Source organism: Chaetodon trifascialis, chromosome 1 (genome assembly GCF_039877785.1).
Source record: "Chaetodon trifascialis isolate fChaTrf1 chromosome 1, fChaTrf1.hap1, whole genome shotgun sequence".
Taxonomy (NCBI): domain Eukaryota; kingdom Metazoa; phylum Chordata; class Actinopteri; order Chaetodontiformes; family Chaetodontidae; genus Chaetodon; species Chaetodon trifascialis.
The window spans coordinates 14246194-14379244 of NC_092056.1; the positions used below are offsets into that span (position 1 = coordinate 14246194).

The 133051-nt window shown below is 39.8% G+C and overlaps 1 protein-coding gene across 1 annotated transcript; it reads right to left on the bottom strand.

The window, feature by feature from the left end:
* Nucleotides 1–26165: 26165 nt before the first annotated feature.
* Nucleotides 26166–97444, bottom strand: galnt18b (UDP-N-acetyl-alpha-D-galactosamine:polypeptide N-acetylgalactosaminyltransferase 18b). The gene is made up of 11 exons (XM_070965075.1): nt 96748–97444; nt 67752–67947; nt 65328–65494; nt 58463–58646; nt 57348–57545; nt 56999–57113; nt 41069–41254; nt 37235–37372; nt 34191–34286; nt 30462–30626; nt 26166–26961 (listed from the first exon to the last, which is right to left on the bottom strand). Exons 1-11 carry the CDS (start codon nt 96983–96985, stop codon nt 26815–26817), a joined length of 1830 nt encoding a protein of 609 aa, XP_070821176.1. The 5' UTR covers nt 96986–97444; the 3' UTR covers nt 26166–26814.
* Between the last annotated feature and the right edge of the window lie 35607 nt (nt 97445–133051).

The window sequence follows — 133051 nt, forward strand, 5'->3', positions numbered from 1 at the left end:
CATTGATTTAAACAGTTTTGTAATTATTGGACAGTATATCTAATTTGTTACCCTGGGTTTGTGAATTGTTCAGTGAAAGCTCGAAAATGATTTCACAAAGGAATGCAAAGAGAATATATCCATCATATGCTTTTGAGACAATGTATTATTGAGAACTCAAATATAATTATAGGAAGTAAATTAGGAATTTAATTTTAGCCATCTCAGAAGATTAGAAACCATCTTGAGAGCCTTATTAGGTTTATTGTGTAACTTATTAAAGTTAATTAAAGTTGGTTCCCAGAAAAAAGCTTGACACAATATTTCCATTTTTCAAACCTAAGCAGAGCAAATGTTAAACTATTTATAAAATAAATAAATGAATGAGAGGGGCACTGAAAACCAATTTGAGTTGTATTTTAATACATCTTGAAACCAGTAGATGGTGCTACATCTCCTCCTGTGACTGTGCACCCTTCAAATAGAAGACTTTAAAAATCACTGCTGTGCTCTCAATGAAAGTTTCTTTGTGATGATCAGACTGAATTTCACAATACAGCACACGTGTAATTATTAACATCAGCGCTGGTTCTGTTCCAGCATTCACTATAGCTGGGTTTTTGTATTTTAAATATTAAATTTTTGTTGTTCAAAGCCCCTACATTTTCTTGTTTGTTTTTTAATATCTATAAAATACATTTAAACTGAGAAACACAATACCTATTGAATTCAAAATGATGTGCAGAATGTATGCAGGTGGTAGTTAATATTTATATGGCTATTCTTGTATGTATATTAAGTGACAAGTTAAATTTTTGTATAATTTCAAATGGGAAAATGGCGAAAATGCATACGTTGCTATAATGTGGCCATCAACTTTCATTCAGGCAAACCGCAATAATGTATTTCTTTTTGTGGACCAGCTTAGTTTTGTTTCATTGCTTCTGCCTTTAATGCTGTGAAATTGATTGACACACGCACACACAAAGCGCACACAAATGCAAACATGCATATCTTTGAATGTCTGAACTCTAAGACTAAAAAAAACCCCATCTTACATACATGAAAGAAGCTGCTTGTGTTTCCTCACCTTCGCCTTTTGTGTTTACAATATGTTTCAGTCTTAATCTCACATGCTGTGCACATACCAGCATCGTGTCATGTCTACACTTACAGTGCTGAAGGGGTCAATCCCTTTAGAAGTCATCCAATGAGGAGTCTGGACAGCAGGGGAAAAATCCTCTTAAGGATGCAAATTTAATTGACTGAACTCTCAGCAAACAGAACATGAATCACATTAGGAACAGCCATCGCTTGTCTGAATTTTTTTCTCTGTTGTCATCAGACAGGTTTATCCAGGACATGCCTCTCATTTATTACATGAGGGTTTCCATGCTTGCCATCTAATTGGCTCTTATTTATTGCTGATGGAGTGGTTCATACATGGCAGAGAAGGTGTGTGGCCTCAGATATCCCTGCTAATTAACATACATGACTCCCAGAGTTGCGCGTGCGGATTGTGTGTTTAATATTCTGAGCACACACTGCATGAATATGCTGAGGTAGAGCAATGGTGGCTGTCCTGTGCGCCAAATTGTGTTGGGCTTGAGGGACTGTCTGAGTCATCAGTGACAAGCCCTGTGTCTGATTCCAGCTATGCTTACACTCTGGCTGGGCTCTACCTGGGGCTTGATGGTATTAGCATGAGATTTGCTGGAGAAGAGAGCACTCCCTGGGGAGAAGTTAAAGTGTTTTCTCTGTAATAAGCCAAAAGTGAACCACAAGAGAGACCACATACTGAACATCCAATCTTGTGACTCACAAAAGTATCATGAAAAATACTGTTTATCAGTGATCCAGATAGGTGTAGCCCTATACTGTGCAGTTAAAGTATATTTTTCTTTTTCTGTTATGCTGTTTTGAATAAAACAAAACATCTTAGCAAGTATTTTTTAACCACACCAGCAGCACGACTCTAGTAATGGCTTGTTGGGCTGCTGGTCCAGACTGAAATACAAACTGTTGGGTGGATTGCCTTGAAATTCAGTACAAACATTCATGGTCCCCAAAGGATGAATCCTAATGAACACACCTGATATATCTACTTGGTTGGAAATGTGTTTTCAAAACAGGGCTTTCCTCCCAGGGGCTCCATACAAGCGTAAACTTGTTGTTGTTTAGGCAACTCAGTATTAGATTTTTCTCCAGTTTGCCTGCTGTGCCCGGCTGGCTGCCTCGTTTCTATTGGCCACGCATGTATTTGTCACAGTGCGCAGCACACAAACTTCAACCTGATTCAACTTAACTGCACTTTGGGTGCAAGCTTGCCAAGGGGAACAGTGTGCACGCACTTTGCTGTTTGAAATCAGTTTTCAGAGTGCAGCGCTGTTGTCACATTTTGTCTGAAAGGAGCTTGAGGATGAATTGAAATAACTTTGGTGATCCTGGGGACTCTTTGGGATTCAGGGGTGACCCTGATGTTTGATATATTTGTCTAATAATTTAGTTAATAATTGAATTCTTGCCAAATTAATGACTTTCCCACCAGCTGTACTTTGTGTTTGGTGCTAACTGGCAAATGTTAGCATGCTAACACACTAACTAATGATAAATACAGTGAGTAGTATAACTAAACCGCTAAACTTGCTAAACAGCATGTTAGCACCGTCAGTGTGGCCATTTTAGCATGCTGACTAACATGACTGTAGACTCTTGCTTCAATATATATATATTTTTTGCCATTTTGCCATTTTGCCTTCTTTAGATTGTCCTCCCAATAACAACAGCATCAACTTCTTTTATCAGTTAATTTTGACCAGTTGGAGAGCCCATTCAGCAAGGAAAGTTTCACTGGCAGCATATTTGATTCTCCAAATATTCAGAGATCTTGAGAATCCAGGACATACTGAGCAGGATGGACGCCAGCTGTCATCTGCACTCTACCTGCGACCTTGTTTGGGACACTGTCCTTACCCGTCAAGCCATCCTGCAATCAGAAGGTGGCCAAGTGCTCATTCCCAAAATAGCCTAGCCCACTAATCCAGGTGACAATGCACTGTATAAAACCCTGAGGCATCATTGTGGGACAGACAATTTCCTTGGGCCTAGAAAAATAGAGGTGGTTCTTCTTCTCCTGTGTGAAGCCAGTCAGTATAATGTTCTGTCTGCCTTGGGTGAAGTCTGCTGGCGTCATTCTGTTAGGACAAAGAACTAATGTACTGGGCAGCACAAAAACATCTTCCCTCAACATCCAAACGAGTAATAAAGTCATTTATCAAAATCATTCTGTGGCAGCTGCAGTGAAGCCCAATGCACTAGTCTGAGGTAGAATAAAAAGCATTCGATAGAGTTTTATTATGAGAGCTTATTGCTGCGTTTCACGAGATTGCTCAACAAAACCAACAAATGCATAATGCAAATTGCAAAATTTTGTCTTACAAAATGCAATAAGTTTTCATGCGACTTACTGCTTCTAGCAAATTTAATCTGGCGAATCACTTTTGGTAATTATGGGGGACTAAATCTTGTTAAATAAAAATGTGACTGTAGTCGCATTTAAGTCTTAGTTAATGTATTTAAGAACAAGGTGACTTGGCATGTAGCTTGAGTTAGTCTACATGCACAGAATACTGTATCAAAGCCCATCAACGCTGTCACTGATCTGGTGCTCTTTATGTCCTCCTTTGTGATGGGTTTCATAATTGCATTCAATAATAGAATATGCCATGTATTCAGACCATGAAATAGTAATAGGAATGAATTCATTTTACCACATGAAGGACTACAGCAAAGGTCACATGTATCCTTAAAAAATCCTTAAAACTCTTAATGAAAAAGAAAAGAAGTGAAAAAACTGTCTCACTGCAGTACCATCTCTCACTTACATCCTTAAAACCTCATGCTTGACTCTCCTAAATAAATGAATGAATACATAAATAAAAAGACTTGAAGGGTTTTACTTAGACAGCAAGGATGTTATCCTGAGGGGAGTCATCAGTCATGCATTCACTAATGAGTAAGAATGAAGAACACGGAGAGGCTTATAGACTTGTTTTTTTGTACTGTGTGATTTGACATTCATATTTCTGCTCATACAACCTTGCTGTGGCTTTCTGATGAGAAGGCGACTGCAGATTCTGAAGTAGTGAAAATAAACATCTTAATACTGAATATGTGTACAACGCTGCTCTCTGGCACCCACGTTCATCCTTTGATTAGTGAATCTGAAAAGGTGCATAACAGGGGAGCGCACTACACTGCTGGACATATGACTGCTTTAATCATATAGATATTGATTAGATGTATTGGCATTTCTTCTCCCTTGTGGGGGCAGGCTACTACAGAAGCCACTCAGCATTAACTAATGTACTGAACCAGGCAGAAGTTTTAGAGAAAATGCTGAGATTTCAGGCTGCCGAAAGGGTCAGGCCATCACTCAACAGCTCTCACTCCCCTCTCTTTTCACCAAATTGCTGAATATTCATTATCCATACAGAGCACATTGGAGTCATCAATATTACTGATGCTGGTCTATTGCAGGAAGGAAATGGCCCTGGATTTTGACATTGCAAAATTTATGTTATGCTACACACCATTTCCCTTTCAGCGCTTCATATAGCTGCACATTGTACATTGCATCAAGACATATGTTAATCTGCACCAAGTTATGGAAATGATGTTCATCCTCCAGGAACCTTAAACACATATAACTTATTAAATATCTCAAAGGATTTTCATTGAGATAAGGATTATGGGATTTCTTGCTTTTTATGGGATGTTTTACTCCGAATTAGCTCTAAAGAATAACAAGAATGACAAAATTATCTTAAGAGAAATCTGATGATTCGTTTCTTCCTCTTTCTTCCTATCACCCACCCTTCTTCTCTGTGCAGGTTGAGATGCATTGATACTGATAGCTAACTCCCACTTGGTACGGGCTTTAGTTTTGTTCCTGGAGTGCGTTACACATGTTGACAGATGTCTCCCAGCATAGACTCAGACAGGGATAGATCCCAGTAGAGTGGAGTGACAGGGTGAGGACTCAGCTGAGCAGCTGGGAGACAAACTCCATTCAAGCTGAGGTAATGTGACCAGGCCTCAGACTGTCTTCTCAGCAAAGGGAAAACTGAGCTGAATTCTTTCCTGCCTATCTCTCTAACTATCTGTCTGTCTGTCTGTCCTGGTACTCAAGTCTGCTCAAGCACTGAAGTCCTGTCTGCAGTTTCAGTCTGTCAGCACAGATCAGATTCATTGTAGGCATGCCTGAAATTAACTTCCAGTTTCAGTGATATACATAGTCTCTCCTCACCACAAGGGGAATTCAAATATACTGTTTTTTGCCACTGTAATTAACAAATACCCAATTTTAAAACTGCAACAGTTAGAAATATAGTAGTAAAGCAGTGCTTCCCAACCTGTCATTCCCCCACAGCCCTATCAGATGAGCTTAGGTACCCCTGCATTGACACCATCCATCATGCTACATATAGGTATGATTGGATTATAAACTGGACGTTAAGTTCTCATTGAAACTAGTGCCACTTGGAGTGGCAGAAGTTGGATAACTGTTTACCCATTAGGCTATCTCTAGCTAACTATTTCAGCTGTTTATCCATTACTTCAAGCTAACTGTTGTGTTTTGGCAGGATTCGGACCCAACAGCAGACACGCAGACAGGGGGTAACGCTTAAATAGGAATTTATTGAATGGATAATGACGGGAGACTCCAGGTATGGAGGAAACTCCGAGCTGGGAAGTCCTGGGAACAGGTGAGGCGCAAGCCACTGAGGTGTAGAGCAGTTCAGAGATACACTGGAGCGCACAGAGCTCAGGTGGTGCGATTACAGCGTTAAGGGCACGTGGTGGTGGAGGCACAGATGAAATTATGTGGTGATGGCTGGGGACTAGAGGCTTGAGGCAGCTGGAGGCAAGAGGCTGGAGCTGGAGATCAGTGCAGGAGAACTCAAGGAGCATAAAGAAAAAGACACAAGTGATCAATCACTGGCAATCAGCACAAGAGAAACAAGAACTAAATATAAACTTAAACTCGCAGGTAGCACTAGTAAAGTGTCCAGTTCTACCATTAAGTACCACTTTACCAGTGGAAACAATCTGGCTATAAGTCCTCTGCAGTCCACAGTCGTTATGCTGTGCTTGATTGTGATGAGTCCCAGCTGAGTTGGAGCCAGCTCCCAGCCACCTGGAGAACCACACCCACCCAAAAGAGGACACACAAGCCCCGCACCTCTCCACAGTACACCAGAAAATACCAGAATTTCCCAAACCACAACACTAACTAAGCTAACATCGAGTTCTTTTAGCTTGTGTTTCAATTTCAGCTGTTAGTTTATCCACACTTTAAGCTAACAGATTCTTACTTTTAGTTATCCACCTCAACATTTTTCCTTGCTTGTAAATTAGTTTCATCCTTTCTCTCAGTGTTGCAGCTGACTCAAGGGCACAATTAGGCTACTGTAGTCAAGATCAGCCTCACACCTTTGTAAACCTATTTGGCAATTTATTTTCCTCCCCTTTTTTTTTTAGGTAAAATCCTTTTGAATTTTTAGCTGAGTTTGAGTTAATTAGGTTAGCTTTCCCCATATCCCCTGACACTGCAGAAGTACGGTGGGAGTCACAGTAGTATGTTAGAATAAATATTAAAACCCAACATGCTGTGCAGGCCACAACATGCAGCACAAATCATCCTCCAGCTTCATATGAAATGATTTTCTGTCATCATTAAATATGTGATCAAAGCAGGGTCATTAGGTTGGCACATATGCAATAATCAATATCAAAGATTCAAGGAGACTCTTGAAATCACTTCCACATCTTGAGGTTCAGAGGATCAGGGGACCCTTCACTATCTCATTCTTATTCATTATCATAGGAAGAGGCTGAAACTTAATTATTTCCCTGCAAAGTGTAGAGTCAACATCAAATACTGTGAACTGTCAAGACATGAATGACTGTTGAATTTTCAAGTAGGCTAAAATGTGAATTTAAGATTTAACACCTATTTTACACTTATGTCAATCTCAGTGCCTCTAGGTAATGGATATCAGGTACTGCCCCCAAAACTGCATTTTAGAGAAAAGCAAAGTCTATGCAGAAAATGCATTTGCATGCATATAGAAGAGTGAGTGAAGGAAATATGGGTGAAAGAGAGCAAAAAGAAAGAATAAACTGTAAATGCAAAAGAAAACACTGTGTATTATCTTTGTAGATATTATCTGTCCTGCAACAAATAATTTCTATACAATATTTTTTGTATTTTTATATTGTATTTTTATATACAATATATAGATATAGAAATTTCTGCCAAATACTAGAGATAAATACATTTAAATGCTCCTAATAAAAGTAAACCGGGTTACCATGACAAACTCATAACTATCATAACTATAAAGAAATCAAACTGTTGATCAAAAAACTGAAATGTCAATGCCTTCTCTTGCAAATTCAATTATAAACAACCTTCAAAATGATAACCATACATGCAGGTTTAGGTTCATCAGTCAATTTTTTTGATGCATGGATAACAACATCTCCTCATCCAATTAAAATTCAAGTTATTACAGATAAGAGAATAACATTGCCGGATATGTTTTTGTTATTGTAAATCTGTAGGAGTTAGCAATTAAGAGCATTGTGTTCAGTGAGACATAAACTAAGAGCTGCAAATAACACGCCTGCAGCTATACTAAGGGATGACGACGTTACAAATGAATGAAAGAGGAGGCTGTGATGGCAATACACAACCTATAGTGTCCAGTATTTTTCTGTGGAGGCAAGGTTTTGTGTTACTTTCGATAGCTATGAAGCAAATGCTCCACACTCTGCCTCACTCATCCTTTTGAGTTCAGTTAGCACAACACATTGTTTGACAGGATGTGAAGTTGTTCCCAGGCGCTGTGTTATGTCGTTGGTGTGGTATGGCACTGACTTGTCAAACCACTCATGGTCTCATTGTGTGGATGTTCTGCGCCTGCAGACATTCAGGCAGTGTAGCAGGAAGACAGAGAAAGACTGCTGTCTGTATTATTGTTTTTCACCCAACGTGTCTGCTGTGAAAACAGGGATGTAAGTGTGAACAAAACAGTTGGAAGGAACACAGCATTTAGAAATATAACAGCATATCCTGACCCATGAATGTTGCACGGCTGTGTTATCAGTACAGACCATTGCCCGCAGCACTCAATTCACACTGAAAAAAATATTTAAGTGCCATAACCAGAACTCTATGGGCCTAATGGACAATCATGCTGTTGTTTAGGAAGTAAAATGGACATAAAACCAGCCACTGCTGTATAAAAGCTATTAGTTACGCTGTTCCTTCATTACAATAAACATGGGCATTTAGTTTATTTTGAGTTGCTCCCACATAGCGTCCTGCTGCCGTAAGTACGCACGAGCACACATAGTACATGGAAGAAAATAGTGTCCAACAAATACACATTTACTCCTGTTTGAGTTTTTTTTTTAACCAAAAAGCTACAGTGCCCGAGTGTTTTAGGAAATTATTTAGCCTTATTAAAAATTTTACTTCATACTTGTGACCCGTTATGTCTTCAGTGGGAACAAATGGGCTCGGAGCTGAGTGCCACAGACAAAAATATACAAAATTGCCAGCCTTATCCAACTTGGGTTGGAGAGGTTAATGGATAAATGGGGATCTGTGCAGTAGCTTTATTGTAAATCATCATCACCACATGCATCACCTACTCTCACTCTCATCTTCATCCTCTTGTTCTTTAATAAAATACAAAAAATTGCGCAATGAAAGGATTGCTGACATACAGGCGACAAATCACACCGCAGCTGAGAAATAAAGTGCATCTCTTAGGAAAATCTTGCTCTTTGTGATATTAAAAATAAACTCAGCACTCTGTTTGGTGCTTAAGCTTGTTCATGAGGCGTGGGGTAAACCCACAGGGACGTGTTGGCTCATAGATAATCAAACCCTTTTTACAGCACAGTGAAACTAATGTAGTTGAATCTAGTTGAGACAAACATTTTGTTGCAGTGTGTGAAAAGTGCCTCACATTTGGTGAACAATTGTGTGAATAAATGTCTTCTTCCTTTGTTTTACTAAACATAACTGTACAGCAGGATCCTAACCCTCCTGCAAGCTTCATTTCTCCTTCGCACCATCTTGCTGCACTGTGATTTTCTTTTCTTGTTTTGATGTGACTTCTTTTCTTTCCTTGAGCAGGCACTTCAAGCTGGGTAAAAGCAGCAGTTTCCACCAAGAGGGTTCCAGGTGTTGGACACTTTGGTAATGACAGTTTAGACGATGTGTCTGACAAGCAGATAGTTGAGTGGTATTTGATATTGGGATATCTCTCCCAATGGATATCTTTTTTCATTCAGGGTAAAAGAAACCACGTGAAATCTTTCTAATCTTTGACCTCTTTCAGACTTCACGTGCATGTGCTAAGTGTGTTGCTCCATCAGACCATAGCAGCTCTCCTCAGAAATGTCCTTTTGAAAGTTTCATGGCCATGATGTAAAAGAGGACACATTTGGTTTGTGAACACAGTATCATTATGCAACCATACAGTCAAAAAAAAGAAGAAAAAAGGAAGAAAAAAAAAAAAGCTGTCATTTTGTGGTGGTTTGAAGAACTTTGTGTGCTGTGAAGAGGTGTATGTCTGTGTTTCCTTTGCAGAGGCTGGGTGTGGTTAACCCGGTGGCTGGGAGCTGGCTCCTACTCAGCTGGGACTCATCACAATCAAACACAGTATAAAGACTTGTGGACTGGAGACTCATTGCTAGAATGTTTCTGCTGCTTAGTGGTGTCGTTGGCTGTTTACCAGCATTACGAGTGTTAGTAATCATCTAGTGTTTATTCTCCAGTGTCTGATCTGCTGTGTCTTTTTCCCTTTTTGGATCAGTGAGTTCACCAGCACTGAGCTCTAGCTCCAGCGTCTCTGCCACCACGCTGCCCAGCCTCTTCCCTCAAGCCCTCAACCACCACCATCTTGCTTCACCTGTGCCTCCATTACCACTTGCCCTCAACTGCTCACCATCTCATTACCTCGTGCCTCACCTGCTGTTCCCAGGACTTCCCTGCTACGAGTTTTCTCACTGCTCATGCAATAATTTCCTATTTTTGCCCTTACCTCCTGTCTGCGTGTCTGCTATTGAGTCCTAATCCTACCTAAAATAGAACAGATTTTCCATAATTTCTCTTAATTTTACAACAACGTGTCAAACATGCAGGGTCATTTTTGGAATTCCACAATAGAGAGGTGTCTTTGAAATTGAAATGATTCAAAATCAAAGAATGCAATGTGATCACAGTAATTAAGCTGGTGACTAATTGATCTTCTCCCGGTCACCTTTGAGCTGAGCTCCATGTTTATTCCATCCTGTCCTCAGAGAAATCCTAATAATTCGCACAGTTTACATGAAGTTTACACAGAGTTTAACGCAGCTTTTGATGTCTTTGGCTACAGTTTTCTAATCGCCAACCTCAAACATGTTCACCTTTGCACATACCATTACTAAACAGGTGGAAATGAACGAATTGAATTTACTGAACATTGCCAAAATAAAAAAAAAACTGAATTTGGTAACACCACTGCGCTCAACCTTTCTATAAATGGGAAATCAGAGAGCAGGTCACCAAATCTGAACTACTGGGTGTTGAATTAGAAATCTGACTCTCTTGGTCTGACCTTATATGTTGTTAGGTCACTTGCTCTGTCATACCTGGAGAACAGCCCAGTCATCTGGTCAAACGACAGACATCTCAAAAAACTTCAAATTATGCAGAACAGAGCAGCCAGATTAGCTCTACTTTCTTCTTACCGTACTGAAGTGTGTGCGGTGCATAAAGGACTACCCTGGCAAACTGTGGAGGCTGAATTAAAAGCAAGTCCTTTGTTATTCAGAGAAAGTGCCATCTGGAATGATACACAACACTGCGTCTGTGAAAAACTATAATATACTGCTTTTTGTCACGGGCATGAATTGTGGTCAGCTGGCAGTATCTAGAGCTCATAGAAATGACACGAGGAGAACTGTTCTGTGTAGAGATTCTTCAGCATGGAAGACAATATGTCACTTCAATTAAGTAATTTATCATAGCTATAGGTATTACAGCTTTTTGGTGCCTCTTTTTTGGTGCTGTGTGTTGTTGTTGTGACTATGAGTTGCTTTTGTTGGTTGCTTTATGTTTGGAGTTGTCTCATATGTTTTTTGATCTTTATGCCTGGTATTTTTGGTCTTGCTGATACAATGAGATTTTAATTTGTATTTTTGGTTGATGTATCGATAAGGAGGCCAGGAAGCCCACTCTGTGGAAGTGAATGGGGTTCCTACAAAGAATAAAGGATGAATGGTCAGTGAAATGTAGATGCCAGTATTCAGAAGTTGGGAAATATTTCCAGCACTGTAACAAAAGCATAATTATGAAGGAGTCTATTAAATTTCCACCATATACTTAAGAGCGCTTCAAAAACATAGCAGAATGTTTGTTCTGTCCTTCAGGAGAGATTTGTAGTTCATATGAGCACAAGGCTTTGGGCTCCAGTTTTGAGTAAACAATCCTACAAAGTAATGAGCGTACCAAGTGGGTTTTCTAAGGCAGCCTTGGTAAAATGAGGAAAATGACTGTGTCTTTAAAACTTAATGAGACCTTGGTTTTATTTTTCATTTTTTGCTTTTGTTTTTCCTCGACTCCCCAATGGTCTAATGTGTGAATTGTGTGGAGCTGGGTCAAAAAATGTGACCTGGTTCAGCACCTCCCACACATTTTGTTGTTGTGACTGAAACAGTCTCCTTCGATTAGAGCTCACAAGACTCCCCGAGTCTGTTGTGCTTCATTAAATCTCTAATGATCCTCTCCAGTTTGAATTAAGAATCCAATACAACTGTCAAAAACAGATGTTTATCTGCATGATACTGGAGGAAGAGAGAGAAGAAATTAGCTGATCATTTCTCACCAAAGGCAGCAACAGACAGGAGCATGATTCCCGCTTTATTTGCCCCTCAGATAGTATGTTACCATGCTATTATTGTTGTGGATGTTAGTGTAACATGTTAATTATAGTGCAGGAAGAACAAGGTGTTTCTTGTTCTTCTCAGATGAGAAGCTAATATTGTGTGCCATTCTGAAAAAAACCAAACAAACCCTCATCTATCTCACTTTAACTTTCACTCAACACTAAGTGGCTCTGTGCTGAAAGATAAAATGTATTTTTGTCTCACTGAGCAGCTTCTGTCTCTGTGGAGACAGTTTCCAATGAGCCCATTCATGACACATAGCTGCAGCAGTTTGCAGTCTTTAACAGATCAGACAGGCTACATCATATCTGTATCCTACAACCTGGCACTACGTTTAAGGTGCCAGCCGCTGTTGTAATTCATTTATATCCAAAATCATAAAGCACGCAACACACAATTTATCATTGTTTCAGGCATCAAATGTAAAGGTAATTATGTTTCTGCATCTTTAAGTTATACTCCTCACAAAATGTATCTTTGGGATTTCAGTCTCACCAGTGAACATAAATAGTATTTCTATTCTACGAGTTCATTTTTTCAAATGTGTTTTGAAGGAGACGTCATTGCTGGCAGGATTATGCAGAGGCAACATTTTTCTTTACTGAGACTGAAGGGGCACATTTTTGCACTGCAGTCAGGTTGTGGGGAGGCATTCATGATGAATGATAGGCATATATAGCAGAGGATTTAATTGCCTTGTAGTGATGGCATAGGCAGTGCTACACCACTGGAAAGGAGTCTGTTGATGTTTATTAAATATGTATGTGTAGAGTATTATACTCGGCCCAGTTGCTACTTGACCACACTTAACATGCTGTGAATGCAATGCTAATACTCCCCAAACAGCATGTTTGGTCTGCGATTTGCTTTACATCCAGAGAAATGTCACCAAAGGGACATAGCGAAGGTAAAATATGTACAATTAGTGAGGAGGGGCTTTTTTTTCTTTGTTTTTAACATTTAATAGTCATGATTGAATAAGGAACAATTATATTTAAAGTTAGGAATGAAACATCCTCATTCTCAAACATCCCACTCATTATTTAACACTCAGAAACTGGTCTGCTTCATCAGGACTGTGTGGGTGTGGTTTGATCACATTTGAGTGATGGTGGCTTGGCAACATAAGCAAGTTGCCATCACAGTTTGGTTCAGATGTTGCCAGACTCCTGCTGGTGAGCAGCAGTACATGGTGTCACATTTTGTTCAGCTAAGCCCTGTGCACTTTAAACCAGTGAAAAAGAGCACAGAGAGAGAGAAAAAAACCCACGAAGGAAAATAGGTTTCAGGGCGTTAAATAGATTTGGCTCAAGTGAGAGGTGCTCTTCGGACTTTGTGCAACCTCAGAGATGGAGAATCAGTAATGCTGAATATTGTGGGGCCAATCCTTGAAAAGATGTTATACAGAGGTGACTGAAAATACGCCCCTGTCCATTTTCGAGCCATTTATTCAGTTTAGGGCTACAGTGGGATGAGGAACGCTGGCAGGTATAATCCCTACACACAGTCCTGCCTGAGTCTTGTTGTCTCCTTCCACCAGGGGGTGAGCTCAAACCACCTCAGCTGGTTTATCTGAGTGTGGAGGAGCAGTGGCTGCATGCCAAGGTCCCCTGAAATTGCAAATTCCTCATCCTGTCACTCAGAATATGACCAGCTCCCTTTCAGAGGCATCTCATTTGAGGTGCTTGTATAGGTGATGGCTGTAACCAGGATTGACCAGTAAATCAAGAGCCTTTGATTTGTGGTTCAGCTCTTTTTTCCACCACCAAGGTCTGATACCAAGGTGCGTGGTACTTGAGTTGCAAAACTGTCATAGACCAAGGCTGTCGGCTCTTCTCGTCCTCCCTCAAGACCCCGGGTCACTCCTTTTACTGTGCCAAATGCAGCTCAAAAGAGCAGCCTTTCCTGTAAGTCAAAGAGTAGGGCCCAGCTGCAGGTTTTATTGTGCAGGAGACAGCAGGAGTTGAAGCGCAGTGCTGCTTTCTGGAATCACTGCAGGCTCACTGTGGTGTACACTACACTCAGCATTCATCATGTAACAAACACTGTACCCGCGAGCATTGTGCCTGCGTTGTTGCATGTGTTTGTTTGAGCGTGTGTGCACCTGTGTGTGACTTTGCACTCTGTACACATGCTCGTGGGTGTTTATCATGTTACCTCCCATGTGTGCGTGTGTTTTTTTTAACTGGCAGTGTTCATTAGCATTTCAAACAGATTCAGCATCTAAAAATCTGTCACATCTCTTCTTTCAGGAAAACAAGATCAGAGTTGCTCACCCCCATGTCTCACGCCGCTCAGGTCATTTGTTTTGATTGAGGATAGCAGAGTGAGAAGCATATTAAAGAAGGGATTGTTAACGGACTGCCCTCTGCTGTTTTGAGGTCTCCCAAATGACTCTCTGGCCTTGTTTATAAATGAGGCCAGGGAGTCATCCGAAGTGTCCAGATCTGCTCTCTGGGTAATGATCAATCTACACACACCTCACTTTTGCACCTGGTATTTTGAAAATCTCTTATCTGCACTCTGCAGTCATTTCACGTATTCGTATTTTGATCCCTACATCCTATGTGCAGTTAAACAAAACGATAACTGGTGCTGGTGATGCAATTTTTGGACCAAATTAAGGACTGCTGTTGCCTGATATCAGAATTGTCAGCCGTTAATCAACTCGGTGGAGTGGGCGGATTCAAAGGTCTGGACCCAGGCGAGGAATCCTTGTTACTCACCCATTTCTTTTTAATATAATGAAACGAGAAGGACTCCAACTACATCCCTGAAAAAGGTGGGATGCTGTGTAAAACATAAATAACTCAGAATGTGATCATTTGCTAATCCTTTTTGGGATATACTCAATTGCAAATAGTACAAAGACAATATATTTAAGGTTTTAGCTCATCAGCTTCATTGATTTTTGTAAATATCTGCTTATTCTGAATTTGATGCCGCAACATGTTTCAAACACGTTGGGACAGGATCAACTAAAGACTGGGAAAGATGTGGAGTGCTCCGAAAACACCTGTTTGGAACATTCCACAGGTAAACAGGTTCATTGGTAACAGGTGATAGCATCATGATTGGGTATGAAAGGGGCATCCTGGAAAGGCTCAGTCATTCACAAGCAAGCATGGAGTGAGGTTCACCACTTTGTGAACACATGATTGTATAAAGGCTATTAGTACATGGGCTCAGGAACGCTTCTCAGTAAACACAGTTAGTTTGTAAATGATTGCATTCTGTTTTTATTCTTACTTTGACAGTATCCCAACATTTTAAATATTGCGTGAATGTATTGAATGTATTGTACATTCAATATTGACTTTGGTTGCAGTCACAGAACTTTGAAGGCAGCATTCTGTGACTTTATAAATCCATGCCACGCAAACTTTGTAGTTATTTGTATGTATACATTATTTCAAATGGAAATGGGATGCAGTGGTAAAAGGGATCTAAAAATACATTTCATTTTGGTCAACAAACATCAAAACTTAAACGCTGGATTTGCATACATGAAAAGCTCCTGTTCAATTTCTGGCTGCTGTTCGCGATTATTTAGTGTCTGCTTCACAAAAGCAGCAGCTAATTACACAATTAGTGCCTGGGTCTATCCTCTGCAAATGAAGGAAAGCTCAAAGGCACATTTCAGTAGTGGATTTGCGTGAGATCAGCAACCTCAGAGAAGGAATTAAAATGGAGGCTACTGATTATAAAACAGACATGTGTAACATTCAAAAACATTTACTAAGGCCACATTTAAGACATCTGAGCATCTCTTTCTCATGAAATGATAACGATAACCTGCAGGTGGAAAGCTAATGCAGTGGACGTGACTGACCAGAGTCGGGATGAAAAAGAGATTAATGACATAAAAAGGAATGCTTCACACATGTCACCTAACGTGTCAACAAAAGCTGATCTCTGTGTGAAACCGCTGGCTGTGCAGTACATGTGTGTCCCATAACAGTAATGCGCTGAAAGACATGTTCTTGACACGTTTCCATTCAGATTCCAATTAGCACAAACCTGACCCTCTCACCCCGATGCCCGCCTGAGGAACCTGTCATGCTCTCACCCCCTCTGTGGACTAATTGATTCCCACTTGTTGCAATCATTAACTTAGACCCATCAGCTGTCACCTGTAAGCCTCCTGTTCACTCCTCTGGCAACTTTTATATTCACAAATTAGCTGCCTACTGATTCACAAGTAGTTGTTTTACCTTTTAAAGGAACAGTTTGACATTTGGGAAAATTTACTTATTTGCTAGATGGGAAAAGTGATGCACTTTCATGACTGTTGTTTAAATATAAAGCTACAGCCAACAACAAGTTAGTTTAGCTTAGCATTTGGGTTGCATGCTGGGCTATTTCTTGGTTCTGGGATGAGTGGAGGCTCCAGGAAGTTACGTATAAGCCACCACACACAAATGTCAAATTCTCATTTTTACACTTGAAGTTTTGTATGGATTAGACAAATGAGATATCACCTGTTAAAAAGTCAGCTTTAGAGGTGTAAGTGCATAGTTTTCTATTACCTTTGGACAGAGTCAGGCTAGCTGTGTCCCTCTGTTTTCTGCATGTATGGTATGTCAAGCTAACAGTCTCCTGGCTGCAGCCTCATATGTATGGTACAATAGTAAGTAGTAATTCTGCACTGATCCCACCGTGTCTCCAGAAGTACATATTCTCAATGCCTGTGCATTATTTTCCCTATATCTGTGATGTAAGAGCAATCTTTTTTGCATCTCCCAAAACAAATGTAACCTCTGTTTTTATCAGACGATTTGTGAACAGAAAATTGATTTTCTTTTTTCAGTCTGTATATTCCAACTGGTCAGGGGTTGCTGTTTTGTGATTACATCGTGGAATGAAGTGAGAGGAGGTTTGAAAAGTAAATATCACTGAATTGTCAGATAGAAGCCTGGTTCTGACTTTCAGTGTGGCAAACAATCTGTTTTGTGAAGCTCATCCAATTGAGTTCTGTAAGGACATTCAGAAATAGGCTCTTGATGGATTTTCTCCTGCAATATACTGAAGATTATAGCTTATTGTGTAGTGTGTACTCTTGATGAGTTCAAAGCCAGGCGGCTGAAGGAATGAACTCCTTCTGAACGTATACCACTAGATCATTACTCTCCGTCTGCTTGACAGATGCCGTTTGTCAGAAATGATCATTTTTGCATTTAGGTCAGCAAGCTTGTTCAGAGCATCGCATATGATAACGAATTCAAATGATTAATATACAAAGGGCTTCCTCTGTGTAATGTTTTGTATTAAATACAGTATTGCTGTTTATTTTGATCTGTGCTGCACAGAGTGTGTACTTTACAATGATGGAAAACAGAGAAACGTGGCAGATCTTCACTTTAAGCTGGAATTTGATGTTTGGCATTTGTGGTTGATTAAAAACTTGATATATCGATGTCTCATTATGTGTTACATTATAAGATTGTTGTTAATACAGCAACAGTGAGGAAGCAGCATTTTAGTAGTGTATTTGGTCGAGGTGGAGCTAATTTTAGCTTTGTGATACACAGTTACTGTAGCTAACATGGTCCACTGGTTCCCAACCTGTGTTTGGGCCCCAGCCAAAGGGGTGCCAAGATAAATCTGGGGGGCCATGAGATGAGTAATGTGGTAGGATAGAAGAAAAGTTATGCTATGCAAATTTATATAACTGTTTTTTGAATAATTTGTCTCTACTCTTTTTGTGAAGTATTGGATACTTCACAAAGAGATTCAATATTTTTAAACAGTATTTAATCTGCAGCAACTGCAGCAGTAAAGAGTCACAATCCAAAAGGTTGGGAAACACTGGTTTAATCTTTAGCAATGAATTATATTTCTTTCATAAGCTTTATAATAAGGATAAAAAAAATCTTAAAAAAATAACAAGTAACTGTGGCCGTCAAATATATGTTATGAAGTAAAAAGTACAATATTTTCCTTTGAAATGCAGTGGAGTAATAGTGTCAAGTAGCATAAAAAGGAAATAATCTCAGGTTTGTACTTAGTAAATTTACTTCAGTAAATGTTATTTTCCAGCGCTGACAGTTACACACAGAGACAGATTGATTGACAGATTGTGTGAGACAAGTGCAGAGAGGAACCCATGCCCTCAATCTTATCTGCATGCAGGGGTAGAATTTCAGAATAGCATATGCTTGAAGGTGACAGTAGGATTAAACAAAACTGATGACAGGACAACTCCGATGTCTATGTTCTGCATCGAACCACAAATCTTGGTTACATATGCTGTGCAGAGCTCTTTGTGTTTACTGAGAAAAACTGAACTCTTTCAGCGAGATCTAAATCCAGTGGAGGAACAGAATGAGGAGAAATTCTAGCTGTGGAAGCCATCATGATCAATTCATCTGCTTGGGAGGATCGTGTATCAAATGCAGCTCTGTGTGCAGGAGGACAAGAATAGAAATAGAGTTTTGTTCCAATGCTCACAAGATGTCTCTCTCCACAGTGCAGCAGGAGCACATCCAGACTGTAGCGATTAGGCATTGTTGGAGTGTGTCTAGGATGTGAGTTCATGGACTTGAGCCTTTTCTATTCATTTAGATGAAGGTGTCTTCTCAGGTCAGTGGTGTCAGGCATGCGGATTGTCAGTGAGCAGTCATGAGGAAGGCTGCTGTTGTCACAGCAAATTGTACCATAAATATGTGCCTGGTCTCAGCTAATGTACTGTGTGACAAGCTCAGATTGTATCACCCTCTGAGGTATGATTAAATTTTGATTAACCCATGCTGTCCCAGACTCTCCTTTTCCTGTGTGACTTGACAAACTGGTCCCCATTCAGCCAAAATGTTTCCAAAACTCCTATCTTGACTATCAGAAGAAAAGGTTTCCTGGTTTTTGCTCTGATTAACTTTTGAAGGATCTACTTGCAAGTTTGCAGTTTATTCCTAGATAGGTAGATAGTGCTTCTCAGTAAACAGCAGCAGAATCAATAAACTAGGGGTTTAGTAGTAAAAAATATACACCATAAAAAGGGGACAAGAAGTGTCCAAACAAAACTGTATGAAGCACTGTAGCTCCAAAGCTACGAATACAATTAAACATTAAATAAAATAAGAATTAAAAGGAGAAAACATGAATCTACTGAAATCTGTAGAAAGTCTGATAATATCCATAGACATGGAGGAAGTGTTTGACATTTGGGGGAATTGCTCTCATTTGCTTTCTTCGCCGGGTGTTCAATGAAAAGATCGATACCACTCTCATGTCTGTGTAGTAAACATGAAGCTACCACCAGCAGTCACTTACTGTAGCTTGGATTTTGTGACTTTTGAACAGAGCCAGTCTAGCCCTCCACCACCTACAGTACAATCAAAATACAGAAAAAGATTATTTAAGCATTGTAAGGGTTCAAGTCCTGCAGGGGCCTCAAAACCCAGTGGACAGAATTTCACCAGTTTAAGAGCACACGCTCTGCGGGCAAAATCTGAAGTGCCATGTTGATAGGTACGAGTGAGCATGGCTTACCACATATTTACTCATAACTCAAGAAGCCTTTCGCCAATACTGATAGCCAATACTCACTGGAGACATCCAGTGCCACCTCCTGAACATTCCCACCAAGTTTTATTCAAATCCAATGAGGGAGGGACAAATGGTAGAATTGAGTGCATAAATAGTGAAATGCTGCAGGCTTTGTGATGAAACAAGTTTGCAATTCGTCTCACTCCTTGTTTTAACAGAAGTAAATTAGCCAGAGTGACTTTGCTCACCTTTGCGAAGCCTGAAAGTCGCTCGTTACGGCTCATGGCTTTAACTTTGGCCCCTGAGCTGCTTCCTTTTGTTGAATGCTGAAGCAGTTGCATCTGTCTGTAAAATAACCAAAACTGTTCTAACCTTGGCAGAAAATGTTGCTTTTATGTCGTACCTTCACCCATGAGAAGTTTATTTGAACATTTTCAGAGCCTTTAAATGAAGTCAGTATGGGAGTGACCGTGTATTATTGTATTATGAAGCAACACTGATAAATAAATGTAGTATAACTGAATTCAAATCCAACATCCAAAGCACTTGAATTAAGTGGTTTGTAGAATAAATATAAAGGTGGACATCTGGTCATGAATTACATTCTCACTCTGTCACTTACCTGAAGTTTGAGGGACACAAATTGTTGCATGACCAGCAGAGGCTTTCATTCAGGATAATGTAGTCTATTCAGTCAACTCAGCTTTTATCCAAATTAATCAAGATTATGATCAGTGATTGATTCAGCAGTAGTTGATGCTTCACCAAAAGAGGAATAATTCTCAGAAAGCCTTTCCATGGAGGCAGACAGATTTAACCTCTGTAAGAAGTTACTCAAGACTAAAAGCAAATAGACTGCACATACTCCAGTCAATACCCATTTTCAAAGTTTTAATCTGATTTATGGTCTTCCTCATGGAGCCTCATCCATCACTGTCAAAAGCTAGTTAAATTGTAATGGATAAAATGTCACAATACTTACATCCTCTCACTTGTTAACACTTATTGAATTTAACAATGGTAGTACAAGTAAAGTCAAGTGAGACTGCAGCTGTTCAGACAATGAGCCTTATTGCTTTTTAAAATCTGTGTTGATGATTCAGTTGGAAGATACAGAAGGCTGGAATATATAATATGTGGACTCATTGTTTTAGCTGAAACAAACTGACTATTAATGACCTGCAGAGTTAAACAATGAAAAATAACATGCCTGGTGAATTCATGCATGTAAAGGTTTTAAAGCTGCACTAATCAATATCTTCCTATTAACAATCCATTTAAAGGTAATGTGTTGTGTGTAGTGCTGAGCCCCCAGAGGATTATCACCTGACTCTACAGTTTCCCTCAGCTCTTAGGTGCAGTTCACCCTCTTTCAAATCACTGTTTTGGTTTTCCAGCCCACAACTTTGGGCTGGAAAACCCAAAGTTCACTCTCACAGCTCTCATCAGCATCTTTCCTGCAGCAGGCGGCACATTTCAGCAAACAAGCTATAAAACCCACTGTTCACTACCTGCTCAGCACTAAAAGGCTAACAGGGTAATCCCTGTTGGTGAACAAAGTGGAGCATTCAGAGGCTAAAGTGCCAGATATTTCCCTCAGGAGCTGGTAGAGACCAAAACAGAGCTAAAAGTAGAATATTAACATTGCTAATGTTGCTCTGTAAGTGCTTCATGCTGGATTTGTGATTATCAAAATAATGGCCAAATCAACTTTATAAAGTGATGATATGTCAACGTCGTAATTTTTTCTGGCCCCAAAGGTGGTATGGTAATTATTGCAGCTTTAAAATTCATCAAGTTACATCAGTAACTTATTCATTATTCGTTTCATTGATTAATTAAGCAACTGTATGCACACAGAATAAAAGGGCATTCAAGTTTCAGTCTTCAATTAGAGATATATTTTCACATTCATTTTTGGCATGTCTATGTGTTTTGTGAGCTATATTTTCATAGAGGATTTGATTTATATGGGAGAGTAGTACATTTATTATTCATTAATTGTATCTGGAAATATGTAATGCTATCTAATTTTACTTTGATTGATTATATTTGAGTTTATATAAATTTTGTTACAATTTCTGGGAATGTTTTCACACCATGTTATCAATCTAATCCATATGTACTGAAACATGTCTGCATGGCTGGTTAGAGATGATTTGCCTCTCACTTTCAGCCTTTTTATTATGACTTCAGACCTCCAATTCAGTTTTCCCCACATGGACAACTTCATTTCCCACTGTAGTACATCCCTTATTCTCATGCTCATTTACTTCACATACAACACAGTCAGAAATGAACAAAAACACAAAAATAGGTTTGTCAGCCGGTTCATTTACATAGGTCGAAGCATTCAAGCGCAACATAAAAAGGGCAAAGATTAAAGTTACAACTGCATCTGCGGGCAATTACATCCTGTCAGGTTTTCTTAGTTAATATGCTCACCTATGGTCTGACGCCTCGGGACATCAGAGAATATGCTGCGTAGGACTTGTAGCCATGGCAACACAGTTACAACTCAGATTCACCCTCACAGAAAACAATTAACAGTGACATTTATCCACATGTGAAGCATTTTGGCTGCGTGGTGAACACAAATTTCACACCCACATGCATTGTTCTGGGAAATCTGTTTTTCTCCTTAAACATTCGAGCACTGTTGGCTTGCTGCAGGTTGCGAATCCATTTCATCTTTGCAGGGTTTATGTTTGTTTTCAACAGAGAAGTAGGTGCTTAGACTGTTCCCACTTTCTGTTTCTGTGTTTGCGTGTTGTCCCATTCGCCCTGTGGTACTGACAGCCTCCTCTTAGCTACCTGTGGCTCACCTGCAGGAGAGAGAACAGAGAAAACCTCCTCTCTGGATCCTTAGGGGCATTCAGATATTCTCACTTCTGACAAGCTGCTTCCTTTTGCCATATGGTATTCAACACTCAGCTGATTCCCCTGATCACACCACAAACTCTGCCAGGAATATATTCCTCAATGTTTTATGTCTCCATGTCAGGGGCAGAAAATAATGACAAGACATGATAAGTTGTCTCTCTGAGCCTTCTCCCACAAGAGGCAAAAAGATGAATTATAGAGGGAGAGAGAGATACGGAGATACAGGGAGAGAGAGGGTGAGAGATGGAGGTGACTTCAGATTTTATTTAGTATATTATTATTGTTATTATTATTATAGTTTGATATGTTGCTCAATACACTTAGAGTTAGATGAAAAGATCTATAACACTCTCTTATCCGCAAGGTGATATCTTAGCTTAGCATAGAGACTGGAAAAGGGGGAATAGCTAGTCTATCAAACTCAGCCCACCAGTATGCTAATTAACTCATTATATCTTGTTTGTTCATCCATATAGAAACTGAAGTGGAAAAACAATTACCAAACTTTTTTTTTTTTTTTTTAAATGAGGCTGTTGTGCAGCATTATTTCTTGGCAGGACCAGCAACTTTTTGGAGTTTCTAACAAAAATACTATGCCAAATAACACAAAACCACACATAAACTTTCTTATTCTTTTGTTTTTGTTTGGATTAAACAACCAAAACGTGATGTGTTAATTATTGAGCTTTTAAGTTGCTGGAAGACAGATTTGTTACCTTTTGACAGAGCAGGCTAGCTGTTTCCCTCTGCTTCCAGCCTTTGTGCTAAGCTAAGCTAATTGACTGCTGGCTTGTTTCTCTTGGCATGAAGACACCAAATAATTTTGCCAAAAGGTCACAATCTGGACTTAAATGCTATCTATATGTGAGTTACCCAGTACCAATTAAATAGTCATATACAGTACCTACTGATAGGTATAAGGAGTGAATTACAGCGAAAACGGGGGTGACCGTCAGGATAAACACAGACAATATGTACATTTATCATAGTTATGTCATGAAAAGGAGCCATACAACACATGGCAGTAGCTTTAGTTGTGATTGTCAGATGGATCTTACATTGGATTTAAAAAAAACCCAAAACGTTACTATAAGAGAGTAAACGCCTCATGGTTGTATGTTTCTGCCAACCAGTCCAGTTGTGTTTTTTTGCTGAAAAGGAAGTATCTTGATATGTATGATTCCAGTGAATTAATTTCCAGTGAGAAACATGCTGTCTCTACTTAGAGACTATGTTTACAGAGGAGTACAGAGGACTGATAGGAATCACATGGTGCAAAGACAATCACCTGAAGCTCAGTTATCAGCAAACCAATGAGCTTATGGTGGACTACAATGCTTCAAACAGTAAAATGTGGATGCTTCACACACCTTCAACCTGGCAGCACAGATAAAATCAGCAGTTTCAAGTTCACGTAGACCCAAGATTAGTGTCAACAACTCAGTATCTGACCAAATGTGAAACATGGTCACAATCTCCCCTTCTGTTCCTGGCTTACAGTGTTGAATAATGGCCAGAAAACAAACATCATGATGTCACAGTGAAGTTGTTTTGTGAGGTCACAGTGACCTTCGACCTTTGACCACCAAATTCTAATCATTTCAACACTGAGTCCAAATGAGCATTTGTACAAATTTTGTAGAAATTCTCTCAAGGTGTTTCTCAGATTCACAAGCATCTGTATCACGTTTATGAGCATATGTACAGCTGAATGGACGGACAGACAACCCGAGAACATTAAAACAGATCACACCACAACTGATTTCATTTGTTTGTTCATTTCCCTGTCTTCTCACCCAGTAATATTATTAATTATTAAAAATACTTAACTGATACCCCAAATGTCCAAGATAATTATGCTGTAATTCATAAATGGTAATCTAAAGCTTTACTACTTTACAGATTACAGATTATAGCCTACAGCCTTTATACCAAAATATCCCAATGACTGAGCTCTCTGCTGCTCTTAGCAAAGCAAAAACAATTTAAAGAACAATCACAAAAACTGTAGAATAGAGGAGTAATATTTTTTTTTCTGGTCACATTTTCACCCACAAAAGGATTAATTTACCCAAAAGTAACCATCATATTTCCATCATGTCTCCCACAAATAATACACATTGCGAGTTGGTTCGTGTAGTTTGCAGGTGTCTTCTGTTATATACAAAGAAAAATCAGATCAGTGTATTTCTGGACAGATTAAGTTGAAGAAAAAAAAAAAATCCTGCCTCATGTGAGAAATTGTTCACATGGTTTCAATTTTCATGACTCCAGAAAGACAGGAGACGTACCTGTTAAAAGTCAGTATTTAATTCCCACAGCAAGGCAAATGACTGTAATTTTGCAAATGCTAGGGAAGACAGATACATTATCACCCCGTCTCCATCAAAACCAGGCCAGCACTTTTCTCAGATATATGTCTCATGTTCAGAAAGAGCAGCTCCACAGCTCTGTGGGACGTGTCTTTTACTCCAGATTTACATGGAATTTAATTCTCTGCAGTGTATTTGAGCCCCTCCCCACCCCCCAAAAAACCCATTTCAAGTTATTTTGTGCCACAAGATGATGTGCTAAATCAACTAGGGTGATAAATGTATGTATGATCATAGAATATTAAGCAAATGTACACACGCAGATCCCCTAACTACAGTCATGTTTAGAAAGTGCACCAGCAGGAAATCAGGACGAGAGGTCAACTAAAAGAGGATGTAAGTAATGTGCATGGGAATACTGTGCTGTTGACTTCCTTTCATTCAAAAGTTTGAGCATGCAGAGGCGCTCTTATTGCATATATTAAGACGTGTTAGTGAGGGAGGTCCTTTTGATGAAAGTGGGTTTCCATGTATATTTAATGCCATGGTTTGCCGAGCTGCGCTTGAATGTGGATGGTAATGAGGACTGGCATGCTGAAAACAGGCTGTGCCACTCGTCTCCTCCCCAGGTGCACACAACAGTCAGGGCAGAAAGCCACCTTGTTTCTCAGCTGCTGTCCCTGTATTTGTCATTACAAACTGACATCACTTCCATGACTCCATGTTTTCTGAATGCTGTGTCTACATGTACATTTGTCTGTATTGTTCAATACAAAAGACCAAATCTATGGTGACTCTGAGAGCTCAACACATTACAGTTTTGTTCTCTGCCACTTGCTGCATTTCTGCCCTTGCTTGTGTTTTCTGTGTTTGGTTGAGATGTCTGGCTTTGCAGAGCATGCTGTTTACATTTGTACAGATTTTGTTGAATTTTGCCTATTTGCACATGAGTTCAGGGTCACCTGTACAATGTAATGTGTTTGATGAGAAATCAGGTCAGCTCAGCACTGAGAGCACTAGTCATAAGGTGGATGAAAAGAAGAAGAAGAAGAAGGAGAAGAAAATTAAATATAACACTATATACATATATAAGATAAGGATTAAAGTGATGAGTGTTTATGTGAGTATTGCGCATTTGTATGTAGCAGTCTTAGTACATTCCTATGTAAACAGTGCAGACAGTATTCTAACATTATTGCACATTGAGTGTGTCAGCCCTGGTTAAGCAGCAGCAGTCCTGGTTAATAGTGCAAGACACAGCAGCTGTAGAGGTAGATAGCAGATGGCCGAAACTGACAAAAGAAAGGTTTTCTATGTCCGCTACACAATAAATTAGAAGCAAAAATGAATAAGAAGAACATACATTGCAGTGCACTGAATGTTCAGGGCAACCAGAACACAAAAAAATATGACTGACAATCAAAAATCTATTCTAATTTCCATGATAGTTTGTAAAGGTCAGTCACAGATTGAAAAAAGGCACTTGCACTCAATAGTTTCCATTAGTCATTTTACTGTTACATATTACAAATATCTGAAATATCAACACTTAGAAAATATTCCATCATTTTCAGCTTTATTCCAACATTTTCCAATGACTGTACAGCTGAATCGCATAATAAATCTACAAACCTGAGACACTAAATGAAAATAATTACAGCAGGGACAGGTTCGGAAAGCTTGCTACACAGTAGCAGTTATGAACAGTACAAAAACATATTGGACCCATTACATCTTTTAAAGTCAACAAAAATCTGACTGTACTGTTTTTACCACAAAATATACTGAATATACTACCTTGTCAAATCTGCAAAATATTCGCCAACTATGGCTGATCCTGTAGGCAAAATAAAATGTTTAACATTTACGATGTGATGTCGACCGCTCATCAGAGGACATCATGGTGGTCAAGATGGTGGTGTTCAACCATGCACTGCTCCTCTATCTATCCTCTCTCTCTCTCTCTCTCTCTCTCTCTCTCTCTCTCTCTCTCTCTCTCTCTCTCTCTCTCTCTCTCTCTCACACACACACACACACACACACACACACACACACACACACCTGCGCATACACATGCGCACAATAGAAATAACTGAATCCAATCCGGTGTGCTATTCACTGCACTGCTCCTTTCAGCAGTCGATCATAAGGAGCTGCTAAAGAGCATGTTCGTTATGAACCATTTCTGTCCGGTGCATTTCTGCAGAGCCAGCTGGTAGCCGAACTCATTGTCACTGCTCGCTACAAGCTCTAGGCATCTCTTTGATTTCCTGTTCTGAATGGATCCTCCCTGAAAAGATAAAAGCAGCCTGGTTAAAACTGTGCCGGGCTAGAAGAACAATTTGTGTGCTCAATAAACTTGCCTCCTTTAAACCCACGCTGCTCTGAATGGATACGGATGTGAGCTGCTGAAGCGCCCTAAGCCCTGTGCGGTTTGGCTGATTCACACTACCGTCCTCATAGGGCCCACCAGATAGCATCAACATGGTTTCAAGGCAAAAACAACAATGCAATTGCTAGAGTAGTCATTAGCTTTCTCCCTGGCCAGGCCGGGATTTGGAGAGAATGTAGTGGATGAAAAGGCTTGGAGGAAGAAAACAAGGCACACAAGCGGACAGAAACATCTGGTACGGAGGTGGACTGAAGCTCATATCAAGTTTCAGAGTATTAAAATATCGCTTAAATCAATTAAATTAGTTGAATCAGTTATCTAATCTATTGATTAATGAGAAATACACCTGGAGGAAAAACCTTTGGTGCAAAAAGAAAGTAAGCTCCAACAGTTCCCAAACTTTTATATGACAGCTGTTGCCACCGTCTGAACAGGGAGAGCACATCAGCTCAACAAAAATATTCCAGCATGTCCTGATGAAACCGGGCAGCATTTTCTCATTACACTATCACGGCTGACCGAGGACAAGTGACTGTAGAGGAGGCCTTCAACGAGCAATACAGTGTAGAGAGCTGAGAGGAGAGAGCTCTTTCCAATATGACGAGAGGAAGGCAGAGGGATGTTGGAGGGATTGGACGAATTGTGAGCTAAATTATTCTTTCTGTATTTTCCAGAGTTTGGCCTGGTCTGTGAGGTCCAAGGACTTTTTTAATAGATAACAGATTGGTAATAACCACTGCTGAAAGTGGGCATTTATGGACCACTATGTCGTTGTGTTCTGAGCCGGTCCATAAAAGCAGCGAATGGGGCAACTGAGGCATTTTTTAAACTTAATGGCATCAGCTACATAAAGCCAGATTACATTTGTGGAGTCGCCTCTCTGGGTGCACAGCTTTTAGATGAAATGCAGCTATTTTAACATTATTATATTCTATGAGGTGATAACAATTTCATCTCCATGACAACTGAGCAACTCCATCTACAGAGGAAGGCTGCATGTTGTGGTTAAAAGACCACAACAAGTAAGCCGGACGTTGTTTGCAAGGTCAACAATGAACCTTCAAGCTCAATCTGTAATTCAACAGGTAAGCAAAAATATGATAGAGATGATGTGCTTCTCTGCCGTGGCATGTTAAACCACATGTAAGCCTTATTCAGAGATGTTTGCAGGTAAAAAACCTGCATTAAAAATGTCAACCTGAAGCAATAAATGTAAACGCTTGCAGCTGCATGGAGGTGTCCTAAAAACATCAAGTTAGCTATTGTACTTTGTCCCACTTATCCACACAGTCAGCAGCTGGAGCAACAGCAAAGGTTGTGACACACAGCTGACAGAGGATTTTAAGGTTCTTTAAAACCCCTTTTCCAAATTACTACAAAATATGTCCTCCTTCTCAGAGTCAAAACTCGATGAAATTTGAAGTCACAGACACGATACATGTATTTTTAGATTAAGTGTGACTTTGAGAATAACCTCCATACATTTGCTTAAAAATCATATCAATCAATCGTCATAACGCCAGAACTTGCTTGAGAATGATCACCTTTTAAAGTTTTCTTCAATATCAAAGTAATCTTGTGATAGCTGTCACCTGGCAAACAGGAGCTGCTCATTCCTGATTTGGCATGCTAGTAATTGGGCCAATTTGCCAAAATGTAAACAAATACAGGCTGTTTATATCACCCAATAGCAATATGGGAACAGTACTTCCAAAAGCTGGAGCATGATTGTCCCTCAAAGAATGATAAAATAACAAAAGTCATTAATATTAACTATAACTAACTAAGGTATTTTATCAGTTTAGCAGTTTGTTAAATGTTGTTATTTTTGTAAGTCAACCTTTACAGCTTGATTTCGACCCCCATTCTGGCTCTTCTGGCTCAGAGAGGTGACATCCCTGTTCTTAATGCAGCCTACAAATCCTGGCTGTTTCTCAAACTGCAGGAAAAAGCAGTCCATTACCACAACGCCAGACATGTTTGAATCACTGAACAAATTGAAGATGGGGATGGTGATTCAGAGTCCTGGAAGGAGGCAGAAGTAAAAGCCAGTAAAGTCCCTGTAAATCTGGAACATAAACTGATAAAAGCAGCTGCTCTGGGTTTCACTCAGCCGAGTTATCTGTATAACAACTTGGTGCTGCTTGTTAAAACACCTTCAGGGAGTGGGCTAATGAATGAATGTATACGTTTGTGAGCATACAGCATGTGGGAAGGTTGCTTTTTTTTTTTTTTAATTCAGGACGCTATGGCTTGTTAGGCTTTACATTCTATTTACTATGCTATATGCAGAACAATAGATATTTGTTCCAGAAAAATGAAAAGGCATCACCCCCACAAGCAAAACCGAGCATACAGTCCCTCCCACTGAACATGTGTTTGCTTTTCTAATGGGAAAAATTACCACCTGCCAACATATGACTAATCAGCACACGCGAGCACATATTTCATTTCTTTCACAAATCAAGGCTTATTAAAGTCACTTCTTCTTGGTCTTTACAGTGGATGAGGGAAAAGAATTTTGCACATTTCAGTGGGAGGAGATTAAGGATATCTCCAGTTGATCTGGTTTTGTGCAGAACGGTGCAACATTTGAATTAAGATAAAGCAAAACAAACTTTCTCCCTCTCTAATTTCTACAGCGCTCCGTTCCCCAAAGTTGCTGTGGCTGCATCAAGGCAATCTATTTTTGTTAGAGCTTGACACTTTGCACATGTGCAGTCAAAACTGAATCAATAATTAATGCCACACTTCAGAAACATGATACGCTCCAGCCGCGCTGATATGTCCCCATCCTTCTTGCTGAATTATACAAAGTTAACAAAAATAACCCCTTAAAGTTCACTTTGAGGACAAATGAGTTCAAGCGTATAAAACCTTTTTACACTTTGTGCTCATTATGCTGTAAAAGCAGACACACCTGTGGAAGCAGCGCAGAAGTGACACAGCCAAAAGAATATTGTACTCGCTAGAACGAGCGTCTAATGTGAAACACATTTGGGATTTTATACATATTTGGCTAAAAGGGGAACAAAATCTATAATTAACGCTGCACTGACAGCATAGCAGACAACAATGTGAGGTCTTTTGTTCCCGAATCAAAGCATGCAGGAAATCCAATTCACTCGCTGTCATGGAGCATCTTGCGAGGTGGCTGCTTGTTATGTTAAAACACGGTTTGTAAGCACAGACTTGTGTCTAAATGAGTTGCAGGATTGAGCGGAAGTCTGGTCAAACAGCAAATTAAACCACCTGCACGATCAAAAGCTCCTCCGACGGTCAGTTTTCCCATCACATTCGACAAACGACCTTCAGTTGAGGCTGAATATAAACGGAAAAATGAATGTCAACCTTGTGCTTTCGGACCACGTGTGGGGGGCTGTGTCACTGATTGTCACCTGAGTGAAGAGCCAGTGGAGCTTCATGCGTTTGGCTGCGGCATAGCTGCACTCGATGAGGCGCGGTCTGCTGTTCACATCCACCAGGCACTTGTTGTCGTCGTCATCAACAGTGGGACTGAGGAGCCCGACGTGGAGGTGCTGAGTACTGGTGTAGTACACATTCTGCAAGAAACAGCACATCCTGCTGTGAACAACCTGCGTAGTGCTGCACTGTACGTTCACACTGCTGCGGTTGACATTTAGATAATGGCCCTTCCAGAGCTGTACAGGACCATACAGGTAATCTATGCAGCAACCGAGGCTTGCTCTCAGGCTGTCTTTGGATATGAAAGAGACATCTATGTGGCTGATTTACATCCACTGAATATGCGTATTTATTCAGCTATCCTGACTGAATGGAGGACAAGCAAAGACAAAGGATTGTAAAGAAAAGAAACTCATTATTAATTCAGGAATGGGGAGAAACCCCGAATAATTGTGCCCTCTCTGATGGAATCCTTTCCAACTGCCTTTTTCAAGGGCAGTTGTTTGGCCACATAAAGCTGACAAGATCTGAAAATCACTTGCAGGAATAAAGCAGGAGAGGCATGTTCTGTATTCAAAAAGAAAAAGGCTTAGTGGTATAAGCATGAGAGAAGGGGGAGAGAGAGAGAGGGAGAAAATTTGTTGACTGTATTTAGAGAGCAGGCTTTAGTGTGATGCAGCACACACAGAGTGATAAACAAGGCTGGACTGTATGTGATGATATGAAGGACATTCGGGCTCATGTTACGTAACTTCTTAGTCTTGCCTATAACTTGTCACTTTGATCATGAAGGTGACATGACTCTCTGGAGTATATAGACTACAATATAGCACAGAACAGAAAAGAATAGAGTATTTGTAACATATATTTTGGACAGTATTATAGACCCAACACAGAACTGCCAGAAGAGTGGGGCTGAGAGAAAAAGGAATCTGTCTGCTACTTCAGCACCTCGGACAGCACCATGGATTTATCAATACACAGCAGCTGATACTGTCATGGCTGGGGACATAGATTGTAACTGCACAAATCTCAGTCAGATAAAGGATCAATGAGTCAGGCAAACAAGACTAATATATTCAAGTAAACAACCTCTCTGCCCCTGCACTCTTTCTGCGACTAGAGGATGGAGGGGGGGTCAACAAGGGGGATACATTTGGGTCATTTTGCTAACAAGGTGGATGGAATCTCCCCTCAAATCACCTACTGATTACAGCTATAAATATATGATGTTAAACCAGTGACTCCCAACCTGTTTGGCTTGTGGCCCCTTACAGAAAAACAGTCGGGTTGGCGACCCTTCAGGCGTCTGTGATTGATGACAGATGTGTCTTTACTGACAATGTGCTTTCACTTAAGTAGAATTTTGACTGAAGTATTTTTACATTGTGTACTGGTACTTTCACTTAAACAAATGATTTGAACACTTCCACTGTTAGCAAAACAAGGTAATTAACAGAAACAAGACTGAAGGGAGGACACATTAATTAGTTTGCAGAATCCAAGTAATCCAAGTAATAGAGAGGTGTAACAAGAGTATGGGGGAGTTGGATTGATATCAGAGTTAAACTGGTTAGAACTGCAGAGTTTAACAGGGACTCTGTCTGTAAAAGTCTAAAAATGTCATAAGTAGGACCAGAGTACAGATTATCTCTGACCATAGACTGTATCAGAATTACTGGATGAGGCGTTGCCATCTTTGTTTTTTGGACACAGATGTGACCATATTTGGAAGAGAGTGGAGCGAGGGTGGATACACATTGCTACTACTACTGAGGTAATAAAATCAGTGAGAATGAGGTTAATTTTATTAGAAGTTTACATACAATCAGGCTTCTTTTTACAACCAGTGCGGTCACCTCTACCGGCCATTAGAAAATAACGCATGTTTAAGGCACTTCCGCTTTAGCTTCAATTTCAGACCTGGAAGCTCTGTCCACTATTTATACAGTCTATGTCTCTGATCTTAACCCCCTCTAGCTGTCAGAGCACCCTAACAGCACCTCATCTTTTCAAAACAAAAAAATCAGGGCCATATTTGCTTATTCTGCTGCTCGTCTTTCTTTTACTCTTATCCTCTTACTATAATCTTATGTGTTTGATTTTGGCCTCCTGCCTCCTCCACACCAGACGTTACACAGTCTGAGGAGTGTGATTTTTTTTTTTTTTTTTTTTTTTAATGCTGCTCATTTCTGGGGCAGTGCAGACTGGCAGGCTGTATGTGACTGTGGTTTCTATTGTTGCTGGGCTTAAATCAGTATTTTGTATTACTGCCTGAACTGAAGTGCTGTACTGCATGTTTGCTGACAACATGCTCTGTACAGTCAGTCACGTGTTGTGGATTGTAAGCTTTGTAATACCCTTCCTTCCATGTCTGCCTGTGCAATTTTCTTTCTGCACATTAATATTTACTGCAGTGCCTCGGACATAAAGTCTAGCTCTCCCAAAGCAAATCATTGAAAAGCATAGCTGGCAATGACACATTTCGACTGACTACAGCAAACATCTGCAACAGTCTATGTACATGCATCATTATAGAGGCAATTCGGGGCCTAATTCCTCTCAATGATGTAACACTGAAACATAAAAATAGAGCAGACTGTATTTGTCTTGCAGAGGAGATCCCTAATCTCATTAGGAACGCTGGTGCTACTCCAATCCTTTGTTTGATTTGCCTGGATTTACCAGAGATTTATTGCATGTAACAGATTTATAATTAGTAAGTTTTAAAGTTATCTAGGTCTCAGAATGGGCTGCAGAAGCTGACTTATGGGTTTTATGAGGAAAAAGTGTTACAAAGACTATACAGATGGCTCCTGAATCAGTTTTGGTGTAAATATCAATACAGGCGCAATGAGTGTGAAACATCTAATAGATTCACTTGATTTTAGAGGGATAATGGGAGATCAAGCCTCACTTTATGAGACAACTTTACAACTGCCACAGCAAGGTTAAACAATCTCTGAAAACAATCTGCTCGCACATAATGGGATGGAGGGATCGATAGCAGCTCGAAAAGGCTGCAGAAAGTAAATGCTAATCAAGCTGTGCTAACATTTGAAGACACTTAGACTCCCTGTTCTTTGGGCTGAGATATATCCTGAACAAGTAGTGCAAAGATATGGTTTTTAAGACGTTGACTGATGGAAAACACGATATAATAAGGAAATGGCTGAAATAAACCTGGGGTCTATCAGGCTGAATAATCTTTAAATGCTTTATTCTTTAATCTTTTAAATGTCTGTGTGATAATAAGAAACTAAATCTTTTGACATTAAGCCCAAGAAAGCTGGGGACAAATGCTCAGGCACAATCTAACCTGGTCTTTCGAAAATAATGCTGCACTTTATTCTGAGTCGGATTCATTTGTCACCCTTAAATGGAGTTGAATGAAAAATGGGGACGAGTTCAATGTGTACTTAAAAACCTCAAAGACAGTTTCTGTAAAGGGCAAAACAGAAAACTGGATCCTGCTTTATGAGGTAAAGCTACTGAGTTTGATCCAATCTGAAAGCAGAAGAAAGCCAAGTTATTTTTCTTTGAGGTGGGCCAGGTTTTATTGAGCAAGAAAAACCTGCGATGGAAATAAAATATAAAGGTGAAATATCAAGTTTGGCTATAGGCTACATGCTACAGAGAAACAGAGAGAGAGAGAGAGAGAGAGAGAGAGAGAGAGAGAGAGAGAGAGAGAGAGCTCTGACCTGAGGTGTCATCCCGTGACAGAGATACAGGATGGGGACGTTGTCATTGTCGGGCCCCTGATCCAGACACAGTTCATTCTTCAGAGAGTTTTTCAGCTGACAGACAAAGAAAAACACACACAGTCACACACACATACAAAAAAAAAGGTACGACTTGCCTGGGGGTCAAATCAGTAATATGGCAGATTCTGCATAACCCAGGCATGAGTCATATTCAGGTAAAAGTTGCTCACATGAACTTTTGCTACCCTGTGACCCTGAGAGTATTTAGGCCAGTGTGAATGATGATTTCTGACTTTGAGAGCAGGCACACAGCCAGGTGCAGACCATTGTGAGCTTCAATTCAAGTCCATCACAATGGACGCCACACTTTATTCACCTCACCAAATGAAGTGACACAGTTAAGAAGAAAAGTGAAAGAAGATAAATGGAGCACTACTTTCAAAGGACTCAGTTTCTGCTGGATTATATTTGCTAAAAAAACAGGATTTTTTTGAAAACAATTTGACATTTTCCTCCAGGATAGATGTATAAGGGCTCAATCAGCCTCTGACCATAAACAATGAGGTCCAACATGAACATACTGTACTGCTTTCTGCCACATTTACTACTGTTAGATTTCTGAACTTGAGTTTTTCTTCTTGGCTCTTCTATGAAGTGGACAGGTGATTTCACATACGGTCAACCAATCAGGACGTAGCAACACGTGAATCAGAATCTGAACTGGTAAGCTGCAAGACGACCACACCCACACAGTCTTAACAAAGCGAGTGATGTTTTGTTTGTTTTAACTTTTAGTGCTGTTTATTTACTGCTGCTTGTCATACAAACATAATGTTATAAGGAAAGAAAAAGGAAGGAAAGTTATAAGGAAAAAAAAAAAGATTTGAAAGTTTTCAGGAGCTTTAAGACAGACTTTGAAATCAATTAGCGGTTGTCCATAAAGTCTGAGAGATGAAAGAGATGTGGGTATTGAAAAATGGATGTCAACCCTTTGACCCACTGATGTGTGAAGATGAAAAATTGGATTTGCTGCAGTATATCCTGAAAGCCTTTTTTAAATTTGTAATAGTATATATTTTGTTTTTATTGTCTTTATATTAAGAAAAAAAAAAAAGTCTTGTATGCTTAGTATTGACAACGTTCTATAAGTCCCATGACTGATTAATGGACTGTATGTTTGACAAGTAAACTGACAAACAACCACCACCCCAATGAAGGACAGATAACTGACATTATTTGATGAAGTGAATAAAACATTGTGCACTTGCAGAGCAGTTCTGCAGCTCTTTTAAAGTTTTGGTGGACTATGAATAATAGTAAAAAAGACTTTGTGAGCGTGTGTGGTGTCCAGTCCACAGACCAAATCATCTACTGAAGGAACGTGAGAGGAGGAAGCTGCATCTACCACCTGCTCTCTCCACGCTGCAGTACATTATTTCTCCCACAGGGGAAAGAAACTATTATCCAAATGATAAGTTCTGCTTGCTGTAGCGCTCGCTGTTACCATGAAAATGTTTCCACAAGGTTGTGTGAGTGTGGACAGTAGCTACAAACTGGAAAGGAGAAAAAGTAAAAATCAGCATGGCATTTTCTCTGGGTTTCACGTCAGCGCAATATAAATATTAAAGGATATTTACAGAAAATACAGAAGGCGCAGCAATATCTAAAACATGAATCATTCTCTGAATCCTATTAAATTCATTTTTGCTTTATAAAAATGTAAATCAGAAGCGTCACGCTTGATGAACATGACTCAGACTTTGAGGCCCGGAGGGTTATTCATGCGCATCATGACAAAGGTCTGCCTGATTGCAAGATACAAACTGCGCCGCAGGGAGCTCCAGGGATGGTGGTTTGTGTGGAGAGTGAATTAGGTAAAGATGTGAGATCAGAAGAACACAGCTAGGGATGATTCAGCTCCCCATTGGCTAAGGGGAAGTCTACTTCTATCTGATAATCAGCAAATCCACATGGTCCCGTGCAACAGCTCAGGTCTAAATATTTCTAGTGCTGGAGAGTGAGAAAAAAGCAAATGTGCCACAGTGACACATGAGCTTAAAGTCACAAAGAAACTGTATTTAGAGCCTCTTTAGCTTCTGTAATGTGATGTATTTCTGAATGAAACGTAGGCGCAGAACAGTTACAGGAGGGATTTACATCAAAACCTTCAGATTTGATTGTACTGCTCTAACGTGGGCATGGCTTAGCGAATACAGAGCTGTAGAGGAGAGGAGGACTCCACCTGCTCCTTCCTCACCTGCATTCTTATATCAGGAGGAAGAGGATGAACACATCAGATCTCACACACATTCTCAGGAAATGTGAAGTAAGTTTTTACCAACAGAAATGATTTTTATTTTACGTAACACTGCTCAAACCACCAGGACTGACTAGCCCATCAAATGCATGTCACAAATATAGAATAATGAGGCCAAGTAACTGGGAGAAATGGATGTAATGAGGCCACCCTGTTTCCTCGCTATATCCTTCCACCATTTGTCAGTTTGTGCAAGAAAAAAAATCATCCATAGAACATAGAAAGCACTGCCATAATACTGCGGCCTGCGTGTCACTGTGTATTAGGGTGCACCACAGTGATGTGAAGTGGGAGGACCATGGAAATAAAGCTGTTTGAGAACAACTAGGAATGGGCAAATAGAAATACTGCCAGAATGCCCCCCTGGCTGTCAGTTTTGGCTTCACTGACTAATAAAATTCTGCTGCAAAGCCCTCTGCTACCTCCATATTTAAAGCAAGCTTCAATTATTTCATGTATTTATCTTTGTGTCTAAATTCATCACATTAATCCAATGGGAAATTATTTCTCCAGTAACTTCTGGAAGTGGGAAGGAAAGAGTCAAAGTCTCTGCAGGAAACCTCCTCTTTGTGAACTGTTTGTGTTCCTGACAGCAGCCATCCGAATCCCAACACAAGGGATTAAAATGATTTGCTCAGGCACGGTTTAGCCTTGTTTTGGCTTTTGCAGACACTGAACTGAATCTGGGATGAAGAGGGAGGAGGCGACGGTGGCGGCAGCTTACTACTCCATATGCGATGGTGTCGCTGTACATCCTCATCTCGGGGTACATGTTGACCAGGTACCATCTGAACGTTTTACACTGCAGCCTCTTCCTCAGCGCCTTCCTCTCAGAGATGTCACCAATATCAATCCCCGAGTCCTGCATTCAAGCAAACAGCCACACAGCGTGCACACACACACACACAGAATCACAAAGATTCACACAAAGCATAAAATTGATTAACTGTGGCTTGTGAAGGAGTAAATCAGATAATGGGCCATTGAGGAGCATTGTGCTGCCATTTTCTGTGTATGTGAATAGCTCCTGTGGGGTTTGGATTTTTTTCCTGCTCTGACTCGAAAACCATCCACCATTCCAGCTGCTGCACCACAAAGCCACACTCATGTTGCCAGAGATGGAAAGTCTTGTACTTAATTGTGAGGTATTTTGAGGCACTTGTGCAGTACTTGAGTATCTCCATTGTTGTACTTTTCATTGCACTGCATTCATCTGCTGACAGTAGTTACTGGTTACTGACTTAGAAAAGCATGATAAGCTGATAAAAAAATTCAACACATTTTAAAGATTAAACCTGTGGCTACCAACATATTTATTAACTTATATCTTAAAAGAAACAAACAAACCTGTGCGTGTGAGTTGTTCATGGTTCCAGCAAATAGACATTTGTTGGAATCTACTGCACTGAACTAACAGGACTGTAAATAATTACTTCATACTATATTCTGTGGGAATTGAAATGCAGTATTTTCACAGTGTGTTTACTTAAGTTAAGGCACTGAGTACTTCCAACAATGCATCTTACCATCTGCCCCATGTTGTCCACTATCATCTAATGCCACCAATGCCTCTCCTGAATGACACACAAGCTGAAGTGGGGGCAAATGTTGCTGACAGGTCTTAGAAACATCAAAAAGTGAACTCAGGTGGGTGCACACTTAATATGAGCACCGACACTGTGTTCGTTTTTACACTCTCAGAGGTAAATTAACACTGACAATTTTGCTGTGTAGTTAATTCATGGGGCTAATGCTGGGGCTAAATTTCATGCTTCTTGAGTACAGACTCTGTTAAATGCCTCATTATTGACTGAATGAATTGCCTGCAGATGTTCATCTATTCATAACGTGGATTTACATATTCAAACAGATTATCCAGGAAAGGAAAAAAGCTTCAGTGAACAAACATTTGACTTTGCCTCTGAGGGATGCTACATTTAACCTAAGATGACGTGATTATTTACTTTAATCTACTGAATCCAGTTCAAGATCAAATAAAAATCAGAATCCACTGAAAACACTGAAATATAACACTGAAATAGCACTAAAACCACAAAAACATCAGACAGTGTACAGCATGTTTGTATCAGATAGATTCATGGTGATTCTGCAAACAGTGAGCCGTTTGTAAAAGGATGAGTTGTCGACTCTGCAGATGCCTTTATTCAACATCTCAAATAATACAACAAAGCCTTAAATAAAGAGATTAAAAAGAATAAATTGACCAATTTCTGCTGAAAAATACATAATTCAAATAACTTTCGTTGTTCTCCGAACTTCATGACTTCTTTCTGTATTATTAATTGTTTTGCTCCCGGGTTGCAGCTGTGAATCAGTTAGTTTTTTTAATTCATCTTTTAAAATTTTATTGTCGCTCTTTTCATTGACTTTTCTCAACAGTAATGTCTCAGTTTATTGAATATTATTAAGTATTTATTCATTCTGCGGCGCAATATTAAATCCAGAACATTCTGTTAGCCATAAGGAATCATTTCATCAGAGCCTTCTGGAGATGTCAGGGACCCGAATCAACGAAGCATCTGCAATGGGAGGAGCATAGCTGAGAACAGATGACATTCAACCCTGTAACATTTAGATTAGGTGACTGTAGAATGAAGCTGCCTGTTGGCCCTGTAGATTTACGATGGTGCCGTCTGATCATCTGGTTTCATATTTGTGTGTTTGTGCATCATTTTTTGACCAAATGCCCCCTTTGGATTATGACACAAAAGACTGCAACGACAAATCCTGTGCACAGTGACATAAAAAACAATAAATCAAGATTTGACAAAGCATTAGTGAAGCCCCTTTTGTTAGGAACAAAAAAATCAGTATTGCAATATACTGTTCTGTGGTCGGCATGGTGGCACGTAGATGTGATGACACCTACAGTATGCTGTCATATGCTCACTTGTGTTTCCTTCCGTTTCTGTACACATATGACATCTCAATTGTTCTGTCAATCCAGCCTGTAGCCAGTTTATAGCTGACATCTGACATTTGAAAAATGGGACACGTGTACATACTGAAGATTGTGGTAAAAGCATACACTGTTTCATTCCAGCTGTCAATAAAACTGCAGAATTGAAAGAACTTCAAAATGATGGAAGGCTTAGGATGGATTTCTGTTTTGTGAAAAACTGCAATTTCAGTGTATTTCCCTCTTCAATTACACAGACTGTCACACACAAACATTGTCCAAGAGGACACTGTTCAGAGCAGTAAAAATGTGCTCGAGCACAGATTAGAATACCGTTCTCTTAATGAGCCCTATAGCCCGAAAATTAATTAGCATTGTTGAACTTCTGGTTTCCCCGTTGTGATGAGTTTTTTGAACAGGTTTTTGGTTTCATGCCTGAAATGAAGTGTGTGGTTAATAGAAGCTTATAAGATTTTCATTCTTTCACATTTTATTCTACAAAGTAAATACCCCATTGTTAATATTTGGAGCCTTGATGTGTCTTAAACTAGGTGGTTTCTAGCAAGTGAATAAATGTGACTACATGGGTTGTGAGGGACTTCTAAGTGCTTTCCAAAGGCAAGCGGACTTGCTTGAGGCTCTAGAGGATGTTTCACCTCTCATTCAAGAGGCTTCTTCACTGACTGGTGGGAAGTCCCAGGCATTTATTCTCTTACAAGATCGTTGCCATCATGAGTCGTTAGGGTCACATGAGTCATGGTGTTAATTGGTCAATGGGTGTTAATGGGTGAGTCATGGTTTGAATGGCTGGGTCGTTGAACTACCTGGCCATTGTTTGAGTCATTAGGGTCACATGTGAGTGGCTGATAAGTTGTGTCATAGACCACCTCCTTTGTTCAGTGATGGTCGCTCCAGTTTGATATGGATGGCTTCTTTCACTCCTCTTTCAAAACACCGGTCTTCCCTGGTCAAACTATGTTCATTATTGTCCTAAAATGAATGTCACTTGTCTTTAAGATGTACAATAATGTACAAACTGGAATGACCATCACTGAACAGAGGAGGTGGTCTACAACACCACTTACCAGCCACTTACAGTGCAGTCTTGAGATCCCTCCCCCAGGCAACTTAAAATCCACAACTCACTCATTAAAACCCTTTAATCCATTCACACCATGACTCATGTGACCCTCACAACTCACAGGAGAGCTGGGTGGGTTAACAATCTTGCCAGAGGATAAATGTCTGGGACTCCCCACCATGTCAACTGGAACTGAAGAAGCCTCTTTACTGAAAGGGGAAACATCTTCTAGAACCTAAAGGAAGTCCAGTTGCCTTCGGAAGGTAGTACGGAAGGTAGAAGGTGGTACTTAGACGTACCATGACCTGGATGAATGGGAATCTTTACAGACATGCCAGGGACATTAAACATCATCATACTCATACTCAACTCATACTCTGCAATAATCCAAATCCAATGGAAAAATCTATTCGTGTTTGGGGGATGCTAATGTGGGTCGGTCGACAAAAAGAGGACCTCCCTGCAGCTCTCTATTGTGACACCCATTTAATACACCAAATAAAATGTCTGTCACATGCACTCATTTGAAAAACAACACAATTTACATGATCACTCACCTCCATGGGAATATTCCAGGCCATGTAGACATGGCTTTTAAACTCATCCATCCAAACTTCTGCAACTCTGAGGGCGTTTCTCCGCACGTGAGACGTTAGGTCCTCAGTGTAGGGTTTATGAGCACGCTCTATGTGGGCAATGCGAGCACAAGGCAGGACCTCAACACTGCCGCCACATTGCCACACCTGGTTTGTAAACACAAAGAAAAGAGAAAAATGTCCTTCATCTACAGTAATAGAGTAGTGATGAGTTTACTTTTAGGATTACAGTTGAAAGTTTTTGAATATTTGGGCCACACAAACCACAGCTGTACCAAAGTCTGCACAGATGTTGCTGTGACTTGCTGCAGTACAGAGGACATTAACTACATTTGTCCGAGAGCCAGATTTTTTCCAAGCAGACACTGTGGGGGTTGGACTTTCAATCAATGAATCAATCAATCATTTTGGCCTAATTACTCTATTATTGTTAAATATTTTCCTTTTATTACAAAATACATGTTATTTTTAGTAGCCTTTTTACATACAACAAAAACATGGAAACTCCATAATGATAACTACAATAGAAAATGTTCCCAGACCTCCACCAAGGAGGCAGTCAATGGTCAACACAAAACCCACAGTTCAACAACAAATAAAACAACAAATAAACTTCTTTAAAGGTAACCAGTAAGCAAACATAAATACTATAGTTTGAGACAACGGAAATAAACCCAAGTAATGCCTGTTGCATGTAATAGACATGTTTAGTGATTCTCTGGCCTCCAGTAGTCTGGACAGTGAGATGCTGTCAGCTCCGGGGGATGTCCTCCTGGGAGCTGGATGGTTTGATGGTGGGTCCACTGAGTAAAGAGTATGGAGATGGAGAATAATTTGATTCTGTAGAATGGGTGAACTATGAATTATAGACTTTTTGGCTTGCCGCCAGGGGTTGGTAAACTAATATACACTCACTCTGAGGACAGACTGGACCTTTTCCACTAGTGAGTAGCATTAAATGCATATATTTTCTGTATTCATTAACTTGCTGTGGGCTGAATGTGGCTTGTGAGCCAGTTGATGATCACTGCTAGAGCCTTGCATGTGAAGCAAGAAGTCTTCTGTGATGCACTTAAAGACTGTTTGAAGTTGAAAGTAAAAAGTTTCAGTGAAGCCAAGTTCCTAATCATGAAAAACACAATTTTACTTCTGACTAATTAACTTGATGAAAGATATTTCATTCTGTGTAGCACTATAAACAATAAGTGTTTTGTTCATTTTTCTCATCAGTCAATATACAGTTATGTTGCCTCTTCTTTTTGTATTGTATCTATTTGTATTTGTAATTTTTTTTTCCTTTTTTTGGTGCATGCATCTCTGTTGTGGTGTGAGACTTAAGAAGAGACTTACTCAGGTTGGAGAGCAGTTGGGAGATATTTGTACAGTCAGTGCAGTGGGCCATGATGGCATCATTTCTAGGCTGCTTAAAGCATGTTTTGGCCAACAAGCAGAGGCGCTCTATCACCTCTGAAACCTAGCGTATCCTTGAATGTGAGGAGGAAGTCCCCATGGTGGGAAACATTAATGTCCCAGTGTCCTGGACAAGAGGCCTGAGTCCTTGATGACTAAAAGCCAGTGGTACTAGCTCCTCACATAATGAAGACCTCTGGGACGCTTAAGACTCTGGTGCAGGGATCTCTGCAAACGTTTCCCTACTGTGGTATGTTCATCCAGTAAATGGTGATGGGTACCAATAACAGATTCCTCCACAGAGAGTGAAAGAAAATATTGTATGTGCATGCAATGACCTGTTCTGTAATGGTTTTGCAGCATCATTTGTACAGCATGTGTAAGTTTTCTAATTGTTAAACATTATGTTCTGAGATATGTCAAATCTTTGCACACTCACATTGATATTTTTAACGTTTACTCACTGTTTCCATACATTTGTAATTAACATGTAATCAAGCATTAATAATGTTGGTTATGTCTTTATGTTAATCTATGCAAACCCACTTGATTTATATTCTTATTTGCATTCTTTTCTGTATTCTTTAAAAGCCCTAATCGCCCATACGAATGATGAACATTTCAATTTAATACATCAAAAAGTATATGAATTTCTGAGCCACAAAATCTTTGAAAATAACTGTGTGAGAATTAAAGCTTGGAGGGAAATGAATTAGAAAATGAATTAGGCCGTACAATGCTGCTGATTAGTATCTGAAGAATATGAATGGTTTCTCAAAGCAATTCAAAGACTTCACAGAGGCAATGAAAACGTGGTCTTCTGTTTAAATGCTCACATTGGGGTCATCAAAGGAGATGTCAGTACCAGAGCCTGTGGAGGATGCTCAGAAATCACTTAAATGTGTTGAGCTTCACATTAGTCCAGGACACCCGGTGTTTCAGTATGAATAAGGTTGAAATGATCACACTGTGCTGTTATGTGAGGACCAAATAGGACAGCTGACATCCTTCTAAAGCAAAATGTGTAATTTCCATCTGAGAACCTGCTGCCAAAGAATATACAGCATTTGATGCAGATGGGCATCATCAAGGATGAACCACAAACATCAGATGTGATAGAAACTGTAGATGTGATTGGGACACTAATGATAGGACACATTCTGTGGCCACTGAAATGGTTGTCAAGCACACGGCCATGACATGTTAGTGTATTGTCACTGACAATTATTCAAATCTTCTCAGTCTTCTCAGTCTTTTTTATCAACTATTTTATTGGTATCAATTATTCAAGTCTTCTCGGTCTTTTTATCAACTATTTTATTAGTAACAAAATCAAAGGTGTTTGTTTTGCAACAGTAAATCTGAACTTGCTAATTGCCAGCTGTTAGAACATACAGCTGCCAATTGGCTGAGCATTACGTACATAATGATCATACACTCCATGTACTCCATGTCCAGGCACGTGTACATTCAAGGGGCTGCGTTGTTAACAGGCAGCCACACATGTAGTTCTACATGGATGTTTTTCTGGCCGGCAATTCATTCAAATATCAACATAACAATACAGACTACAAAGTTTCCTGAGAAACATCTTCTGTAATTCTTTCAATTTTAGGATGGTTATAGAATACAGCATGCCACCTCAGTCTGAGCAGATATTCTACAAGTATTACTGAATTAAAGGCTCATGCAGTATTTAAATTCAATTCCTCAAGAGTTGTGGCAGCTGCAGTGGTGTCCTGGCATTGCAATGAAACTTCAGATTACTGACTGATATTCTTAGCATAAAAGTATGCTAAAGCAAAAACCTCTGAAACCAGTCAAGTCCAGCCATGCTAACATTAAGATCAACACAGTGATGCAACCAAACAATTCCTGGTAATGGACAATGTTTACTAGTTTTGATTACTTTATTTGATTTGAGATCTGGACTGTTGGTCGAAAAAAACGGTCAATTAATAATTTCAAAAAATGCTAGCGGCTGTGTGAGGCTGTACTTGGGATCAGCGTTGCTTTGAGCTCTATGCTCAATTGCTGTCAAAGATAACTTGCTAACATTACAGCATAGCAGCATTAACATAGCGGGCACAACATTTACCATTTTACCATCTTAGTTTTGCATGTTAGCATGCTAGCATTTGCTAAATGGCATTAAACATAAGGTACAGCCGAGGCTGATGGGAGTGTACGTGGTTTTGCAGGTAATTTCAAATTTGACCTGATTATGGCATTAGATGGAAACTCAAGGCATCACCAAAGAAATTACAATTCATCCTGTGGAGAAACATGAATCTGCGAACCAAACGTCATCACTATCCATCCGTTGAGACATTTCATTCAGAACCACAAATGTCAACCTCATGGTGGCGCTAGAGGAAAAGTCACAGGATCACCAAAGTCACTATTACTTGTCCTCTGGGCACCATGGATATCTGTGCCAAATCCCCAGCGATCCATCCAATAGTTGTTGAAATATTGAAGTCTGGACCAAAGTGACAATGAAAATAATCAGTTGTGGACTCTTTTCCTGCCAAACCCAACCAAACACATGACTTCAGATTTATTCAAGCTGAAAACAGCGTAGCACAACATTGGGACAATTGTGCCAGCACTTCCTAAAACACAGTCATTATAGCTTGCATTTGTCCTCCATTCTTCAGTGTCAACTTTCCTCTGTGACAATGAAACAAATTTTGCCTGTGTGACGCCCCCTGCAGTTAACCACTAATTTTCTGCTGCCTACTTCCAAATTAATCACTGTAAATGGGCAATTACTGTCAAGATAGAAGTGTGAGTCTTCCGTTAATATGGAGGGCTGCATTGTTATGCTATTCAAAATACAACAGCTTCATTCAGTTGGATATTCCTAATAGTGCCCTCCCCACAAATGATCAAACCTGGTGACTAATTTGAATCGTGACTCATAAAATGTGTTTTCCTGTGTGGAAAGCACAGCTCAACTCCACTGCGATGAACAATTACACTACTTTTTACACCAAGACGGTGGCACGATCCTGGATGAGAGATGGCACCTCAGTGCTGTCAGGCAGTTGTAAAATAGCAGAGGTTTACAAAACGTGCTTGGTGTCGTTTAGGGTTGGCGTCATACTTCACTCGCACTGCAGTACAAACAAATCAAATCACCACCCCACCACTTTTAGTCCACGCTTGAGTCTACTTTGTGCTATTAAAAGTCAGGTCCTCACTCCACCCATCTGCCTGACTCCATCTCAGTCAGGACAGCGCTATCACTCCCTTCACTTGTAAACTCAAAACTCATCTCTTCAAGAAATACCTCACATCCCCTGCTCCCACTTGTATCACACCCCTTTTTGCTGTATCCTCCAGCAAATATGCTCCTGTCTTAACCCGATCTTCCACGCTATCTAGCTGTTCTTCCTCTAATTTCTTTCTGTTGAATTTTTCTGGCAGAGAAGCGTTCTCATATTACAGCAGTGTTTGCTTGGATCTATTATCTGTGCACCATCAGCCTGAGCCTAAGCTAATTTTACTGCTGCCCTCATCATAATTTGCTTTGGATAAGAGCGAGAGCTAAATACCTTTAATGTAAAAGTAATGCGAGTAGAAGTGCTTTATTCAGTTTTCTGTCTATGCTGATGCCAGCTACCAAGCAGAGGATCTTTTGGCTAAAAATGGATTTTGATGGGAGTGCTCAAAAGGTTATTTCACAAAATCTTTGAAGACATGAAGCAAAATAGTGACTCCGTTTTATGGTGCAGCAATATGTCAGATCAAATTACAGAAAATACATTTTTAAGCTTAACTATTGGATTTTCAATCCACTTAATTATTTCATGAAGTTTTTGCAGCCTTGTGTATGGTTCACTGCCTTAAACTACACCACCCAAAATCTAATTTTAGAGCATCAAGCACTCACCCCCTGCAGACTTGAAAGAACGGCTGTAACGTGTTTGTGTTTTTTCGTCTTCACTAAGAACAACAGCAGCTTGAAGTCACGTCAGTTAAGGCGGATTCCAACATTTTCCCACTGAGAAAAGCCTCAAGCTGAACAGACAATGTCAAAAAACACTCACTCAGCATCAAACTGAAAGAGAGCAGCAGAGAAATGTTGTTCTTTCTATGCTCCTATGCTCAGTATTATCTACTGGCTAATACAAAGCCTCTCTGGTAATGCTGTTTCCCTCCTCAAAGCTTCTCCAACAGAAGTTGTTTATCTAGGCTACTCATTTTACACTTTACTGTGTATTTTATATATATATATATATATATATATATATATATATATATATATATATTACCGAATGATCACTGTTCAATTACTATGGAGAGAGTATGATTGTCAAATTATAGCTTAGCAACTGTAACTAGGCACAGCAGATCTGTGAAGCATTTCTCTGTGCATGAGGTGGCGGTGAGAGCAGTACTTGATTATAGCAAACAAAACCAAAAGCACATAACAGCCAATTTAAATGGAATGGATTGTCTAAGCTGCAAACATTAGCATGTCTGGCTAACTGTCTTTCCACCCACAGTCGGAGTAACCTTGCATCACTTTCAAGGTGTATCAGCTGTGAGGTTAAGGGTTAGGTTATGGGGAATGAGCTTTCAGGACCAACATGTCTACTGTTACAGGCTGGTCTGGAGGCTACTATATGAGAGTTTAGGCTCAGGTTTGAGGCTCTGTCTTGCTCTTTTTTGGACTAAACTCAGACCATCCTGTAATACAAGAACAATGCTGCTCCTTTATTTCCACATCTTCTACATGGATCATCAAGAGGTGAGGATGCTGCCTTTTTACCTGGGATATGTACCTTCAGTCTGTCAGAATGATGTCAGTATGTGACATTGTGGCACTTGTAAATGGTTCAGCTGGAAACTAGCTTGCTAAAGCTATTAAAATGTGCTTGTGACAGTCGTGATTTCAGCTGAGAAACCTGATGGTCGCCAGCTAGAAATGAGAAGAAGCTCTGTGTAAAATCAAAGCTTTATTATAAGAATTACTGAATATTTTGAGTGAGACCTGTCACTTTCATCACTGTGAACTGCATGAAGCTGCATGCAACAATGTAAAGCTTGACAGGTGTAGCAACAGCAAAGGGTTGTTATCCCAATACTATATTATTAAGATATCCCATTTCTTACCTATGGATATTTTTGCTCAGTGGTCATTACATGATACCATTATTAACTCGCCAATACTGCAATATAAAGTGCTACTCTTTATTTTTCACATCAAGTCATTGAATAAACAGAATGCATTCCTGAAAAGTATTTTATACTCTCCATATGTACAATGACTTGTAATAGAGGTAGACATTTGTTTCCACTCCCTTTCTAGTGAAGCATTATGGGATGGTGTGTCACAATCAGGGTGGTGAAAGCGCCCGAGACAGGATTTAAAAAAGATGATATGGTCTCGTCTCAAGCTGGGTGAACTAAGATTTGCAAAGCCATGGGTTCATGCATCAGTCATGCCTTGAGTCATCACAGCGAACTGGAGGCAGGGAAATGACAAGGTAGGGTGCTTGCTCATGGTAACATCATGCCCCTTAATAAAAGCTGACAGACATTTGAACACCTCTAGACGTAAGAATATGATAGATGCACAGCAGCTTTCTCTTCATATATATTTTTTAGAAGGATAACACAAGAAAAAGGACAAAAGACAGGGTTCACAGTATGCTTTGTCACCACATCCAAAACCAGGTCAGCATCTTTGGGATGTACACTGTAAAATACACTAGATGTGAGGTCTAGAGATCAATTTTTCATTTGCACTCAAAAATGAAAATCTCCTTTGTAAAATTTAGTATGAAATGTGTAGCAATGATGTTACAGGCATCCTGACAGTTTCTGATGTGGAAATGTGGTGACACCTTGTCGATGATAACTGTCATAACTTGAAAAGAAATGCAACAGCAAAGGAAAGACATTCCTCTGCAGCCTCCTGACAAGATGAGCAGAACCTCAGGAACTTTTCGACCATATCTTCCTGTGATTTACTATGCTGCTTTAGGAATTTTCTTTTTTCATTTTATACTCGTCTGTGTATCTGAAGCTATCTGCTTTCATCTCTCTGCACCACCTCTCCTGCCCCCCACCCCCACCCCCCAGAAACCATAACTGGCTGATATTTCCCACTGCATTCATTTCACATTTTTCAGTATTTTGTGATAATAAAACCCTTCACATCAAAGCACAGACTTACTTTTAAGGTAAAGTTGAGCTTCCTCTTTTGCTGCCCAAAGCACAGAGTTGAAGCACTGCAGACAATTGGCATCAAGTTTCCACTGTGTGTGCATCAACTCACACTGTCTGCCGTCTGAAAAGAGGTGTACATTTCCTGTCCTCTCCACAGAAACGCTGAACCTTTTACAGACAATGCTACATCAACACGATACATCTCGACCACTGCCCTGCAGCCTCCATAAACACACAGTGAGGTTTGTGCAGAGCGACATGTGATGTACTTCTAGCTGAAAGATGTGTTTCTCTAACTGCATCTGTTAGCACATCTACACGTGCACTCTTGATCCAAAGAATTTCCCATTATGTGCTGCATTTTTTTACATATTACATACACAATACGCAACACCAAAACAAACAGATATAAGAACAGTTTCTTTCCATTTCACACATTAACATTACATATTGTCCATTTTTACCTAACTACACTGACTGCCTGTAGATGCATACATACAGCTATATGTCTATGTTAAAGGTTCAAGGTTTATTTACATTATTTCCACATTCCACAACACAGGGTTGTATAATGAAATGAAAGCTGTCTCTTTATGCTACAAACTGAACAAAAAAACGCAAAAACCTCTTGTTTATGGTGGAATGTGGAGGAGGAACCGAGGAGTCTCGCAGCCAGAGGAAAGAAGGTGCATCTTCTTGTGCTGTATATAAGCGTATGTTACATGAAGAGTCACTGGAAACTGCAGTCAACACACATGGCTGAAAAAGCTGATGCTAAACTGAACTGAAAAGGCTTCACGTGAAAGCTAATAGCCTGACGTCCTGCTCTTTATGACTAAACTGTTGGACTGTACAGAATTCTATGCTCTATCTAATAAATGATGACATTGATGAGAAAATTATTAGGGGGTCTACAGGGTTGATTAGACTATTGAGAAGCAGAGGCGAGTGTCCCTCACGCTCACTGTGGTCATTAATTAAACCACATAGATAACTGCAAAATACGTTTTTAAGTCCACTCACTCGCTGATGCAGCACACGCGTCTACTGACGACTCTCTTCTTCCTTTTTATCATTACTTTTTAAAACTCGCTGCTGTTCTCCTGCGGGGCCACTACTACCCTGTCAGTAAAGTCTCAACATGTTTATATAGTTTGCACTGAACAGTTATGCACCTGAGGCCTATGGTTAAAACCCTGAAAGCCATCACTTTATATTAAATTAATAAAACTAGCAGTATTATAGTTTCCATGTGTGACAATGGAGACTAACCCTCTCTGGACCCTTAAACTTAAGTAAAAGCCAGCTCACTGATTATATTAGAAAATTTGTCAGAATCAAGTTTAAGCATTGTAATTTTTCAAGCAAAAATGCCAAAAAATACACTGGTTCAAACTCAAATTGCAAGATTCTCTGCTTTTTTTTGTCTTAACCGCAGTGACAACTAGAGTACTGAAAACCACCCGGTTCATTTTCGCTGACCCTCCCTTTGCTCTGAATGTTGCCCTTTAACATAAATCACTTATGAAGAATAAATGCAAATAAATGCAATTTGTCTATGCAGACAGCAATGTGTAAAGTTGAAGCCTTACATTCTTAATGTGTCAGCATCGCATCCTGTCTCATGAAAAGCATGGAGTTTTCAAGAAAGCTAGAGATGCTGATGAGCTTCTTGATTGTGTAATCCAAATAGCCAGAGACTGTTAGCGTTAGCCTAACTAGCCTTATTCTTGTTGTTGGGTATCTGACTCTTGCTGCGCTGCTTTATAAAGTCATAGGCAACCACTGACTCACAGGCTGGGATTGATTTTATTCAGAATTTAAAACAATATCCATTCAATGACCAATTCTCTGATAATTTAACTTGAAGATATCTTATTTTACATTTGTATCAATCAGTCTGAATCTAGCCTAAAACTCCACAGAGGAGTATAATGTTTTCTTCTTGCTGCAGACTGAATCTATCTCCAGAAGCAACACTATAAAGAATTTAATTCAACAATCTTAATGACAAGCATCTCCTGGCACGTCTGTAACGTACTGGGAAAATTCCACCAGTTGCAGCCACTTGAGAGGTTCTTATTACAGAAAAAAGCCTGCAGTCTGAACACAGACGGGCACAGTTTTGCTGTGTCGACGTGAAACTGAACCCACTGAGAATGAAAAAATATCTCTTTGACTAGGGACTTGATTTATTTTTTAATCTAAACACTTTCCTTCCTCCTCACAATTGTTATGATCAGCACAAAAAAAGTGTGACTCTAAGGCAAGATAAACATTCAAACATACTGTACACAGATTCCTGCTTGTGGGATAACACCTTCATAACATCATCAAGCAGTTCTCTACCTACACAATGACCTTCATCAGCACTTTATACAGTGATTAAAAATAGAAGCTCATTAAGAGTGAAAATACTACTTTTTATTCATGACAAAGTGTCCAATGTTGACAGAGATTACATTTTCATCTTTGAACTAAAATATGCCAGTCACTCCTGGAGCTGTGTGAGTTTTGCAGAGTTTATGGCCTAGATGTTTTTTTGAGGTGGTAAATATTTAAATCAAGGCGTATGCACTTCCATATCACAATGAACACCACAGTAAATATAACAGGGTAGAGGGAAGCAATGATATGAATGAAGAGCTCAGGAAGAAGTTAATGCTGCACAAAGCCACATACTGTCACCAAAACCTGATCCAGCAGGTTCAGCATCTACCAGATCTGTCAAATCTGATCCACCCTCTCCATGGATATCCATGTTGGAGCTTTAGTATTCATGTCCCATCCAGAGGGTGTCTTGAAAAACTTGCTACCACAACTCATCCACTCAGCTGCAGCCACACTGTGTTGGGTGAGGTTTGTTGTTGCTTTAGCCAGTTTTAACTTAACAAAAAAAAGTTGGGACAGGCTCATGTTTACCACTCTGTTGCATCAGCTCTTCTTTTATCAACACTCTGTAAGCGTTTGGGAACTGAGGAGACCAACTGCTGTCATTTTCAAAGTGGAATGTTTTCTCGTTCTAGCTTGATGTACGATTTCAGCTGCACAACAGTTCGGGGTCTAATTTGTTGTATTCCAGTTTTCGTAATGTGCTAAACATTTTCAATGGGTGACAAGTCGGGACTGCAGGCAGGCCAGTTTAGCACCCGGACACGTGCTGAATGTTGTTTCTCGTTGTCTTGCTGAAATAAGGAAGGGGTTCTCTGAAAAAGAAGTAGTCTACATGGCAGCATATGCTGCTCCAAAACCTGTTTACATTACTTTCAGCATTAATGGTGCCTTCACTGTGCAGGTTAGTCATGCCATGTGCACTAATGCACCCCTATACCATCACGGATGCTGGCTTTTGAACTGTGCGCTGATAACAAGCTGGATGGTCCCTCTCCTCTTTCGCCTGGAGGATGCGACCTCCATGATTTCCAAAAAGAATCTGAATCTGAATCATGAGCTTGGAGCAGAGACGGTGTTTCTGGATCTGATTTCCTCTTTGCATGGTAGAGCTTCACTTTACATTTGTGGCTGCAGTGATGAACTGTGTTCACAGACGATGGTTTTTGGTTGTTATGAGCCCATTCAGTGATGTCCACGACAGAATCCTGTCTGTTTTCAATGCAGTGTCCTTTGTCTACAGTGATTTCTTCAGATTCTCTGAATCGTTTTATGACATTATCTACTGCAGACAATGAACTCCCCAAATTCTTTGTAGTTTTATGTTGAGAAACATTATTCTTTAATTGTTGCACTATTTGCCAGCAGTGAACCCCTCCTCATCTTTACTTCAGAAAGACTTGGCCTCTCTGGAATGCTCTTTTTATACCAATCATGTTGCTAACCTGTTGCCAGTTAACCTGATTAACTGTGAGTTTTTTTTCACCAGCTGTTTTCTTTCAGCATTTCAAAACTTTTCCAGTCTTTTGTTGCCACTGTTCCAACTTTTTCGAAAGGTGCTGCTGGCATTAAATTCTAAATGAAGATATCATTTTCAAGACACAATGACATTTCTGAGTTTCAACATTTGATTTGTTGTCTTACTGCTATTTAAATTAAATACTGAGTTTCAGTGTTTTTCAAATCATCACATTCTGTTTCAATTTGCGTTTTACACGACGTCCCACAGTGTTAGTACACTGAAGGAGCTATTGTAATAGTATTACAAGTGTTCTGTAAACCATTGTCATTTTCAGGATTTACCTATGGTTCAAACTTAATTTCTACAGAGGCAGATTTTAGCATGAAGCTGTGGTATTTCTTATGGTGTTACATGACTATTCACATTACCTCTGTCAGACAGAAGACCTTCACATTGATTATCTTGTTGTTTGAGATTACGCAGTGGGGTTCTAAAGATTTTTGGCAGCACCAGGGTCATGAAACTCAATGACTGCTCTTCCACAATTACAGAGTCATTATGGCACAGCTCCTGACATTCATCTCGTATCATTATTATGCAGAACTCTAAATCATTTGTACCTTTCCAATGAGAGAGAAAGTCAAACCAGTGATGTAGAAAGTGATGATGCATGTTTATGGTTTCTTCTGACAGTGTTCATGCACATCTGTCAGTATTTATGGTTACTGTTAAAGCTGAATTACAAATAAAGTTCTTGAAAAAAAGTTAAAACAAAATGAATGAAATGTTGAGGTTAATTTTCAGTGAACCTGTTTCAGCAAACGAACACAGATATATTGAGCATATTTAGCTATTTGTTTCATATTGTGTTGTTTATAGATATATATACATATATACTATTTGTGCAGAGCAACAGATCAATAACTTTTAATGTGAAGATGCTTTGCTTTGTAATTGTGCGTTGGCCACATTGGATTCTTAAATGTTAGACTGTAGCAGACTAATGCATCACTGTGAGGCCCTGCTCTTCATTCTGCATTGCTCTGAGTTACATTTATTCATTGTGCTACCTGTACTTTTCACATTTCTATTTCAAATGCTTCATACAGATGATGTTACATGTTGTTTATAATGAATATAAATTGCATGACAATATTTGGGTGAAATGTAATGTATAAATAATTATCATGACAGTAATGATATTTTATAGCCACTTCCATAAATACTATGCACAAAGCTGGTCTCATAATTGTTTCTCATAGCCCTCAATGATCCTCATTTCTCAACACAACCTTCCTGGCACTGGTTGCAAGTGACGCTGTCAGCTTTGGTCTTTTTGTGATGCATCGTTCCTGGCTGGCTTCACTGGCTCAATACCCAGTACTCACAGGTGTTTTGGAAAATCAACTGTACAACAGTTCTGTTTCAGGGTCCTATCCAGTTTGCTGTGTTCTACTGTCCAGTTTGACTTGACTCACCTCCCAAAAACTATGTCTTCGGTTTGCTGCACATTCATAAACCAATCCATGAAAAAAATCACCACATCACGACTTGAAGCTCATCTTTCTGCGAATTTACTGCAAGATGCCACAGATGGAATCAATGTAACTTCCCTTCATGCACAGGGTTTCTATGGATAAATGCTCAAGACTAAAAACAGGGAAGTAAAGTTAGTGGAAGTGCAACACATACAGTAAAAAAAAGTAATCGCTAACTTCCTGCTAAATGTGGACGTTGGACAGGGTAAAGGGTAAAGGGTTGTCTGAGATCCACATCTTCCGTCAAACCAGATTCATCTGTCTAAAAGTGTACGAATTCAAGACATATCTACTCCCCAAAAAATATATAGCAACCACACATTAGCACAGAGACTGGAAGAGCACAGGGAAAAATAACACTGATGTACTCTTCAAAGTAAGTCTGTTAGTCTGCTTAAATCACATAGGATTTAACAGGAATTTCTAATGCCCTGTTCATAATTTAGCACAACACACACACACACACGCACACCACTACAGTTGCACATCAGTATTATTTATGACACAGGCTCATAAAATCCACAAAACATTTGTGTCATTATGCTGAATTAAAATGCTAATTCTTGTACATCGTGATTGAAATATTCATCTCGTACTTTGTGACCAAATGTGAGCAGAGAGCAGCGGTTCCCTTCACCCTCACACTACCCAGGACATCCCTTTCAAGCTTCAGCCAAAGCCTGTAGCTGCTGGCCTGGTTTGAGCGTGTCTCTGAGGATCCGTCAGCAGCCAGTCTGTGTGCTGGCAGGTGGTCTGGAGGCATGACCAATACGCTGCAGAGAGGCAGCAAACAGACAGACAGACCCCGCTGGGGTTCTATGGGGCTGATAATCTGGGGCCAAGCCAGGGTCCTCTAGTCTTGTAACTCTCAGCGCATTGTGTCACCCTCTGTTTCAAAAGCATTACTGAACTCTAAACTACATTAACCTCCAGGCAAGGGCGAGTTCCTTCAGTCCAACGTAAACAAGCAAGTAAACAACAAGGAGTCTGAAATTGAACACGAACTCAGCAATGGACCAAAACTATTCTTCAAACTGTTTATACATGGGGCCTAAGACCCTGGTTTGTAATATAGGTGATAAAATCATCAATGTGTCCAGCTGTAAAGTAATCAGTGGGGCTATTATCAGGCCAAGAAATTCTTAAAGCATGTAATTTCTGGAGGAAAATGACTTATGGGACTAATCTCCCTTCTTTACTGATGATTGCATCTCTATCATTAAGGAGGATGAATATTTCCACACTTGGGGTCCCATCATAAGCTTGTCTCCATTTCCTTCTCACAGTACAATCTAGTCAGGACCAGAGCTGAGGAGGAGTTGTCTCCCCTTTCTTGCTGGTATTGAACAGGCTGATAGCTGCATTAATGGCTTTGTACAGTAGATGTGTGCTATCATTAGCTATCCCTATGGAGGGCTCTTCTTTCTCTGGCCCATCTGCTTGTGGTACTGCTGAACTGAACGCACACAAAAATGATTTTCATCCAAGTCAGAGCTGGTTATGGTGTACAAATTAAGTTTGGCACTGTGAGAGAATGCAGCATAACTACAGAAACAGGACCAGAATCTGCTCTCAACAATGTCGGCATTCTCTTCACACATCACCGCGAACAGCAACAACGACTTTGAGTAGTACAACTCACACATGTGTTCAGTGGGCTCACCGGGGAATGAAGGTCATCATTCAGAGCTCTGAATTAATTAGCAGTGATTATTTATTCGAGCTAAAACTACACACGAGAGAGCATGTCACAGTGTGTCTGGGTACATTTGGTGTTGGATAATTTCCTCCATTGTGTTCACTCATTCCTGTCAAAGCATGCGAGTACTGTCATTAGTTGCCCTGTCACGAGATATTCTATATTTTTTATTGACAAATCCTTTGAAGGAAAACAAACAATGAATTGATCCTACTAACAAGCATTGCCTGTGTAGCCAAAGCCTGATATAGAATTATTGCACAGACTCTGAAACAAACACATCAATGAACAACACGGTTACAAGGAGTTCTATACATTCTATATTCTACATTTAAAATGTACACATGGAATGTATTTCAAAGGCTAACTCATGAATTTCTTTAGTATTCCTGGCATAGTAAAGAGACCTTCATTTTTTTTAATTTTTTTTTTTTCAGAAAATACAATTCAACTGTTCACTGAAACAATAATGAATATGAAAAATCAGAATAATGTAGAAGTGAAATGAAGGGGAGACAATATGCAGGTTTCAAAATACCAGCAATGTAAAATGTAAATTTCACAGTGAAAATGCCAAAAAAAATGTGTAATACGAACACGACCAACACGCACGCTGTCCCGAGTGACAAAAAAGACTCTGAACTGAAGCAGTTGTTGATCACTTGCAGCCCCTGCAATGACTGATGGGTCTGGCAGCACAAGCGATTAGCTCCACACGCGCGCACACACGCACGCACGCACGCACACACACACACACACACACACACACACACACACACACACAAAACCAAATGCATGACCCCCTCCAGACAATAACATCAGCCTTACAGTCATAATGTAGCTCTGAAGGTAAATTGCATTCAGCTAAACTACTCCATCATCAAAAGCAGCATTTTGACAGTTTGAACAGAACACTGACCTTTCGTGAAAATAAAAACACACGCTGGCTGGATATCCTACATATCCTGGATGTCCTACATCTCATCTCTTGACTAACAGCCACTCCACCTCTACACCACCTTTTAATGCACAGACCACATCGCTCGCAGCCAAATGACACTTTTTCAATGAGTTTAGTATTTTGACAATGAGGTCCGCAGTGACCTTGCTCCCAACAGCCATTAAGTGTCATTATCATAGTTAATTTTCCACACATTACCTGGATGAACAATGGCCCATGGCCACTGGGGGTTGACATTATTACTCACCCTGATGCCCAGCTCCACATTTTCTCCCCCGTACACCTCCATCCCTTCATCCAGCAAGCCAATCTCCTCAAAGTACAGCCTATCCACCACGAAGCAGCCAATCAGGGCTGGGCTCCTGGGGGAATAAAGATGATGAAGATCAGTTTTCCCTCTGCGCAGGTAATGTTAGCTAGGCACAGTTGCTATAGTGACAGTAGAGACAAGAGGAGAAATGTGACCTTGCACAGCATTTCATGTGAATGCTGCATGAATTATCCTTTTAGCAGAGTTCACATTTGCTTTCTTAATTTCAGAAAAAGAATATTAGATTACTGAATCAGGCTATCATGACATCGTGGTGCTCACTTACTGGATTGGTGCACTCTTGTTGCCCTTGTGCCACCAGGACTTTGGTGGGTTGAGGTAGCGACACCACAGCTCCCAGTCAAAGCCCTGGGCAGACAGCGGATACTCTTCAATCTCAAACGTGTCGTACTTGATGTTATCAAATGACGGGGAGATTATGCGGGTCCTGTCTTCTTGAATTCTCTGCAGAATGGGTTCAGCCCTTCAAATGTGGAAAGACAAAGACATTTGACTGGGAGTTTGTTTTGACAGGCTTTCTCCATCACCTCTGTGATCATGTCTGTCATTAAAAAAAAAAAAAAAAAAAAAACTTGACAAGATAAAAAAACCACAAGATAAATTCAGTCCAATGTATTATTCTGATAACGCATCATTTCCCATCTGATAGGTTAATGGAATTTTTTAATCAGAATATGAGGACATGAAATGTGCTTCTTCATTTGCAAGCACTTAATGGAGTGATTCAAACACACTACATTTACAAGGTAATTTAACATGCACGTGTGCCCTTTACATTTAAAAGAATGTAATATAAAGAATTTTAAGCATTTTTGGCCTTTCTTAGAGTTAAATAAGAAGATTGATACCACTCTCATGGTTTTATGGTAAATATGAAGCTACATCATGTAAGAGGCCTTCAAGCTCTTTAATTACTATATTATACTGTATTGTATAGTTTGTTTAAACTGTATAAAAAAAAAAAAAAAAATCAAGTTTAGATGCCCACTTGCCCTCAGTCAGAGCCAGCCCAGCTGTTTGGTCCTGTCTTTGTGCTAAGCTAAGCTAATGGCTGTATGCTGTAGCCTGATACTTAATGTCTGGATGAAGAAAGCAGATAGCTGTTGTTCAGATTCTCATGACAGATTTGGGACAGGGTGCAGAGTTATCCGGTGGACTATGAGGCCTCTGGCAGATTAGCGATTGTTGTGATCTTGTGCAGAGTGTACTCATGTGTATATCATCACAGACGCAGAATATAGCCACGAGAGAAAGAGCCGACTCTTTGTTTTTAAATGAAATCCTTTTCTGTAAACTCACACAGAGTGATATGACTCAAGAACCAGCGCTCTCGTGTTGAGCTGAGCTAGCCTCGTGCCGCATTCCTTGCAAGTGACTCACCAGCCAACGTTGAACTCGACGTGGGCATCAAACAGAGCAACGACTGGGGCAGTGGCAGCCCTCCACCCACTCACTCTAGACCGGATCAGACCCTCCTGCTTGGAATGCCGCACCACCTTAATGAATCCTGGACGTTGGCTGTTAGTCTCAGACACAAAATCCTGCAGCTTCTCCTTTAGCTCGTCTACAAAACACACACACGCACACAAATTTTATACCAATATCTTAGGAGTTTTTGAAGATTGTGTATGAGATTGGTGAGAGCGGCTTGTGAGCAAACTTCAACTCACAACACGCCATCATGCCCTCCTCCAGTGGGCAGTATTTCATTGGTAAGAGGCCAAAAGTACTCATGCTTCACTGCTTTGATCACTGGACCAAAGAGGCAGCGGCTCGAGCCAGCACTGCAGACCTCCATGGGGCTTACCACTCATAACGGGATATTGCAATATTGAGGACTCAGCCTGCCATGCTTTTCAAAACATGGGGGGAGGAGAAGTCCATCCGTTTGGCTTCAAAGTTTACCTCCATTATTACCTGAGCTATATACTGTATGATGAGTCATTGCCTGGAAGATAAAAGAGCCAGTGCCACTTATCTGAAAAAGAATCACAGTTCTCCCTGCAATTTAGGAGTGGGAGCAATATTTCTGCTAATTCTCTAAAAAATACAATAAATTACGGCAATGTAGCCAAGCAAAATTTCAAGCCAAGTGAAAAAAACTTAAGCTGATCAAAGTTCTTTAATAAAGGCCACACTTTGCAGTTGGTGGGTGAGCAAAACCTCAATTATATCCCAACTCTATACTGTACTATCAACCGAATAAAACTGGACCAAATAAAACTTTCATTAGCACTGCGTTTCATCATCCCTTGTATAATTCACCTTTGGCTGTGTTCTCACTATTTCACTTTTAACCGCCAGTACCTTTTGAGTTTAAAGGGAATGGGGAGTGGTTGGAAGCAGACAGAAAGCGGCTGCCGTGAAATCATGCTGTGTCTGGTTTCTTCAGAGGTGAGCTGAAAAAAAGTTTGATTTTCCACAGCAACAAAACTGGAAATAAGTTCTTTTAGAGAAGCAGACGTCAATGAGGACATTGGCTGAATTGTGGAAAATCTGTTACTGATTCAATGTGCACAGCAGGAGACTCACCTTTGATCAAAATATAATAAAAGCAGCTCTTTTATTTGGATTGGATGATTTATTAATATTTTTCAGCAGCCTCATTTTCTCCAACTTTGCAAAGAAAAAATGTATGCTGTTTGGCGTGCTAGTTAACGATAGCACCTGTGAGTAAACAAGTCTCACAGCATATCAATTAGTGCATCTACAACAGTCAATGTCAATATAAAATGCTTGAATATATAATGAGAATTAATTAACTCATAGCTTTTCATCAGAAACCCTTGAGAGGTTGGGAAAGCGGCAATTATTTCCATGCATATATGGGATGTCAGGATGTTTGACAGCTTTCGCTAATATTCTAAATATCATGAAAGTATGTATGGTAGATGCTAATAAGGGTATGAGGATAGAGTAATGCTGTGCAGACTGGAAAGGTAAATTTGTGATTTAAACTTGACTTTACTTGACTATGATATCTTGATTTAATAAAAAGTCAACAAGTTAAAGTTAATACAAAAACAAAGCAACGATTAAAAAAATAGTATAATGGATGAGGTATGAGTCAATACATTATTAAAGGATCACCATTATGACTGTTTATGTCAAGGACAATGTTAAAGCCCTTTGTCCTGTGGACTTTCATTTACTGTTTCTCATATATTTACTGTATTTCCCTTCTCATGAAAATGTTTAAATTGTGCATTGTTTACATCCATATCTGCTAGCATGTGCTGCCACTGTCTCTGCTGGTGCATTGCTACACTTTTCTGCACATTACAGCCACCACTTGCTGATCAATGGAATAAAACAAACGAACACTACAAATGTAGCAGGAGTGCAAATCTCGTCACCTGCATACTCACACGTGCATGTGTGAGTATGCAGGCGACAAGACAAACGAAATAGTGACCCACTAATAGAAATATTGTTGTATAGCATGACTGATGATCCTAAACTCCACAGTGTACCTTTAAGTTACATCATCTTCTTACCAAACCCCAAACACCACAGCTCTTGAATCTGTTCAATTACCTTAATAATAGTCTAAACTGTTCCTTGGGCAAGAACTGATCTCATGAATCAGCTGGGGAAATGAATACAGATATTAAAAATATACCATAGTCAGAGATGCAGATGGTCTCACTTATCATTCAAGTGGATAGTGCTGGTCCTCAGAAACTCAGAGAACTGCTGTTATTTCCCACAAGGCAATAAACAAGCCTGGGGCAGAACAATACTCACACTACAGCATTTAAACCACATGAGACTCTATACAAGAAACTCTATGGTACATGTATGTTAAGTATGACTGTATTGCAGCAGTGGTTGGTTTTCTTTCTTTCCTGGTTAATTGCAATCAGCCCTTAATTAGATAGCCAGAACTTAAATCAGAGGAACTCTGGATCAAGAAAATACACTTGTACTAATTAAAGTTTTAGCATATGTAATCATAGCAGTCTTCACTTTGGACCCTTAAAGGAAAGCTACTGTAGTTACTCATGCAATAGCTGCTGGTGACAAACCACCAGATTACAGTATGTATAATAATGCTTAATCCATCAATAATTAAGACATTCTAATATGTGTGTGAATGGAAAATAAGAACGATGATGTGTTATGCCTCATAACAAATCATAATAAAGCACAGTCCATTACACCAGTCTTGGCTGATGGCCAACAGTCATCAGTCTTTCAGGACTGATATCCTGCTGAAGCTCTGCTGGAAAGCAATGGGCTAGCAATGGGCCTGGAACAACAAGCAAACAGGTTTCCAGCATCACTGTGCAGTCAAGCAGTAAATCCAGTAATATATTCAAAACATAACAAGAAAACAGGTTTTTCTCAGAAGATAAAAAAAGCTAATGTGAGCAGCAAAATGGTCAATACTCCATATAGCTCACCTCTATTGTATCCTCGGTGTGCTTTAACAATGCATGAAACTGTGAAGAACAACCTGAATATAGACACTGTGTCTCTGAATCCACAACAGCACGTGATGAAAGCGCTCTGTATTCAAGACAGAAGACACCTAACATGCTTAAAAAAGTTTAAGTGAGCAGACAAATCTGTTGTGAGAGTGTCATATGTAGTTCTGTGCAAAGGATATTTGAGTAATGGGATTTCAGTCACTGTTTCCTTTAATCGACAACCTGTTGGTGCTTCATAACTGTATGTTGCTGTCTGCACTGAGCTCATCTGTGTATGTTCTCTTCGTGCATGTACAAACTAAACCCTATTTATCACCACACAGGCATTACTGCTTGCACAGCAGATGGCAGATCGGCATGGATACAAGTCTCACAGTAGCTGTGTAGTTTTCACTACACTACTTGGCAACTTCTCACTGCACAACTCTGCAGGTGTGAAAATCTCTGTTTAAAATATCCAGCTGATACTTCCTCCGCAATTTCACAGTCCCGTATCCAAATCCTGGGTCCAGGGTTTGGATACGAGACTGGCAGTTTGTTAAAAACATTTTGAACACATGTTGCTGAAGTTCCAGTGGAAATGTGCACTGCTCATATTTTATAGTTGGCACTATATATTGTAAACTCAGCTTTGTTGGTTTTTGCTGATATCGTCCCAGTTTTTGTGTACCCTTCAGCTTTCATTGGCTAGACCTGCAGCGACCGCTTGTTGGATATCCAACTGGTTTCAAACAGTTGCTGGAACTTCTCTGGATGCCTGGGTTTTTGACTGAGCCTGCATTACATCACAATGCTCACAGGAAGCGACAGCAGTTTAAAGAGTAGAAGAAATCCACAAGATCTGATCAACAGCACATGCCCACCATGCTTGATCTAAATGCTCTTTATGCACTGGTCAGTTCACCGGCTGTACAATTACAACCGAAACAGTTAACAGAATCCATTTGCAGAAAATTATTTTCAGTGTTTTTGATAATCATTATATCATTAAGCAAAAATGCACAAATATTCACTGGTGTTTACATCTCAAATGTGCACCTGTTGGTTTTTGTAGTCTTAGATTTTACCACAGTAAAGTCACCTTGGACTTGCATTTTTCAAAACAATTAATAGATTGATTCAGAAAAAAATCTGCAGATTTACACTCTTTAACTCTTTGAATAATCAATTAACCAATGAAGAAATTCAAATCTCCCTGATGAGATGAATCAGGGACTCAGAAAGTCGTTGACAACTTGTGATCTGACAGACACACCATGGGAAACTCTTTCCGCTGTCTACATTTTGCTTGAAAATATCTGCTCATCACAAATTCCTTCACCCTCACATACACAACTGTACACAAGACTCCTTGGCATTATCATTTAATTTAAAGTATGGAATCAAAAGTCCTCTGACAGCCTGTCTACAAGTGAGCGCTTCTCAAAAGCCCACTCTTACACAGATGAGACTTTCTCGGGCCACAGCTTGGGACATTATCCAATTAAGGAGGAATCAGCTAGGTCAATTTGCCCTTCTCTCCCTTGATAGCTGCACGTCCTCCTGCATGCTAATGCCTCTTGGAGGTGAGCCGTGGCAGTGGCGGTTGACTAATGTAAAGCTGTGGATGCCTGGGAGGCTAGTCGTGGACGATGACCCCCTCAACAATCTCGGCAGCATCACGGGTCAACAGGCTAACGACATTTAGCACACATAAGATTCACAGTCATGGTGATAATGATAACACCAGGCCTATCAGACGCAGTGTGACAGAGTGCTCAGGCAAACAGGGTGAAATGCCTTCAGGAAAATGTCAACGCGTGACTTGGGTCCCTGAAGGAGCTAAAGGCAACTGCTCCCTCGCTCTCAATTACGTGATGAGGTATGAATGTTAATGTGTTGAGGAATGGGACCAAACTTCTGGATTTTCGTCTTTACATTTTTTAATGGATAACTTTGGATATATTATAACTTTGTGGTAAATAACAGCTTGAGGGAGAGTGATCGTTCTTATCCCAGCGTATAAGCCATAACTTACCAAGGCACACTACAGTGATCTATATTTTGTTCCAGCAGGCTACAGCCCATGCTATGTTTTGCATTATTGACTTTGGTATACATATTTTTTCCCATTGCCAGTATTTCTCATGTTGATTGCCCCTAATGCCTGTCTCAGTCCTTGTTACAAGCAGCACAGCCCATTTAAAAGTGTATTGCCTATAAATGACCTTGGCACAGTATCATTACCTTTTTATAGCTTGCTTTCTGACTTTGTAATGTAGTTAAGTCTTCCACTGTAAATTATGGAACCACTTTTCACAGGTGACTTTAAGTCTACTTCTTGTGCCTTGCATGACAAACGAATGTCACCTATCACTGATCTCACACATGAGTCATCCCAGTTATAACAAGTGAACAGAGCTCAGCAGCTGCACACTGTCAGCATATACTGAATATCTTCTCAACCTGACTCTGTTTACACTACATCCAATGCATGCAGATGTAAGAATTAGAGTTGCAAATGCAAAGAAGATACGTACAAACACTTCATCACCTTGCTGGATAGTTATCTGCCTCGGGGCAAATTTCCTGGCTTTGCAGATAATTAGTGTTATTCTTCTATCAGTTAAATCCAGTGAACACAGGCCCTCATTAAAAACATTAAAATGTAGACACGAGAAGAGCAGTAAATTACACAGATACATATTTCTCCAGACATGAGGAAATAATATCTAAACTATAGAACTCTTTTAACACCAAGCAATATTTAATTTGTAATTATAATAGTGGCAAACTTTTGAGATAAATCAGGGCTACCCAAACCTTATGATGGGCCGAGTACCACTGTGCATCTTAACCATACAATACAATATGTAACCCCTGTGACACAATAAAGAGATTAAAATACAGTTACTTTTACTGAAGATAGGAAATAATGTGAAGACCTATAAAGTGATGATAAAGTTTTGCTTTAATTAAGAGACAGTATGCTTTCTTTTTTAACATCACAAGAGAAAAGGCATCTTGGATGAGGACGAACCAAAACTCTTATTAAAATGTAATCTTGTGTAATGTGTAATGTTGGGGGTTGTAACTTGGCCAAATCCAAAAAAGAGCTGGACAGAGTTGCTAACATTAGCCTGCACTGACAGCATCCAAGACCGATCTCCATGCAGTAGGGTCTTTAAAAAAATACTCCATCTCTGCAGTCTCCTCTCCTGTTTCCTATTGTGCTCCTGTGATACCCCTTTTGTCTCCTGTCTGTCAAGTCTGACTCTGCAGGGCCTGGCCAACAGGTTGGGCCCAGCCTCCTTTCCTCCTGAGCACAGGTGCGCTCAATCAAGCAATCAAGATTCACCTGCTTACACAGTATTTAAACACCAGGGTTTCAACCAGTGTTCGTTGTACCGTCTGCCTTGCTGTGTGGCAAATGACCAGAGCTAAAAAAAAAAGTGCCAAGTACCTTTGTAAGACTATTCTTGTCTTGTCTGCTACCTGCCTTCCTGACTTACTATTCCCTGTCTCATCCTCACTTGCTGTCGTCCACGCCCTGTCTGTCAGCTCTCACGCAGGATCTGGATCTGTCTCCACTCGCCTTCAGTCAAACTGGAGTCCAAACTCATACCCTGCATTATATTCATTAAATGGTTAAACTTTCATCTGCCTCCTGTCTCATCTGTCTGAGCCCGGTGTTTTGGGTCCTGTGAACTCTGCTAAAAAACACAACACAAAAACCCTTTAAATGTCAGGTATCTCTCTTACAACAGCTGCCTGCACCCAACTTCAATGTGTTAAGAAATCCAAAGCTAAGCTACAGTTGGACAATTGCTTACTGTTATTGCTGTAGTCGTCCACCAGGATTATCTCTTTGAGAAGGTGGGAGGGCGTCCTGTTGATGGCAGAGTGAATGGACCGCATGATGACAGACAGGGCTTCATTCACAAAAATGAACACAATGCTCACTTGAGGGAGGTTTAAAGGATAAGTGATGTTTCTGCACCTGTGGAGGACAAAGAACAAACCCTCGGTGAGACAGCGTTCAGACCTGCATCTTGTCTAACGGATTAACAGATAAATTTGACATTCATCAGTCAGGAGCAGGGTAACATCAGATTTCATGCCAACCCTGGTACTTGGCAGACCATATCAGGACCCTGTCATGAATCAAGGTGTAAATGTTGGCACCAGTTCATGGCCAGCAATTTTTGGGAAATTTAACGATTAGAGTGCTACTGCAATAGTGGAGCACCTGCAATGCAGTTATAAAAGGGATCAGTTTAGTAGCAATAAATAATTGGCCCTGTGGTAACGCCTGACATCAATCAAGCCGCTCTCTTTCCCTTTTACAATATTGTTTTCTGCCACTGCATGCTGACATTTTCATTGTGAATAAGGAGTCCAGCCTATTCTCTGAAGACGAAGCTTATGCCTGTTTCCAGGAAATGCAGACAGAGTGGGCTGTAAAAATATGACTATAAAGCTGCAGGTTATGTCCCTTTTAGTTTTAATTATAAATGGAAATCGTGCTCATATTTTTTTCTGTATGTAATGAAACAAATGCGTTAAAAGACAATTATTCCCACAGTAACAGTCTGTGGATTGTCTCCGTAGTAATCCTCTTGACATGACCATTTAATTTAATTGTACAGAGTGAATATTGTTTGGATTGTGATATCTTACCCATTTCCTGTCCTGCCTGTCAAATTTAACAAAATCACATCACTGTTAGCACAGCCTGCTGTTCATTACGGCCAAAAGCCTGTTGTTTTTATGGAATGCTGTGGCTTGGGCATTGCTTCTGGGAAACATGCGCAAAATGTGTGTGAGTAATGTATCCTCCAGAACAGTTTAAGATGAATGTACAGAGGCAGTATTAGTGGGATTGGGTGGTCTGAAGGGAGTGTAGTGATGTGCAGTGGAGAGTATGCCCTGAAGATGTGTGAGCTGTGCAAACCTTCACACCAGGATCTCATCTTGTGTGCTCCTGTAACCTTGGTGATGTGAACATGAAAGCAGTGCAGAACACAGAGGAGCAGCTAACCAGTGTTAACCACTGTGGTGGTGTGTTGACTTAGCAGGATTGTGGTGCTATTTGTCCAGTACTTAATCAGATATCTGTGGAAGACTTTGAAAATGCATGTACCACTTAATTTATGGGCTGCAGATGAAAGACATGTACTTTATCCTGCCACCTTCAGACAGCTGAACACCCCTTAACCAAGTCTACTACAAACAAGAGGGTTTTTTTTACTTACATAATGTGATTAACTCAGCAGCAGTTAATTTTGCTGGATGCTGTTGGCAGAAATAAATTCTCCATTGGTTTTCAATCAGAGGCACTCAGTGTTCGAGAGGGAACAACAGTGTTTTTCTGCATGGCAAGTGCTCCATGAGTTCCTTTGTTTATTACTGAAAAGTTAATGAAGCTCAGAGCTTAAAAACAAAGAAAAAAAAACACCCCCCCCCAAAAAACAAAAAACAAAAACAAAAACAGCACAGGACACCAGGGTAGACAGGTTGATCAATATGAGCATACAAACAGTGAAACTAGAGCTGAGATGATTAGGTAATTAAGTGTTAATTGATCAAAAATTAGTCTGCAACTATTTTGATCATTGGCTCATTGTTTCATTTGTTTCTAGCTTCTCAAATATAAGAACAGCTTTAGTCTGTCTGTATATGCAATAGAAAACCAATCTTTCATTTTTTTGACTGTTGGTTGGATAATACAAGTAATTAAAACAGCCCTTCTGGCTCTGGGCATGTTGTAATTGGCATGTTGTGACATTTTAAGAACAAATTGGTTAACAGAGAAAATAATTGGCAGAATAATGATTACAATGATTGTTAGCTGCAGCACTGAGACAATGTCAAATTGACACTTTTCCATATTGTTTATTATATTGTGGTGGCTACCCCTTTAATACCTTTGATGAGCAATGCTGCAAATCAGCATATCTATCATCTTGATGCTGTACCACAATCACATGTACTACCAGTTTGCTTTGATACAGTAGAACTGTTGTAGAACTCCTATTTTGTGGTGAGGGAAATCAACAAAAGGTGCAAATCTGCTTGCACACAATCATAATGGAACTTTTGCAGCACAAAAATTCAGAATCTGTAATACGGATGTGTCAGACAATTTACTCAAACACTGAATATTTTATAGATCTATGTCAACAGCTGGAATCTAGTGTAGGCTGATGGCCTATGAAAACAACAGTGTTCGAGCACCATTCTACCTGCAGTCTTACCCATCAGGCCTGAGGTCTGGTATTGGCCTGTCTAGAGAGAGACGGTCACTGAGGTAGCCATTATATCCATAGTACTGGAACATCTTCAGTGCCACCCGTCGGTTGTCCGGACTGAGCTCCTGACCCCAGCGAGCGAACAATGACGAGTCAGAGAATGATGTGTCCGTCTCACTGTCCTCTCCCCTCCCTGGAGTCTCTGGGAGGCACAGGAAGACAAATAGCATGAATATTCGTCTAGGCCACAGCCTCTCAACCTACCGGTGAGGTTGTGCGTAAGGTGACATTTAAGGAATGTAGAAAAATGATGGTCTAATATAATCACTGTGATGAATGCTGTTTTCCTTATGCTGTAATGTATGTTGGCAGGTGAGGGGTGGCCTGTAATTTACAGAGGCTGATTGGCTTTCCTTCAACAGAAACACTGGGAGTGTGTAGACATGAAGCTCTAGTGCCCTTGAACAGTCCCTACCAGCAGCTGGTGGGCTGTCCTGTAGCTGACATTGCTCTTTGACCTACGCACAGAGGAGACAGTGAAACTAATTTCCATAAACGTATCACTACATTAACAAACAAATTAAAGCTTCCTTTAATAATTAATCAAGTGGCAATGTGTGATCATTTTTGAAGTAAGTGAACATTGTTTATCAGCGTTCTTTCACTACATAACATAGTAGACAGACTCCCTTTGTGTTTAAAGGGCTGAAAACCAAGGGTTCAAAACGACTGCAGTCCTGACTCATTTCATAGCTGAGCAGCACTGACAGCCCTGAGAGCAGGGAGACATTCAACAAGCACACATTTAGTGTGACAAACAGTACACTGTATTACTGCTTGCAGTCCTTGTTGGTAGGCTCAGCTCATGTCCACACTCCATAAAACACTGGTGGCATCTGTTAGAAATTCTGTCCTGCTTCCAAGGTTTTAATGCACTTTAGAGGGAAACTTCTGAGTGTGCTTAACAGTCAAGGAGCTTTACCCACAGCGGATTGGTTTAAATGCCAAAAATACAGTATATAAACAAGATGGATGATAAATGAAGTGATATCATCTTGGAGAATGCATGTAAGTTTCCAGTTGTACTAGTTCTGAAATCTCTGACTACATCTTCTGTAGGTTTATTTTTTACACCACAATAAAGGCTAATAAATGAAGACTGAGATCCTTTTTAAAAATCGCAGACATGAAATGAAACACTGACGAATGAACATGAACTGACAAGCCTCACAGACCCAAAGAGGAGAGAAAGGGCTCTGAGTCCTCAGTGACACTGCAAGCAAAATATAAGGCTGTGTGTGTGTGTGTGTGTGTGTGTGTGTGTGTGCCTATGTATTACATCGTGGAGACAAAAATACAGTCACATGTGGGGACAAAATACATGTAACCACACTTTAAATCATTACATTTTAGGGTGAAGACTAGGAATAGGTTAGGAAAAGGCAAATAGTGGTTATGGTTACGGTTATGGTTAGGGTAAGTCTCCCCTGTGTGTACGTGCGTGTGTGTGTGTGTGTGTGTGTGTAAGGACCTGTACTACTCATGTTGTGGGGACACAAAAATGTTCAGATAGTGACATTGTGGGGACTGCTTCCTTACGGGGACAAAACCCAAATCCCCATAATGTACATCATTTAATTTTAGCGTCAAGACTGGGGCTAAGGTCAGGTTTAGGTTAATGTTAGGGTCGGGGTTAAGGCTATTGGTAAAGATTATGGGTAGGGTCTCCAAGAAATGAATGCAAGTCTATGTACTGTTCCCAAAAGTGATGAAAACATAACTCTGTGTGTGTGTGTGTGTGTGTGTGTGTGTGTGTGTGTGTGTGTGTGTGTGTTTAAAGCAGATTGGGGAGGTTAATATTCATGAGCAGATTGTTTAACATACGAGTGACAAACAGCCAGCCAGGAAAAAAAGCAAGGCAACAATATGGAAGCATGAAAGGATTACATTATGAAACCAAACAAAAAGAACTGCTTCTGAAACGGCTGGAGCTCACAGGAAACGTCTTTGGAAGGTGAGCAAACCGACCGTACCAGTACAGACTTTGTACCTCGTAAAATTAAAGCTTGCAGTAGAAACTCTCTTACACATCTGGTTATTAAGAGGACATGTATATATTTACCTCAACACTGTGTCCCTGTGACCTTTGCACAGGCGCCAAAGGAAGCTTTCACTGTCCTCTGAACAGCTGGTGAAAAAAGCTGCCACTGAACATGACCTGTTCAGCACCAAACCGCAGACACACACAGTTAGCTACTAGCTGATGAACGTAGTGGAGCATCTAGTAGCTTAAAAGCCAGATATTTCCCTCAGGAGTTGGTGGAGACCAAAAACAGAGCTCAAAGAGAGACTTTCATCTGCCAGGAGGACAGACACGTGACTCCAAATGAATAATGTTGCTCAGGAACTGCTGGATGTGTGAATAAACGACTGTTTGCTAACCAGTTTGCTACATCACTTAAAAGGTGGTGATACCTCAGTGTTGCCAGTCCTGCCCACACATGGCCACAAAATGCCCTTCTGCTTTCTTGCAGAGTTACATTAGAAGGTCGACACCGCTTTCATCTCTGTCATATATGAATATGACCATTTCTTCTGATTTTAATATAAAATAAACTTTGTGCTATTACCATCAGATACTGTGTAGCCAGCTATGGTGCTGATGTTGTTAGCTTTAGATGGCAAGGCAATGTGTAAAATGTTAAATATTAATGTACTGAGTGGTTAATGGACTGCACCAAGCATGAGTTTGCCCAAGGAAACTGTCTTATTTACTGTGATAATGTATGTACCTCTAATGTAATGAAACCTATAGCTGTGGGTAATTAATGTGACTAATTCATAAATACCTGAGTAACCAAAGCCTCCTATATTTACAAAACAAAATGTGGTAGCCTGCAATATTGTTCACTCTCCGTTATCTATCTAGTCCAAACCGCAATAACGTGGTTGCATTTTCTAAAATTCTCAGTGAAACATTAACAAATCAAAAAGGCAACCAACATCCAAGTTGAGAGAAGAGTGCAGAGTGAACAGTATGAGCCTGAGGCGGAATAACTTCAACTCCTCACATTCAGCACACAGTTGTTAAAGGTTCACTGCTGTGAAGCAGAGGGAAAGTGTCTCAGCTCTTGATAAGACAACACAGTGATTAGACTAAGGACAGCATAAAAGTTCTGAAAGTCTTTCAATCCCGGGAAGTATGCCTGAAGGCCCATTCATCTGGGAGCTTGTGGTGGTGATTAATTGAGCCTACAGAGACAGTTTCCTCAGCAGTGGATCCCTGAAGCAGTGGTTAGGGTGGGTTGTTTGGACCGGGTAACCTCGGTAACATAGTCCATTTAGCATGTTGCTTCAGTGGTGCCCTTACAATAGATGATTGGCAAACATGCTAGCACAACCTTACTGCAGCGGGTTCAGATAAATCACAGAGAACAAAACAATTTCACATTGTCTCACATGACTTGTTTTTTCATCGAACAGGTCATGAGACTTACTGTAACCTTGCTGTTTGGTGAGCAGTTTCCTCTTGAGCACACAGTCAGTCAACTAACCTTGGTGCTAACTCAAGTAAAGCACGGCCAAATACCTGAGGCAAAAACTAGTGTGTGTGAGTGTGTATGTGTGTGTAGACAGGTGAAGTATTCCCTAAGCTTTCCAGCAGCACTCCAGGCATGTGTGAAGTGCAGCACTAAGCGTGCTTCCTCTGCATGCACAGCAAGGCAACTGAGTTATAGCTGTCTGCTCCCACAGCCACAGAGGAGGGAAGCAGGAGAAAAGATATACAAATACATGTACATACTCATTTTCATTAACATAACTGAAAAAACAACATCGCTGGAGAACAAACTGAGACACTTAACAGAGACTTCACTGAGAGAGAACAATAAACCTCCAGGTCAGACAAGAACCTACTTCTTTAGAGGCACAGCAGCACACATTGAATTATTAAATTTGATCCCATAAAAGATAGTTCACAGTGATGAAACTGCCCCACAAAGATTTTATCAAATTATATTTATTCACTCCCTCTGTCTGTGCAGAGGAAAATGTTTTGAATTTCAGATGCAAATCGTTATCATTTTTGACACCTCAGATAACTCTCTTCCATGAAGCACCAACTTGCGGTGGTACAGATGTAGACTTTTGATAAAACTGCTGTAAGGCCTGAATTATTTAGCTGCCTCTTCATACTCTAAACTCCATTGTACGCTGGGAGGAAAGAAGGAAGCATTTGGCTGTTAGAACGAGTTTAGTGAAAATCAATAACGGGGTAAAATCTTGGTAGACAGATCTTTACTGTGTACCACATGCTGCAAACTGTCAAACTGACATCCAGAGTCAGCATGCTAGTCATTAACCCTCAACGCATACCTCAGGTCTTGAGAGTATTTTGGGATTCAAGGTATGTGTTTATTTATTCATTTTATTCAACCTCAAGCCTTAGTCTCTGTTATTCCAACACTTTTCTGCTGTCAAAATGTCCAAAAAGTGACAAACATCCTTGTTTTGAGTTGTCTCCACATATTTTATAGAGTTCTTGAGACCTGAGATATCTAAAAGTGTTGGTATGTAAGCAGCAGGTAACACCAGGTGTGTTTCTGTATGCTGCTCACAGTGACATGATGGTGCAGGTATATTGCAGAGCAGCGCTTCCTTTGATACTGGAGGGTTTTGATGACAGTAAAAAAGCATGTCTGAAGCAGCTAATGATGAAGATTATATTTTACTTACCAAGTCATCAGTCACGTGTTTACCTGCCTTAAGCAGCAGGGAAATCAATCAACATTTTCCACCCAGGAACATGAATTATAAAGGGCAGTGAGCTGCAGTTGCTAACAGCGTGTGTGTACACTCTCTTTGGGGAAATATGTGCAGAAAGCTTCAGTAGCCTTTGTGTAACACTGTGCAATATGTTCATATATGGATGTAAAAAATAGTGGCAAAAATATGTTTTTGGCAGATTATCATTGCTGGTACTTAAGTTTGCAAGCACCATTTTATTTTGTATCTCATTCTGTGTTACAGAACCACAGGGTCTCTGAAGACCTGAGGTGTGTAGGATTGTTTGACAACAAAGACATGAATTTAAGGTTTAATGTAAACTGTCACACTATGTCTGAACAGCCCTCCTGAGCAAGCCAAACACAGTTCACTTGTGCGTTTTAGCTCAATAATTTAGAGACTACCTGCATCCTGACTGAACTCTCAGAGATACAGAGCAACAAAATCATCACTATAACATGGCGAGATAGAGACAGATACTGTAAAAGTCAAAGGTATTTAACTACAAACTAAAACTGACAAGTAAGTATTATTTTAATCAGTTAAAGTTCCCTGCTGGACCTTGACAACAGAAAACCATTTAAAAAACAAGTGTGTAGTTCTTTATCAGTTAATGCCCTCCAATTACAGCAGGCAGCAATTTCTCCTCAGTCACTGTGTCATTTTACATCCAAATAATGAGCGCAGAGCACGAAACTACAGCATCAAACACTTTGGTGCAGTCAAAATATTCATTGTGCATTCATTTGACACCGAGAGGGAGGAGGAGACCTTGACATAGACTTCAGTCTAAAAAAAATAAATAAATAAATAAGAGGTCTCATCATACACATGAAAATTTCAGGACACACCGGCATTTCTACAACTTGATATCAAAGAGCCTGTCAGCTAAAGGAGATCAAGTATTTTAAAAACTTTTCACGTTCAAAGCAGTTTTGACAATAGTGCAGAAAATCCCCTGCATGCTGCCACAGTCACATTTACCAGTTTTCCAAATGGCTTTCCTGTGGAGCAGCTCGAGACTACACGTCTCAACAACAGCTTGTTACAACAGCTGCTGATCTTTGAGCTTCTCTTTCCCGGCTTCTCATTTGAGAGAAACATATATTCAATCATTTGTTATCTTACTTGATGTTGTTAATGTTAATAAGTATTTTAAGTGTTCCCATGAAATCACATCAGTAATAACAGCACATGTTTTGTTAAATGCAGATCCAGTAGATGGCTCAGGTTTACTCCTTGTCTTGTTCTAAGTTCTTGTTTCACACATGCGAAACCATTGTGGGATTTAATACATGAGGGTGGAACACACTTCACTGCATTCAGTATCAACTGCATGTATACTTATACAGCTGAAAAAACTTTAATATTGTGATATTGATTTCAACCATATCGCCCAGCTCCAGCCGCTTTTATTGACACATCGCCATGACTGAGTAGATACATAGTTCATGGCTTAGCACTGACCTCCTTCATCACTTAGGTCCTCATGCTCTACAGCACATATTAGATGTGTTTTTCACTGAGCTTCTGCCATCCATGCAATACTTTTCAGTCCTTATATTGTTCCCCACATAATTCAGATACAGTGCTTACAAATAACATAAACTGTAGTTGTGTGGAACCAAGCGACACCACAAATGTTATTACATTCACAAATGTGCAAGTTAAAATGGTTTATTTGGTCTAAACACTTTTAGTTCACTTAAAAATAAATGATTAGAACCCTGATTCCAAACAAGCTGGGACGCTGCTTTTTGAGTAAGTGGCCAGGACTTACCAGGATGTCCTGCTATCTTTGATTTTCTGCTACCACATATACCATGCGCAGACTGCTAGATTTTGCACCTTTATTCTGACAAAGCTGGCATTCTGTGTAAATAAACAGAAGGTGATCATTTGCTAATCCTTTTTGACATATGCTCAATTGAAAACAGCACAAAGACAGTATATTTAATGTTTGACTTCACCAACTTCATTGATTTTTGGAACATTCCACAGGTAAACAGGTTCATTGGTAACAGGTGATAGTATCATGATTGGGATGAAAGGGGCATCCTGGAAAGGCTCAGTCATTCACAAGCGAAGAGGGAGCGAGGTTCACCACTTTGTGAATACATGATTGTATAAAGGATGGTACTACATGGGCTCAGGAACACTTTGCGTCCCAGCTTTGTCAGAATAAAGGTTGTAAAGTCTTGCAGTCTGCACATGGTATATGTGTTAGCAGGAAACCAAAGGCAACAGGACATGCTGGTATGTCCTGGCAACTTATGCAAAAACACCAGCATTACTGAATGGAAGAAAAATATCTGCCACCATAACTCACTCCAAACCACTCCCCTTCACCTTAAGCTGTGAAACAGCCAAGGTAAATATGACCATTAGGTATGTTTCCATGCACAATGAAGAATCTTCAACAGACATTAAAAGGAGTCTCTATTTAATGCATTGACAACGCCAAAGCATCTTTGTGAATAACATATGATCCAGGAAAGCTGGTTTAAGTAACAGATTCATTAATTTAAAGTCTTATTCAATTCAATTCAATATATTCCTTCATTCATCCCTCGAAGGGAAATTCCAAATTTCACAGCAGCATCAATAAGTGAATAGAATATTCAAAAAGACAACAAGTGCATGCAATTACCACAGTATATACAAAGGGCTGTAATAGAAAGAGAAAGAGAAACAACATCATCCTAAGAAAATGTACCGAAAATATTGCACAGGTTGTTGCCCAGGTGCACAGATTGTCTCACATGTTCATGTTCAGTTCAGTTGTTGCACAGATTGTTTCACATGTTCATGTTCATTTCAGTTGTTGCACAGATTGTAATACAAATTATTGTACTTCTACTTGGAGCAGTTTCTGTTGTAAAGTCTGACAGCTGCAGGAAGGAATGACTTCCTATCATCAGTAAAACACAACCCACTGGTTATAATACTGATAGCAATAATTATAATACCGTTGAGAATTATCACAGCACCTACTGTTTTATATTAAGTTATTGATAGGCCACCCTTCTGGAAGATGTTCCACCGGGTGCCACTTGCTTGCCGGGTGGCCCCTGTGTTTTTACCCCCTGCTTTGGCAGCCCTGCTGCGTCAACACAGTGGTTGCATTCAAATGAATGAGAGGGCTACACTGGAAACCGATTCTTTACATAAATTATACAATTGTGGTGACTGCTTTAGGCCCTTTTTATTGTTTTATTTCCAACAGCAACAGCAACTCAGTTATATGGCTCCACTTCATCATGTTCTGCCCCCTTCAGTGCACTCACATAAGAGTAGTTCTTCAAATATGCCAATTTACATTTTCTAACAGCTTGACACAGATGAACCCCTTCCCACCTCTTTCAAATACTCTAAATGTATAGCTTGTTGTATGTTTTTTTTTTTTCATTCTAATTTGATGGGTTAGCAGGTTAAGAGACAAGTTCAACTGTGTTTCAGTTCACAAAAACTATTGTGATAAAACTGCTCTTATGGTGCAGCTGCAAAGAGAAGGTCAGTCATGCTTTCATCTCTTTCTGATTAAACTTGTTCAGTTCCTGTCTTTACCTTTTTAGCTGCAAGTAGCAGGAAATATTGCTGGTAGGCTCCTAACAGAAGCTAAATGACAAAATCATATTACTCCTGTTTTATCATCTGAGCACTGGCTGCCTCTGAGGTTCAGAATCCATTTAAAGATCTAATTGATCACGGCATTGCCTGGTTCCAAATCCTATCTCAGGTCCCCCAAGAGCAGAGCCAGGAGAGTCTCAGATCTTAAGGAAACAACCTCCCGGCTAGTCCACAGTCTAAAGACTGCATACGCTCTTTTTCATAAACACACATACATAACTTACATAACTGCTTTATGCTGCAGTTATTCTTACTGTTACAGACTCCATTGACATTAAAGGCCATAAGTTCTTTTGTCGATTGTGTCTGAACATATTTATATTGCTCAAACCAGATAAAATGAGTATGAACAGAAAGAAGAGAATGATGCAGGCTACTGGCCAGTCAGTCAATTACTAGTTACTAAATCAGCACCACAGGTTTCAGTATTTAATGCAATGAACTGGCCTGTAACTATAATACTGCTGTACACAACTGGTCTCATGACAGTTGTCATGTGTATGTGGAAAGGTTTTCCTTAATTATGGCAGTAGTCTTATTTTTGGTTTCACTATATTACGAAATGAACCAATCCTAATGATGCACAAGTTTTGGTTCTATACGATGAAACCTGTCACACCTTTATCATATCACACCAACTTTAAAGATGCACTAATCAATATTAATTCTAATGTTATTCTTTAGATTATCAGTGGGTCAAATGAACGTGTAATGTGAGGCTATTATCACCCGACTCGTGTTTTAGCGTCTTTCAGCTCTTGGTTTTGGTTTTCCTGCTCGCAAATTTCAGCACATCAAGAGCAGCTGGAGAACACTGCAGCACATTCAGCAGCTAAACAGCCAGATACTTCTCTCCATAACAGGGTTAAAATAGAATAAATATTGCACATGGGGTGGCTTGAAACACGACTCCAAATACATGCTAATGTGTGCTGGATGGGAACTGTTTCCTAACATGTTTGTCTTGTTACAACTTTATAAGATGATAGCATGTCAATGTTATATTTACATCTTGCTTTGTTGCTCCAAAATGGCCCAAAAAATCTATTAACTGATAAGCTGCACGTGAAATCCCTGCCACAAAGAGCATAATGACCTATAATAACCTATGAGTGAGTTGTTCTGTAAATATATTGATTAACTATAAAATGCCCATGATGAGCTGTTCATACTTGAACTGCACATTTACAATTTACACCTCGTTATTCCTCCTCTCTCCCAAGAAATCCTCACTTTCCTGACAATAAATACAGCTAATAACCAATTAGTGTGTTTACTGGGTCCACCAGTATATAGGTGCTGCATGGGCCCCTGCAACTGGCTCTGGAGGAGGGGCAAATTCTCTCATTAGGACGCATCAGTAGCTGGCACGTCACACTGACATTTCCTCTTGAAAGAGGAGAGGGGTATGTGGCTTTGTCTTTTCTTTGTTTATTCCCAAGAGGGGATATGCAGTGGCAGAATTCAGGGGGAGGGTCATGTTTACTTGCAGCAGTCTTTGTCATCTCTACCCCTTTTGTTCATTTCTCCTCATTAAAGTGCTGAAATCACCCGTGCCCTTCAGAGGGGTACAAAGGATTTCTTTGTGCTTTTTCATCCTTTTGGAGACAAATTCTCCTCTAGAAGTACAATGTCATTAACGCTGACAAATTCTGAGCAACTGGCTGCAATATTTTCCTTCTTTTGAACAAGAGCAGGCAATGTGAGACAGTGCCAATTTTATTTGATATCAAGGTTTGGACATTTTGACTCCTGTTCCACATTTGTCACTCCCACTGTTCAACGTGAAAAGCTGGATGTGTTATTCCATTAAATTCAGTCATCTGAAATGCCTTTTCTATAACCTCCTATCAGATCTGACTTCCTCAGTGCTGAGCCTGTGAAAAAATGAAAAAATTCTTCTTCGCTCTATCTTTTCACTTTTTATCTTGCAAGTTTTATTAGTGCCCTGGGTTTAACATCATTTGTCCTTCACGGGGGGTTGTTTTCTTTACAAACTGGAGTCTGGGGTGTAGATTCTTCTCAGAAAAGCACTCATCAGTGTGGGATATAAATCAAAAATACTTCAGAGCATTCACCTGAGAGCAGAAAAATAAATGTATGTGGCCTAAGGCATGGTAAAATAGAGGTTTAAGAATGCCATTAATCCATCACTTAGGACATATCTTTCTGAGCCAATACCATTTACTTACTGTCAATGATGTTTCACAGTATAACTCCTGGAATTTTTCAACCAAGACCTATTTTTCCTATAAGTTCCCATCAAAACAATTTCCTTCTTTTGTGGCTGAGTTTCCAGAGCGTTCGGTACCATGACAGGACAATAAGAGAGCCACACATCCTTGCAAGTAAAAGTAAAGTCGAAAGTGACTAAATTTAGTTCTGAATGAGGGTAAAGAGAACAGAAACTGACTTGATGTTGAGTGTTTGAATTGTGATCACTGTTCAGACAGTTCAAGAAAGTCACCATACAAAAAGTACATCCTGAAAAATGCATGAGCTGAAGAACGAGAACAGAGGTCTTAAAATATTTCAGCATTCCTTGTGAACGGAACAGAAAAGGCAATTCATGTCAGACAGATAATCACAAACAATGAGGCACGGCTTCTGTCTGTGTACTGTGTTGTAGTGTTCTTAGTTTGTATGAGGTCCTTTGAATTCTGCTGCATTCTGAACTTTCTGTCAAATTGGTTAAGAGTCAACAACTCTCACAATGACAAATATTTGCATTTACATGACAAGAAACTGTGAAACAAGACTAAGTGGCCAAAGCTCTGTGAGGCTGCACTAAGCTAAAGGTTTAGCAGGTAATGTTCACCATGTTAACAATCTCAGTTTAGCTTTTTAACATACATCGATTTTGCAGGTGTTTTGTCATAAAGATTGCCAAATGTCACGGCAATCCATCATTTAGTTACCAACTGTTGGGGCTAAAGGAAAAGTCAGAGGACCACCAAGGCAAGCAGGGTTAATCCTCTGGGAAGTATGAATGCATCATCAAAATATCATCGCAATCCATCCAATATATGCTGAGATTTCAGTGGACGAACAGGCCAACTAACACTGCCATCCCACGAGCCACCCATGCAAATGTGGCTAAAAACCAAAGGGTTGAGTTTGTGTTTGTGTGACACAGAGAGGAAGTGAAAACCAAAGAGCTGACACCCTTTGTGTGCTTGCCTTTTGCAGATTTTGCTCAGCATGGCCATCAGCTTTACATTCAGGAGGAAAAGGTTCCCTCTCCTCATCCAAACTACAGCCTTTAGCAAATAAACACTTGGCTGAGGAACAGTACATGAATCAAAATCAAAGCAGCCATTTCATCTAAGTAAAATATACATTTTCAACAGAGCAATAAGTCATGGTTTGTCAGTGACTGTTAAAATTATCATGAATTATTTCACCTTTGCTATTACAGAAGGGGAAGATGTATTCTACAGAGGACCAACGGAGTTCTCACAGAATTTTCTCTTCCTCAGTATTTTACTATTTGATGCCGTTCTAGCAATGTAAATTATTCCAGCCAAGTTGGACAAAAACGTTAACCTACAATGGCACCACTCCATGAAGAGGCTTTAATGAATAGGAAAAGATCTTAAGATGTGTGAAGGTTTCTGACATACAGTGTTTAATATTTCACTGACAAGTAGTAAAAGTATCTTTAAAGCACTGTGGAGTTTGTCTTTTTTTTTACCCGCTGCATGTAGAAACAGAAGTCTCTGCTCTATATTAATGAAGTCTACATGGATTTGGATGGCAGACATAGACATGCAGTATTTCATTTTATGTTTTGTTTTTGATCGTGGTCTCTTGACGGCTGGTGTGGGGCATACATCATTTATTCAGGTGGAGAGCTCCTTGATTTTTCACTCAGGAGGTTTTTGAGGGAAATAAGGCACAGGTCACTTATCAACCAGAACTATTGTGAGAGTCTCTAGTCAAAAAGCTGCTCATCTCTCAGGGTTTGTGCTGAGGTTTTAGATGTGACTCTGCGCTGATGGAAGAGCTGACAAACGGCACACGGCATACAAAACGCATTTTACCATTCACACGCTTTACCCATGAATCATGAATAGGAACATTTTATTGTTTTCTTTTGCTGCATGTTTGGCACAATTACTGAACCTGCTGTGTTTACATGAAGTAAACACTTAAGCACTTAAGTAATCAGATTACAGTTGGCTTTCCACAGTAACCTGACTGCTGAAATGTCTTCATTTCACAAAAAACCTGTTGTCAGTAATCAAGTTAGGGGATTAGAGACACCTGATTTCCCCGGATATATTTCTTTCAGCCATGCATATTCATAATCAGGTTCCTACTCGGCTTTTTAAAGCTGCTCATGTGCACAACAAAGTCTTCAAACGGGGAAAGTATAGTGGTACTATCAGTGTGGCAGGATGCAGCCTTGTGGTCAAAGCAATTCAATTAAAACTCAAACTAACAATGAAAGTAACCTTTAGATATCTAATCAGTTTCCACGCCTGAAAAGTTGAATAGGCTCAGCCTTGAATCAGCCTCAGCAGACTCCGAGTAATCACAGCCAGATCAGGATTGAACGCAGCCTCCGGGGCTGAAGGAGGCCACAGTGCCGAGATGATTTACAGCAGCTCCGACCAGGACTGATGGGACAATGAGTCCAGGCCTGTTTAGCCTGGGCCCAAGCTAGCTGGTTAGCATGCTAACTTCAATAGATGTCTCTGTAACACAGTACACAGACGTCTTTAACACAATGTCAGACCCATTGATTCTTCAGTCTGTTGATAATGTTAGTTTTTTTGAACATTTTATACTAAACATTAATTTCCCAAGTTAATGTTACAGTTTTCATCCGCTTAATGAAAACTCATCATCTCCTGCATTCCCAGAAGTGAGTCAGTCTTGCTGAGTTATCCTTCTCTGCTTTATCTGGTATATGTTGGTCCACATTCAGCCATCGTTGCATTTTCACTGATAAAGAAGCTGATTATGTGGTTTGTGTTAAGTTAAATTCTGCTCCTCTGTAAAAATACTGATAATTTCTGATAGCACAATGTGCACAATCACTCTACTTCATCTTCTAGCAATGAATGTATTTGTGCTACATATTTTTAAGCCCAATATTAATGTATTTACACTACAGGGTGTGAAAAGTAAAGTGGACGCTCACATTTCTGGGAAGTTAACGCTGGAAAAAGACATCTCCGGTGCAAAAATGAATGAGATGTGTGAGTCAATATTGTGGGTCAGGAGCTAACAGTAACATTATTGTGTTTGGAGTGAGGTGAGAGAAAGCGAGACAAATGCTGTGGAGGATAAATGGGCTCATGGGGTAGACAGGCGCTGACAAATAATGGTCAAGCTCTTAAGGTTTGATCACTGACTATCCATTCTCAACATCTGCAAGTTAGCCAAAGGCCTGGACAACGATATCAAATCAAGATTTCTCCATTTCTGTTCAGAGGAGGAGAAATGACCTGCAGGTCAAACTGCAGAGCTGCCTGTGGACGAGGGATAATACCAGCTTGAAATGTGATAAAGTTGTTGTCAAATTGCAAGACTGACAAAATTCACCCCAAAAAACCCCCAGCACATGTAAACTTTTCCCTAATCATGTACGTATTTAAGTTTGTTGTTCTGTTCTAATTTACTCACTCATGGCCTTAATTGGCAAATTAGTTAAGTGTAAACTTTGATTATGGAGAAGCAGATTGTTTAAATCACCTGGACATTGATCTAGTCAGGTGTTTACTCTAGTCAAACACATCAGCTAGTGCTGTCTTGCATACTGATGGATATTGTGAAAAGTCACAAAGGCAATAAGAACAGAAATACATTGATGTTTATCGTATTGAATGTCTTTCACTTCTTTGTTGGCCATTTGCAATAACACTGATCTGACATGAGATAAGAATCACTTTACAGGCAGCACTGATATCAGCTCTATTTCTATTCTATCTATGTTGCTTCCATTATTGTTATTGTGTATTGTATTTTACAGCTTATGGAGACAAAACAGAAGCATGTTTGTGCCACACTTAATTTTCAGTTCAGTCCGTGTCCTTATTTGTTGCTTGCCCTTGCCTTTATTGGAGAGATTTTTTAATGAGCCCTTTGAGGTTTCTTTTTTATCTCGTGTATGCTTTTATTTCCTCCCTCTTCCCTCTGTTTTATCGCTTTCATGTTGAAATCAGCATGGCATCCTTTAAATTAAGAGCTGTGGAATTCAAAGACAGAATCATGGACTTCCTGTGGAAATGAAACCCTTAACGTGAAAAAAATGCTTTTCACAATAGGTACAGTTTATGTTGAATGTTTTGGTTGTGACAGTATCGGTGTTTCGCATGTGTTTCTTTGTGAAAACACAAAAACAGACAGCCATTGCAGTTAGTACCCTTGCAACACACTTCTTTTGTGTTCTGTTTCTGTGGGCGCACACATCAATAAATCAGATGGTGCAGTGATTGGCTGGGAAAAAAAACCTCAGCTCTGTTGGGCTTTGGTGACACTTGAGTGACAGCAACTTTACAACAATGCTCCACTGTCGATGGAAATGTTGTTGTCTGCACTGCAGATTTATAGGTGAAGAAATGCCAGAAATACATGTTGAAAAATACAGCATAAACTATGTAGATGTAAAAACCTGAGGTCAAAGTGATTCACCTGTTTCTGTAACTGCAGCATTATTGACTGTAAGATACAAATAATACATATTATACAAGTTCTTTGCAGTCCAAAATCCAACTGAATAATAACAATAGAAACACAACACATGGGAAAAGCCCAACAGAAGTCTAAAATGAAAAAAATCAAAACAAAAAGAATCTGGGAAAATAAAACTAAACTGGACACAAAAAACCATGTATTTTATTATCACTGGTATCATTAACCTCAGTCATTTAAAAGCTCACAGCCCAGATCCAAGTATGAACTGGCGTGCTCATTCATGAAGAAATGAAGAAAAATAGCCTCAGGCTGTCTCCATTTGCACAACCAGCTGGCTAAATGTGTTGCACCTTTCACATCACCCGTTAAGGGTGAAGAAACAAGCCAAAGGCCAGTAATGAGGCTTACCGAGCCTCTGGTGCAAAAAGGCTGCCAGTGATAAAGAAACGAGTCAAACACCACAAATATCACAGTGGCTGTGAGTCTGTTATTGGGAGGAGGAATATATGTGAAAGTTGAAGTGAAATTTGAATTCATCTCACTTTTTTTGTAGGAAAATGGAAACTATAATGATACTGCAGCTGTTCTGCATAGATTTTTAAAGCCTGACGAAAACAGTTTTTGGACATCTGAGAGCCGACATCGTTAAAGGATGCGCTGTAACTATTGTGGCGCACTACTGAGAGGAGCTCATCACAGCTCTGTATAGCCTACAAACATTTTTTTCCCTTTTACAACAAGCCCACACACAGCAGCAGTGCTTCTGCACTCTTTCAACATTTGGGAGGCCCCATCATGCTGTTCAGCTTGCACTCAACATGTAAAAAGCGGAAGCTAGCAGGCTAGGCTAACTAGCTACAACCTTCCAAATGGAAGCTAGCTTGCTTAAGTTCAAACTGGAGGTTATTTTCTGTTTATGTTATTTCAATGCCTGCCCCGTCAACTGCAACTCTCACACAGGCTGACTAAATGTTGTGTTTGTCCAGCGTAGGGGTCAGGCTGGCTCTCTTTCACAGGTCCAGTTGTGGTGACAGCAAATAACCACACTGTCAAAAGAGAGACAATAGGAAGTCTCTGTTGTCTTCACAACATCTAAATGTGTTGGCTGTGTGCAGCTCCACACAAAGTACAGGTGTTTCAGCACAACACCCAAAATGAACTCCCTACCAACAGTAAATGTTCTTCAGTACTGCAGCCTGTAGAGCAGGAAAGTCCAGCAAATCTATGACTTGAACCTGAGGCTACTGATTCAGAGGCAGTGGCAAAAGGAGCTCGTAGTACAGAATCATAAAGGTCTGGTTGCACTGTGTTTCAGTTCAATAATTTGAGCACAGCAGATGTCCTCTTATGTCTTATGTTTCGCAAACAAATAAAAAAAACTTAAAAACCTTGTTTTACATCCTACTCTGTCCTCACACTATCATGAGTCAGGACTCTGGCACAGAACGTACTTTATAGGTTGAGGGAGAATTTTATCAAACATTAATTCCTACAACAATGCACCGAGATATATAATTAGCTAAAGACTCTGCACTGTGTTGCAAAAAGTGAAACAGCCCAGTCCTTATCGCTGCACAGCAGATGCTCCACAAAAGCACATGACAGGGGAGTTTTTGCACAGTGTCGGTTTGCACCTCAGGCCAGGCAGACTGAGTGGCTGCTGGCTGCGTGTTGATGGCAGCCACTGCCCTCTGTACCAGACTGACAAAGCACTTCATGTTTGGACAGAAGATTCAAAAGCTTTCCAAAACCTTGCAATCGTTTGAAAAAGGGGGACACTGAGGCATAGTTTCACAATCATTGAAGTGGTTGTTAAAAACCTGCGATCTTACGGTTCAACATTAACTGTTGTTATTTATGTGGATTTGTTAATTAGAAAATTAAAACATGAATCATATTCTGTCTTATCACACATTTGTGACAACAACAAATGCACCATGTCTACCTACAAACGACCACAGATGGTAACTGGAAAGTGTTGTAATTCTGCAGCGTCTGTGAGATGCACTGATTGTTCTCCTCGATGTACACTTCAGCTGAGGCGCTCACATGCAAATACAAACCAAGCTCCTTAAAATGGATTGGATCTCCTTTTATGCAAAGCTTTTGCATGCTAGAGGCATTTGTGAATATCTGATGGCTTGCACAACACCACCATTCATTTAAAGCAAAGGGGGATTCAGAAACAATACAAACAGCACTTCAAATACTCTCCTACCTCTCCTTTTACAGGTTTTACAGGTATATGATTATATGTAGCTAAATATATTTTTATATATGGGAATGTTTTTGAGTACATGTAAATCTTTCATAATAATTGTATTTTGTAATGTGCAAACAAATCAATAAAAAAGAATCCATCAGTGTATACAGTATTTACGTGCTATTCTTAATAAGAAAATGTTTGGTTTGTAGTAGCAGCAAAAACATACAAAGCAGACAGGTAAATGTGTCTCTAGTGTCTCAGTAATTAAAGGTACCATAGTAGAAAAAGACTATTGTTTTTATGACAAAGTTGTCTGGGCTGCAACAACCAATTATTTTTACCATCGATCGCTTATTTTGTGCGAACAGTCCAAAAGATCCACACACACTCAGTTTACCATCATATAGAACAGGGGACAAAAGGGAATTCTTTACACATATTTCCATAAAATATGTTTTCAAAACAGCTGCAGTTTCATTTTGTGTCTGCTGACGAATGGAATATTCAACTAAACATTTTTAGCTCTACATAACACATCTATACACCACTGTCACTTCTGAACATGTGAAAAGTTCCTCAGCTTCACTTACAGTTTGTCACAAACATGAGGCACTCTGCAGTCACATGTGTCAGAAACAGCAGACACACAGCCATGGAGAAACTTGATCTTGTTCTCAGCAGACAGTAAGATGCTCTTTGACAACAACCATTTATTTGTTTATATTAAGCATACTAGCAGACGTACATTATAATTTAAACTTAAGTTCAGGTAACAAAAAGGTGCATGCTCTTCATAAAAGTTCAATGTATCCAGCTTATTTCCCCTCTGTAAATCTGTAACCCATGTCAAATAAATCTGGTTACCACAGCATATTCATGAAGCAATGTTCTGATATTCTTCGTGTTTCCAATCGAATCCTTTTTATTCAATCTTTTCTACTGGCTTTTGCTTTCTGTAAATGTCTCTGAAAACAGTGTGAAAGCAGTTTTCTCCTTCTGTTCGGTTTAGAAAGACAAACCTTGAACTTTTAGTGGTTCAAGTCATAGGAAAAAACAGTAACACCTTTAAACTATCCATTTAGTGTTTGCCGTTTATTCAGGACATTCAAAGAATGACTAATGAATGAGTTTTTCACTTGCTATCTCAAAGACTATGGCTCAACTACAACTTTTAAAGACTGGATTATTTGAGTATCAGAAGAGTTTTGTGACAGTTAAACAGCATCTTGTCATGTCATGTTTCTCAGTCTGAGTTCACATACACACGTTTGACGACCTACATATAATGTATTGTACATATTATGCGACTCAAAGCTGAAATGTTTTTAGATGTAATGCAGAAGTGCTCATTTACAAAAATACAATGTAATTCATGATTATGCAATATCTGCCCAAACTTATGTGGGGACATCATGAGATTAACAACAAGATCTGTGATCCTTCTGCACCTTGTTTGTGATACATTTTCAGTTTGCTTATGTTTTGAAGAACACTGCTGTCAGCATGAAGAGTGTTTCTGTCTTTATTGCAGATGCATTTTCATGGAGGATTGTACAAATAATGGGAGCAGATGTGAGAAGTGTCAGTGGATTTGAAGTTTCAAGTAATATGTGTGGGACAAATTTCCATTGAACATTTCTTGGCCTATAAAGACCAATACAAAAGAGCAGTTGTGTAAAAGGGAAACCTGTGGTGAGGTCGAGAGACTTGGATCTCTAAGTGCGTTTCCATCTGCCTGTTTTTACTGCACATTTGAAAGTGGAAACACTGCTAATTCAAAGAAACCACATGAAGCATCAGACTTAAATGTCCTCTGAAGCCTCACTGAGGAGATGATAAATAGAGGCAGATGAAAACATCCAATCTGTGTGGAATGATGAGGCTACAATGTTCCTCATATTAATACAAGAAACAAATGACATATTTTCATCTTGCTGCATTGCATTTATTCCCATTTTCTTTGCTGATTTAAAATTACTTAAAAGTAATTAATTGGGATTTTAACCATAAGTGGTGCAGTGCAATATCAAACGTGCATATGGAGAAGCTTAAAATCACCGTTTAGTACATGTAATAATAAAATCACCTGACCTTCTCTAGAGACATAAACCAGGCCTTGATTTTTTATTTTACAAACTTAGCAGGTTTACACAGGATGAAGAACACAGACAATCTGCAATTTATACAAATCCCAGGAGGAGCCCAACTCATACTTGTCCTGAGTGAGCGGAGTTTAAGTGAGATAAACTGTAGAGATGGAAATTTACATTGGCGGTGCATTCAAGGATGCTTGGACATCTGAACCCCTCAGCAACAACCTTTTTGATGGTACTTTTTTTTTTTTTTCTGGATTTGAAATGTGATGCTTTGTGGCAGATAGCTACAGTCTGAGTTTCAACCATATCAACGATGGAGTAATGGTGAGTGAGGGCTGGGAAAATATGTTTTGATAGAAAATCTAAATTATAGTTAGCTTTGATTAATCTTGTTTCGAGGCCATAGTAATTCAGTCCTTTCTCCTTGAGTCTCACCCCCAAATCCATCTCCACCCTCCCCCATCATAAGCTCACATCGGCAACAGCTGACTCAATAAAGACAAATGGAATACTGACAGCCTAAGTCCGCTGTCTCATAGATAGACAGATCCACTGAGAAGAAAAATGCAGCTTCAAGCTAATGCATGAAAAATGTTCCTGTTAGCACAACCCCTGCAGTCTGTTAAAGAGGTTAGTGGAATTTTACTGAATATACTGAGCTTTTTGGGGTGTGAACAGATTGGCTTTGTGTACTGACTGCACACATGAACGGCACATTACAAATTTGGCATGTGGCATGGCAGTCCACATGGTTCATGAAGGCAAATTCAAGCAGCTGGCAGCTGGGTGACGGTGGGTGAACACACACAGCCAGACAGACAACAAATGCACCCGCAGCAGCAGCACAGACCAGGGCTTTGTTTCCCCAAAGGCATCTTAAGGCCAAGATGATGAAAAAATTCATTCTACGAACCTCTTTAAAAGGTGGCTGAGTCATTCTGGAGGAGGATTATTGATATTGACTGGAGTATCAGCAATCTTTCTCCAGAGTGACTCACCCCACCTTTGAGCTGAAGAGGTGCTTCCTGAAAACATCATAACTGAACGAACTCTGAGAGAGGATTGTGGATTAAGGCGTCCTACTCAGTCATAAGAGAGCATCTGAAGAAGCTCCAGAACCTGCAGGAGGAACCAAAAACTACACAATTTACAATTTTACAGTTTTTGGTAATTTTTAAATATTTTTAAACCATTTGGTGTAAAATGGATGAAAATGTTCTAAATATGACAATAACAAAATCAAACTAACACACACACAATTAATTCAAAAATTGATTTGCACACTTTATTTGCCACTTTCTGTCATCTTCCTCTCCCTCTTTTCACAGAGCACGTTAATCTTGTTAAGATTAGCCTCACTTTTGTGTCTCGAGATGAAACGAGAAATCAATCAACAGATAATTAATCATAACTAATCTGGTAGTCATTCATTGTTTATCAGTTATTATTGCTTGTTGTTAATTTTTAACCAAAAAAATCGAAATATTCTCCAGTTATAGCCTCTTATATGTGAGGATTTGCTGCCTTACTTTGTCTTATGTGATAGTAAACTGGATTTTTTTTTTTTACATTTTTTTCATCATTCTTGCTCAGACTGACAAACAATGTGCAAGTTTATAGACAAAATGTTTAACACATTAATAAAAAACTGCAGATTAGTCAGTAATGAAAATAATTGGTCGTCACAGCCCCAGTTCTGTGAACAGTCATGGCTGATAGATGACATAACACCTTCTGCTGTTGCACATGGAGTCACCACTAACCACTAAGACTCGTGATGGCTTTGGTAGTAAAGTGACTTTGGTTTGCATTGATTTTATATCTATCAATATGCTGAAGTCTCAGTCTGATAATGGCTTTTCATTGGACAATGGCTGGAAAAATAAACATGATCCAGTAAGTCTACGTCTTCATCACAACATTGATCAACATTGCAAAATGTAAAGCTAATCATCGCCATGATTTATTTCACATAAATATAAATATATTTTATTATTTCTATGTATTTATTTGCTTCTTTCATTTGGCTTCTTCATTTCTAATATATTAAAAAGTCCATTTCATTAAATGCTCTTTCAGAGGTTCTTTCATCATAACTGACATAAATCTATTAAGGGAATGCTTAATATTATTTATTGCTTGTTCCTTTGCCTTTTGGCATGAAAGTGGTAACATCTGCAGAGAGTATTGTCTGCAGCTTCACCCTGACAACAGGCAAATCAAAAACTATTCACTGGATTTGAACATGTGTGCTGACATATTAAATCAGGCCATCAGAACTGGTCTTAACTCAGAAATCAAAAGCTATCCATCGTGGTATGGGTGTGTTTGAACCAGAGCACACTTCCTCACTTAGTGCCATTAAATATGAGAAAAAAGCATGAAGCAACAATCAGTTTGTCCATTTGTCCTGCTGCTGCCTTCACTGAAGCTCCATGATTCTGCAGCACTGACATGCAGCCTCTCACAGGTGTGAAGTTCTTACTGAGTTAAATGTGAAGATTTATAGCACTCTGGTGTCTGTACAGTAAATATGAAGCTACGTCCAGCAGCCGGTCAGCTTAGCTTAGCACAAAGACTGGGAACAGAGGCAAACAGCTAGCCTGGCCTTGTCCAAACAAAATCCATCTACCCGCAGCTCAAAAGCTCACTAATGAACTCACAATTCACTATGCCGAACTCTTAGGAGACAGGGTTAGAAAGTTGAGCATTTAGCAGCCTAATGATCTATATCTTTTTTTCCCTTAGAGATGGGAAGAGCAAACAAGAGGACAAGAAACAAGAAAGAGGACTCTGATGTGATGCTCATGTTGCTCTGCTGTCTGTCTGCTGAGTCCAGGCAGTTATTTGCTGTGAGAATAACATTTTGCATTTTGAGTTTACGTTCCCTACTGCTCAAAAATCATTTAATGCAGCTATAAGTTTATCCTGAGTATATTCATAGTTTCTTTAACTGACTCCAAGTACGGAAGTTCATATGAATACATCGCTGTTTATCAGTGTGTACAGATACATGGCTTGCTGTCACCTTAATGTAAATCTCATATAGCCAGCTAAATCAGAATTCAGTCTAACTTATAAGGGGTGTTTTCATTTCATTTAATTTTTCTTGTGGCTGCACAAAATCAGCGGGGAAAAAACTACACTGAGAACATTTGCAATAGTGAACTAATGTATTTAGTAGAAACTGTCAGGGGACGACCTTTAAATCGACACTCTTGTAAGAGGCTTTTACACATCTAATTTATTCTCTTCATGATGATTTTGCCCTCTGGAGTAAGAATAATTAATTGTTTTCATTACCAAACATTCTCCAGTGCATTCATATCCCTGTATTTCAATAACTTTTCGATTTATTGAAATTACCAACAAGAATATGGGGATTACTCTGTTCTCCTCTCCTCACCCCAGACTCTCTCTCTCTCACACCTTCTGCCTCCCTGCCTGTAGGCTGCAGACTGCGAGTGATGACAGATGAATCAGACCTGTAATAAATCACCAGCAGAATGTTTATAGAGACCAGGGTTACATTAATTTCATATTTACCAATTATTAAGAATAGTAAAGCCTCTTGTCTTTACAGATTTTCCTAAGATGTCAAAGCCTGAGAAGCAGAATCACGCTACAGAGATGAAATGACAAAAACCTTTGAGCAGGTTGGCTATTATAAGCATACAGCTCTGTCTCTCTAAATGTGCCCAGTGTCCTACCTGGCTGCTTGCTGAAAAAAGTCATGAAATTCTGCCAACATAGCAAGACAAAATACTTTTCTTATCACATCGTCTTTTTACAGTAGAGAAAACTGATGAATCAGCCAGCCGATAATAACCAATATTAGCATGTCACAGAAATATATATATCAATACGCCATATGAAACTGCAGCACAAAAATGCTAATATGTTTGCAGTAATGCCGAAACTTGTTTATTGAGTTTATTTTTTCACCTGTAAAATACCCCACTCAGAAGGCTACATTTTAAGATTAAGGCAAAATTAAGGATATATCCTTCAGCCTTGTCTGTACTTTGTGTTCTGTGCAAATGTTAGCATGCTAACACGGTAAATAAGAAAGGCCCTAATGGAAGGAGATTTTCACATTCAGAATTAGCAAAACACATTCTGCGAATCCTTGAGGTCCAATAAACGTGCCGAGTGGATTTCCTTCCTCATAAAAAACACTAACTAAACTGATTTTCAATAGAATTTTTAATCCTGCACTATACAGTCGTGTTTACTTCTTTCTCCTCACTAACCTCACAAATCCCATATCTGTTAGTTTGTAATACACAGTGTACAATTTTTTATCCTTTATTTTTTATTCATCAAAGAGTGCAGTCTAAATTGTTACATGTGTGAAATCCCTGGCCAGAGAGTTGCCAGGGAGACATATTCTAGACTGGAGCAAATCCCTGAAGCAATCAGGATTTTCTAACCAGACAAAAATGCCATATATCCTCAAAATAAAAGCCAGTACTCAGATAAAAGTCCGGTAAAAAAAGTCATTCAGATATGAAAGGATTCTGTCCAGTGAAAGACAAGAGGGTTTTTAATTTGAAATGGACACTGGAAGTGTTTAGTTTGTATAAATAATGCAGTAACAAAACTTAATGGGAGAAGCGTGAGCAGATCACAAAACAAGGAGGACTATGACTAAAAATATACTTTTATAGTGGACTTTCATTTGTTTGTGGGGTGGTGCACAACCAATAATATTGTATTATAAGTCAACTATCAGTCAACTAATTACCAAAATCTCCAAAATACTTTTGCACTTTTCTGCACATAATCATTTCCTGCCTGTTCTAACCTGTCCTGTCACTTCAGCCTTCACTCTGCACCAAGCAGTAGTCCTCAGCTGGTTCTGCCATTCCCCAGTCATCTGATCATCACCTGCCAGCACACCTGTCTCTCATTCGACTTAATGAGCCACTCAGTTTATGCCCACTAACAGGTGTATTCTGACTGATTATTCTGTACCACTATGGACCTAGGACCCAATTTAGTAAAAAACTAAGAGAAGGGCATTTTTTGGGGGGAATATTCTCTGTCAACACAATACATCGAAACATTGACAATCTCACATAATGGTGTTTTTTACATTTGAAAACAAAATGACAAAACATTATTTAACCATCACCTATGTATAAATCTACCATCATGCTGCATCTGTCAGAACAATTCTGACAGAAATTAAGCTCTTGAGTTGCCAAAAGAAAATGTGTTGTAGAACACATCATATGACAGAGTGAAACAGCCCAATTAACACTGGAAGCAAATACTGTAGGTGTCTGTATATGAAGCCCAATTTAAAAACCAAGATTTTCAACTATTTCTGTCACTGGTGGAGATATTTGAGTCAATAACTACTGCAACTATGCCTTGATAACTTTGGATTTAAATATAGCTTAATATTTTAATACCTTTGTGGCACCCAGACATCATAATAACAAGTTTTATCACATTATCAATCAATAGCTTAGTAAAAAGAAAAACTAATGGTAGAAAAAAGGGTATTTGTCTTATAAGAAACAAGGTTACCTTCTGCATCAAAAGAGTCTTTTAACCGATCTTTCTCCCAAAGGACTGAGCACTTTAAAGAAACTTCAAATATGTGTGAGTGTAACTTCCATCTCCCGAGCTGCATACCACAGCTTGCATGCACAAGCATGCACATAAACACCTGCACACGTTCCATGAATACACATGCGCTTTCACTCATTTATTCTACTCCTGCACTCATTGTTGCTCTGGAATATCACATCAGATAAATGCCCAAATATAACTGTCCTCTGAGCATCAACAGAAACGCTGATTTACTGAGCTGCTCGATTGACTTGACGGGTGGATTTGCTTGAAGCCATCTTGGGAGCTGTCGCTATCATTTGCAGCTAAATCAGCACTGTGTTAATGACGAGCTCTCACAGGCCTCATGGCCATTCAAAGCCAGCCATGAAACAAGCTGCCTTTTCACGAACAACATCCTATTAAAGCAGCCCCGTTGAAACAGCATGTCTGTCATACCATACATTCACACATGCATTACAGTGTTTGCTCAGCCTATAGGTTTGGTTTTCTAACAGTTTTAATCATGAAGTGTAACTATTCATCTGAAGCATCTGTTGTATTCAGTTCAACTCTATGGCTGTATTCATCAAAGTTTTCGTTCGAGATTTTCTTTGACATATACTGAATATCTTCAAGTTTTAGGCTGTTAGTCCAAAAATAAGAAACAAATAACATCACACATTCTTTCATTCTTTTTTTTTAACATTTTGAAAACTAAATAATTGATCAAGAAAATGAAAATAACCATTAGATGCGGCCCTATTCACTTCGCTGCTGCTTTATTTAGCCCTGCAAGCATAATTGTATGCAACAGCTCATCCCCACGGCAACAGTACGCAATGAACAGAAGAAGAATATAAACTCTACTGAATGAAAACAAACAATACCATATTTAGAATTCTGATTATATGTACATTGATAAAGAAATAGAAAGATCCAAAAGTACGTAAGCATAGGTGCAGTAACCCAGCTGCAAAAGCACAACACAGCATGAATTAGAGTACTTCACTGACTGTACATGCAAACATAAAATTCTCTCGCATCAGGAGACATTTTGAAGTATAATCTGACTAAGTCTTCTGTAGGCTGTCACCAGTGCTCGTAGTTTTGGCTCTGCTATCGTAAGGCAAAGAGTGCAGCAAACAGGCCTCATGGTGGGCGTGTGTGAACCTGTCCAGTCCAACTTTCCAATAAATTCCCCTCGTCTGACTGTACTTAGTACAAGAGGGAGCTCAGCCAGTTTATGTGCTGTTGCCATGTTGCTTTGTCCTAGTAACAGGCCACTTAGCTTCATCACACAGTTCGAGTGGTGGAATATTTCTGTCTCCTCTCCGAGTGGGAAGCTGACACCAGAGACATCTTTTCTGACTGTCCATAGTGAGTCAGCTGCACTAAATGTTTCATTCTCACATGCTCTGTGATGTGGGAGCTGATGTTGGTCTTATAGTGCACTGAAACTACAAGCATGTGGCTGTGCGAATAGTGTACCATGTGCAAGTCACACTACTTAAAGAATGCAGGAATCACAATATAACATTTTTGCACTTGTCTCACCACATGACATAGGAAGAAAATGTATTTTTAGATACGTCGAAAGTGCGCTGATGACTCTGGCTCTGCCTGAAGCTCACTGACTGTTGACGCCGTCGGCCACTTACAGACTCAGATTATGAGTCTATATTTGCAGCGGATGCATTTAGAGCAATTATCAGAGAAATCCAGACAATACGGCTCGTACTTAAAGTGACAGGTCATTTTATTGGAGCAGTTTTTATTGTTGCAAATGCATGACATCAACACTCTCCTCCTCAACAGATTCCATCGTCAATGATGGCGCTGTGCTCCCAGATGCTAAAAATGACAAGCACAGAAACTTACTGTTGGTATTAATGAGATCTCTGTCATGTCCCTGCAGTTTATGTCGAGGGTCTGCAAACAGGTTCACGAACTGAAAAGAGGACAAATAGCTAAAGCGCCCAGTAATGATGCTGGCTCACTGTGCATGAGCTTATGAGAGAATGAGTGTAAAAAACTAATTACAAAAAGACTGTCCTAGTTTTACAAATGGCATAAAAGACAAGGAGGCACAGCTAGTTTTTAAGGGGATGACCTCAACATCGTTTGAAAGCTCTGACCAGTTGTCATTCTGTCGGATAGATGAGAGGATTGCTGCCATCCCCATGTAAATATGAAACTACAGAATGCTAGTTTAGCTTAGCACAAGGACTGGAAACAGGAGAAGAGCTATTACTGTCTGCGTGCAAGGTAAAAAAAAAAAAAATCCACTTATCAGCACCTCTAATTAACAAATTAAGCCTTGTTTTTTTAATCTGTACAGACCCAAAGAGTAAAAAGCACATGTTGTGGGTTTATGGGGAGTTATGAGTGGGACTATTTCTTGGCTGGACTTGCAAGATGTAATGTGTTAATTAGTGAGCTTTAAAGAAAGCTGCAGGCAGATTTGGTGTATTTTAACCTTTCAACAGAGGCAGGCTAGCTGTTTCCAGTCTTTTATATTGAGCTAAGATAAGCAGCGGCTGGCTATAGCTTCGTATTCACCCAACAGAAATGAGAGGGGTTTCAATCTTTTCACCTAAGCAATCGAACGGAGTTCCTAAATTCAAACTGTTCCTTAAAACTAGCTCAAGTATTGAGATGCAGTGTGTGTGGTCTGTCTGTCAAATAATATTTTTTAATTGGAATAAAGCATGAAACAAGCTTTTGTGATGAGCTCTTTTCTGTATAAGCTTCATACATGTTTATGAGCAATCTTTGATAATTACCTTTCATTTTAGATGGAGGCTTGTTCAGTGGAAAATCACCGTCAGCACAAATTAAGCATGAAATGGTCCTTTCTGTCAGGGTAGCAGAATTAGTTGAAACATGTACTTTGGAGGCAAGTCACTGGGGGCACCTGAACAAAGCTCCGCCCCACAGATGCCTATGGGTGCCAAGCTGAAATGGAGACCTGCCTCCAGGAGGAATGTTTACCCAAGCTTAGCACAGAGGCTTTATTGCTCACAGCAGCATGAGCAGACTTCTGTCTGCATTTCACTTGTGCATCAGCTCTGTGCCATTTCAAATTGGGACCTGCCCAAAACGAGCCCCCCTGTGATGACAAGAATAGCTTCTTTAAAGACACAGAATGGAGAGAAATTAACTGTGTGTGATCAAGTGTAAAGTAACTGTACACCGTGAGTGGAGGAAAGGCTTGAAGGAATCTGTGGAGGAGGATTCCAGACATTCCTCAAGGTAAAGAACAAGCTGGAGTTAAATATGGTATAAGGAGCAGAGAATTAGCTTTGACCAGTTTCATAAATTTCCCCAATTAACTTTCAGAAAATAAGAAGTACCTGAGGGATGAATGGACCGGCAGGTGAGACAATTCTCCCAGCAGCGTCTCCACAGTCATATCAGACATACTCCAGCATGGAAACTGAATAATACTTGTCACTGTATTTAAATGTAGATTTTTTTTCTACTGCCAGCACTAAACACTTCTCGGCTCTCAATAAGGATGCATAATGTTGTGTCACACCACATTTTCAGGTGGAGTGCAGCTCAAGATATGAGGAGCTTCATGTTGTGCACTTTTCTAAGAATATGCAGCTGGTTTCGGCATTACCAGCATTCAAATCCACCTTAAATAAGGCACAGGTGTGTATTTAACAGCATCAGTGAATTAGACCTGAGATTCTTTCACTGCCTGTAAACCAGTGGGGCAATGCTGTGCACTTTAAAGCCCAAGTTTATGGTGATATTATCCGACTTATTGCATTTCTGTCTATTTATTGGACAATTATAATACAATAAATTTTGCAGCCTACTTCAAACTAATTATGTAGCTCTTGTGTATGTAGTCATTCTAAAATATGTCAAGTTACAGCCTCACTGTCCTGATCCTTTTCTCTGTCCTCTATCACACCCTCCAAATAACCCGAACAGACAAAACAAGTTCCTGCTGTGCCCATTTCCAAAAAAACAGACAGTGCAAACACACCTTGTTGTTAAATAAAAGTAAAAACTTTCCTTTGATGGAGGTGTAGGTGCAGATGTAAAGTGATGGAGGCTTTACCTTGTATGTGCTGGTTGACCACATTCTCCAGCCGATCCAGCCTCTCCATGATCCGGATGGTGTCACCTCTTTTGTCACCCTCTAACTTTCTCTCCGGTAAAGGCATGGGGACTTTGATGTAAATATTGGCGATGTAATTAGTAACCCATCCGACATAGAGCAGGCAAACAATGTTGGTCATGCCGCTGAGGATCACGCATGTGGACACCAAAGTTTTGGTTCTCCTGGTGCAAGCCATGCCGACATCCCTCCATACAGCCTGCAGTATCCCGTCAAACCGGAGGACAGGGCGACAGTCGCCCACAAAAAAACCTGGAATAGTGAAGTTATTCCCCGCGACTGTGCAGCGATGCGAAATCCGAGGCGCAGCGCCTTTACTTCAAAAGTGCCGTGCGGTTTCTAGAAACGCAGGGAAATGTCAAATATCTACAGGTGAAGATCCCCCTCTCTCAGCATTGCAAACCTCAGTCGGCTCCAGTTGCATTTGAGGATCAAGGAAACAGGAGAGACGCCGAGCATCCCGCTGCAGCCAATGGGAGGGATGGTGAGGGCTGACAGCCGCCCCTGCTGCACGCGTCCCCGCTGCGCTGATTCACTGTGAAAGTGGATCTCTATTTCCATCGACCAGGACACAAAGTGTTATAACCTATTTCTGCCCACGCAGCGACATATCTGCGCCACACCGACTTCACACTGCACATTTGATGTGTGAGTTATTCCCCTTGAGCGGTGAGACAATGCCAGCTGAAGAATCTCTGAGAGTTTGTTATTTTCTTCACCTTTTTGTCCCGTGCAATAGGAAACACTTTCGGAGTTATTGCGAGCAGAGCTTTCCAAACGAGCATGAATCGAGCAGCATTTCTTGCTGCAATACTGGATGAAGCCACGAGATAGAGACAAACCAAGGTGTGGTGGGGTCATGTTATGGGTCTGGCTCCGGTCCAGCTCACTGTGACACACACACACACACACACACACACACACACACACACACACACACACACACACACACACACACACACACACACACACGGATGCAGAGAAGATGCGCTCATCTCACATGCTGCTGCAATTAGACCTGAGCAGGGACAGATAGGCAGAGTAATTACAGCAGACCTGCTGCTCAACGGGTACGGCAAACAAACTGAACACGAAGGCCTGCAGCACTGTCACCTGGTGAGACAAAGCAGTCAATTTGTACCAAGGTATAAATTTAGTTGTTGATCATGAACTTAACCTTTTCAAATCTGTACTTTGAGGCATATTTGAAAAGTGCATGTACCTGTTTTGTGGCATGAGGTGATTATTGGATTTTGGATTGTGAAATTTCCTCATTAGAGGTATCTAAACCTATTTGCATAATTTTCTGCAGGCCAGAAGGAGAAAAGGGACTTATTAAATGGTTGACCAAAAAGGGAAAAAGGCCTGAAAGGTAGCCATTGAGAAGCAGGATTTAACCATCTTCAGTCAGCATACACTAAATTTCATACAGTATCTGCAGGAGTGTAATATGTTCCGTGCAGCGGAGCTCTCTGGGTTTTTGAGTGTCTGGCAGCTGTTTCTCAGTTTTTTCTTTTCTGTGTGTCTGAGGCTGGTTGACCTGTTTCTTGCAAGTGGTCCTCCTACTCTTTAGGAACATCATTTCATTTCTCTAAGGACGTGTTGTATTTATCTGTGAACAAGGATCCTTTAAACGCACATGGAAACTGCAGCATCTGAATGAATTTCAGGTCTTTAACTGTATTTTCATCAAAATTCTTGATCATGTTTTGACGGTATTTTCCAGTATCATTTTCAGAAGATGAATAATTGCTAATAACAGCCTTTGTCATCCAATCTGCCAGACAGCTACAACTCAGCAGGCTGCCAGGGTGAATGTATTGTGTTTGATGAGGGAAAAAAGCAGTGTTTCATCAATATAACGCATGAAGTATTTTCATAAATGGAATGAACAGCATTATGATGACACTTTATTTCCCTTATTTTTCCTGGGTGATTGCGACATGCTTGTGAAGTATGACAGGGAAAGACAAACACTGACAAACTCCTTTGTTTGCAGTAATATCACCAATCACTGCCTTTTCAGAGCAAAATGCAATTGAGTCGTTTTCTCTGTGGCTGACTCCTGTTCTACACCATCATTATAGAGAAGGTGTGAAAGAAAAATCAGTAATTTGAATAGCTGGGAATATGCTGCCATTGAAAAAAGGAAACATTTCAAATTTGACGATTTTCAAATCTGATGCATTTCTATTGCTTCACATTTAAATATGCTTTGGCATCAGCTGTCTGTAATGTATTATTGTCTGTCAAGGAGTATCAGTGTTGCATGATTTAGACTTTCCTCCATAATCCAGATCTTGGTCCTGTCTGTTTAGCAGCAGCCATTTATGGATGTGAGATGATCAGTGCAGGAGCATGCTGCCCATTCATCTCAGCTAACAGACCTGCCAGAGTGCAAAAAGGTCTTTTTTCTCAGGCTGCAACGTGAAGAGTTTCTCACTTTGCCAGTTATGTGGATGTGATGAAAAAGGGTTTTCTTGCTTTCTTGGCTCATTTGATCTCATCTTAACCCACATGATTTCATCGAAAGTCAATAAACTGGAGGATTTTGTGCAGTTCAGTTGCAGTTAACTGTCTTTTACCGAAGGAGCATTATCAAAGGTTGAAATGTTGATGAAAGCTCTGAAACTCAAACACAGTCAGTTTGCAAACATAAAAAACAGAGAAAAGCAGCGAATGCTCACATTTAAGAGGTTGGAACCAGAGGCTGTTTGCTATTATTCTTCATGAATTAACTTAATTCACTTAGATGATTGATTAGCAAAATATTTGTCCATTTACATGGTATCAGTTTGCTAATAGATCAATGAGCTGATCACTTCAGCTCAATATTGTGATGGGAATTTGTCCAAATTTTCCAACATTTTATTTTCCCAAAGAAAAAAAAAATCAAGAAAATAATTTTCAGATCAATTGAAAATGAAAATAATGGTACTTCCAAAGTCCTGATTCCTATGTTGTCCTATGTCATCACTCGCAAAGTCTATTTTTGATGTAATTGTACTGTGGCTACATTTCAGTGCCTTGAAACCAGACAAATATTTGACCTTGCACCAGTTCTCTCACACAGAAAGTCTTTGTGGTCCATATTTCCACATTCAGACCTCCTAAAAGATGTATCTGAAATGTGAGTCAGAGAAATATTTGATTGTAATCTAAAGACTGGAGTTCAGGCAGCCTGTGTGAGGCTTCTCAGACTGCAAACATGCACAGCGCAGCGCTGAATACAATTAATGTGGATTGAAATTATAATTGGAAAATTATATCTCAGCTAAGTCAGCAGACAGGACCGATTCAAAGATTAGCTTGTTTTCCAACAGTGTGGTGCAACATGATGTATGAGTGTCACTGGTGAGTAGTTTCAGCTCTGGTTTCACTTCGTTTTTGGTATTTATGTCACGCTTCCCTGTTTAAAGGGCAACACTGAAAAACAAAACTTGACCTTGTGAGTATGATCACAGGATGTAACACAAAGTGTTGTCATGAAGACAACCTCAAAGCCATGGCCACAGTTAACTGACAAGCCATAAACACCTGCAGGTGGTAGACCTGCAACTTGTATTGATTTCTTTTGAACTGGAGCCAGCCTCAGGGACACTTTGAGGTTGGTATCAGGGGCATGCAATCCCCCCACTCAGTGATCTGCCCAGCCAAGCAGCTGTCGCATTTAGTCTGAACGAAGGGTCTTCATGTGGGCTGATTAATTAGTGTGTGTGAGAGGTTATCCCATAATCATCACTGTGAGGTCCCAGAGACAAAGACACCACCAGTATAAGTTCTTTAGCTCTGGAAACAGCAGCCATTAATCAACAAACCACGCACTCGACATGCAAGCATTAGACCTTGACAACACAGGAAAACATTAGCAAAAATTGTGATAAACTTTGAAACCCTCTCCTGAAATCACGCCTTTAATTAACTGCCATAACTTACAGAGAATTTGATGCTAAAGCTTTGTCCATGTTTAGGTTTAGAAAAGAATCCCGACCCGCTTCAGAAGGTGCTGTTCTGAGGCTGACCCCCTGATTGTCTCACAATCCCCCCATTAAAAAGGCAGAAATGGTTGTAATAAATTCACCCTTCATACGGTGTAGGAGGCTGACCCTTTCCTCTGAACTCTCTGTGGGTGGAAAAGGGAAATTTCCCCTGAGACACAGGATCATATTAAATTCGTTCATGTTTAACTGGTGTACTGCTAATTGTTGTAGAGGAGTCAAAAATCTTTATATCATTGAAATGAATGTAAAGTCACCTTGGTGCCAGGTGTGAGGCTGCTCTCCACTTTAGTTTATGCAGTAAGTTGCTGTATTCATTAAATTTTAACATTAGTATATGCACAGGTAAATACATGACAGCTCACTTGAATGTATCACAGGACTGTATCTACAGATTAATACACACAGATGCAGATCCAAATACTTACAGACTGTACATGTAGACATATATACACCCATAGTAATCTACACATGTACACACCATGTACTGTATATCTATAGATGTACTCAAATCTCATCATTTTGTCTGCTGCATGTTTCTAGTTTTGGATATTTTTTATGCAGGAGCAAAATATTGTAACAACTTCTCTGCACTTAAATGAAAGAAAACTGTCTTCACAATGTCACCTGACAGAATCTGACCTTTCTTTGTGATCAGCATGCACATCCAAAGTGCATGCGCAAAGTGTTGCTGTTACTTTTATAATTTCACACATACAACATCTACACAAAATCCACTGGATGCCGTTTTCTTCGTGGAGATTACAATGGTTCTTTCAGTCTCCATCTGACTTTTTATCACCTGCACCTCATTGAAGAAGCTGAGTGGATTCAAGTAATATTAATAGTCTTCAGTGCCAGCAGGAGCTGAAGAACAAATTCAGATTAGAATAGCTTTTTTCCCTCTACATCAAATTGTTCTGAATATTTGTACTTTTAAATAACCCCACACATTATGCTAAGCAGCTGCAAAACTATATTTTCTGATGTGAACACATGAGATGAGATTCACACTAAGTTCAAGCTCATTTATTTACAGAGCTTTTCATCACAAGTACGTCTCAAAGGACTTCACAGGGAGCATACACGAACCTATCCAGATCTCTCTAATCATAACCATTCACATGACAAAGTGAAGTGCTGTAATACATGATGAAACAGGTGAAATGCAAGGCAGCAAACAAAGCACACGACTCAGAATAGCCTCACACGTCTAATTAATCTGCAAGAGGTGGACTCAACATCACAGGTGCTTGTACAATTGCATGTAATCCAAACTCACAGCAAGATGTTGTTGTTGTTGAGACTGGGTGAGAGTACACAGTGTGGAGCTGGCGGAGATGAAATATAGTAAATACCTTAAATTTAACACATTGGCTGGTAGGTTGTTTATTCCTTTATTTTGTGCCCAGCCTACAGGGACGTCTTTATGACGCATCTCACAAGGGGAAGGGGGAGCAGCATAAAACCAGGGGGATTTGGTAAAATAAAGTTATTTATTTGCAAGGAACTTAGATAATTGACATATAAAAAAAGAGGGGAACTATGAATGAAAAAGGGCCCGTGGGTGCAGTTCAAATCAAATAAATAAATCAGAGCAAAAGAGGACTCTTGAAATAATTTGATTTCTAAAGTAAGTTCAACTAACTTTAGAAACCAAAAGAAACCAAAATGCCAGATGAAAAACCAAAAGCCATCACTGCTCCCGGTGTTTCTAAACAAGGGTATTATGAGTGCATGCGCTATCAGTAATCAAAACTATAGCTGGCTCAGTCTCAAGGTAGTTAACGAGTGCCTCAAATCTAATCACAGTATCCTGAACAGGGATTAGCGTCTATTAGGCATCTATTAGGTTGAAACAATAATGAGAGGCACAGTGGTGCGCTGCTTGCTTGAAATCCCAGCTGCCCTCACAGACAAGCTGGCCAGATTTATCAGATGTCCACAGAACTGCATCCTCAGAGAGGTGAGCTGGACTATGTGCTGCTCCAATCAGGATGTTCATTCCACCAGACAGGAAGTGGGATGTGGGACTGCTACTTCACAGCGCCCCAGCAGCAGGAACCTCTCATACAGGGGACCACACATCCTACTTGACATGCAGACTCTGAAAATGGTTAGTCACACTGAGCAGGCTACAACAGACTTATAAGGCATATAAAAAAGGGAATGCTGTTGCAGCTGTGAAACATTTGTCAGACATGGACATAACTTCTTACACATTACATGGTATTGCATACAAAGAAATGTTTTCTCTCCCATGCTCTACAAATAAAATCAGCCACACTGAAGGTTCCTTTCAAATACACAGGTGAAGTTTCTTCGAATCGTTCACCCAGAAGAACTCATCAGCAATGAAGGACATTTTGCAAAAAAGAGCAGCACTTAAATCATCATATAATGAGCAATAAAAAGTGAAATGGACTTTCTCTGCAGAAAGTCGCTTAACAGACAAAGCCTTTTCTCTTCAGGGAGACCATTAAGCCTGTCTGGTTCTATAGCTAATGGTAACATACCTGAATACAACGGTGCACAAAGAGACCTGAGACTACTTTCTCACATAAGGATCTACATTGTAGTGACTGTTGCAGGATTGTTGTGCAAGATTGCGTTAGGCTGCACAGGTTATTCATGACGTGTTATTCATGACTTCTCTACCGAGCACCATCAACCTTGAACCTGTAGAGACAGTAAAAAAAAAAAAAAATTCCTCCTACTTTGCTTTGTCGCAGTCAGAGCTGCATCTATGTGATGAAACTCATTTGAAGTATAGCGTCCTCTCACTGATTTTAATGATATCATCTCTCTGTGCATTTTGAGGCCTGTGCTTTGAGTGTTAATAGCATGTTGTGCCCTGCAGGCTGCCTGTGGAGTGCAGCAAATCATCTTTTCAAATTGAACCACCAAATATGAGAAGCCACAGGTCTTAAGTAGACACACAACCTTAATGGACCAACAGAGCAATGTGTGTCTTTAATTTTGGCAAGTATTTGTCAAGTAAATTAGTTCAGAAAATGATTAAAAACGAAAAGCCAAACCCAGAGGGTATAACCAGTATGGGGACTGGTTTGAACTCTCTCTGCTGGGGAGAAACAATTGTGCAAGATGAAGGCTCTTGAGTTATTTTACATGGAAAAAAAAATAACTGATGTATCAGAAAATGATGGCAAGAAGTGTAAGGAGAAGCAATAGTCAGGTTTGGCACAATATTGAAGGAGGAATAGGTGAACTCACCTGGGCTTTTAGAGGAAATAGAGTTTACAAGCTCAGTTTGGTGCCCTGAAAATGAAATTACAGAGGGGCTTTCTCTGTGCAAGCAGGAAGAAGTCACGTAAGGTTATCACTGTCTGTGCCCCAGGTAGAAGACAATTAAGAAAAGTAAGCAAAAGAATGACTTCATGTCTTTGTGTTTGTCAAACTTGCCGAAATTACAAACAGAGAAACAAGCAGACAAGTTCAAATGGGACTGACATGATGGCAGGCCAATGCTGACAAGGATTAGCCTTAAAATATGCTGTTGTTCCTCTGTTTGTCCTTTTTTTTTTTTCTGAGGAAAACTGAATAGGCACATTGTTCCTAAGTTTTGCTCCAATGAGTCAGTCTCATCCATAATTCTAAAAACATCAAAATCCACCTCGTGACAGGTTGAGAGGGATAAATCTCTCCCCAAATGAAAATAAACCAATTTTGAACGCTTTTATTCAAACAGTCTTATTATATCGCATAAATAAAACAACACTGCACACATACAAAGCATTGCATGAATAATTAAAGATGAAATAAGTTAATTTTGCTATGCCTGTTGATTTCTGTTTTCACACAACATATGCATTACAACAATAACGGTGGCTGAAAAGAAAACCATTGTTAGCAGATTTTATCGGCTGTAGCTAGCAACATAATTAAACTAATGTTAGCTCTGTGAGTTGTTTGAAAACCACGGCTGTCTCGTCCAAAAAAAAAGGAATCTTCTAAAAGGCATCGGTATGATAGCTGGTCGTTGGCAAGGTTTTTAACCTGTAACCCCACAGGAAGCATGGATTTAATGCAGAGTGAGTCAATGAAATGCTCGTTATTGGCTTTGGAAGAACACTTGTGTTACGACTGTAGGTAGTGAGCTTGTTAGCCGTGCATGCTAGTGATTCCAGTTTATGTTTAAGCAGACGAACGCGCAGTTTAATACATTCCTTTCAATTTCGAAGTTGTGGTTTTTGTTTTAGAAAAAGAATAAGAACATACACAGCCCACCAAACTCTTCAGATACTACTTAAGCTCTACATCCCATCAACGTGGAGAAATCCAGAGTTAGGCAGACTTGCTTTGCCATGGTTGTTAAGCAATGATTGGACATTATCATAGCAAAGGCTGTATTGAATGCATTATTTGATCATCATAACATGACTGATAATATGTTTCTTTTTGCATTTCATAGTTGTCAAATAGTAAAATTCTATATTTATATTTCATGCGTTTGAAGCAGAAGAAGAAGAAGAGGCATTGTTTTTTTAAGAATTGTAAGATTTGTCTGACGGCCTTTTCCTCGATGGCTAAAGAACAGAAATGAACTCATCATCACTGACCATTATGATTGTGTAGACTAATACCAGGCATAAATTCTCTTTTCTTTGCCCTATTTTCTCCATTTTAGTCTCAGATTCTTCTCTTCATCTCTCATGCAAGAATGATGTGACTTGGCCAGATTCAGCACAGTAAAGCAGTATCCAAAATTTTACTTCACGTCACACAACCCCATGAGAACCCCAGAACCTCCGCAGTACGCTTAGTCTGTGGGTGAAGATGAGTAAATCCTTTCATGGTCATGACAAAAGGCTTTGTATGGTGGAGGCTTGGATACTTTTTATGTCAATTAAGGCATATTTTTGCCCACACGCCTTCACCCTAAACTGCATATCCTTTGTAGATTTATTTTTAATAGGATAATATACAAAGTAGTTTCCTTTTGTCATTATCACAGTAAATGAACAAAGTACCTCTCTTTATCCATGAACACTTATTTCTCTTAAAAATGTGTGTGTCCTCTCTATATTATACTCAACCTTGGGGACTTTAAGTTTAATCCTGACAATATGAGCTTTGTAGAAAAAAATAGTCTGTCTGAAATCCCTTTGTTTATAAGCCTTTAAGCCAGAAATGATTCATAATTCTTAACAAGCCAAAACAGTTCATGCTGAACCACAATTTGTCTAAAAAAACGCGTGAAATATAAAGTGTAACAAGCAGAAAATCAAGCAGCAAATCCACTTAAATGATACTGACTGATATTAAATGTGATATCTCTTTGCTGTGGTTGACTGACTTTGTGATGAGTTCAACACTTTTGAATCAGAAAAGGTTTTTAATAGTTGTTACTTAACATGTTTGTGTGTCTGTGTGTGCGTGCATGTGTGTCGTTGTAAGTCAAGGATGAGAGAAAAATAAAAAAAGGGAAATTCTGTCTCGAAAGACTTACTAACATAACATGTGATATGAAAACAAAAACTTTGATTTCTGAGCAAATGAGGTCAGAAACAGGAAGTCCTCCAGGAATGAACTGGTGACAAAGTCATATAAATATGTCGATGGACTTTTAATCATTTGTTCCTGCTCTGGAAAATATCATAATCCTCAGCTGTATTGAGCTTTTATTGATCATTTATTAAACTGAGCTGAAATCTTAAAAATCTAACTGAGCATTAGTCCTGGATCACAGCAAAAGCAAAGACATAACGCTTGCTGATATAGAAAAAGAATGATGAGTCAAATGCAGTCATGGCCAACTGCTGACTGCACAGCTTTCAAAAATAAATCTTACTGTACTATAAAAACATGCAGCTGACTAATTCTGATGCATGTTAAACAGCTGCAACAAAACCCACTGCAGGAAATGCAGCCATACATCCATCATTTGTAAACTCATAAACGTACTTATAAACAGACCGTCCCTCTTCAGGTGCAGATTCAGGTGCAAATGTGACTTTTTGTTAGCATGCATTTTGCCAATAGCAGTACAGTAAACAATATCCCATACTTCAAACAACTGGCAGCACTATAATGAGGCGAGTGTAATGAGCAGTAAATGTAGCATACTAGATTAGAATATTTTCTGTTTATTATTTAGTTATAGCCAATCTCAAACGGGGGGGGGCCTGGCGGGCATAGAGCCACTGCAGAGGAGCATGGATAATCAGGGGAAATATGTGGGGTGAAACTAAATTGAATGAACATGATTTATGTGGGGAAAATAAACAAACAAGGGTTTTCTGATGCCTTAGTGCTTATCTTTATTTCACTAAAATTCAAGTTGGATCCTTTTTAGTTAGTTACTTTATCTATCATCATTAATCATTGCTATGGTAGCAGGGTGTGAACTTTTTTCAGCGTCTGAATGTGGGCATGCCAGAAAAAGTTTGAATCACTGTCACTCACTGTTTTGAATCACTGACAAGAGGTGTGTATTTGTCAATTAATAGCCATTTTTTTGTTGTCTTTCTAATGTTGTTGCTGTCGTTGCTGCTTATGCTGTTGAGCACAACCACCAGAAATACTATTTTAATCTAAACAGGGTGGTTTAATTAAAGATTTTTTTAAAAAAAAGGTCGAAACAGCGTATTGTTACATTTTCAAAATAAAGCTGGCTTGGTTTTGCACCAAAACTACTTGGTTAGATTCATAAAAAAGATCATGGTTTTGCTTAAAATAACTACTTCCTTGGTCTCCTGCATGAGGTTTGTCCTTTCTGACTGCCATTATCACCCCTGCTGGTACTGCACCTACATACACGTTCTTTTCAGGCATAGGCGAGACAAAACCTCTAGTAGATTGGCAGGTCTATTGCATGCTTTGGTATGGGACTCGACTACATCATTATACCTTTTTTCCCCCTTTTTTTTCTTTTTGATTTCAGTTTTTTTTTTCACAAAAGAAGGGTGATTTATGGAGCAGATGTGCTGCAGTAGAAAAAATGATTTCAGTTTAACTTTCAGTTGCCCTTTAAAGAATCATTCGCACGTGACTTGACGATGTCGAGGGAGTTAAATTTCTGAAGGCAGGCAGTTTTGTAGCAGCAAGGATGCAGAACAAAAAATGAAATGAAATGTTTATAAGGACCACAGAGTCTAGCAGACAGGACATGAACATATACTGTATGAAGAGACAATAAGACACAAGCTTCCTGCCAGCTCCTGTGACTATGAGGCTCTATTAAAACTTGCTCTCTTGATGAATAACCCTAATGAGGTAAATCCAGGTGAAAGTCATTATCGTTTCTGTTACTGTTTTCTTTATTAAATCTCTACAAATCACAAGGGAGGACATGTAAATGAAGAAAAGTACAAGTCAGAGGGGTGGGCTGTCCACAAAGGACTGAACTCAACATCAGGCGAAGTTAATACTCCGTTTTTTTTAGATCAGAGCTGCATTATAATGAAATTATTCTTTTCACTCAAGTGTAATATCTCTCTCTTTAAAATGCTCAAAGGAAAAAAAAAACTAAACGGAGGGAACAAAGAATAAGAACAAAATTCAAGGCAACTACTTGAAAGGATGGTATTGAGGAAGTAAGAGCACCTGACAGAAGTATGGACACTTGACAGTTATTGGGTATTCGCCCACCACAGTTGATGCAGAGATAAAGCACCAAATGTTCCATAAATGTTGAACAGGGCATTATCTTTGGTAAGTGGCTTTACATCCAACACTCACACAGTTGCATAAAGCATTATTGACCTATACGATTGGTGAAAGAGATACGCTTACATCTGGTTGCACCCTGCATGCCCTCAGTGCTGTAAAATGGTCTCTGGTGTACAGTCTGCACTTTACTTTCATACATCAGTAGAATCTGATTTACACTTCAAAGCAACACAGCAAGGGACAGGGGAAGAAAAGACGGAGAGGGAAGGAAGAGGGAGAGAGGGAAAGAAAGAGAGACTGACTGGCCCCTGGCTTAGTTTTGATTTGATTTTCATTAAGCAAGAGAACATAAAAGTAAAATGAATTAAAGTGTGAATCTTTGTTCCCTCTGGTCACCGCAGGTTAGCGTGTCTCTTGCCATGAGGGTGAGCAGGGAAGTGCTCTCCACACCCAGCTGGTCGAGTTACAGATCCAGGCACAGCTTTGATTAGCGACCTGATCTCCAGCTTCCAATCACACTCCTTCTGTTTCTTTTCCTTCGTTTCCTTTGTTGCTCAGGGGGGGTTTGGGGTGGGGGCGGTGAGCAACTAACCTTTGCCTCTGCTAGAGCTGTAAACCGAGAATGCGCTGCTTCCTTTTATTAGACATGGCTATGAAGTCAGCACTGGGAACTGCCTGCTTTGTTGATAGAAAACACAGCTAAGACAAAGCTCAGAGATGATAAGGTGTTGCTTAGAGTACTTAAAATAGCTCTGACCTCGCTCTAATAGCTTCAAATATCAGGCATAATTTACTTTACATTACATTTGATCATGAAAAGCATCCAGCACACACACTCACACAGCATGCACGGCTGTCTCTCGAGATCTTGCGTGGCTGCAGGGTAAAATCCACATGAATAACGTAATTATGCATTGTTTTTTTATGCTTTTTTAACAATACACTGATGGCCAAACTGATGGAAACAGTCTAATTATTACAAGGCAATGCATCACAATTTTTTGACTTCATAGTTGACCAAACAGTTCCCTCATAAACACTACAGACTGCAGAAAAAAGCACCACTTCATAAATCACAGCAGACTCACAGACAGAGCCTTTAGAAAGCTTTGGTGGAGGTTTTATAGCCACACACACTGACTTTGTTTTTTAATTTGCTGAATTCAGCATCAGCATATAACATACAGGAAACCACTCATGCCAGGCAAAGCCAGTTGGTTGATTCTGCAGCATACAGCCATGCACAGATGTTAGGACTGCAGAAATGAGATTCATAAAACAAAAGTGCTCATTTGTAGAGAAGCATTACTGACTGAAATCCTCCTTTGGACCATCAGAGAAAACAGGGCAGCAGCAAAAAGCTATTTGTAGCTATTTGTAGGAAAAACAAATAGGTTGTCTTGCTTACATGTTTGCAGAACTCCATTAATTGCAATTCAGTGTTCAGTGTTGAATTTGAATCCGAGGGGTTGTGACACTAAACCAACAGGAACAGTAAATAACAAGCCTCACTATTCACTTTTCTTAATTATGTGGTGTAATAAGAGGAAAAAGATTCATCTTCAAGCAAAGGTATGTCTGACTCGCTCAGGCATGCATGTCTTTAATTCAAATCTCAATTCAATTACAGGCTTGTATCCTATTTCATACCCTTTGCTTCTCGTTGTTCTCAGTGTTTGGTACATCATATTATGTATTAACATATACATAAAATGGCAAGTCATAGACAAATAGCATCAGTTGCTTCAGCAAATCCTCCAAAATGACATATATTTATGTTTAAGTGACAAAGCCCTTGTTGAAATATTTGCAATATAAATGAATTATGCACATATAGTATGTCACTGAAATATGGCTCTGAGGCCTATTAGTACAGTTCCCCTAACCTTAATGAAACCTTAATGTGCCTAATCTTTACTCAGTACTTATTTTAATCCAAACCTTCCCACGTCATTCTTGTACCTACACCTAACCAAAGTTTGACCCTAATGTTGTGATGTCATTAAACAGATTCATTTTCCAACAGTGATTTGAAACAGTCTTAAAAACAATGTCCTGTCAATGGGCTCGCCAGGTCACAAAATGCTTCTTCATGTCATTCTAGAACAGGGCTGCCCAAAGTGGGGCCTGCAGGCCAAAGTTGGTCCACCATTAGGTTCACTGATGCCCATCAAGGCAATACTTGATGGTCATCAGGGTAATAGTGAATATGAATTGTAAAATATTCAGTACAATACATTTAAATATTGTCATGCTGGAAACTTATGCATGCAGTGAAAGATAATTCTCACACAAAAAATAGACTTTAATGGGAATCTCTTGTAATGAGGTCAGATGTGTTGTGGGTGTCCTCATTCAGAGTCACTGTTTTACTTAACAGATAAAGATGAAGCTGAGTTACATCAGCTGTGGCAGGAAATTTTGGTAACCCAACATTACTGGTGTTTAACACAACACTGAAGGAAATAAATAACATCTGTAATACCTCAGCTGACTGAAGAGCTTTATCTTGGAACCTACGTAAGGTTGCTGTGAATTCTTTCTATAGTGTGAAGACATGACAAACAAGGTTGCTGCAACCTTCAGAAACATACATTTCCTGGGACATCTAAAGTCACTGTCTGAACCTGTGAGCTCCCATGACTCACAGCTTTATGCTGTGCAGGTTTAACATCAGCAGTGTCAAAACGGCCTTGTTCTGTCTCAGCCACAAAGCACAAAAGAAAAAACAAAACATTTCCTGCTGTAAACACTCTGCTGCACTATTTCCAGGCTGTTATGTGCTGTTAATGTGTGCATAGATCTGTAAAGTGCAAATTAGTCACCTGTACATGTAAATCTATTATATCTAATAATCTCTAGCGGTCATATAGTCACACTAACCAGGTCAAATACTCCACTGGGTTAATATACAACCCCGTCCTCTAGAATGTGTACATGCTATTCATTTCTTTTGTTTTGGTGGAAAACATGAAAGACCATACCCACATGGTGGCCATTTTCCTCTGATAATATGGTCATATTTTTCAATACTCCTTGTTTAAATTGCTTGTTTGATATTTAATGTCCTTTTTACTAATGCCCTCTATTTTTTGCTATCCACTTTGCTGCTGTAATACCGGAAATTTCCCCACTGTGGGACTAATAAAGGAATATCTTATCTTATCTTATCTTATCTTATCTTATCTTATCTTATCTTATCTTATCTTATCTTATCTTATCCTGTCACACAATCCAATAAGAAATTCGTAAATAAATTCTGAAATATCAACGCACATCTTGGACACATTCAACTAATGCTGGAAGTGAAACACACTGGATGCAATCAAGCTTTTCAGAAATTTTCTGGTTTTGGTCAGTGATGTTATGTGACGTTATGCTCGTAATGTTCATACAGATTACATCCAACACAAAAGTGTTCTCCAAGCACTTTAGCAGTGGCCTGAAGGGACTGGCAGTTCCTATTCTATCATGTAACACGTTCATGAATGTACAAGGCGCAGGGCTTTGACATCAGACTCCAGGGTTTAGGTGTAGACAACAAAAGTACTTTGGTCAAGAAAAACTGTGACTTAGTTAAACGTTAATACAGCAAACATGATGTGTCTCATCCTTCAAGGCCATGTTGACTTTTCACTGTTGAACCATGACAATGTTTTCTAGCTAACCTGAACCAAAAGTGCTGCGAGCGTCTCAACATAAAAGGTGGATATCATATTGCAAAATGGCAAACTAATTAAATATGATGTCAGTGAACATTTTGCTTTGCAGAAACGCTCATTGAAAAGGTTTCTCATTATGCTGATAAAAAAACAATTTGGTTCATTGTGTTTCTCTCAAAATGTGTTAAAATCACTGGTATGTAACTGTAATTTCTAGGAGGCAGGGTTATAATGCAATGTACCTGTATTGTATTGCTGTGACACAGTAACTGGCTGTAGCTTTAACTCCTGTCGTGTTTTAACACATATTGCTTGTTGTCTGTGTTGTGGTTTCAGTCATTAGTGTATTTTGTGTGTTTTGTCATTGCAGCACGTACCTCAGCTGCACCACAAATAGCCTTGGACACAGTATTTCTATCTAGGGGGTGCTCTATGAATCTATTATATCTATCTTTCTAATCTATATCCAGTTCCTGACTGAGAATTTCATCATAGGGATTATTAAAGTCTTACAATGCCAAGATTGAACGGGTGATTGGTCTTTCCTTTATGAAGGACTGTATGAAAAGAAATTATTCACATACTAACATGCTGCAGGATCAGATGTCCACTTTCACAAATTACAGACCTTTTCTTTAAGATCCTTTCTGGAAAAATTGCTGGCTTGTGATGGCTAAAAAAATGACAAGAAAACTGATATATCACAAAAACAGTGATGCAGGAGCACAACAGAGGCATTCACATAGACTAACTACCATTATTTAGGTATACAGAGCAGTAAAGTTAAATTGGCTACCTCAAACAACAGCATCAAATGTGCTGTTGTTTCCAAATGTCTGTGTTTGCAAATGGGATGTAATGGTGCCTGCTTAGTATACATGCTAAGCTGGCTAGTTTCTCCCACTGAGCTCCCTGCTGGGTCGCAAAAGGCGCTTCACACGGCTTCAGCACGTTCAGTAGCATCATCAGTGAAACCTGCAACCCACAGGCTGGCTCTATTTAACAGCCTCAGCCTTAATAAAGCCTGTCCGTCTTTACTCCCTCTGATCAGAGAGCTAATGGCCTCCACAGGAATGAGTCTGAGGCATTTTGCTGAGCAAAGTGGAAGTTCTTAGTTTCCTGTGACCAATCAATGGAATCTCTACAATTGCTGGTGCCTCCATTACACTGAAGAAATTGGCGGTGACTGCAGGTGACGGATTCATTTTGGGACTCAATTAAATCTAGGTTCCTGGCATGGCGGTATGTCTGCTGATGCCGTTCACTAATTGAAGAACAACCTCAAAGAACAGAGGGTGAGGAGGACAACTTTGTGTATCATGGAGTAACCAGTAGAAGCTAAACTGTGATAGGCGCTACAGGATGCCTCTGATAAAGAAGAACGTATATAAGAAGTCTTTTTATCTTTTCTTTAAGATATTGGATATAAGATTACTACATGCTGCAGTATAACAACCATGCAAACATTTGCTTTTTAAAAAGACAACATAAAAGCAAGCATGTGTGCATCGTGAAGCGTTCAGCAGTGTTTACTTAATAGATAACAGGATAACACACAGACACTCTGTGTCCCAGCTGAGGCTAAGGTAGCGTAGTAATAGTTATTAAGCTGTTATTAACGTCGGCATTAAATTTGACACTACAGTCTTCCAGCTAAGTCCTCTATATTCGCAGTCTTCTCTGGGTTTGCCTAATTACTGCATGTTTAATCAAGTGTCTAATCATTTTCACTCTTAATCACTAGTAAAATTCCTGTCATTGTTAAGAAATAAGCAGACATCTTTGTGTTGTCTTAGAGATATATTTGTGTAAAGTTAATAAAGTGTGTCATTTAATAAGTTAAATAATGTTTAAGTAACTGGTAACCCCTCTCCTGACAGTCGTATAAGGCAACGTTTTTAAGCGCCCAGTAATCTGACAGCTGATTTTAAAGATACTCATAATTAATGCATAATTAATTAATTAATACATGAGGATGACACATAATGAAGTTAGCAGTTGTCAGGTGTTCGATGGTCTTTTGCTTGTTGTTGGTTCTCAATCTGTGTGTATTAATCAGATTTACAGTCAGGGAGCAGATGTATGGGATTCGCTGGACAGTGACCTTGAAGAGTGCATCTTATCAACCTAATTAATTCATTACTGTTCTTCCAAGTCCCATAAATCAACTTGTCACTCTCCAACTGGCAACAGATGTAGAGGACAGCAGACAGTCTATTATGTTCATGTATAACTGCTGATACAAAACACCATGATGTTGTTGTGGATGGGAGGACACGGGAGACTGATGAGCAGAAGGATTTTTAGCTTCTTTCAGCAACTTAATTTGCTGAGAGGTGACTGTACATTGATTTACGCTGTTGCCTGAAATATAATATAAAATAGATCAACTGATTAACAACTAACCCTTAAGTGATATGCTGCAACCATTTACCACCTTATTAGAGAAAAGATAAATGCTTCCCCCGACCAACCGACCACACACACACACACACACACACACACACACACACACACACACACACACACACACACACACAAAATAAAGACATAATTTTAATATACTGCACCACATGTATTAGGCCATTGCTGGAGAGAGAGACTCTCCAAGAACTCTCCAAGAAAAACTGCAATAGTGAGTTCTCTTTCATTGAATATTCACTGTACTGTCCACATGTTGTTGCATGGTATTGGCATTTATAAAACAACAATATATTTATGTTCTATTATATTATATTCTTCTTCTTTTTAACTGTTCAATAGCAAAATGCAATAACAAGGTGATAATTGTGGCACATGTTGTAATAACATGGGGCAATGGCAATAGTTGGGTTTAATTCGAATAATATTATCTTGCAAAAGCATATGATATGATATGATGTTATATGATATGATATGATATGATATGATATGATATGATATGATATGATATGAGTACATTAAAGTAATTTTCTCTCACAGTTACAGCACCATATGCTGACGTTTATAAAACCACTATGCACTTAATATTTTCAAAAACAATAATACAGTGATGTTCCTTGTGTAATAATTGTTTAATACTATGATGGGAACGACCGTATCCAGTTAATATTAGGATTTGTAATAGCATAATAACCTACAATATACTATTATAAGTGTTCATTTCTGGTTTTCCACTGGATTGTCACTGACTGTGTACCTTAGCTGAGAAATAAGATACTAGTACATGCAATTTAACGTGGCAAAAGTATACAAAGATGCACAAGCTCCACAAAAAACACTGAGGAAAATGAGGACGGTTGTCTTATTTTTCTCAAAACAGATTGCTTTTCAACTCCTTTGTCATTAAAACATGCACTGCACACTTCATATCACATAAAAACTGAAAAGGTGTTCTTGAATTTCAGATTTTTAATAAAAAAAATAAAAGGTTTTTTTAAAAAAGAACATTTTGAACAAAACATCACAGCAGTTTGTGTCGCTGCATTTGTGGCCGACTTCATTATCAAACAGCATCTGACTGGATCTTGTGTTACCAGTGTTTCAGTGAGCTCTGATACTCCTCCAGGGCTGTTCATGTAGTATGTCACCACCCAGTACCCTGTGTCTGACCGACCAGTGTTTTGTTCAGATGTGGACCTCTCTGAACCCCACAGTCTCTCTTACCTGACTGCACCCCCACCCATGCACCTTCTCTAATCCTCTAAGTGTAGGGTATTAAAGCTCAGCATCTTAACAAAGGATGTCCTTTAAGCTTTGTGCTGAATGGCTGTGCTCGGGGTGTGATTTTCAAAGTGAGAAGGTTATTGGAAAAGTCACACATTATTATCAGCACTCAAACAACTGAAAAAAATAAAAATAACACTCATAAATGCACAGATGAGAGAGATAAAGAAAACCATCTGATCTATGTTAAATACAAGTCTCTCGGTACTGAAATTGCTCATGTAAGGCTCTCACATCGAAAGGTAGTGGAGTGGCTTTTAATGCCATTTTCAAATATCAAAATCATTATTTCCACACATGCTGGTCAACTGGAACTTGCTATTTCCCTTAACCACGTGTCATCTAACACAGCACACAGTGCTTTATCTTTTGATCCAAGGAGAGTTGAATGAAGGGCTGTAGAAATTTGAGAAAGCTCTAATTCAAAGGGCTTCTTCACTGTGGTGGTGAGTATTTAACTTCTTTGGGGTCATACAGTATCAAGGTCACTGATACCACTTTGAGTTTGACCTTTTTTTTTTGTAGTTTACTTTTGACTGTGCTGTCATTGGATTTGTCATGAGGCTGGCTGTGAATAGTTGTTAAATCTCCTGGGTAGGGATGAAAGGACAGCGTTGTAGGTGGGGATAAGTGGTGTCATAGACCTCCTCCTCTGCTGAGAGATGATTTCTCTATTTTTACCAAAGTAGCCTCCTTCCGTCCTCTTTCAAACCATCTATCCTCCCTAACTTGTCATATACAGACACTCGGTCAGGACCCCATGACGTCACTTTAAGGCACTGGGTACCTCTTTAGTGTCATTTCTCAGCATGCAGGGTAGTCCAATAGACTTCTATAAATGGCCTCTCCCAACATGTCAAATGACCTATTGTTAAGCGCGGGAAAAAAATTCACATTTTGAGGAAGGAGGGGTGGTTAGATGGGTCAAGCACAGGACTTTCATGCAGGAGACTGGGGTTGATGTCCAAGTAAAACCAAATGTGGTGCTTTTCTTTTGTAAGGGAAGTAACACAACTATTGTTCTCAACAAGCTTTATTTTGAAAGCGTAACCAGACATTCCATATTTATTATTGTTAACTTGACCACAGAGCTCTGCACGTTGAAAAGTGTCGGTGACACCAAGGGGTCGTGACCAAGCATCCATATGTGGCAAGTTGGGTGTGAGACTGTGTTGCCAAAATATGTACGTTGTTGTCCTTGAATGAGTGTCCCTCATTATTCAGGTGGAGGTAAACTGCTGAGTCTTACCCTGAGGCGTCGGCCCTCCTGTGTGAGCCATGTCTTTGTTTTCTGTGTATTCCTCTGCAATAGACTTTATTTTTCTAAATTTGCTTCAGATTGTTTGTGGCTTTTTGATAAAGAAAGTGCACAGATGAGAACACTGGATCTGATGGAAGAGCAAGCACAGTTGTTGACAGCTCACACTTGTAATGACTGCAGTGCCAGCTGGTTACTCATATAATGGGCTTAGTCAGCCATTGATGCAACAAGCACAAATTCTCAAACGTTCTTGTTCATCCATTTCTTGTTGTCACAACACAAGAGCAATAGAAGGAGAAAGATTTTTAATACGTTAATACAACAGATTCAGATGTGACCTTCATCTTGGATTTATTACCTGGTTTTGTGGCCGTGGCTGCGGCACGGTGGAGCAGCAGGTAGTACGCGTACCTCACAGCAAGAAGGTCGCCGGTTCGATCGACGGGTCAGGCGGGGCCCTTCGGTGCGAAGTTTGCATGTTCTTCCCGTGCATGCATGGGTTCTCTCTGGGCACTCCGGCTTCCTCCCACAGACCAAAAACATGCATTAGGTTAATTGGTGACTCTAAATTGTCCTTAGGTTTGAGTCTGAGCGTTGTGTGTCTGTATATATGTTGCCCTGCCATCGGCTGGCGACCGGTCCAGGGTGTACCCCGCCTCTTGCCCAATGACAGCTGGGATAGGCTCCAGCCCCCCCCCCCCCCCCCCCCCCCCCCCCCGCAACCCCAAAAGGGAATAGGGGATAGACAATGGATGGATGGATGATTACTATCATGTTCAAGTCCTTGATCCTTCCCTGTGCTGCATTCCATTCCCATTCGTCTATATGATACACTTCATGTTCACTCAAGTTCCTCATGCTTTCACCTCAGCTGATCGCGTGCCCCTCACTCATGAAGTGTTACTGGTTATATATGTATGGAAGGAGTTACAAAGCAGATCACTGTCATTCTAAAGTGAATATATACAGTAGTGTATATCCCAGTAGGTATGCCGGGTAATACTTCAAGTCCATGCAGAGCTGTTGCATATAATGGACAGATACATCTTGTTTAGCATGTCCGTCAAACTGCCGTGCATTGTGGACAATATAATATAATATAAATGGTATTTACAGCTAAATCCAACAGCTCAGGATTCATTTAAAGTTATTTTCATGCTCTGAGGGAATCAAGCTTGGGAAATCATGGCAAGATTATTTCTAAATTACAAACAGGAAGGGAAGCAAGAAGAGATCATTTAGAAGTCATGTCATCCTCTGTTTCCTGACAACATCTGTTTTACACCAACTGAAACTGTATGATATAATGTTCCACGCATGGTGTGCTTCTGTTCTACAAATCCCATCAATCAGCTTGTACATCTGCTTCTCTGCTTGAAATGTGTCATCTGCTAAGTGAGAAAGAAAGCAAGATGAATTAATGATGATGTGCAACAGTGACAACCGAAGATGAAAACCTGACAGGACTGGTCCCTCACTGTGATTTTCTCACAACTTTGTAAAGAAAGCTTTGAAAGTCGTGCCTCAACTTTTTCTTGATGTTCTTAGTGAAAAAAATACAGATTATTAGAAAATATTTCTATATCTAAGGGCCAGTGTGTGGGAGTGAGTGGCATCTAGTAGTTAGGTTGCAGATTGCAACCTACTGAGTAGCCATGTGTGGGAGAACATATAGTGGCCACAAAACCCTCAAAAGGCCATCTCTAGAGCCGGTGTTTGGTTTGTCTGTTCTGGGCTACTAGAAACATGGCGGCACAACATGGCGGACTCTGAGGAAGAGGACCCGCTCCCTCTGTACACTAGGGGTGGGCAAAAATATCGATATGGCAATATATCGCGATACTTTGTCAAAGTATTGACAAAGTATCGCGGTTCAATATCGATATTCAAAATTTGAAAATTTGATATTCAATATCGATATTCAAAATTTGAATATCGATATTGAATCGGAAGACAAAGTATCGCGATATATTACATATCGATATTTTTGCCCACCCCTACTGTACACATAAAGAGCTTGTTCTAACCTAACTAAAACACAGTGATTTTTGTTTGCAGGTACTTGCACACTAATATAAACTTACTTATGAATTCAGTAGATCCCCATAAATCCTACACACTGGTCTTTTGACTACCCACACAGCAAATGTCTTGTAAAGGGCTTAACACTGACTTTTAGTTAGTCATATCTTATTCAATCAGCATCGTCAACAAGCTTACTGTAGTCTGTTCAGTTCAGCAGCAGGTCTTGATTGCTGTGTGAGTCCTCTTATTATTTCCAGTCATTTTGGTTCCCTCAGGTCATGCTTTTTTTACTTGCTCTGTTTGTGCAAACCAAATAATCCCAAGATGATTCCCCCCCAACATCTCATTTGTACCCTGCAGCCCACACAACATTATATAGTCGTTTTGCTACAGTGCAGGTACTGTTGTTTTGATGTGTTGTTGTCTACCTCAGCTTCTATAAATAAATGAAAATTTATGAAAAAGGCTAAACAAACAAGGCATACACATATACACACGCATTCTTTCTCTTATTCATCCAATTTTTTTTAAAAAGGGAACACAGTGTATAATGCATATAATTTGCTTCACTCAGACCTACAGTATAAACATAAGATGAAGCAACCAGACTGAGAGCACATTCAGTGTCGGTGAGCAACACTCCACACCCACCCCAAGTTTTTTTAAACCCCAATGTTTGTTTCAACTGACAGATGCTGCAGTGTGAGCATTGACTATGTTGCAGTGCAGTGCAGTTAAATACAATAAAATGGAGAAAATCGTGATGTGATTCAGAATGTTGAAAATAGTTGTTGTTTCCTCTGCTTATCTGTTGGTTCGCCACTGGCTGGCTATTTGATGACTGTGGCCATATTTGCCCTCTAAGCTTAAGTCTCCAGAGCAGATGTAACTGCGATAAATCCCATTTTCTAGGAGTAAATTGTGAGAAAATCAAGATAGATCCAGTACATGAATTTATTATGATGCCTGTCACTGACAGGTTGGTGATAATAATGTGTCTTGCGTCTTCGCCACACATACTGTGCTGGGATACCTGATTACAATACGAACATATGAGTGCAGCATTATATCTTGTCATCATCACTAATTAATGTTCCAATATGACAGCTGTTTCATGTGCAAATCTGATTAATTCCTCATTGCTCATGGATTACGGTTCAATTAACATGCGAATGATGCTAAGTTACACCAGACACTACTCACAATCAAATTGGTTATCTATAGATGTGGCTGTGGAGACCCACTATGAGCAAATTTAGCAAAAACTTGAAAGGCGTAAGGGTCAGTATTTGCCAGCATTCATGTGGAACATGTTGTAAAATCCATTTTTTCAAAGAGTTCCCGCTGTCTTGAGAGGAAAATATAGTACCACTGAGTGAAAAAGGTGTTCCTAATATCATGCACACTGAGTTCACAGCTCCAGCATGAAAATGAGGTCTGAAATTCTCCTCAATTTTTGGACACCAGGAGCTCCCAGCATAGAGGAATGAAAGGCTCTAGGCCACGTTATCAGTACACCAAAGTTCTTTCTCCCTGCATGAACGAGAGGATCTACTGAGGCAGGACATTTCTTTTTCACTGCAGAGACTTCTAATTCTTTTGCTTAATTGCATTCAGGGATTCTATTGTTCAGTTTTTATCTGCCAGCTTCTTTTTTTTTCTTACAAACCATTTCCTATTCACCCATTGCTCCCTAACAGACACCACACAGTGACTAAGGCTGGGCAATTTACCTCAATAAAGCTAATTAATTTGAGGAAACAAATGGCTTGGTAAGAAATAGTGTGGAAATTAGCAGTATTTGCAGTCATCTGGAAAAACCCATTTGACTTTAGTGTGAGACTGTATAAAGGTTTGGGTGATGCAGTTAAATAAAAAAGCAAATCTGTATGTATTATAGGCCATTTTAAATTACAGCTGGTACAGTATCTTTAATGGTTTTGACAACTGTTGTTAGTACATCCTAATGGTTACAGAAACACTGTGGTTGGAGATGCTCTCAATACTTTGCTAGTGAAAAATGTTAATTGGCTCACCAAAATTCAGCTGGCTCACTGAAAGTGAGACTGTATTTCTTTAACAGCAAATTACCAAAAGTTCACTCGTCTCTACCTGAGGTATCTTTAAAGTTCTGCAACAGCAGGAAAAAGGGCACACAACCCATCAATCGGATTTCAATTAACAGTGAGTGACAACATGCACACTTTGCCAATTTCATCTTTAAAGCTGCACAAAACTTTAGCCACAATAGCCGCACGGCTCTGGCAATGTTGGCTGTTCGGGCCACCACTGTGGTCCAGAGTGAAATGTCTCAATAATTATTAGATGGATTGCCATAAAATTTTGAAAATCTTAATGATTTTGGTGATCCAGTATTTTCCTCTAACACCACCTGCAGATCAACATCTATTGGATGGATTCGTGCAAAATGTGTACAGACATTCATGGTTCCCAGATATCTGACTTGGCTGATCCTTTGACTTTCATCTTCCCTGGGTTTTCTCATCTAGTGCCATCATCAGGTCAAGATATGAATTTATTCCACACTGTTTACTGATTTTGACAAAATACCTGAAAAACTAGCATTCCCATCAGCCTCAGCTGTAGCCTATTTTGTGCTTTGTGCTGATTAGCAAATGTTAGCACACTACACACAGTATACCTGCATCAGCATATCACTGTTCGATTACTGTCATTGTGAGCATGTTAGCTTGATGACATTAGCATTTAAGCGCCACTGTTCAGCCTCACAGACCTGCTAGCACAACTCTAAGCCTACTTGTAATGTGAAAGGGGTTGCTCGTGGTCACAAACCTATAGAGAATAATCACACACCTCTGCAGTTCGTTTTATCTCATTGTTTTGGTTTTATGGATGTCAACTTTGCCATTTTGTTTTGCTCACACTGCTCTCATCAACATCTTTTGAAAGCAACAGACAGTTGTTTCCATAGAGAAAGTTGTAAGGTTTAGCATTTAGCAGCATTTTCCACTGGAGATGGTGGAGACCAAAACCAAGGAAAAAGGCTACATACATTGAGCAATGGCTTACTAACATTTGTTGCCTTAAAAACTTAAGGTTGTTGGCAATGTGTTGATATTGTGTCCTGATGAAGTGGCCAAAAGAAAATTAATGCAGGGTTAATCAGAGTCCTTTTTTATAATAATAATTAATATTATATGCATGTTTTGCCAGGAGAACACAAAGCTATGGCTGTCAATTCCTGTCTCATGTCTTATTTGTGATAAGCGCAGAAAAGGATGGATTTTCTGTGCATGGTCCTAAAATTTTCAAGCAAACAACACACTCCAGCCAATTCCACCTTTTCTGACCTGTTGTGTTCATCATGTAGGAAGATGAGTTGATGTTTACTTCTTTGCCTGAGCTGAGCAGCCCACAGTGATAGGAACTGTTCAGATGGATAGTCCAGTAAACACTCTTGCAAGTCACTTCCCTTGACTCTTTGTTGGCTGACTGATATCGAGCTGCTTTTCTCTGAATCTGAAGTGGATCATATTGTGTTCAATCTCAGCTGACCATAAGCCATGGACACCCGCCTAACGCTGCATGCTACAGCCTTCCTCGTGTTCGGTCTCAGTATTATACACTCATGGCAGAGCTTTTTTGAGTTAAGGTTTGGCTCAGGAAATTTGATTCCTTTGTCAAAACGGATAAGGCTAAGGAACAGACTGCAATATTAAATTGACCCAATAAATACACAGACTGAATAGAAAAATAAAAACATGATAGACAGGCAAATGATTAGGTACGAACAGTTAATTCACTGGCCACAGCAACATTTTTTGTATGATTTATCACCTGAAATGTTAAACTTTTTTATTGGTTTCATGTATTGTGGAATAATGCAAAGCCAAAACAACAAGACTGCAGCACATAGGATATTGTAGTTTTTCAGATAAGGGTTTCATAAACATCACACTCTTCTGTGGATGTCTTCTTTTTCAGATAAAAGGGCACAGTGGCTAAAATACTGGGGCAATAATAAAAATAAAAAAGGTCTTAAAAAGTCTAAAGTGCTGCGAGGTTGCAGTCTTTACTGTTCATTGTTCTGACCCTGTGCAGCTAAAAATATAAATTTTGCTGTGAGGGTAGTGCTTGTGGAAAGCATCATGAATGATAAGGCGACTGCATTTATATGCCACTTTTTTAATCTACTGACCGCGACTGAGTGCTTTACATTACATGTCAACATTCACCCATTCACACGCACATCCATACACTGATGCAGAGGCTGCCATGCAAGGTGCAACCTGCTGAGCCCCATAGTGATTCTGTGCTAACCCATTCACACACACACTCACCAATGGGGTTCAGTATCTTGCCCAAGGGCACTTCAGCATGAGCACCGGCGGAGCCAGGGATCAAACCACGACCTTCTGATTTGTGGATGACTCACTCTGCCTCCTGAGCCACAGCACATCCCATTAAAATCAAACTGGTTTATTCCCTTTGAGAGCATGAATGTGCTCAATAAATTCTGTTTCTTTGACCTGAGGATAGTGCCAGAGGAAACCTCATGTAAGTCTCCAAGTTCATATTTTGGAAGAATGAAAGGGCTCAGCAAACCTCACAGTAATCTACCCTTTATATATTTTTGTGGAAATTTTAGCCTGACGACAGTGGCTCCAGAGGAAAGGTCATGAAACCGTGAATATCCACAACAAATGTCATGGAAATCCAGCCATTTGTTTATGAAATAACATGTCAAAGGTAGGTGAAAGGGACGTTTTGACCCAACAGTGGTGCTACATGGAAAGGGTCAAGTGGGTCAACAAGATTACGAATAATATTTTGGGACCATGAATGTTCATACAAAATATCATTACAATAACAACTGCCCAGTAATTATTGAGATGGGCATCTATTTAGCCCAGCCCTTGTAGGTGTAGGCAGTAATTTATGTATCTAAATCACTAACAGTAAGCTTTTTGGTGCCTCCGTGTGATTTTTTTATGACTCAGTTTGAGTTTCTGAGACTCCAAATAGAGCTGTGGAGAGTGTCACATCGATTTGTGCTATTAGGGTCGATGGGGAGGTACAACTAAGTAGCCTTGCAGCCCCAGAAACCAATATCATGTTTGTTTGTATGATTTGCCTGAAGGGCAGTGCACACTTAATGTCAGTATAAGGACTGACACTTGAGGTTCATCACATGACATTAAAGAGCACACTGAATGTCTAAAACAGATGCTTGAGCTGTTTCACATATTTTACTATCTTGATAGGTTGCCTTTATTCTGATTATTGTAGCCATTAAGTAATTGCTATGTTGTTTTTCCTTTTCCATTACTCGGCTACATTGTAAATGAGGTCTCTTCCTCAATGTATTTTCCGAGTTAAAATAAAGGTTGAATGAATGAATGAATGAATGAATGAATGAATGAATGAATAAGCTGTTTCCCTCTCCTTCTTCAGGTATGTGGCCTGAAGTACAAATTGGGCAGACGGCAGGATAATACCTAAACAAATATATACCTTAATGGGACTAATCCACAAAATTATTATAGATGTAGAGTTTCATGTCTGAGGTTATTTAGATGGTGGAAGGAGGCTGATGGGACAGGAACTTCCACATAGACAGCAAGGACACTAAAACTACTTCATCAACTCAAGAATGAGACAGCTACACAGTGAAAGACAAGTTAATAATGAGAACAATTAAACAGCAATCAAAAACCAAAGAATTTAATCAGATGCTTAGTCTGAGAAGTCTCAGAAGCTGGATCCTGAGAGGCTGCATGATTCACGGGTCAGTGATATCAGTAGTCTTGTCTTTATACTGCATTGTAAGCACAGCAAGCTGAGTTGCTGATGCTGAAACTCATCCTGTGCAATCTCTTAACCCAGTTATCAGACCTGCACCCCTGAGCAAAGGCTCTTGCCTAACTTGCAGGGTGAAGAGTGCAACGCACATTATATAATGGTTTTATTTCTACATGCGAAAGTAATCCCTTTCAACCATCACCTATGACCCACTGCAAGTGTGTGGTGATGTGTAGCAGCACACATCCAAGAGGAAGCTACAAAACAGTGTGAATCTTGGGTCGGCATTCATCCGCTGATGAGCACTGAAGGAGAGGATGGGGATGAAGAGCAGCACAGGGTCGGCCTGTTTTCTGTTGGACAGGTAGGTGCCAGCAACTAGCTTAGCTAGCTTGTAAAGTATTGGCTTTTCCACTACAATAAATGTAATGTGCAGGGGAGCAGGGGCCAAGTTTGTTGTGTTTACAGACAGTAGGTGATGATTTCTGCATGGTATGCTATGCCTGTAAACTGGAGCAGTGTTAGTTTGAGACTGACTTCCCATGAAGAAGAAAAGTTTGTTTGTTAATGTCCAAGCGACAAAGCCCTCGAGCATCTATAGCAACTAAAAGTCAGATTTCTTTTTCATCAAGGATTTGTAATGGTTTGTAATCCACAGTCCTGCTGATAGAGGATCCGGAAACATTTCTGTGTGTCGTTTTAGATGGCATGGACAAACAACAGCTCTCGTCGTTTAATTTGGAGGGCTTGTTAGTTAAACCCTGTATGGTAGGTTTTTGTTCCATTAGTTTACAAGGAAATTTGAGAAGCAGTGAGTAGAATATATTTTAGTTAATTGTTTTGTTTTTTTTAAAGAAGAGAAATGGATGTTTCTGTTTAAATATTTCCTCACTGATCTCAGTGCTCATTCCATTTTAATTTAAGACTTTCTAATCTCTTTCGACACTGGAAAATTAAATACTTCAGGCACTTTTGTGTGTATTTCAGAGTGCTCAACTCGGTGATATTTCAGCAAGTCGTTATCTGGTAGATGCAATGTAATCTGGGTGCAATCTGGTGGATGTAATGGCAATTCAGAAAGACAGGTTCTGTCTCCTCTAATTAATTAGTTTACTCTGAGTTTGTAATTTCTGGCAGGTTGAGAGAAGCTGTATCTATATTAACATATTTCCACAGCAATTGAGGGGCTTATGAACGGTGGAAATTAGTTTCCATATGGCACACCTTGCTCCCAAATGATCTACTTAAATACTTATTGATGTACCTACCTATATCTAATAAGCAGGTTACTGCCGGCTCCATCCTTTGCACACTAATAACATCTATTTCCTTCCTAGCTAAATGTGATATGAAGCTATATTAAGCCTGAAAATTACCCAGAGAGAACTGATTCCTTAATGCCAGTAACCACAGAGAAGGCAACTATGCTGTGCAAACACTACACCTAAGGTGGACTGCTGTGGCACCACAGGATGACGGAGGTGGTGGTCTTCAGTTCTCCCAACTGCAAAATATGTTGCTGGACAAGGATCAAGAAAAAAAAACCCTTCAGTTTCTCTACAGGGCATCCGAGGTATAAGCTTGGAAAGCACCAAGCTGTCAGAGCAGTCAAGGCTGTCCATGCTCATAACCGCCATGATGCCATGCACCAATATGTTATGACAAACTTAAGCTTAAGAGACACAATTAGGAGAAGGCAAGAGCCGCCAGTTATGGGTTGGAGGGAGAGCAGATTGACAGCTAAGGAGAGGCGAAGCGGCATTAAAGATCAGCTCTGTCAGGAAGAAGGGGACACAGCTCTGTCATCTCCCCTGTGCCCTCACTCCATGCTTTTCATTACCAGGTCGGCGTAGGATATAGGCAAGGAGCCCAGCTGACTAAAGAGAGCCAACTTAAGTCAGCAAGTCCTGTCCTGTTTTATCCTGTGCTCAGGGTGGAAATAAGACCAGAAGGGCTTTGAGCACAAGCCTTCACAGATGCACCACTTGAATAGAAAAAGCAGCAAATCCCAACAGTAAGACACGAAGGGGGAAAAAAAATCATCTTGCTTTGAAGTGTTAGAATTAAGATATCGACAAAAAGTTTGTAAATGTTCATTCCCTCTCTGTCTGTTTCTGTCTGTGACATATGAAAATCATTTGCATATATATAGAAGGTACATGTGTGTCACACTTCCTTCTTAAAGGCCCGTATTTACTGTGATAACAGTGATCCTTCAAATGTACTGCATATCACACTGTGCAAGATGGGTCTAATAAAATCTCTAAATCAATGACTGCACAATATAAGCTTTGAGGCATGAACTGAATGTCTGATCAATAACAGCACTATGATCTAAATAGGAAACAAGAGTCTACAGCCATGCTAACAGCTCAGTGAGGCTGTACTTCCAGCTAAATGTTAACATCAGCATGTTAATATATTCACAGTGACAACGCTAAGATGCTGATATTTAGAAGATTATGTTCACAAGGGTTTCCGTATGTTAGCACCATAGTTTAGTGTGTTAGCATACAATCATTAGCGAATTAGCACAAAGCAGAGTATGGCTGAGGTTGGTGGGACTGTCAGAAAAGTAATCCCCTTTTTTGGTTAGGCATTGTTGAGCCATTTTGCTCAAAACCAGGAACCAACCTCACGATGACGTGAGAGGAAAAATCATAGCTTTGTATCCAGTAGTCGTAAAGATAGCATCCATGGCATTCACTTGACTAAAACTCCCACAGTCCAATGTACCACATTCTGTAGATGCACATAATACTGTATTGTGGCCATACTACATGTACAATGTCACATCTGCCATTGTATTCTGCGTCATGTCGTGGTGTATACTGGCCGGTTTATTTGGTCATAAATTTCTGACTCTGTCATAGTTTCAACACCGGCTGTCTTTGGTCATCATGCTCTTAATCGCCTGGCCCAAAGAAGAGATCCAGTAGCACAACTTTGTAATGACGACCAAAAACAAATGACCATGTTTCTCTCTTGAATGTAACCTTTTCTCTGACAGGTACAAAGAAGGCGAGAGTTCACACAACCAAACAATCAGGAGGCTCTTTTAGTTCAATTTGTCTGTTTCCATGTAATGTTTAGCACAGGGAGTAAAACACACACTCATTTCAGCTCAGCTCATTCAGCTTCATGACTGACTCTTTTCTAACCTGCCACCAACAATAAGAGGCACACCTGTGTTAGATAAGAACACATATGGCACAGGCACAGACCTAATCTGATCTGCATCACGTTACTACACCTGCACTGAGGGAGATTAGAGGTGTATCTCACATGTCTCAGGCATTTTGGTATGTTAATGAAGACACAGTATCAGTGTGTGTGTGTGAACTGATAAAGAAACAGAGAGGATTTTGTGTGCAGAAAAAGCTGAGTTCGAGGTCAGTGGGGTAGTTCCACTGGGAGCCATTGTTTATTGTGACAGCTGGAGAGGTGGTTACCATCATGGGACAGGAATATTATTTAAGCTGGCACGCAGCACCTTAACCTAAAATATTGACTTCCATTGCTGTTGTATGGAGGTGTCATCATCTGTTGACCTCAGACTGTGAATATATGAAAGTGAAATGAAATCTGGATAAATTGTCTCAGTGTACCAGTGTCCTTGTATTCAAATGCAACTCTACAGGATGTTGTCTCGCAGCTGTTTTGCTATTCATTGCTCTTTATTCTAGTGTTTTACTGCATCTACCCTGTTCCGAGCTGTGCCTTTCTCCATTTATCCAAATCCTTCATCAGCTTATTTACGTATATAAATAACAAGCTGTTAAATTTTCATTTGCATTCACAATTTGTAAATACCTGCATAAAGCATGCATGAGCGAAAGTGAACGCTATGCAAAATGAAAAGAGGTTATTTTCCATTCACAAGTTCAACTTTGCACTGTAAGTGGGTACATGGAGAAGCTTAGTAGAAAGAAAAAAACTTTGGGGGATGGCGGCTTCTGGGATTAGATGTGACATTAAGATTTTGTTTTCAAGGGCCTTTCTCACGAAGCAGGATTAGTGGGGTTACCAAGCTAAAGTTGGGCTTAGCCCTGGCTTTTCTGTCTCACGACAATGACTTGGTTTGAAGCTAAGCTAACCTGCTCAGGCTGTGGGGCTCAAAATATATAAAATGCCATGAACTCTGTGGGAAAAATGGGGCATCACTATCACAGTCCTGTGGATGAAGGAGGGAAGAAGATGATACAAGTATAAATGTTTTCTCAGACCTCCAGTTGAGTTACTGAGTGAAATTTACTGTTGCATATTAAGTGTGCTGAAATTCTTTCACTGGAGTCTTGAGAGTGACTGAAGCAATAGTTTACGCTCAAATTCACATCAGTGCAGCCTTTAGGGGACACAGAGCAAAGCAAGGCTTTGTGAATTGAAAATCCTTCCACCGCCTCAGTGTGAAGACATCATACTGTATTAATGAAAAAAATCCCCACAGTGCTTTAATGACCTGGTGGTGATAAGCCTATTTACTTACACATGCAATTTTCCTCCAGCTATCCTTTTAGAGCTTGGCTGTAACTTTTTCTGTTAAAATTTGGTGTTGCTCATATTTATTCATTATGATCATTATTTGTTCTTCTTCACAGACAAATATAGTGATCCTCGTCCGTCCCATGCGTCCCACTTTCACTGCCTGCTTAACAGTTTTCAGGCAGCCCCTGTCACAGAGAGACATGAACTTGTTTCATGAGATGGTCTTGTATGCTTGCCTGTTCCCCTCCATAAAGCACCTGTGCATCATTTCAAGAGATTTATGTTTTAGTGTTATAGCACTGGCTTGTTCTTGCCTCAGTGCAGATGTCTAGTCTGGTGCAGACCAGAGGAGTATCTGCAGAATCCATTTTAGTATAGATCCTCTCATTTGTCGTATCCATTATCCTTTGCTGCCTGGAGCCACTGGGCTGCATACAGTAAAACCCACACCTCTGTCCCATCAAACCACATCCTTTGTGAAAGTGTCCATTTTGCTGTAGCTGCTATTCTGCGTGTTTGTACCCTCTCTTGTGTTATTTTCAGCTCTCTATATTGTATGTTGTTTGACGGTTTCTTTTAGGTTGAAATCAGTGATGAATCACTTGGAAGAATATATTGTGCTTTATAGGTCATAATACCATCTTCATAAAGATCAACATTGTCTTAGTGTCATTTTGCATCCATCTTTGACGTGTTTGGAACAGTCTGCATTGTCAGTTTCAGAGACTTTTTGCTTCCCATTTAGTCTTTATCTCTTGAAATATTCTATTACACAGATGTCACATTAAAGTTTAATTGCCCTCAGCCCCACAGCAACTCATCGTGCATCCCTCACATCCACTTGTCTCCTTTGACTCACACATGAAAAATCATCAAAAAGGCAGTATTTTTCCATGTTTCCACTGTGACAGCAATTAAATGTTTGGTCCATGACGACAATTCTGAAATTCTTGCTCGTGCCTTTGTTTCTTTAAAACTTGCTTTGATGTTCAAGTTACCTGTAAATTCGCTATTAAAACTTCCATCATTAAACACTCAAAAAAAAAAAAAAAAAACACTCTGCCACTTCAATATTAATTAAAGTTAGTTAGTTGTGGCATAACACAAACTGTTACCTCCCTCAGCTAGCTCCTAAATACAGGTGGAAATAGAGGCATTTCAACACACATCGAAGTCTGTTTACAGGTCTACTACATGTGTTAAAGTCGTTGTAGAAGGCCTTTACTGCCTTCAGAGGGAGCTAAGCAAACACAAATAAATTGCCTCAAGTGACATAACTTGAGTCCATGTCAGCTGGGTATGAAGACAAGACTGAAAATGAAAAAAGTCTCCTCGTCTCTGCATGAGCCATGAGCGGTGCATAACTATCTACCACCGAGCTGTCGGCAGTTGAGTTGAACTGTGGCTGAGTGGATAGTCACCGGGTTTTGACAAGGAAGACGATATAACTACCCATGATGACTTCAGCACTGTTACAAGAGTCAGATGCTGAATCAGTGGAATGCTCTTTTAAGGTGCGTTCAGGGAGCTGTTGTCGCCTGCCTCCATTGTTTCTGCTGTAAACATGATGGCAGTTTCGGGAAGTATCTTTGTCCAGATGAGAACACCAACAGCCACTGCGCTGGAGCATTGTGCGTGTTTAAAAACTGTGCAGGCTCTCTTTTTGTTTTAATGTGTGTGTTTGTGGGCTGCAGCTGCTGCACAGTTTATATTGTCTATTCAGCTCTGTGTGGGCTGCCTCAGTGATCCATTATTCTGCTGTTTCAGTGGCACATTGTTTAATTTCAGATTTTTTTAGAATTTGATGCCAGCAACAAACAAGTTGGGACAGTGACAACAAAAGACTGGAAAAGATGTGATATGCTGAAAGAAAAACAGCTGGTGGATCATCTCACTGTGAATGAGGTTAACTGGCAACAGGTTAGTAACATGATTGGAATAAAAAGAGCATCCCAGAGAGGCGCAGTGTTTCTCACCACTCTGTGACAGACTGCTCTGGCCAATAGTGCAACAATTTAAGAAAATGTTTCTCAACGTAAAAATTGCGAAGAATTTGGGGAGTTCATTGTCTGCAGTAGATAATGTCATAAAACGATTCAGAGAATCTGAAGAAATCACTGTAGACAAAGGACACTGCATTGAAAGCAGACAGGATTCTGTAGTGGACATCACTGAATGGGCTCAGGAACAACCAAAAACCATCGTCTGTGAACACAGTTCATCACTGCAGCCACAAATGTAAAGTGAAGCTCTACCATGCAAAGAGGAAATCAGATCTAGAAAGGCCTTCTCTGGTCTGAGCTCATTTAAGATGGACTGAGGCAAAAACTGTCCTGTGGTCTGATGAGACAACATTTGAAATTCTTTTTGGAAATCATGGAGAGGGAGTGACCACTCAGCTTGTTATCAGCGCACAGTTCAAAAGCCAGTATCCGTGATAGTATAGGGGATGCATTAGTGCATGTGGCATGACTAACCTGCACAGTGAAGGCACCATTAATGCTGAAAGATGTAAACAGGTTTTGGAGCAGCCTATGCTGCTAAGTAGACAACTTCTTTTTCAGAGAACGCCTTCTTTATTTCAGCAAGACAACGAGAAACAACACTCAGCACGTGTTACAACAGCATGGCTCCACAGTAAAAGAGTCCGGGTGCTAAACTGGCCTGCCTGCAGTCCCGACTTGTCACCCATTAAAAACGTTTAGTGCACTATGAAACCTGGAATACGACAAATTAGACCCCGAACTGTTGAGCAGCTGAAATCTTACATCAAGCTAGAACGAGAAAACATTCCACTTTGAAAATGACAGCAGTTGGTCTCCTCAGTTCCCAAACGCTTACAAAGTGTTGATAAAAGAAGAGCTGATGCAACAGAGTGGTAAACATGAGCCTGTCCCAACTTCTTTCAAACATGTTGCTCGCATCAAATTCTAAATGAGGGTAGAGTTTTCAAAAAACATAAAAAAAACAATGAAATGTTTCAACATTTGATATGTTGTTTTTGTGCTATTTTCAATTAATTTTGGGGTTTCAGTGTTTTGCAAATCATCACATTCTGTTTCAGTTTACATTTTACACAGATTTAGCCCTAACTTTTTTTTCTGTTGTTTGAAGGGGGACCCCACACTCACCATGAGTGCTACTCCCTGAACTGCAAAATATAATAGACATATGCACGCATGTGAATCTGTATGAAAATAAAATATAGCAAGAAACCATTAAAAAATAATCTGAATATGAAATAAAAAAATACAGATTTTGTTTGTTGCAGCCTTAATAGTGTGTAACAATAATTACTGATGAAAACAACAACAATATTAAAAATAACATCAACAACAGTTATGTATGCGTTTGATTTAGGTGGAGGGCGAGGGTGTGTCTGCTGGATGGGTACTTTGTGTGTGTGCTATGTGCAGACATATGACATATGATTGATCACTATGATTGGTCGGCAGGCAAAAAGGAAGCAAAGCAGAGCAGCATGGAGAGAAACATGATTCACATGTGGAAACAGTGTGATGTTTTGCATCATATTTTGTAGGCAAAAGGTGTTTTTTAATTTAGTAGTTCCATCATCACCCCCCACCCCCTTCCACACACACAGATACACACACATCCCTCCCCTCCCCACCTTCATTCACCTGTGAGGGTGAGAGTTTCAGTGCTAGAAGCTGCTGACTCCATCAGTGAAT

Excerpts from the sequence above, each read along its gene's own strand:
- galnt18b (XM_070965075.1), bottom strand. The coding sequence starts at position 96,985 with ATGGCTTGCACCAGGAGAACCAAAACTTTGGTGTCCACATGCGTGATC. Across the intron at positions 65,495-67,751 it reads CCAGACCTCAGGCCTGATGG|GTGCAGAAACATCACTTATC; the intron begins GTAAGACTGCAG and ends TGTCCTCCACAG. Across the intron at positions 37,373-41,068 it reads CCTGGAATATTCCCATGGAG|GACTCGGGGATTGATATTGG; the intron begins GTGAGTGATCAT and ends GCTTGAATGCAG.